The 144179-nt window shown below is 39.4% G+C and overlaps 8 protein-coding genes across 8 annotated transcripts in view; 4 read left to right on the top strand and 4 right to left on the bottom strand.

Annotated features, from left to right (window-relative positions):
* Nucleotides 1-9428, bottom strand: part of LOC140238762 (uncharacterized) — a 13308-nt gene extending 3880 nt beyond the window's left edge. The window contains exons 1-2 of the mRNA XM_072318658.1: nt 9392-9428; nt 1175-1274 (exon numbers count right to left, since the gene is read on the bottom strand). The gene's annotated coding sequence lies outside the window, so the exon portion shown is untranslated. The remainder of the gene's footprint in view (nt 1-1174; nt 1275-9391) is intronic.
* Nucleotides 9429-32751: 23323 nt separating this feature from the next.
* On the top strand, nt 32752-34308 carry LOC140238438 (uncharacterized). The gene has a single exon (XM_072318342.1). The coding sequence runs from the start codon at nt 32782-32784 to the stop codon at nt 34243-34245; it is 1464 nt and encodes a 487-aa protein (XP_072174443.1). The 5' UTR covers nt 32752-32781; the 3' UTR covers nt 34246-34308.
* An 11905-nt stretch (nt 34309-46213) lies between these two features.
* LOC140238529 (uncharacterized) lies at nt 46214-47902 on the top strand. Its single transcript, XM_072318433.1, has one exon. It carries the CDS (start codon nt 46214-46216, stop codon nt 47900-47902), a length of 1689 nt encoding a protein of 562 aa, XP_072174534.1.
* A 21912-nt stretch (nt 47903-69814) lies between these two features.
* Nucleotides 69815-71547, top strand: LOC140238528 (uncharacterized). The gene has a single exon (XM_072318432.1). The coding sequence runs from the start codon at nt 69815-69817 to the stop codon at nt 71480-71482; it is 1668 nt and encodes a 555-aa protein (XP_072174533.1). The 3' UTR covers nt 71483-71547.
* Nucleotides 71548-76156: 4609 nt separating this feature from the next.
* On the bottom strand, nt 76157-85101 carry LOC140238426 (triosephosphate isomerase-like). The gene is made up of 5 exons (XM_072318335.1): nt 84783-85101; nt 80327-80535; nt 79166-79298; nt 78155-78328; nt 76157-77634 (listed from the first exon to the last, which is right to left on the bottom strand). Exons 1-5 carry the CDS (start codon nt 84895-84897, stop codon nt 77513-77515), a joined length of 753 nt encoding a protein of 250 aa, XP_072174436.1. The 5' UTR covers nt 84898-85101; the 3' UTR covers nt 76157-77512.
* Nucleotides 85102-85739: 638 nt separating this feature from the next.
* On the top strand, nt 85740-100470 carry LOC140238527 (DNA damage-binding protein 2-like). The gene is made up of 10 exons (XM_072318431.1): nt 85740-85895; nt 91433-91618; nt 92056-92241; nt 94120-94265; nt 95744-95843; nt 96604-96781; nt 97564-97706; nt 98122-98286; nt 99386-99431; nt 100188-100470. Exons 1-10 carry the CDS (start codon nt 85740-85742, stop codon nt 100385-100387), a joined length of 1506 nt encoding a protein of 501 aa, XP_072174532.1. The 3' UTR covers nt 100388-100470.
* Nucleotides 100471-111749: 11279 nt separating this feature from the next.
* LOC140239305 (uncharacterized) lies at nt 111750-134707 on the bottom strand. The gene is made up of 9 exons (XM_072319178.1): nt 134614-134707; nt 120625-121219; nt 119877-120057; nt 117959-118077; nt 116011-116161; nt 115523-115681; nt 114794-114980; nt 114094-114209; nt 111750-111966 (listed from the first exon to the last, which is right to left on the bottom strand). Exons 2-9 carry the CDS (start codon nt 121206-121208, stop codon nt 111760-111762), a joined length of 1704 nt encoding a protein of 567 aa, XP_072175279.1. The 5' UTR covers nt 121209-121219; nt 134614-134707; the 3' UTR covers nt 111750-111759.
* An 8589-nt stretch (nt 134708-143296) lies between these two features.
* The window catches only part of LOC140238526 (uncharacterized), a gene marked incomplete at its 5' end in the record, with an annotated part of 2832 nt that continues 1949 nt past the window's right edge, over nt 143297-144179 (bottom strand). Inside the window, 2 exon segments of the mRNA XM_072318429.1 lie at nt 143297-143605; nt 143607-144179. The exon segment at nt 143607-144179 is cut by the window's right edge and continues 1949 nt beyond it. Coding sequence (XP_072174530.1) covers nt 143431-143605; nt 143607-144179 — 748 coding nt within the window.

Raw genomic sequence — 144179 nt, 5'->3', positions numbered from 1 at the left:
AACTTAACATTTGTTATTTTGATTTTGCGTCGTTTTAAGGCAAGTTTTGTATCTGTACGGCTGCAAAATGAAATTTGGGTCATTATCGTTCACTATTAAAGGAGTACAAAATTGTGGCAAAACTTCGTCAACTTGCTGATTTAAATATTCATAAGTACTGGTCAAAAAAAAAAATGTTTTCCAGAAAATATTGAATAACACAATATATTTTCCCTTTTTCCGTCTTTTTTTTTAATCATACCTTTCTGTCTTTTGAAATTACCAAATCACACTGAAGAGTGATGATGACATGCAGGCCTCATTATATATTTCGGAAATGTGGCAATGTCGTGCCATTACAAAACCACGTGTTTTAAATAACAAATTAATCTGTGTATGCATGCTTTCTTTTCTTTTACTTCCTTGAGCCCCTACTCACCACGCATTCTTAGTTCAGTGATGCTGCCATGTCACCACCCTTGTTTCATTAGGCGTTTTCACATCAGCCCAATGTTTCGAAATAGCGCGCTATTTTCTGACTGGGGAAATTAACAAAATATCTCGAGCTTGGATGTCTATCGGGCTGATGTGAAAACACCTATTGTGATTTGTTATGAATTTTGACACCACTCCTATTCCTCATCCCAGTCATTTAAATTCTCAAAATCTGTATGCCCTGCACATTTACTAACTACATTTTAGTTGATCATACGAAAAGTCTAACAAAAAAAAAAAAAAAAACTCATCCGGTCTCCTTTAAAAGATGTGAAGAAAAAAAATCAGGTTAAATGGCATAAACCAGAACTTCCCTATAATATATCATGATTATGCCTGTGATGAAAGTTTTTTTTTTCTTGTATTGTTGCTGTTGGGTCTTTTTTTTTTGGGGGGGGGGGAGTTGAAACTCAATTGGAGGCCACAATTCCAATTTAATTAAGCAAATGCAGTCCTATTTGTTGTTGTTGTTGTTTTTTTTTTTTTTTGGGGGGGGGTAGCAAAAAATGAGAGTATCAAATTCTTCTTCCCGACATTTAATGTATACCATGTGTACGTAATTCTGCTGCCAGTGACTGTATACATGATAATAATACATACATCCATGCACCACTTCCCACACACACACACACACACACACACATTGATACTGAAGTTAAAATGTTGCAGTCAGTAAATATCAATCAACTGTTATACTTACATGTACCTGTGCGTCAAGCCAAGATTCACTGCTTAGTTTAGCCTGATGGACGAAATACAGCCTGGAACCCTGTGTTGGTAATCTGGTGACAAAATGGACGCTGGAAGAAGATGGAGTGTCCGGCAGGTACACAGTGAAACATGTGGAAGAGTAAAATGTATGCAAAATTACTTCACGGTAACAACGCGAGACAGAGCGAAATGTGTGCACAAAATGATGCCCTATAGTATGTATGGGACAAAATCAAATGCAACTCTATCCACATGGTCACTGATGCGTACCCACTATTCACGCTGGACCCAGCTCAGCGGTAAGCTATAGAAATAATGTCTGCAACACATTCATTTAATGCAGTAGTCTCCGCATTTTTGGGGTATTCAGCACTGACTTCCTATACGACAATTGCATCATTCATCCTAATCACAGGGGGCCACTGAAGGAGCATGCACGTCGCGGTCCCTGTCAGGTGTTTTCCACTTGCGAATCCTTCAACCACACTACGCTATCTACGATATTAAGAATTATCCCACACCATTACCATGACTAAACTTGACCTTAGAACTGTCGATGATGCCCAAGGTCGCAAGCATGGGCCCTTGTCAGGGCCGACCTTGAGTATAATAATCGATCATTGAAGGCCTAACTGGCGCCAAACAAGATCTTTTGGCCGATCTATGCACCAAGCATAGTTGTGATATCCTCTGTCTCCGAGAGACGCATCGCGGACCTTCGCGGGTACGTCCTCGCATCTCGGGTATGACCCTCATTGCCGAGAGGCCACATGACCAGTATAGAAGTAAAGTATTTTTACGCAATGGGCTGTCTGCTGACAAGATATCTATTTCTGATAAGGATGACACTGAAATCATTACCAACAACACCACGGGAATATCTATCAGTTCGGTTTATAAACCTCCTTCCATCATATTTGATGTTTCCCCTATAATGTCACCGGCGGTCTCATCAAATAGTGTTGTCATTGGAGACTTTAACAGCCACCATGATAATTGGGGTTATGCTAAAACTAATGAAGATTGTGAGCTAGTCGAGACCTTGGCAGACTCCAACCAACTGTCTCTCATTCATGACGCCAAGCTCCCTTCTTCTTTCAACAGCTCACGATGGAGGCGGGGGTACAACCCAGACCTGATTTTCACATCCAGTATTGTTGCCAAACAGTGTGAGAAGATTGTTCTGGATCCCATTCCCCACACATAACATCGACCAATAGGTCTCAAGATCTCTGCAGTCATCTCTCCCCGCGCTGTTCCCTTCAAGCGACGTTTAAATCTCAAGAAAGCAGACTGGAAGGGCTTCTCTGATAACCTAGACTTTTTTTTTATAGATCTTCCCGCTACCCCTGGCAATTATGATGCTTTTGTAGAATCAGTTAAATCATCATTGCGCCATAACATTCCTCGTGGCTGCCGCACAAGGTACATCCAGGGCTTGCACACAAGCAGATTTAACGCCCTGTGCCAGGCAGTGCATCCAACATTGTATTAGAAGAATCTAACATTCCATTCTGCGTAGTGACTCGAGAAGAAGAAGATATACCACACACTACTATACTGTATCTAGAGGCCGCGGATTCACACTTTGTAGAGCGTGATTCCATGGCATTTAATTTTGCTCCATCGAACTAAACAAAAACCCTATCACAAATCCTTACCTAAGCCCCAAGTCTTTGGAGAAAATAAGACCGAAGCAATTGACGCAGGAGCAAATTATAATGACCTGTCACCGTAGAGCATTTCAGGCCAACGAAAGAGTAGGATCTATATCTATATACGTCCATTTTAAAGATCTGTGCGTTCTCACACGTTTATGGCGCGTTTAAACAGAGCATGGGAACGGTCACGGTTTTTCGTTGTTTTATTTTGTTCGTTTATCTGTACCTTGTTTGTTTAATTGTTTTTTGCTTTGATACCATAGCAGTCACTGCTGGAGGGGAAGACTACTACAGTGCTTGATGCCACATGCGTACAACGATATACACTGTATATTAAGGAAAATATTAAGAGAAATTAAATTACAAAATAAATTTAATTTTTGCACATTCCCTCGACTTGTCAATGGTAATATTATTCACCCCACCTTATGAAAGACACAAGTCAAGCGTTTCTCATTGTCCGAGAAAAGAAAAAAAAATGTGTTGAATTTTCTTCAATGTCATCTTTGGATACTTCTACAGAAGTCATATGACAACACAAGCTGTAGTATATAGTCTTCTCATCCAGCATTGACTGAGCAGAAACATTAAAAGTCACAACGCTTCAACGGTTTGTCTAATTTTCCTTAAACTCTCACAGAGGTTTTCTGCTAATATTGCTACATTCACTCAATACACATATCTTTGAAGGTGGACTTGTCTTTTAACCCTAACAGGGCCGGGCTTTTTTGGCTATGCTAAGACCGGGGGGGGGGGGGGGGGGAGGGGGAGGAGGAGGATGGATTCCACCCACCCCCCACCCCCAAGATCTCGGCCATCGGTGATTCAATCACGATGAAATTCTGCATGCGTGAGTCTCACGTCATAATCTACATAAGATTGTGTCATAACATTTTTTGAAACAATCAATTTCTAGTTTTGATTAATTATGCAAATCAAGCTCAAGATCATATTTTAGCCTAATTAAAAATATTCAGGGTCTTATATTTTTGATCTGTAAACCTGTTTTAGCATATTCACCAATTGTACATCACAAACACTTCCAAAACTCATTTCAATTCTTATGTATTTTATTGTTTTCAGAATTTCTTATGTATTTCGTCGTTTTTTCACTTTTGTTTTTTCTTTGTTTTTTATTGGAAATTTTAGCATTAAATTAATAATTGAAAGTGATTAATTAAAAAAATCAGATTTTTATGACTTTCATGAATTTGAGAGACTTGAACAAACAAACTTTAAGTTAAGAAGCCTCGCGACGAGGCCTTCTTGCGTTACAGAATAATAGCGCGAAACGTCGAGGGGAAGGGGGGCGGATTCCGCCCCCCCCCCCCCGGCTCTTCTAGGGTTAAGGTCAGATGATGTTGGAGCCAAATTTACAGCTACGTGTTTTTCACGAAACAAAAACCCGTCGATATCAATTATACATTGGTATTCAAAGTGATAGGTGTGGTTCAATGCATCACAAACCAGAAGCTTTATCACAGTATCCCGTCGTGACAACACACAACTCAAAGGAATGCAGTTATTTTTTTCTTTTGAAATATTCATTTAGTATTCCATAGAAGTATGACACAAGGTTCGAATGAATCTATCGATTAAAGACAACTTCCTCCCCCCCCCCTACACACACACACAAAGAGGCCACAGCCATGTTAATGACGTTATTCAAAAAAGAATTTCTTCAAAATAGTAATGGAAATTCAAATTATTATATTCACTTTTCTCGCGCAACGAAACAAGTTGACTTGCCTCTTTCAGAAGGTAGGTAAATAACATTACATTTATCAATCGTCACTGAAACAAGTCGAAAAAATGTACACGTTTTTCTAAGAATAAAATTCTGTGTAGTTCTTTTTATAGTTTCATTATACATACCTTTCTTTACTCATGTGACATAGATAGTAGTCTTCTCATCCAGCAGTGACTGCGAAAAAACTTCATAACTTTTGAACGGATTGTCCGACTTCCCCCAAACTTCACTGATGCGATCTACTAATATTGCCGGATTTACTCAATCCACATGAATATGAAGGTAAACTTGAATTGTTTCCACTGGCAAAAGGGGCAGAGCTACGAATGACTCCACCCTATTCACAATGTCATCGCATATACATTATACATTGACCCCTTCGATGTTTCGAGCGCCGACTGCAGGAGAAAACTTCATAGTCTTGGACATCGTTGGACCAAGCCCGAACTATCCTCCTTAAATGACCGGTACAGGTACAGAAAGGATAGACTACAAAAATGATGTCCAATACCTTTTCCATCTACAAAGGCATAATAAAATAATGTACTACTGTCATGGATCATGAAAATGTTTACAGTGAAAAGTTACAAGAAAACTTGCATAGATTAAAAAAAAAAACAAAGAACAAAAATTGAGTTGTAAGAAAGCAAAGAAAAAAGTATGTTTGAGAATTAGACATTTGTATACACACACACACACACACGCACACGCAATGTACGATTGAAATGTATACTCGTGTCAAGTGAAAGGCTCCCTGTACTTTGATTCTTAGCCGTAGGAAGAGCAGTATTTCTGTAAGTACTAGTATATTAAAAAGCCTCCATAGATGTTTCAGATGGTTAACTGTGTCTAACACGCAACAAGAAATATGATATGCAGTTAATTTCCTGTTTTGACACTTTCAGTGTTTGTGTTAAGAAACAAATTTAAGCATTTCAGCACATTAAAGGGATGGTAAAGTATTAGTGGAGCTGAGGATTTGGCTATTAACTTCTTGCAAGATACCAAGAAACCACTTATGAAATGGTACAGAGCATGCCATTCTAAGAGGTATTAAAAGTTTATTTAATGAAAATCAGTTTTGGAATGGCTGAGACATGCTAAACAAAGCGATCGTAATAAATATGGGTCCCACATTTCATCAGTATTTCTGTTTTTGGTACATTCAGCCGTTTCATAACCAATTTTCAGTAAGTAAACGTTGGAAATGGCCACCAAAATATTGTTTCTGACAAAAACCGCACCGATTGTAAGGTGTACCCGACGTCGAGGGAAAAAATCCAAAACAGACAAAACAAAGGCAATAAAAAGTGAAGGATTAGGAGTATTAACACCAAACTCCTTTCTTTACCTCCCCCCCCCCCCCCCTACTAACTGACCCAACAGCGGGCATATCCAAGACCTCGTCACGAACGTGACGGTGCCATGTCCAGGATGCATCTTCACGCCGAACTCTTTATATTACCACAGACCTTGCAAAAGAAACTTGAAAGATGGTCAGCGTTGCAAGCCCGTTGATGCAGTTCGAGAGTGGGGAATGATGGCAGAAACGGCGACATTTCTCTCACGTTGCGCTGAAAGGGTGGAGAGGATGACGCGCTTTTAGTTTAGTGATCGACGAGTTTCTTTTTAGATCCAAAGGTGTCCGAGCACTGGTCACAAGCGTATGCTTCCACATCTGCTTTGTAGTATAACTAGTGTCTTCTCATGTGAGCGGCAAACGCTTGTTGTTGTTTTTGTATTTGTTTTGATGGGAGGTCCGGGTAGCGAAATTTGTTTTTACTGCAAGTCAACCCGCAAGGCTTCCCCAGACACGACGTGATGAGGCTTTAAGCATGCTCAAAACTCGTTTCGGGTGAGTGGCAGGGGTTTGCCCACAAAGGTTCACGCAAAAAACAAAAAACAAAACAAAAACAACAAGGAAAAGTAGAAATTACGCGGTGCGTAATATATGTCCCCGCCGGAAGTAGCATTTTGTAACAAAATGTGCAATATAGGTAAAAAATCAAGGTCAAAGGTCAAAGAAGTCAAAGGTCAAAATTCTGTGTAGAAATTTTGAAGCCCTCACCTAGTGCCATTACATAAAGCAAATGGAATCGAAATTGGGTTAGAAATGGCGAAGGAGTGGCATTTTGTAGCAAAATGCACAATATAGGTCAAAAATCAAGGTCAAAGGTCAAAGAAGTCAAAGGTCAAAATTCTGTGTAGAAGTTTTGAAGCCCTCAACTATTGCCATCATATAAAGCAAACGGAATCGAAATCGGGTTAAAAATGGCGAAGGAGTAGCATTTTGTAGCAAAATGTACAATATAGGTCAAAAATCAAGGTCAAAGGTCAAAGAAGTCAAAGGTCAAAATTCTGTGTAGAAGTTTTGAAGCCCTCACCTAGTGCCATCACATAAAGCAAACGGAATCGAAATCGGGTTAGAAATGGCGAAGGAGTAGCATTTTGTAGCAAAATGTACAATATAGGTCAAAGGTCAAGGTCAAAGGTCACAACTGAAATTCTGTGTAGAAGTTTTAAAGCTCCCATGTAGTGCTATCATATAAAGCAAACAGAATCAAAATTGGCTCATAAATGACAGAGAAGTAGCAAATTGAACATTTTGATCACACACGGACGCACACACGGACGCACGGACGGACGGACGCACGGAAGGACGGACGGACGGACGGACACGCGGACACACACACGTACGGAGCCCGTTTCATAGTCCCCTGCTCGAACTCGTTCGGCGGGGACAAAAACAACGCAGGTACTTCGCAGCTGTCATGCAGGAACTTCGCAGTCCCCGTATGTTACTTGTTTTGTTCATTTTCAAACTGAAAAGATGTCTGGATAGCCCGGTATACTGTATTCAGCTACGTTAAGCTGGTCTTCATGGGGTCCAGCTGGATGTGAGGTGGGACCACTTCACCGAGTTAAACACTATGCTCTTTGCGGTGAATGAATGAAGCGGGATCTTTTACGTGCATTAGTAGTTACTCTCTCATGTGCACGGGACCTCCATTTTATGTATTATATCCGAGGGACAGGGTGTTTTGACTATTGCTAGAGTGGGACGGCATGCTTACACACCATTGCTCAGTGCAGACTCGGGTTCGAACCTGGGCCCTTATAGGATCGTGAGGTAGACGCGCTACCGACTGGCGCGGTCAGACTGGCAAAAGATCGAGAAGTTTAAGATCGCGATCTTTAAGATCTCAAAGTTTTGCCAGTGTGACCGCAAACTTCCCTCGAAACTTCCCGCGAAACTTCTCGATATGTTTGCGGGTGGTGCCTCCGAGGGCGCGAGGCCATTGTCACATACATAAGTACAGTTACGTCACAATCACTAGCCATCGGACGGCGCACTCTTTTTCGCGCGCATACCACTGACCCAAACTTCTCGATCTTTTGCCTTCTGGGGGGCATTTCACGAAGGAACTTGTCGGATAAAATGTCCGACAAGTCAATTATTTCTGACAAGTTCAGAGAAATCAGCCAATCAGACTAAAGAATTTCTCAAAACTTGTCGGATATGATTGACTTGTCAGATATTTTATCCGACAAGTTCCTTCATGAAATGCCCCCCTGACCGCGCCTAGTGTTTGTCTTCGGATTTTCTGATGAGTGACGATAAAGTCCGGTGAGAGGGGTGAAATGAAATGACATGAAATTTTTTGAAGCTAGCTCAGATTGAAGACCCCGGGCAAGACCATGCACTGGCAGGAGTTCAAACAAACGAAATATGTTTGGAAACAATCTTTCCTTTTCATTCAACAGGTCCCAAACTAGCTGTTCAAGTGACCTCCTAAATGCGCCTGCATATGCGCGCGGCTTCTAGTTTCTACCCTCCCCCCCCCCCCACCCCCCTCCTCAAGCTGGCACCTTGCCATCGTGGATTTTTCTTTTCTTTCGTTTGTTGCTCTTAGTTTGTTTGTTTTTTTTTTTGGGGGGGGGGTGGTCTGAAGATGATGTTCGCAAGCAGTCATTTCCTTTTCTAGCCTTTAGCCAAGGAGCTCTGGACTTTATATCCAAATTTATTGTCTAACGTGTCTGAATTTATACTAATCGCGCTACACCATTTCATTACAAAATTACCATATTTTCGTTACAAAATGTTCATTTCGGTTCATTTCGTTGAGTATCACTATTGTCATATTCTCACGAAATGACATTTCGTTCCGTCAACATTTCGGTTGTCATCAATTTTGAAATTCCGTCATTTTGTAACTTAATGAAATTTCTTTTGTCGACGAAATGACTGATTTCGTCACGAAATGGGTCTTGCGACATTTGGCGCCCCATAGTATAGTACGCAGATCTTGCTATCGTATCCGCCTACATGTACCAGCGCTACCGCGCCTCGCTCGCTCGACGCTCGCCGGCCACGGGCCGGGCGGGCGGCGGCGGGCTGTGGCTCTTACAACCAGCTACCGCGTGGGCCCACACATTGAACTCTCCTGCAAGATAGTGGCTTGAATGGAACAAAGAGTGTGGTTGTATGTGCTCTTTTTAAGCAGCAAAAGGACAATGAAACGGTAATGGTTCAAGCACAAGTTTTTGATACAGCTCGAGCACATGCCTTATAATGGTGATTTGATCTGTTAGAGACCTGGCAACGCTGCCGTCAGTGAAGTACATGTCGTCGGGTGCCCGTGCATTGCCCACAGAACGCCAGTTTGTTTTGTAGCCTCTAAAGTTTCCAACGCCGAGACCTTCATTCCCGGCGTTTGTACAAATCCCGGCTCCAAACGACCACATATCGATATATAAAGTTGTAGTCAATAATGGGAAAGGAAAATATACTCACGTGTTGTTTCACGTCCTTGATTTCTAATGGCTGGACACTCTGAGCTGTGTGCACATCACATTATGGATCAAGGGCACGCGCCACACGCGTGGCGCCGCCTAACACCTCGTCATGTCAGTACAGTACAACGGTGGTGCAGGATCTTTGACAGTATACAATCTAGCCCCTAGTAAATGGAGTTTGTATTCTAGACTGGACTATGGTGCGCGTTCGTTTGTCTGATTCTTTTTTTTTTTCTTTTTCTTTTCTTTTCTTTTTTTTGCGTCACAAGAGCAGTTACACAGTTATGTAGTACATTTGTATCAGAAAATCTATGATTAAGTTCGGGCCCTCTGTACAAGATTAAACTTAACACAGAAACCAACGATGTGAATGTGACCCTGAATAATAGCCATGAATACCACCAAAGATCGTATGATAAACCCACCAAGCAATCATCTTTTAAGAGCTCTGCATGCTGACTAGGTTACTGGTCTCTAGCTCCAAGGCACATGTGATGCTTTATGAACAATAAAATGGATTGCCCTGGGCAATGCTAGTCTGAATTTGTGGTAAAAGATAAAATGCGCGCACGTTAAAAAACAAAAACAAAACAAAACAAGCACATGATGCATACACTGCATTTCAGGATGAATAAAGACTAGACGTGATATAGTGCAGGGAAGTTCATAAAAAATAGGCCTACATGTAGGGCCTATGTAAAAGAGCAGTCAAACCATTATTCAGGACAATCGTCTGGGTGACGACCACACAATCCCATGTCCAGATCAATCAGGGCCGGCGGAACCGGAGCCGGAGGACGGGGGGGGGGGGGGGGGGGGTGGGGGTCGTCTCACTTTATTTTTCTGGTTTTTTTTAAGTTGTTGTTATATACACTTTGCAACTTGGAAGTGTATTTATTGCAGGCCTATTTACCAAATATTTTATCACTATGTCTACTAAGCGAAAATTTAAAAGATCTGCTTTTTCCACACTCATACATTTTTTTCTTGATGATTATGCATGGCCAATCATATTTTATGAAGAATTCTTTCACTCCAAGAGTGGTATAATATATATATGTGTGTGTGTGTGTGTGTGTGTGTGTGTGTGTTTGTATATATATATATATTATATATATATATATATATATATATATATATATATATATATATATATATATATATATATATATATATGAAGAGTTTGTTCGCAAAAACCGATAAGTCCATTTGCCAAATGGAGATATTTGCGACTAAAGGTCAAGAAAAATAAAGAGAATAATAAGAAAATTTTTGCTTCTTTTGACCATAACTTCTAAAATGTACCTTTATAACTGTAGTGACCAATATATAATTTAAAAGATATTATTTTGTACTTTATGACATAATCCGTACTTCAAAATCTTCAAAAATGGACTTATCGGTTTTTGCCAACAAACTCTTCATATATATACATATATAATGTGTATTAGAAATTTTCAAAATCTACTGAGAACTTATGGATGTACGGTACATATACCTGCCGATGCTATGAAATTTGAAAACAAATAGTTCACTTCCGCAGAACAAATTAAACAGTGCTTTTTCTCTAATTGTACATTTCTTCTCATGTGACTCATTGAAAAGTAACAAAACAGTTTCTGAATTATCGCATTTTAGTTCTGCTCAAATTGTGGTAAGGGAATTTCACTCATATCTAATTTGGAAAAGAATGAGATAACCTATACTTTCCGACTAATGTATCAAGTGTTCATGAAAGCTTCAGGGCATTATCCCTGAGCGTAATAGACCAGTTCGCAGTTCCACTTTGTGCATTAATTGTAGCAGAAGAAGGACATTAACTTGTGACACCAGGCATTTTGGTTTGTTAATTCACTGAGATAATTATAAGCATCTGTGATGTGATGATTATATTCCTATAGTCTAGATGGTGCTTGCCAGCGCACCCACCTGACAGCAAACCTGTATGGTGTTTGGCAATATCAAAAAAAAAAAATAATAATGTTGTTCATGGATTCAATGTTGTTCATGGATAGAATGGATGCCTCCTAAATGTCACTTGGCCATTCGGGTCTCCTGGTCTAAACGCAAGTTCATACTTTGTTTGAATATGAATTCCATGAATTGTTACGTCGGGCAAGCTTATGCGTTATGCCTCTTTGAAAACGAGTAAAGCACCTAACCAACTGAGAAAAAAAAATTAAGAAAGGTCATTGTACCGAATGTGTACATGAGGTAATTACGAATTGGCTTATTGTGCTAGTGATTGGCAGTAAAGGGGTGAAAGTTGAAAGACATGTATTATACACTGACATGACTCAACAGTGCTTCTGACAGTGAGTCCTTTGACATCAGGGTATATAATATACATGTACAGAGCCGGCGGAGAGTTTTCAAAAGTGGGGGCACTTCCGGGTTTCATGAGGTAACAAGAAAAAAAGGGGGGCGTTCAGGTCATCTCTCCTCTTCCACTTCCGGGTTTCTTCAGCTGACAAGCAAAAAAAAAAGAATGAAATAAAAAATAAAGGTTTTCCGCTTATCTGATCTCCCCCTCTACTTCAGGGTTTCTTCAGCTGACACGCAAAGAAGGCCCCCTCCCCCGGCAATGATAATCTATACTGCGTGTGTACGTGTCGAATACAAGCCAAGTGCGCTGGAAGTCTCGTCCCTGTTTTCACTTTTTCTCCTGTAGACCTACAAGAACTACACCGACACTGTGTGCATAACTAATAATGGGTAATAAATGCTAAGATGCTTATGAAAATGCAAAATTCAAGCATGGTACACAGGGACTACATAATATTATGAGTGGTGATGCAGCATACATCGTAGATTGGGTAAAGGTAAGAAAGAAGAGGAAATACAGCGATCTTTTTTTTTTTTTTTTTTTTAAAGAGAGAACTGCTTCTAACAGAGGGAAATGAATATGACAATTCGTGTGAGAGATCAAGTTAGAGAAGGATCACCAACAGCATGATAGAAATCTATTAACACCCTTTTTGAACCTGCACAATGATGCCCAATGAATGTGAGACCTTTAATCTTTACATGAGACTTTATAAAGGCTATTCGGTTACCTTCACACATAGACGTCCTTTGTCATCAACCAAGTGAGAATATCATAGAAGCGTCAGCATCAAGAATTTGTCAAAAGACTTTAAAGGACAAGTCCACCTTCGTATACATGTGGATTGAGTGAAGGCAAAAATATTAGTAGAACACATAAGTGAAAGTTGGGGGAAATCGGACTGCAGTCCGTTCAAAAGTTTTGATTTTTTTAAGTATCTGCGCAGTCACTGCTTGATGAGAAGACTACTATGCAGTGTATAGGTGTCACATGCGTACAACGATGTAAGAAAATAAAAAGAAAATTTCACAAAACTTTACTTTTTGAATAAAGTGCACATTTCGACTAGTTACTGCGACGTATATGTTAAGGATAATATTATTCTCTCTGCTTTCTGAAAGAGAGAAGTCGAGTGTTCTTTCGCTATGCAAGAAAAGTAAAAAAGGGGTTGAATTTTCTTTCTTTCTTTATATCATTGTACACAAGGACATCACAAGCTATAGCACTCTTCTCATCCAGCCGTGAATGAGAAGAAACTTCAAAAATTCATAACTTATGAACGGATTGTCCGATTTTCCTCAAACTCTCACTGATGTGTTCTATTGCTGCATTTACAAAACCTACATGTCTATGAAGGTGAACTTTTCCTTAAACCTGCTGCCCGCCCGAACCATCCAGATAAAAATCACAACAACATGTTTTCATCGTTTCAGTTTTGTACTTATCAAGGAAAATATTGTGAAGTACAATGTAATGGCATCAGCGCAGTCATAGGCCTATACCGATATAACGAGCTATCGGTTACAGCTCGTTATTCCGAAGGTTCTTTAGTCCGAAGGTTCGTTATCCCGAAGATTCGTTATTCCGAACGTTCGTTAATCCGAAAATGTGATGAGGTTTGTTATTCCGAAGGTTCATTAATCCGAAAATGAAACAAAGCTATTTATTTCGAAGAATCGTTACGGACCCTCATTTCGGATTAACGAACCTTCGGAACAACGAACCCTATATTTCATTTTCGGATTAACGAACCTACGGAATAACGAACATTCGGAATAAAGCCACAAATGTTCGGATTAACGAACCTCTAGGTATAGGAAATTTGTGTGTTTCGGATTAACGAACCTTCAGAATAACGAGCTTTCCGGAATAACGAACAGCACCCCTTATGTCAATCTGTTTCGCAGAAAAAATTCTGTGGAAAATGGGATCAAAGGTAAGTGTATATGGAATTCGGTACCAAAGACGGCAGGTCCGACTCCCTTTTCTGGATGAAAATCCAAACATCACATGGCCAATCGCACGTAAACACAGATGAAATCAATATCATGATCATGGGTATTGGGATCAGGAATCAAATCATCATTTCCGAATATGTCGGCTCACCTAATTTGACATTAATTTTCGAATCTATAAATTTAGTTTCCCTTAATTGTATTTCTTCTAACCCCTTTTATAAAAATTTCACTGCTGTGCTGATTAAATTCACGCTTTCGTTTCAGACAAACTAAAGTGGGCTGGAATTTCCCTGTAATCATGATAATGGAGGAGAGGATGACTATCACGTAATATGTTAGATGAAACAAGTCCCTAATGTTTTATAATAAGTTACGCAATATACTAGGATTATACGCACTGAGTTCCTACATGAGAATTCTTCTTGAAGCTTGACTACATAGAAAGTGATTGTTTATCCTGTTGTGACCCGATCAACGGGGGAAAGGGGATATAAAGCAATACATTTTGAATCTGTATAGTTACACGATAATGGAACCACCAAAAGATTGGCCTTTTGAAGGTCGGTGGCCCAACTAGGCGACATAACTCTTTCGGCCATCGCCACCAGGCCACAGTTGATGTCGAGCCATTTACACGCTAAGAAGACTATAGGTTCAACTTTGCACCTTGGAAGGTGCAGGCCAATGTCCTATACTGGAAGCACCTTTCCTGATGTATTTTTGCAACTTTGCAACTTTCAGACCAACAATTGGTGCCAAGTTGCACCTTCAAAGGTGCAATCTGCCAGACAAAGCGGTATTCATTCATTCGTTCATTTTTCCATTTCCATTAGAAACACATTATTATTTTATAGAAATTAAGTACATAAATTTCATCAAAATACATAATAAAGGATAGGTATGAAGGTATCCAAAAATAAACCTACTTTGTTGAGACTGCATTATACGCGCACATATTGGTTCATTTTCTCATTCCAAGATTCAAAGTAAAACAAAACAAAACAAAACACCACCCTCCTGAGATGTAATGTAAGCCATATTGCCGTGTTATTGTTTACACTGTCGTGCTTGCTATTCATATCGAATGCTGTACCAACATTCGACATTAATAGTATGCAGGACAGTGTAAGCAATAAAACGGCATTATGGCTCTCATACACCTCAGGAGGATGGAAGTAAAGTGCGTAATTGTTTACCTATGTCATGTTTTGTACTTTTTTTCTGTTTTTGCTTTATTCTGTTCAAGTTTTGTAGCAAATTGGTTGGCTTTTGCTACCTTGATTTCCAAAGAGAGGACGATGGCCCGTATTGTCGAAAGCTCGGTATTGATATTAAAGGCATTAAATGCATGAACACCACGCCCATTAGCTCCTCCTTCCTGTAACGACTACACAAACACAGATACAACGTATATGTACACACACACATACACACACACACACACACACACACACACACACATTTTATATGTATGTATAAATATATATATATATAAGACGAAGAATCAAGAAATAAACTAGTAATGCATTATTTCGCCAATAAGAATGAGTTTATTGAGCAACTCAAATTTTCGGTGGCCTCCACCTTCTTCAGGAGTCTCGTAGACTCAATTTTGAGTTTGAATGAAATTGGCCAAATAAATAGCCAACCTCAACGAATGCAGGTTTGTGCAAAGGTTTTTTTTTCAGAATATGGCCCATAACCTTTTACATGATAACTGATCTTATGACTTGGTCACTCACACAAACCTGCAGTTGTGGAGGCTGGCCTGTTAGTTTGACCACTTTGACAGATCCCAACCATTCAGTGACGCATTTACTGTTCCTTTATAATAACACTCAAACTTGGAAAAAGTGCAGAAGTAAATGGAAAGTAAAAGAGTTCCTCTCCATAGCTAACATTAAAAAAATAGCAGCCCTCCAAAGTTTGATTGCGATTTGTTTTTATACGCTTTGTATACAAGTACCATTTCATTTTCATAGCTCTGTAACAAAGCTTTCTTTCACGAGTAGCACTGTTCTTTAATAGTGGTGTGTGATTCTTAACACTGCTATTTCAGCCCGATGCAAGCCACATGAAGCTATTAATGTAAAATCATGGACGTTTACTGAGTATATAAGCGAAGTTGTCTGCCATCCTTTCCGTCGCTGACCCCGATCCACGTATACTATGTCGCTTAACGTCATAAAACTCGCCATCCTTGAAATGTAGCATCTCATGCCGATTTTTGGATCTGGAATGTCTAAAAGCCATGCCGCAGTATCAAAACTTGTACGGGCGAGCATCGGAATGAATCTTTTTGTGACGGGACAGCTTTGTCTTCTCGCCGAACTCTTTACCACAGACTTCGCAACGGTATCTTCTGGGCTTGTAGGAGGTGCAGGCCCATTGATGCAATGCGAGAGCGGAAGGATGGCGGAAAAGGCGACTACACTTCTTGCACTTTGCGCTGAAAGGGTTGAGAGGATGACGCGCTTCCAAGTGATCAACGAGTTTCTTTTCAGATCCAAAGGTTTCCGAACACTTGTCACAAGCGTGTGCTCCAAGATCTGCCTTGTAGTACTCGTGTCTCCTCATGTGATAAGCAAGCATTTTTTAGAACCTATACGTGCGTGACCGCATACGGGACAGTTCCATTTCCTAAGCGTTTGATGTGCATTAATTTCCTGCCTCAGGCGTTGTGATGAGTCCCGAAACCTTTAGTCGCAAACGCCACATCGATAAGGGAATTCTTCTTTGTGGGTTATTCTATGGGATGACAACAAGGTGCTGGTGGGAAAAAAACTTGTGACACATTGAACACATGTGCGCCCGGCTGCCTGGACCAGGGATTTCTCTCCACAGTCCCTGTGCGTGAAATTCTCTGAGAACGTCATAACTGAATTTGGTCCAAAGACAAGGGTCCAAAAATTTCGACCGCATTTGTCACAAACGAAGTAGTCTCCTTTGGAATGCCACCAGGCATGTACGATGGTGGAAGGTATATCGCGAAAAGTCTTACGGCATAACTTACACCTGTAGAGTTTCTCTTCGTTGATTACCACCCTTTCAACATTGTTTCGAACTTTATCTATGCAAACATGCGTGTACTTTCCCCTTGATTGGTATTTTTTCAAGGCTCGATAAAAGTTTTCTTCTTCCTTCCTCAATTTGTTTCTTTCTCTCACGATACTCTTGATATTCCTTCGATCTTGTTGAGGGCTTTCCATTTCCTCATGCATCTCACTCGGTGGTGTAGGTGGCTCTTCCACGTCTGGCTCTTCCACATATACATCAGGCTTTTTGTTTGCTCTGACCGCCCTGAACAAGTGTGCGCGCGAGGTTGTTCCTGCACCATTTGTCGGTGGCTGTTGGCCATGAGATTTCGACGTGTCTTTAGTAATATTCAGCACGTGATGTTGTTCGGCGTAGAAATCGTTTGAATAGTCTTCTAGCTCGTATTTCACCTCAAAGACATCGAACTCGTTTATTTCACCAAGATCTTGGAGCTCGGTACAATCAACTTTGACGCTATTTCCATCTGTCCAGGAATCAGCACATGCACGGTTTTCTGTTGCGTGTTGAACTGAGGATATATTGGTATCACTTGAACCTTGTTGCCTTGTCTTCGAATGATTTCCGCCAACCGTTTCCGTTGTCTCCTTCGCGAGGGATGATGCGTCGTCTTCCGCTAAGGCATTCTGGTTAGTCAATTTTTTGTTTCCATCCCACGCGCCTTGCGTCGGCTGGCCTTCCAATAATGTGCTTGGACAATCATTTGAGCATTGACCAACATAGAAATTCGGAATGCGGTTCCACGCTTCTTCAAACAAAGCATCAAGATCTTCCTCACACATAGCCATACTAGGTATTTGATGGGTTCTTCCTGGCACTTGAAAGTCCTTGAAAAAGGGGCTTCTCACGAAAGAAGCTGTAAGTCAGGAGAGTCCAACTGTCCACGGGATTGCTATTCCAAAGTCCTGCTTGATCATTGCTGGAGATCAGACGCTACTCAAAGGATTTCTGAGCTGTTTTGTATTCCACATGTTGCCTGTTACGCATTAGAAGAAAAAAAAGGCAAAGTGCGATTAAGAATGATAGAAAAAGAGCACGTTATTTCATTCATAAATAATATTCTACTAACTAAACTGAAGACGGACAACAGACAAGCGCCATGTGGTGCTGTATCACAAACGGGAGTGTTTGCCTTGCGCTCGTTAGAAAAAGAGGAACTTGTCAGCAGACGAGAAGATATCCTGCATTAGATTTTGGTATAGGCCTACAGTGCACTCCCGTAATAACGAAGTCCTCGGGACCGGCACTTATATCGGAATACCATTATAGCCGAATTGATAAACAATAAAGATACAGAGAGTTGATAATGTTGCGGCACTAAATTCTGCTTCGTTGTGACCGGAATTTGGTTTTGACATTGTGCAATATAACAGGAGCGCACTGCATATACAGCTGGGATTTTTTCGCACAAAGCGTGGCAGCATGTATGTTGTTTTGGTATGGTTTTAACTCAAATCCATCATTTCCAGGACAGCAAAGGGATAAATAGACTTCTTTCAACAGTACAAGGACATTGATAGAAAAAGAACCCTGCTTAAGTTTTGAAGTTAAAGGGCCTCTAAAATCCAAATGCATGTTGATTTGTGTTGATTTATTATACCCTCAACATCACTTTCGTATTGAAACGAATATCTAGAAACATTCCATATACTTTTTACATTTTTTTTTTGTTCTAAATCCTTCCAAAACCAGTATTCCTCAGATGATCTCATCTGTCAAACAATGCTAAATTTCAAATGTAAACTCTAATGTAATTTCAATGTCTATCAACTTGGTTGGTTAATAAAAGGGGAACCCTACGCATGAGTAAATAACTTCGTTTCTCTCTTCAAAGGCAAACTAAAAAAAATGAACAATTGCAAAAATGGGCAAAAAAGAAAAGAAATGGAAATTGCAAAAACTAGAACACTCACTGAATGTAATTATGTCCTCACCAAGCACTGAGGGAGTTAGCTCAACTAGCAATGATTACTCGAGTATTTGTATGTTTCATATTGAAAAAAACAAACAATTACAATGACAACGTGTTGTTCAACATTGAATAAGTGTAATCTTGTTCAGTGATCGTCACATGTGCCATATCTCAAGTCAAGTCCTTATAACCTGAGTCAGTAAAGTACATAGATCAGCAATTTCTATGATTTTCATCTAAAAAGATGTTTCAATAGCACCACAATGTTTGATATCAAGAAGAATGGAGTTAATTGCACACCAATATAGCTGTCACATGTGCTAATTTTCAAGTCCAACTCTCAAAAGCTGAGGGAGTTAGGTAAATTTACAATATTGTGTATGAATTGCATTCAAAATACGCCGTTACCATGGCAACAATGACAAAAGATCAATTTTGCACAGCTTATATGTAATATAGTAGCAAGATATGCCGAATTTGAAGCCAAATGCTCACAAAAGGAGAGTGAGCTGAATTTCGAATTTTTATGATTTCCATTCAATATATACTGCTACCTAGGCAACGCATTGTTCAAGAATGCCGGAAGATAAAGTTTGCTCATCTTTGTACTATAGCGGTCGCATGTGCCTATAGTTTCAAGCCAAATGCTCAAAGACTGAGGGAGTTAACTTAATCAACAGTCTTGTTGTATGATTTTCGTTAAAGATATGCTGTTGGCCTGTTACCATGACAACACATCGTTTAACAATGACGGAAGAATAAATTTGCATATGTATGTACTACAGCAGTTGCACGTGCAAAATTTCAAGCCAAATGCTCAAAGAACCCGTTTACAGTGCGGGGCTGGGCCGAGCCCCGCAGATTTGTCCGTGTATTACACTGCCGGGCTCGGCCGCACTTTTGATTCAAATCTATCAATATTTTGTCGTAGTGGCGCTCTGCTTGTAAACAAACGCAATTTGGTATTGTCTGGTTTTCAGACACTTTGCCAACTGAATTCCGTGGCAATGAAGTCACCGTTCAGGCAAAGGCCTTTCCGAAGGACTTCCGAAGGAAAAAAAAAAAAAAAAAATCCTTTGCCTGACAAAACCACCTTGAACTACAATAGTTTTCGACGTTGAGGGTGTTGATATCCTGAATAGCGAAATAGTACAGGCAGAGGATTTGGAAGCCAGATGAGACTGATTGGCCGCGCATTTGGCCCACTTTGCGTTTACACTGAGAAAAGGCCAGATTTTGACCTCGCATTTGGCCTTTTGCGCGTTTACACTGAAATAAAGGTGGGCTCGCACTGTAAACGGGGTCTAAGACTCAGGGATTTAACCGAATCCACAGTATTTTAATGATTTCCATTCAAAGTATGTTGATGATTTACCACGGTAACCAACCAATGAAGAAAGAATACGTTTGCGCATCTGTGTACCATTGTGGTCACATTTGCCGAAATTCAAATTAATGGTCAAAGACTGACTACACAATAGCTGATTACACAAATTTTTATATGCCTTTTTAGTGACAAATGCTGTAACTATGGAACACATTGTTTAACCATGACGAAAGATTAACTTTGCAAATCTATGTACCATAATGGTCACATGTGGCAAAATTCAAGGTAAATGCTAAAAGTCTAATGGTATAAGCTGAGTCCACATATGTTTCTGTAAGCTTTTTAGTGAATAAAAGGCCACCATAGCACCGAACTGTAACAGCGACGAAAGATTAAGGTTGCACATCTACGCGCTATATAGCAGTCACACAGGCGCGGTGGAGCACCCCAATTTGCATCTCATTATCGCCCCGTTCTATTTGAATTTCCAACGGGCATCCACGGCTGCCCGAAACTGTGTGCATGAAAAAGTCAAATCTTTACCTTCTCCTTGTGCCGCTATGCGTGCCGCTAGTAAACTCAAACTACCCACACTATCTAAGTTTTTAAAAACCTTCCTTTTGATGAAAAATTATGAAATTTGCTGCACTAGAACTTGAGATATTAAAGCGTTTTGAAAATCACCTCTCGCAAAACATGCTCTCTGTTTTTTTCCGACTGGACTATGGCCGGGCTCCAATGTGTCCGAAATTGGCAACATAAGTTTATCAGGCCTCAATCCATGTATGGTGAAAGTTTTCGCTTGGTTCCACCTGTACTTTTTGAGAAATCAACATGTTTCTACAGGGTTTGGAATAGAAAATTGTAGTAAGCGAAACAATTGAAAATGACGTCATATTCTTTTCCCGTAATATTGGGCATGCGTGGTACGTGAGATTCAGGATTTCGTGCTCATTGTAGGTTTGCATGTGACGCAGTCAATTTTGCTGAGTGTCGCACTGCGGTGACTGCTGAGCTGCTGCCGCGCACGCTGCATGCAGCAAAGCGTTGTGTGTGCTGTGACACGCAACGCTACAGTCACGCGATTATATATACATGGGACCGACCTGTCCGCTTTGCGTTCGTGTCATTTTTGACATCACCTTCTGTTTTTTTCCGACACAACCATGGCCGGGAATATTACGGTATGACATTTAAAATGCAAGCAGATAAATAAATTTCGGTGTACTTTGTTCGAATGGCGCTTTGGTTCCGCAATCACACTTCGTGAATTTTAGGATGATTTTCGAGGCACATTTTTGGTTTTTAGGTTTTCGCTAAAATTTCACATTTTATCATTGTCAAATCCTTTAATATGTTATATGTGCATATTCGGACATGTTTTCAAATTCAAACTAACTCAATTTTAATCCGAAAATAGGTTTCCTTAAATTGTTATTAGCTTGAGAAGTTGTTTACTTTTTCTCAACTACGCGAGTACATGTTGTTTACTTTATGCAAATGAGGCTCGGCTGCCGATGGATTTCTGCGAGATAATTGGGGCGCTCCACCGCGCCTGCACAAGTGGCAAATTTCCAGCCATATGCTCAAAGACTGAGGGTGTCAGCTAAATCCACAAATATTTTTGTATTCTTTCTAGTGAAAAAAAAATGCAGTTACCATGGAAACGAATTGGAAACACATCCTAAAAATATGTGTTCTGCACATCTACGATATATACTATAGTGGTCACATGTGCCAAATCTCAAGTCAGATACTAAAAATCTCAGGGAGTTAGTTCAATCCACATATTTTTGTATGATTAGTGTAAAGAAATGCCGTTGCCATGATAACAACAACGTGCTGCACAACTACACACTACATTGATCGTATATCCTAAATTCACTTGGATTGCTATAAAACTGAGAGAGTAGTTCGATCCACAATACTTGGTAAGTTTTTTTTTTTTTTTTTATATTTGCCGGTGCCATAGCAACAGATTATGATATACCATACTAATGCAAAGGTTGTCGTGCACATCAATATTTGTCAGCAGTCACATATGCCAAATTTAGCGTAAATTGCTCAAAAAATGAGAGAGTAGTTCGATCCACAAGTCTTTATGAAATAATTATGCCACTGCCACGGCAACGCATTTAGCGACACTGACAAAAAAGGGTGTTTTGTATAAAAATATATCTCCCTTTGATTGCGGTCATATCAGCCGAATTTGGGGGTCAATAGCTCAAAAGATAAAATGAAAGAAGTTCGATCCACAATATTTTGTTAGATTTTTAAAAATTTGCTGTCGCCATGGCAACGTATTATGCAATACTAAAGGAAAAGATATCCTTCCACGTTTTCCTTTGATAGCGGCCACACATATCAAAGTTTGGGTGAATTTTTTTTTGCTAAAAAAATGAGAGTACTAGCAGTTTGATCCACAAGTTTTTATGAAAATATGCCGTTGCCATGACAACGCGTTATGCGATCCTAACAAAAAAGGTGTCTTGCACATCTTCCTTTGACAGCGGTTTACGGAGCTTTCAGTGCACTGCGCGTACGCCCGTTCATTGCACCTAATACACTCTAAAAACACAAATGTTGAATTAACATTTAAAAGGGCCGAGGAGTGACAACATTTTCAAAGTGTTGGTTTTCCTGCTAGATTCAACATTTAAAATGTTATTTCAAAAGTTGGATGCAACACTTCAAAAATGCTGTCACTCCTCGGCCCTTTTAAATGTTGATTCAACATTTGCGTTTTTAGAGTGTAATAGAGTTCATCGCGGGAGTGGATGGATGGTAAAGATACTCGTGGTAAACACTACCCTTTTAGGTAGCAAAAGGGGAATGAAAACCATTAGTTAATGCACAATTTTTATACTGAAGATGGATAGGGATTGTACTTCTATAATGACGGGAGGACTCTAGTGTCATATGCTGCTGATTTGACGCTTAAAGAGAAAACATATAGTTTAGGGCTTGAAAACCCGTCTTGCACCATTTCATATTTGCTTGCCATACATCGAAAGAGTCTACCAAGAAACTCACATGGCTGACGCGATTTTCCGGGATGATGACTCGTTTCGGAGTATTTTGAGATTAAGAATAAAAGTCGGTATATCGATTCTTAAACTTCTCGATCTTTTGCCAGTCTGACCGCGCGTATAGTGTTTGTTCAAATTTTATGTAATTGTATACAATTTTGAAATTTCCAGTTTTTCATTCAAACGCAAATACGCCCAAGGCGCGAATCTTGTTATGTCCATGCCTGATCACTATTCTCAAGTTATCAAATCAGGAATAACATCATGTTTCAGACTTAATGACAGAAACATTGAATTTGTGTCTTTTTTTGGGCACAAGATCAAGGGAAAATTGGGAGGTTATTACATGCCCAGCTCACTCATTTGCATATTGATATCCACTGTGCCAGCTCCGTTTGGTAGAAATTGATAAAACTTCAAATGTCATAACTTCCTTTTTGATTCATCCGATTATTTTCTTTTTACCATTGACCTCTTTTTTATCAGATTAACTTACATTTAGACTGGATTTCACCTCAAACTAGCAGCACACACGCGTGCATGCGCTCAACCGCTTTCGCAGGGCTAGCTGGGGAAAAAGGAAAAACAAGTTTTTAGCTTTTCAAAGACACCATAGAGAAAGCCGCTGTGTTCATGGTGATCAGGTAAACAATCGACCCTCATGTTACGTTATACGTAAAAAAAAAAAAAAAAGTAATACGTGTAGCTTGTGCATGGCATTGGCCTAGATATGCACTGATGTGCTGAACGAATTCGCACTGCACTCAGTGGAGCTGGCGCGGCCTGGCGGGACGATCTGTATCGATCGATCGCGGACAGAGCAGCATTGTAAGAGATCGAGATGTTCCAACGATTTTCGACATTTAAAGTTCGACTTTGTAGATTTAGATGAAATTATTGTAGGGGTACTGGGAACTGAATCAATACGTTGAGTTTGTGCATGTTCGAGATCGTTAGATGTGGAGAAGTGAAAATACAGCCAGGCCTGTTGAGCTGTCCAGCTGCTGACGTTGTACACATGTTGAATGGTTGTGTGCAGCGACAGCAGGGCCAAGTATACAGTGAATAAACTTTTACTAGTTAGCACAGCCTTATCACACTGGACCCTATTTCATAAAGAGTTGATTTGATGACAAATCTTTGCTCGAATGACATCAGTGTCATGGTAACGACAAAAATACAGCTTCCTGATTGGCTGTTTGCCGTGGGAAGTTGTCATTCCAGCAAGAGTTGTCATCCTAACATCTCTTATGAAATTGGGCCACGATACGCACCATAAACTTGCCGTCAAACGGTCAAAGGGGAAAATATACTTACGTGCGTCACACTATGACTTTCTTTAAAGTGCCTCCTTGATTTACGTCCTAGCCATTCGTCTTTATCCGTCGGTATCTGATCATTATGAGTCATGCCATATAGTCGGTGCAGCAACGGAACTGAACAGACCTTGACTTGGTTGACTTGATTCAGAGCAGTAGACACTCCCGCAGTAGTACAGCAAAAGAGCCAAGCCAGGTACAAAGCTAACCTTTTTGTTACGGTCCAGCGCTCTTTGGTGGTGCGATCTTTGGTACTGGTAGTACACAGTGTAGGGCTGAGCTCTCACGGGTAAATAATTCGAACGCCATACAGACGAGTGTTAAAATTCAAAATTCAAAACAAAAAACTGTAAAATAACTGGGAGAAATGAGGTGTTTCAAATTCACTATTAAACCTGGTTTATTGAGTTATACCCTTTTATCTATCAGATTTCCAAGGCGGATTATTTAGCTCAAACTCCTGTCTAAGGGTCCGCAAACAGACTGTACGTATAGGAGTTCTTTTCACTAAAAGAGTCACCTATTTTCTGTACATGCACCCAGCGAAGTTTAGTCCCTTCAAATTCCATTATGCCTAAAAAAGCTTTCATCTTCTTACCAAAATGCAGTTTGTAGAGGAATTCATTCTCAATATCTGCAGCTATTCAGTTTGTTTTTCACCAAACTGAATTTAAGCTGCACTTCTGATTGTCAATCATTTTTTTTTCTTTTATTTTGGTATATTTGGTTCGATTTTGTGAAGCGTTCACGTACTTTCCATTTTATTTATAGTGTGAGCCCTAGAGGTAGTATGCCTACGCCATGGAGCCATCAAATGGCGGGCATTTGGGTAAACAATACATTGTACATGTATCGCGAGCATCTTAATAGTTTCACGCAAGCCTATCGATGGAGCGAACTCTGCCCTTCCTCATTTTCTTCATTTTGAGGAGGCATACAACGGTATAATTGTGTTTCAGACCTCAAACTACAATGTATCAACAAAAGCATCTTTTCTGCCACTTGTATACATTAAAAAAGATATGAAGTAATGTCATTTACTTTTCAATCTGTAGTCCCTCAAAGCTAGTGTTTCAGCTGACAAACGCCGTCTATCTCTTACCCTCCCGAAAACATTGTCGAATTTCACTCCAAAACGTACAAGTATACCAAAGAAATGTGTAAAATAACGCTGTCCTCATAACAAGATATTCGTTGGGTAATTATGAAAATGCGAAATTCATTATTTATTAACGAAAAAGGTTTGCCGGAGCCGCAACCTCAGAACTCACCTCTGACGGGGTCAGGCTAACTTAAAGGACAAGTTCACCTTCATAGACATGTGGGTTGAGTGAATGCAACAATATTAGTTGAACACATCATTGGAGTTTGAGGAAAATCGGCAATCCGTTAAGTTTCTACTCACTCCATCAGGCTGGATGAGAAGACTACTATAGCTTGAGATGTCACATGAGTACAACGATATAAAGAAAGAATAAAGAAAATTCAACATATTTTCACTTTTCTCGCATAACAAAAGAACACTTGACCTCTCTCTTTCAGAAGGCAGGGGGAATAACATTACCCTTAACAAGTCGAAGAAATATGCACTTTATTCAAAAAGTAAAGTTTTGGGAAATTCTCTTTTTATTTTTCTTATATCGTTGTACGCATGTGACATCATACACTGTATAGCAGTCTTCTCAAGCAGTGACTACGCAGATACTTTAAAAATTCATAACTTTTGAACGGATAGTCCGATTTTCCCCAAACTTTCATCACTGTGTTCTACTAATATTGCTGCATTCACTTCATCCACATGTATATGAAGGTGGACTTATCCTTCAAATGACAAAAACATTGAATTTTTGTCTTTTTTTTTACAGGATCAATGGAAAATTCTGGGGTTATGACATGGTTAGCTCACTATTTGCATATTCATAGCCAGTGTACATTAACTGTTTGGCAGAAATTAGCAAAACTTCAAAATGTCTTCCTTAGTTTCATATGATTTCAGTCATTTTTTTACCGTTGAACTCGTAAGATTTTACTCTTTTCATCACTTTCATGGAATTAGAACTGGATTACCCCTTTTAATTATTGGTGATGTGCAGTTCGAGTAATTTACTGTTGTGTCCTCATAAATAACATTATTATTTTAATGCAGTTACCACAATGCTCACGCTGCTTACAGGAGTATTTAAAGGGGCCCAGAAATCCACATGCATGTTGATTTGTGTTGATTTATGATACCTTCAACATCACTTTTGCGGTGAAACGAATATTTGGAAACATTCCATAATTATACTTTTAACGATTTTCTTCTCTTTCTTTTCTTCAGATTGGGACCGCCAACAAAAAAACAACAACAACAAACAAACAAACAAACAAACCTCCAAACCGATATTCCTCAGATGACCAGTCCTCATCTGTCAATCAGTGTTGAAGTTTTATGGAACGCACCTTCCCCTCGACTCAGCATAACATACATGTTTCTGTGAAATTAATGTGACTATAGCAAAAGACATGGTAATGTTTTTAGATAATGTTTCATCGCAAAAGTGATGTTGAGGGTGTCATAAATCAACACAAATCAAGATGCATTTGGATTTCAGGGACCTTTAAGCCATAAAGTAATAATTATTGCTGTTTTTATATCTCCGTGTACGCCACTCATGTCGAATCCTTGTAAAATGCGTGATTGTTAATTTACGTCGTGTTTGTGATTTGCTTTTGTGTTTTGTAGCAAGTTGGTTGACTTTTTGCGAGACGTTGATTACCAAAGTCTGGACGAAGACCAGTAAAAAGATTTTAAGCTCGGTAAAATTGTAAAATGTATTGATATTGTACATGATTGTAAAAGTATCCGCAAGCTCCTTCTTTGTGTAATGACTACACACGCACCCACACACACACACACACACACACACACACACACACACACACACACACACACACGATACATGTAATGCCGACATGTACAATAACCAACAGTTGTGACAGGGAGGAGCCAACGTGGCGTTCGTTCACTTTCATCATGTTCATGCCTGAATATTTATCTCTACGGAACTTTTGACCATTTTGTAAAACGAAGCATAAATACTACTGAGTTGTAATTACAGGCAATTGCCTGATGAGTGCCCCTCATGGAGATTGCATGAAACTCCGAGTAGCAATAAATACGGATGAACCTGCAGTCAACCGCGTGAACTTGTTCCAATACTTCTGTCTAAAGCTCTTCCTATGAGGATATCGAGCACTCTTCATAGGGGCGCTGTGGCATAGTGGATAAGACTCCCGACTCCCGAACGGAGGACCGCGAGTTCGAATCCCGCCCAGTGCTTACATCCTTGGACAAGATGTTTTTACCCACAATGTCCCTCTCGACCCAGGTGTATAAATGGGTACCTGGCAACGCTAGGGTAATAATAATAGCAGGGCCCTCTGGTAGAGCAGTAGCAACACTGAAGAGGCTACCCTGGGTAAATAAGACCTTATTATTATTATTATTATAGAAGGATAGAATCACCACGTGTATAATATATATATATATATATATATATATATATATATATATATATATATATATATATATATATGTATATATATATATACAGTCAAACCTGCCTTAGCGGCCACGTCTCTATAGCGGCCACCTGTCTATAGCGGCCACTGAAAAATCCCCCCGAGAGAAAAGCAATGTTAAAGACCCTGTGTATAGCGGCCACCTGTCTAACGCGGCCAGCGGCCACAAATTTTGTTTCCCGTGGTAGATTTTAACCTGTCTATAGCGGCCATAAACCCGGTGGAGCCGTAGCCGAGCCGATAATTCAGCGTGTTTTCTGCTTGTTAGCCGTGCCAGTCATTCCTGGGCAACGTTCAGTGATCGCCACCGTTGCATTCATCACTTATTCAGTCACAATGATGCACTAGTGTTAAGCTTTCTTCATGACTGTGCACATGCTACGTGTACTGTGCAACAATTTTCATGAACACCGGCATTGTTCTATGCATGATACACACATGTGCATACGTACACACATACATGTACATGTAAGTATATATAGATGTATACAACGACGATACATGTTACCTGCCTATATAGCGGCCACCTGTCTATATAACGGCCACTTTTCCTGTATCCCTTGGGTGGCCGCTATAGACAGGTTTGACTGTATATATATATGAGAAAGGAAGGAGAATTGCTGCCTAGCTTTGAAATCATAATTCCTCTTACTGTTCCTCCTTTTCGGAAAAGCGCAAGAGTTGAAAAATTGGTCTCCGCATGGGAGTCGAACCCGGGTCTTTGGCATGGAACACCAACGCCTTAACCAACTCAGCCACGAAAACCTCATAGGCAGATCAAAGCTCGAATACCCGTCGGACCAACCCTTCTTTATGTGCATGTTCCTTTTGGGGGCAGAGAATTATGAATAACAACCAGCCCCGTGCCTCAGCTGGATCTTCTAATGAGATTCACGTAGCGCTGAATAATGTTTTGCAAAAGAAGTCACCGCTTTATATATATATATATATATATATATATACGTAAGTAGAGTGTGAACTGCAATATGGCTGACAGTGCTCAACTATATAGGAGCCCATTTAGTACAATATATAATAGTAGGATGGAAGGCGTTGCTTTATTAGTGACTTAGCTGGACAGTCTGTTTCGGCCGAAGCCTCGTCAGCAACTAAATCAGTTTCTTGTTAAAGTACAGTGTAATATATATATATATATATATATATATATATATATATATATATATATATAATTATATATGATTATATGTATACATAAACAATGTGCATCATTTTCAACAGTGTCCCTTTGAGCAGCTTTAAATTTCTCATAATCTATGATGTAGGTCGAAATATCATTAAAAAACACATTAATGAAAAAAAAAATAATTAAGAAATGCGACCTTTTATAGGGCTCACTCCTGTGAACATAATGGTATATCCCTGACCGTATCAAAATAAAAGAATAAAAAATGATTAAAAATCAGAAGTGCAGTTTGGCAAAAAGCTGAATAGCTGCAAGTATTGAGTATGAATATCCCCCTACTCACTGCATTTGGTTGGAAGATGAAAGCTTTCCTCATGGAATTTGAAGGGATTTTAATTGATTGGGTGCATGTACAGAAAATATATGCTATTTAACTCGTAGTCTGGTTTTGTGAACCATATAGGCCTACAGCTGCCAGCTTATTGGCAAATCATCGCCAGCGGTTCACGAGCAACATTGGAGTGACACATTTATTGACAAAATTTCCATATGCTAGTATATTTGAATAAAATCCAGATTCGAGAAGGACGTATTTTTAAGGTAATTATCAGGTATACATCGACTTTCAATTCACCGTGCAGTGAAATGAAAGTCGAAAACTAATCCGTTTTCGAGCGCCTGCTCACGTGTGTTCCTGTTTCACGTACTCGTGACTCGTACTCAGGGAGCTCGGTATCATGTGTTCAAAGATCATACACTCCATGTACGATCTTTGATGTGTTTTCCCATTGACAAAAGGGACACAGTTCAGGCTCTGTGTACATGTGTAGTACAGGACACCTCCCTGTGTAGTACTAGTGTACGACGTTGTAACGGCGCAGTACACTCTGCATTGTGGCTCCATACGCTGCGCTGCTACTATACCGTTCGCTTTTTTACCACTCAACTTCCTTGCTGAATATACTCAAGTTACCAGCCCTGCCTGCTTGTGAGTCTAAACAGAAGCAGTGAATTCAACATCAAACCCTGGCTTGACGCATATTATCATACGTAAGTACAGTATAGTACAGATCGCTGTTGTCCATGTTGCATGTATTCACTGTAACAGTATTCAGCTTGCATGTCTAGTCTCTATACCTAATTATAGCTGTGTGTATACCGCACCTGAAACGCACATGATGGTAATGCGCTTCATGGAGTAGTAGAAATCAAACAAACATAAAACATAAACAAAACACAACGTTCATCGTGAGCCCCGCTACAGGCTCTAATCCACAGAAATCATATCACGATTATGCCGAAATACGACCCCACCATACCATCACACCAGGCAGGTAAAGCTGCTGAGCTGGGCATAATTATTACACGATATACTACAGTATCTATCTAACTATACACAGCCCAGTCGCTGTACATGGTACGTCGCGACGTACCATGTACAGCGACTGGGCTGTGTATAGTTAGTATCTATCAAACAATCTCACGCTTCGTATACTCTCATTGCATGCCTTTACGCAGATAAATACGCTGCTACAAAGGGATCGCACTTGCTTGTTACAACGTCCTTAGTCTGATAGTATAGATCCATGTTGGTCATCACACTCACAGATTGCCATATGACATTTGTATGTGCACACTAAACGGATGTACAGGGAAGGAATTCAACTTATCGGTAAATCATATAGTCCAAACATAGAACAATACAGGCTCCTACAATTTGTATAGCTATCACACAATCACACATAGCCAGGTATAGACTACATTTTGTTATTGTCCATAAACGGTTCCCTGGTGTAGCGACCTATAGCACGTAACATACATGATCTTCTACACACAGATGTTGAATCCAGGAATTTCACCATAAAAAAAATCCAAAGAAAACAGAAAAAAAAAAGAGAAATGCATGATTATTCATTTAATGTAACTGATTCATGCAGGCGCGGGCGTTGCACAGTTCTGAACCAAAGCAATTAAAGATGGACACCGCTGGAAAAGGGAAGTCTTCTCCACTTGGTAATGTCTAGTAGCATTCTTATGTGGGGATGCACGTACTGTACATTGGGTAATAGTATTCTCACCTCATATTGATTGTACGTGAATGCATGCGTGATCGGGGTAGTAGAGCTAAAGAGCGCCGCATCGGGGGGGGGGGGGGGGGGTAAATGAAGTGTTTCGGAAGATTTCATCATGCCCCTCCCTCCTGACTAAGTATTTCCATACCCCTTGATACACTAAGTATGCACGTATGTACACTGTCGGGGTAACCAGTAAACCACGCTGTCCCCACCATTATCGGAATGTGCGTGCATCCGAGCGTTTATACTAACGAGGGTAAAGTAGTGTAGAATGGTGTGGTATAGTAGATTGGGGTGGGGGAGGACATAAGGAAGGCCTACCAGGGATAAACTAATGTACAAAATTTGGCTCTGATAAATATCTAGTCACGCCTGAAGGCATCTTATGCCATCGTGACCTCCAGTGGAGTTTCTTGGGCTCCTGCAGCAATCTCGTGAGCGATCACAATTAATCTTTGCGCAGGTATTGTATTTTTCCTGTCTATCCTAGGATAAACATCTTGATACTGAGTATTGGATGAGCAATATTCACATCTCCGTATAGTCTTCGTTTGTGGGACAGGTTGGACTGTGTGACGGCCCTACGTTTTTGAAAGTGAGGTAGCCAATATCGGCTGAGTAAAAATGAAAAGGTCTTCATTTTTATTTTTGTGCCTCTTTCTAATTCTGAAAATCGGCTGACAAGCCCCGCCCCTCGCCCCTTTTTTTTCATATATTTTTTTTTCTTTACATGTTCTGCTGTATTTTGGATTACACTTTCCTCCCACCCTTAAAGGGATCGTATATAGTTTTGGTTGAGACCTAATTTTAGGTTTCTAACATTTTTTGGTTAGATAATGAGAAACCTCTTATGAAATATGAAAGAGGATGTAATTCTATGAGGAATTTAAATTTTATTTGATGACAATTGGTTTTGAAATGGCTGAGATATCCAAAAATAAAAAGAGCGATTCTGATAAAGTGTGGGACCCACACTTTATTACAATCGCTTTGTTTTACTTTGCTTTTGGAAGTTTCAGTCATTCCAAACCTGGTTTTCATCAAATACACTTTGAATTCCTTTCAAAAGGGTATGCTCTGTACTATATCATTTAGTGTTTTCCTGGTATCTCGCAAAAAGTTATAAGCCCAATTCTCATTTCCACCAATGCTACCATCCCTTTAATGTTGGGGGGGGGGGGGGGATGGGGCGGTCGCAGACCCCCCTGTTAAACTAGATTGGCTCTTTTAATGTCATGTTTTGGTCCAGGAGCGTCGTACAAAACTGAAAATGCCATATTCGTTTTGCCGTCTATTGTCAATATTAGGACATAATGACAGCTTTTTTACGGATTGCTGGTTGGTGAAATTCGTTTGATATACACACGAAACTTTGTGTGTGTGTGTGTGTAAATGTTATATACCACATCTCAGTTTACGAAGCACATAGTAGGCCTACCACTGCCAATTTTTAAATCGGGCTTTGTATTTTATTTTTCCATGCGTAACAGGTGGAATGCGAGACAACTGGAAAATCCTTTGTTACTGAAACCGCCAGCCATGGACATGCAAGACGCTGGACATAGGAATCATGCGGACAGTTGTATGCTCGTGACTTTACATTTCATTTTCTGAGCAGTCCTCTTTTCAAGGACTTAGGCACCTAACTGTACTAGAGTGGGATCAAACCAAATATGTGCTATGGCTGAGTGTAGGAAAGGTGGTGATGCCTTGTTTGAAGACGCATGGAATCGCATTCCGTATTACAATGAGGGACAATGCTCTGGTGATTGTCCGAGCTCACTGTGCGACGATCAGCTGACGCCAGGTGCCCGGTGTGCGAACGAAGAACTGACTGAGCACAATTTCAAAACGGAAGATGAAACATCATCACTAGGAAAGGCAGCGATGGAAGCGGGCTGCGAACATTGTTGGCAGGCGACGCAGCAAGATTCAAGTGATACGGATACATCCTCATTTTCACGTGAGACAGAAAACAGTGCGCGTCCTGATTCCCGGACAGACGGAATTGGCGTCAAAGTTGAGCATTCCGAGGTCCAAGATAATGAAGAAAAGGATGACTTCGATGTCTTTGAAGTGAAGCGGGAATCAGTAGATGGTTTGAACGATTCCGATTTAAACGCCGAACAATATCATGTAGGCCTAGAAGTTCCCGCGACCACTGACCAACACAAAATGACAAATGATACAGGAACAACCTCGAGTGCACATTTTGTCAGGGCAATCGAACACCCAGATAGAAATGGGGGAGAACCATGTATACCGACTGATGTACCTGGGGAAAAGCGAACCACAGTAGAAGGTCCCAAGGATATCGATAACATCGTTATAGCACCTTCACATCTCAACGATGACCATGGGTCAATTTTCTTTTATGAAGGCTTGAAAAATTACCAATCACGGGGACTGTACACTGATATTTGCATAGATGAAATGCGGGACAAGTTTGAAACAGTAGAAATCAACCGATCTATTTACTTCAGGTGTACACTATGTTTCCAGACTTTTGAGCAACTGGCTGTTGCCATCAAACATGCATGGTTACATGCCAAGGGGAATTACTTTATCTGTCGCAAATGTGGGCGGAAATTCAAGAGCAAATTCAGTTACGACGTACACTTAGAACTTCATGCACAAGGGCTGTGGAAAGAGACCCCGGGTCGAAGCAGCCTCCCTTTTGCATGCGCAATGTGTCACAAATTCTTTCCCACGAAGGCGTTATTGTCGTCCCACAGAAAGACACATACAGAAGAATTCCCCTATCGGTGTGGTGTATGCGACAGAGGGTTCCGGGGAACAAGCCAACGCGAAACGCACGAACATACACACCAACGTGTAAGGAAGATTAAGCTAACCTGTCCAGTGTGCGGTCTATCACTCAGTTCTCCCAATTCGCGTGCTCGACACCTAAGAAAACACAAACACTACAAGGCCGACATCAAAGCATACGCTTGTGACAAGTGCCCAGAAACCTTTGGATCAGGAGCAAAACTCATTGCCCACATGAAGGCGCGTCATCCTCCCCGTCCTTTTAGCGAAACATGTAATTTGTGCGGTCGCGGTTTCTGTCATCTTGCCAGTCTTCAACAGCACCAACGGGCTTGCCATCCCGAGACCTACTCGACCGACGACATCCCCTTGTAATGTGCGGAAAAAAAGCTCTGCAACAGGACGCTGGTATACCGCAGGATGGTCCTCAGCTCTCAATTTGAGCTTGTTGCAAGCTTAGAATCTGAGAATATTGCAGAAATTGTATTGCACAAATTGAACATCACGAGCATGCAGCTTACAGTTGTACCTCTTTTTTTTTTTTTTTTTTTTTTTTTTTTGCTGCTTACTTTCAATGTTCTCTGTCATGTTTTACACAGAAATATCAAAATACGAGGTAGTTTGATGTATTTATCATGTTTTGTACATTCTAGATTTTGACCAAAAATGACAAAATCGATTATTTTACTTAATGGGTATCTGAAAACAATGGTTCCTACAATACATGAAAAATGTATCATTTGTAGTACAACGCCCTACCACTAGCTGTAAGGGTGGGTAGTTGTCTCTGGTGTAATTTCAGAAAGTTTGTAAACATTATATCAGTACATCGAAAATGAATTTGATAAATTGCAAACAAAGTAAATTGAATGTTTTAAGATTGATGGAGACATGTTCAATTTCTTTGGAAAGTTTGGTTTCAGCTCTCTGTACTGTGTTCCAGTTCTTGCTGGCGTTTGTGGAGAGTAACGGATTAGATATTTTATTAAGCGTGAAGAACGTACAACAATGCGTCAATTTCGTCTGCGTCTGATACTGCCAAGTCGGGCACAATCCTGCTGGGCCATGCTGTGGTAGTTGGGGGAGACCTGTTTGGTATAATGTAATACGTTTAATATTTAATAGATTGTACACTCTAAAAACATTCGAGTCAGAACTGACCCGAAACTGGGTCCGTTGGGGTCACACACCGTTCCGGGTCAGAAATGACAAGGAATGGGGTCAGATATGACCCATTTAGAGTCATGAATTGGGTCAGGGTGATCGACCCCATTCGGGGTCTTCATGACCAAATTCCAAATAACTTTGGGCGATGTGCTATGACATTTTCTGTGCCAGTCGGCATTAGGAGCACACAATGGGTATAGGGCCTAATTGTTGTGAAATTGTATCGGTCCTATGTGTTCTTAACCCTAACTTACCTGGGCTATTTAGCAAGCTTGAATTCCTGGGGGGGGGGGGGGGGCCATTATGGCCCCCCCTTCAGATCTCGGCCGTTGATCGCGCGATCGCCGCAAAATTTTGCATGAACATAAAGCCGGATGTAATCTACAAGACTGTTAAGTTCAATTTTCAAAAAATTTGCAGTTTTTATTTTAAATTAATTAATTATGCAAATATATGCAAAAAAACTCATTTTCGTCTATAATTGGCTTATAAAAGCTTATGGAATGCTGATTTTTGTTTTAAATTTTCCTAGTGACATTCCGAACATTTGTACGTAAAAAGAAAATCAGTATCAAAATTAATTTCCTATGTTTTCTATTGTTTTATCATTTTTTAATGTATTTCTTTGTTTTTTCGAACTTTTGTTTTTGTTGTTTTTTTCAGCAGAATTTGTCATACACATCTTTAGAAGCATAGCTATACTAAAATACATTTATTTCAGCCATTAAAATTAAAAATATGAATCTTTATATGAATTAATTGAAAAAACACAATTTGTATTGACTTTGTACACAAAATCACGTTTTTGAGCAATTTTGGGGTGGACGAACATTTTTTGAAGGGGCGTGGCTTCGGAACGGTATGCCCGGTCGCGACAAATTTGGTCTCAAAAGTTGCGCGAGACTTGAAAGTAAAAAGTCAGTGAGCGGCGCGGTCAAAAAATTTTGCGCGGCGGAATGGTCGCGGAATTTGTCGAGGGGGGGGGGGCCATTATGGCCCCCCCCCCCCAGGTAAGTTAGGGTTAAGAGGGAAAGGTATTACAGGCATTATTTACCATCTGCAGATGAAACAAAAACCCAGCTTTAGTACTTAACAAGACCGTTTTAAAGTGTCAGTATGGGATAGAGACAACCAATTTAAAAATGCAAATCAGACTATACGATGTAAAGTATCCTTGAATATACAAAAAGAATGTGAACAGTTAAAGTTTTAATTTAGTTGTTTCTAGACTAAAACATCTGCAGGTAGAAAAAAATAGTGACATCTTCTTATATTTTTAGGCTTGATAAAAAAAAAAAGAATTTATGCGGTAGGATGTTTTGTGATACAACTGACCTACTCTTTAAAAAAAATCGCTTGAAAATTATTCACTCTTGAAGGAGTGAATACAAAAAGGGCGAATTTGAGTGAAATTGTAGTGAATTTTGAGTGAAAATTTTCATTTTCACTCGTTTTGGAGTCACCTCAGGGATCACTTCAAACTCTTCGAGTGATCCCTGAGATCAGTCTAAATCATTTTCACTCAAAATTCACTCTTTTCTTTTTATATTCACTTCTTCAAGAGTGAATATTGTCACGAGAGTAGACATACATGTTGTAGGCATTACATTGTATATGTGATAACTCGAACATTTTTAAATCTCTGCCCCAATGGTAAACAGTACCTTCAACGAACGCGGTTCGTTTTCATTTCATTTTATTTTTAAATTTTATTTGTTACTAGAGGCAATTGTAATCAAGTTGAATTAAAATGGATCGGATTATAAGATTCTAAAGTACACGAAGAAATGGCATGCTTGTTTAATGTTTGTTCGTTTTTCCATTGGTTTAATTGGCAATGGGGGCGTCCTTTATACATATATACCTCAGAGCCTTCTATTACAGAGTTTGGTCAACCCAGGGTCTGTTATGTCTAAGTTATGAGTTTTTCGATCTACGGACGCCATTGTGTGCCCACCAGAGAGGTTATTATTATGAAATAGAGTAAACGCTCACATTCAGTGCGTACAAATGAAAACGGGGCCAACTGAACAGTGGCGCTCGCACACGAAAGAGGTCGACTACCAGAAACGTTTGGTACCTTCGCGAATGCTCGACTTCTCGATCTCTTTGCTAATGGCGGCGGGTCGTTCAATTGGCCCCGCTTCTATATGCAGGGAGGTCTATTCCCACCTTTCTGATATATGCGAGGCGCGAACTCTATTACATTATAGAACCTCTTTGGTGGGCACAAGGTGGGCACAAAATGGCGCCTGTGTGTAAGTTGGCCAAACTCTGTAATAGAAGGATCTGATGTACCCAGCTTGACACAGTCTTGTAAGGTCGTGGATGTGTCCTCTGTCGTTCGACATCAATACTTACACATTTTTATTGCTTTGTTTGTTTTTCTCGAGTTTAGGTACACCTTACAATTGGTGCACTTTTCGTTAGGGACGACCTTTTTACATGTATAGGCAATTAAATTACTACACATTTTTCATCCTTAAAGCCAACGGGGGGGGGGGGGGTGGGGGCTCCTCCCCCAACATTCCGCACGCTGTTTGGCCATCTCAAAAATCTGTCGCCCTGATGTTTAGTGACAGCCAAGATCTGGGAGAGGGGGCCTAGGACCCCCACCCCTCTCATATACGATTCTTCCAAACGCCTGGGAGCCCCACACTAAACACACTGAATAAATTGCTTTATTTGAACTAAAAGAAAATGGTTGCAGTTTTATGCACTTCTTAGACACACACACACACACGTGGAGGAAAAAAGTTTTGACCTATCATACTTGTAATGTATTACATAGCCCTTCAAGTTCAATGAGTTGTCAGAATGGATTATGTATACATATGTGAAAATATAATGTTCTTTTCTTTAATGTTGTAATTGAATGCACATCGTCTGCTGTTGTTTTTGACTATGTTTGCCCATAGTATACATTGGGACAGATTTGTGAAGTGTTTGTGAAGTGTTTGTGATGTGTGAAGAGGTATCCATCTTATATGCTGTTACAAAAAGGTCAGAATTTGTCTCATGGTAGGTGTACACTGAAGAAAAAATCGAGACGCATTAGATATACATGTACTTAATTACCTTTCTTTTCTCACTGTGACTACGTTGAGAATGAGTAATCACCCAACCATCTTAAGCAGGTTTTGATAAAAATTACATATACGACAAAATTATGTTTCTCTTCTCACGGCGAGTGATCAAAATACAGGGCATGTGTACAAAACTTGATTGTGTATGTGTGTGTGTGTGTGTGTGAGTGTGTGTGTTTGTGCGATTGTGGGTGTTGGTGTGTGGTTACATATAGATAGCTAATGATATACCAGAGGCGGATCCAGGAATTTCGTAAAGAGAGGGCGTGTTTACAAAAATAAAGGGGGGGGGGGGGCGCACGCACCCCTCCCCCCCCCCATTTTTTTTCTTTTTATTTCTTTTGTTTCAACAAAATATAAAGGGGGGGGGGGGCGTGCGCCGTTTGTGATCCTCCCTAGATCCGCCCCTGTATACAATGTATATATGTACAGTGTATATTCATGCTCATGCATACATGTATCGATATATTCAAGATTCAAGATTCAATCATTTATTGTCTGATTTAAAAAATACAGAAAATCTTCCTCCACTGGCAAGATAACGGAGCATGACACGACAAGAATAACAAACAGATCACATATAAATGCACATGCACATATAAATACATGATAATCAATTAACAATTCGACACATCACCAAACGGTACATTGTAACTAATTAGACTGAAATACTAGTGAAATGAAAAGGTATGTTTGAGACTATAACAATAAGATATTAAAATATACTATTGATGCATTGAATCTTTCCAACATGCTGACGTCTGACGTCATTATGTTATATGACGTCATTATATGTTATATGACATGACGTCATATATGTTATATGACATGTATATGTGATACTAGTACCTCACAATTTTGATTGAAATGGTGTTTGTCATAGAGTTGATGAAACGATGAAACAGCTACAAAGCCAATGTACCAGTCGGACCCCCCCCCCACCACCCACCCCCCCCCCCCCAAAAAAAAAAGGGGGGGGGGACGGATACTGACAGTTTTTCTTTATACATGTTCCATGTTCCAGTACACTGTATTTTGTTTTCTTTGTGCTGTATATCCGCTTCTCCTCTTTAGCAAAAATTGTGTTTACAGTTTCGGTTTGGGTTTTTTTCTTATAGTGTATTAAACATTGACTATCCACAATTATCCTGTTGTTTTAAATAACAATATGCCACCGCGTTTTTGCGCCATGCGGAATTTTGAAATGATTGTGAGTCATGGAAATGTACCAAATTTTATTCAACATAATAATTGAAAAAACATTACTAATATGGTTATTGTGTATAATATCCTTTTTAATTTGTTTGGGGATGAAACAAATATAGGCCTATTGTGCACTGTTATGTCTAGCCTCTCTAGTGAAATTGAACACTTGCTATTTCAAATTCAGTCTCTGAAATTGAGATTATCAACCCTGAATGGATTCATGGTATTCGAGTACAGATCATTATTTCTCCTTGTCACTTAGAAATCCATAACTTCATTTACGGTTCGCCGTGCATTTTTGTGGTTGTTTTATTTGTTATCGTCATGATAATTAATCCACGGAATGATTCGAATCTAATTTATCTCAAACAAGCGTTGACATGTGCTGGACGTCTATCAACGTTACAAACTTTTAACACTGATGCGCAAACATGCACGTAGGCCTACCTGCTACATAAGATGTACGAATTCATGTTATTTATTTACAATATATATATATATATATATATATATATATATATATATATATATATATATATATATATATATATATATGATATAATATATTGCTTGGGCCGCATACAAGGGATAAATATTGGTGTATTTAGACCCCTTTTGTACACTGTATATGCAATCCCTGGACCCTCCTTTATTGATTCTTTCTCGCTAATTTTCAGCGTGCAGTTCTCGAGACAGCGCCATCATAGTCGGCAAAAGAAAGAATAGATACTAGTCAAAGGGTCTAATCACGATTCTTCTGTGGCTGCTGTGCAGTGTCAGTGTGATTGCGTAAGTGATCCGCCAATCTCATGAATACCATGACGTGTTTCTAGAACTGATAATTACTAGTATTACGTCAGCACCTGTGATCTTCAGTCTCTCGCAAAGGAACGCTCATGAGTCTACGAGTGCCTTCGTGACGTTGTTGAGGCGCAGTGTGCTACTAATCTTATATACTACTACTAGTGCCGCGCCGTGTACTTTGTACAGTACTACACTATGAGTATCTTGCTGTGTTCGCATGTTACTCATAATCGCAACCAGTATTCTGTCCAGTACATCTGACCGGCTTTACAAGTAACAGTGACAGTAAAGTCAACGGCTTTGAACATCAAATCGTGGCATGACGCGTGTTTGAATATACGTAAGTACAGCCTCCAGTTCGTTATTGTCCGTAGCACTATTATTGGCAGTATTGGTCTTGTGTGTACCGCACACTCACAGTGACGCAAGTACTGTGGATTGCGGTGTTTCCCCCTTTTGGTTCCCATGACCCCACTCTGCTTTGCTGGAATTACTCAGAGTGAATACATGGACCAGTGGCGTAACTACGGGGGGGGGGGGGCATGGGGGGGCACGTGCCCCCCCAATCCGCTGGCAAAAAAAAAAGAAAAAGAAAGAAAAAAAGAAAGAAAAAAAAAAAAACCTACCAAAACGGTAATTCAAGGGTTAGTAAACTACTTTTGAAATCGACATGAAAGGATGATCAAGAAAAAATATATTTTTCTAAGATTTCTTTTAATCATATAATTAAAGAGGTATTATAGTGAAACATTGTTCAAAAAGCCCGGAGACGACAAAAGATTGTGATTCAGTGTGATTCCTGGTTGGCATTTTGAATACAAGCAGGATGTGCGCAGTGTGCTCAGAACATCGGAATGGCAAAAAGAGTCGCTGCAATGTTGCGCAATGTGATGTTTGATAGGTTGTACACATTTGCTATCAAAGCTTCATCATTGATTTTGCAGCGTTGCTTTACATACTAGTCTATATTAAAATGCCTTGCATTGCCAATGATAAGACTTGACCTTGGCTATTTCCTAACTTTTCCATCTATATGAAACACACACACTCACAAACACAAACAAATTAGGGGATGCTCTATATAAAGTGCAGATTTTGGACATCCTTCTCCCGCTTGGTCACTGGCGACGCCCCCTCGCTGGTCATACCTCCCCCAATCATGAACATAAACCGACACCCTTGACTATACCAGTGGCGGATCCAGGGGGCGCAAAAGCACCGGGCGCCCCCTCCCTCCAAAGCGAAAAAATATTATGTAGCTACAAACGACAGTGTTTGGACTGTAAAATGTCAAAATTTTCAAGCTCGCTCGCTTCGCTCGCTCGCATTTAATCGTTATGCAATTCTCCTGATGTTGCTGTCAGTAATTGCCAGCAGTTGCGCCCGGTGCGCCCCCTCCCCTTAATTTCCAAAGCGAAAAAATAAAGCTAAAAACGGCAGTTTTGGGACTATAAAATGTCAAAATTTTCAAGATCGCTCGCTTCGCTCGCTCGCATTTAATCGCTATGCAATTTTCCTGATGTTGCTGTCAGTAATTGCCAGCAGTTGCGCCCGGTGCGCCCCCTCCCCTTAATTTCCAAAGCGAAAAAATATAGCTAAAAACGGCAGTTTTGGGACTATAAAATGTCAAAATTTTCAAGCTCGCTCGCTTCGCTCGCTCGCATTTAATCGTTATGCAATTCTCCTGATGTTGCTGTCAGTAATTGCCAGCAGTTGCGCCCGGTGCGCCCCCTCTCCTTAATTTCCAAAGCGAAAAAATATAGCTACAAACGGCTGTTTTGGGACTGTAAAATGTCAAAATTTTCAAGCTCGCTCGCTTCGCTCGCTCGCATTTAATCGCTATGCAATTCTCCTGATGTTGATGTCGGTAATTGCCAGCAGTTGCGCCCGGTGCGCCCCCTCCCTTTAATTTCCAAAGCGAAAAAATATAGCTAAAAACGGCAGTTTTGGGACTATAAAATGTCAAAATTTTCAAGATCGCTCGCTTCGCTCGCTCGCATTTAATCGCTATGCAATTCTCCTGATGTTGCTGTCAGTAATTGCCAGCAGTTGCGCCCGGTGCGCCCCCTCCCCTTAATTTCCAAATCGAAAAAATATAGCTAAAAACGGCAGTTTTGGGACTATAAAATGTCAAAATTTTCAAGCTCGCTCGCTTCGCTCGCTCGCATTTAATCGTTATGCAATTCTCCTGATGTTGCTGTCAGTAATTGCCAGCAGTTGCGCCCGGTGCGCCCCCTCTCCTTAATTTCCAAAGCGAAAAAATATAGCTACAAACGGCAGTTTTGGGACTGTAAAATGTCAAAATTTTCAAGCTCGCTCGCTTCGCTCGCTCGCATTTATCGTTATGCAATTCTCCTGATGTTGCTGTCAGTAATTGCCAGCAGTTGCGCCCGGTGCGCCCCCTCTCCTTAATTTCCAAAGCGAAAAAATATAGCTACAAACGGCAGTTTTGGGACTGTAAAGTGTCAAAATTTTCAAGCTCGCTCGCTCCGCTCGCTCGCATTTAATCGCTATGCAGTTCTCCTGATGTTGCTGTCAGTAATTGCCAGCAGTTGCGCCCGATGCGCCCCCTCCCCTTCATTTCCAAAGCGAAAAAATATACCTAAAAACGGCAGTTTTGGGAACATAAAATGTCAAAATTTTCAAGATCGCTCGCATTTATGTATGCCATTCTCCTGATATTACTGCCAGTAATTGCCAGCAGTTGCACCCGGTGCGCGTCGCCCCCCCCCCCCTGAATTTTCAAAGCGAAAAAATATAGCTACAAACGGCAGTTTGGGGACTGTAAAATGTCAAAATTTTCAAGCTCGCTCGCTTCGCTCGCTCGCATTTAATCGTTATGCCATCCTCGTGATGTTACTGCCAGCAACTGCCAGCAGTTGCGCCCGGTGCAACCCCCTCAATTTCCAAAGCAAGTTTTATATTTGTATATATATACAAATATATGTATATATATTTGTATATATATATATATACATATATTATTATATATAGCTACAAACGGCAGTTTGGGGACTGTAAAATGTCAAAATTTTCAAGCTCGCTCGCTCCGCTCGCTCGCATTTAATTGTTACGTTATGCAATTCTGATGTTGCTGCCATGAGGTGCCCCCCCAATGTCTTGACCCACGGTACGCCACTGACATGGACAGCACTACCAGTGAACAGCTGTGTATATCATTAGCCCGACCAGACGCCATGCAAACGGCACTACATGTATGTTCAGCGACAATAATACTTCATTTTACTTGCGTTGTGTATCTGTGTAGTATGCTTATGTCCAAATTGCGTGTAGTATGTACATGCACTGTCCCTGTCGACCTACTAAGTATATAATACAAACACAAAGGGTAAGCCCTCAATTAGTATCTCACGATGTCTCTGCCTACTAGGCTAATAATAATTAACACCTAGGCCGATAAGACAACTAGAGGCGCCTGACCCCGGGAAAGGCCAAGACATCACCGGCGTCGGCGGGCGGGTCCTATACCTGCTTTGCCGACGGGAACGGCGTAACCCTGCATTTCTCTCGATGCAGGAGTAGGCAGATGACATCATTTCCGGAACCCTGTCCCCTTTCTTTCCGATGTATATATATCATTGTAAATATAAAAATAAATGTAATTAGGTTTTTTGTAAATAATTTAAAGTATTTTAGGTTTTCATAATTAATTTAAGGCATATCTGAATAATTATATTTTTTGGAGCAAATTGCCCACCCGGCAGAGAGCTCCACAATCCAAAAGAACAACAACAACAACAGTATCTCACCCTTCGTATTCCCGGGAAGTTTAGCTTAATTGGTAGGCCTATCCACATAGCGTGCTACACAGCGGGTCCTACGACGTCCATTTATTATAAATCTGTACATTTATGTTGTTACTTCCACCTTCCTGGTTAAAGTTACCATGCCTGCAGAAAATTAATGTGCACACATACAGCACGGTTGGGATAGATTGTCGGACTGCTTTAACGGCAGCATGAGCAGGGGCAGATCCAGGAATTCCGTATTGGGGGGGGGGGGGCTATGCCATTTTACAAAATTAAAGGCCTTATTGCACGCACCCCCTCAATATTTCTGTAGAATACACTGTATTACTTTTGTTATAACAAAAATGAATAAAGGTAGTGCCCAGTGCGCCCCTTGATCCGTCACTGGAAGGGCTGAAGGGAATGCATTATGGTAGATTCTATGAAACATTACAGAAGACCAATATATCAAACGTATAAACTATACCATCCTGTTTGCACGTCCGCATTGTCGAGATTTTTGTATTGTCCATAGCAATCAGTTTTGAAGTTTATCGCACACCATGTGTTCCATCTAAGAAAACAAAACAGACGTACAGCAATTTCATTGATTTATCGCAAGAGTTGAATTGTCGGTAAATTCAGTTATTAATTTAAAGGCGATTTAATTTATGCAGGCGTCCCACTCTCCCGAAATTGAGCAAAAATGAAAAACAAAGGAAATTAGAAGACTTCCTTTTGTCCTGTCCCCTGATTAATTTTGCTTTACAACAAATCAGTAATAGTATATGCAGGGATGCAGTAGGCACAATAATTCTCACATCATGTTGAATAGTGCGTGCATGCGTGGTATGTGTGAGGCATTGTGTGGTGGGCGGCATTGTAGGGTGGTGGGCACATAGGCAGGATGCAGGGAACAATCTTAAGTCTGTGGGAAGACTTCATTACATTGTATTTCTCCCCTCCCCCACTTATTAAATTTTACCATAATACATCAGTTGGAAACTTATACATACCACTTGATACTATACTGGCAGGCCTACATGGCCGGCACCACGTTTTCAAAAGTGTGTGTGTGTGTGTGTGTGTGTGTGTGAGGGGGGGGGGGCACTTAAGACTTCTGGTGCCGCTTCCTGGTTTCATCAGCTAACAAGCAACTAGTGCCACTAACACACATCCGGTGTATGAAAAAAAAAAGAAATGTGTGACACCTTATGTATTTGTTCTTATGGTGCAAGAAAGCGAACCACCCCCCCCCCCCCACCTCCGGTTCCCGCCGGGACTGCCGTTGATTTTCTATGCACACGCGCACTGACCCACCTCTACCATGAAATTAAATGAAATTTATTCGTATTCCACACTGTGGACATTACAATATGACAAATACAAGATATGACCTTTTTTGCATTACAGATGTGGAGGGGACTACTTTAGGAAGCAGTTCTTGTAAAAATGTAGACAGAATACTGTACACTCAAACGTATTCATCGTAATATACAATTGTACGAGTATGGTTTGAAAATTCAAAGGAAGATTTCTGCGTGCATCCCAGCGTAAGTTAACACGGATACGGTATAGTGATGTAGAGTGATATGGTAAAGTTGATGATGGGGGATTGGGGGGGAGGAGACAAAGAGAACAAAAGGGGACAAAAAGTTCCTTGCATGGAACTGTTCGAATTCGGCACTGATTGTAAACGTCTGGTCACTCCTGAAGGCAATACGCTTTGCCGGTGGTTGACCTCCCATTCAGTTTCTCGGCCGCTTCGTGAGTGAAGGCAAAATCTTGGTGCAGGTCGTGCGTTTTCTTCATCTGTCGTCGGGGTAAACACGGCGATAAATGGTATTCACATCTCTTTTGTGGTTCAAGTGCCACTGTGTGACCTTTGTAGCTGCTCAGAGACGTATTTCATTCCACTCACTTGTTGATTGGCTTTTTACTATGCTCGGGTCCAGCTTCGCACGAAACTGAAATTCCATATTCGTTCTGCTATCTTTTGTCAATATGTGTGGAATTTGTTTGATATATTGTGTGTGTTTTTTAATTCCACATCTCAGTATACGTAATGAATAGTACCACTAGTATATTGTTTTTGTTTTTGTTTCAATGGGGCTGTGCAATTGTATTTTTTATGTGTATCAGGCTCAATACAAGACAGCTGGGAAATCGTCGGTTTCTGAACAGCGTTTATCCTCCAGCAGTGAACATGCACGACGTTGGAAACAGGAATCCTTTGGACATTCGTGTGTTCGTGACTTTGTAAGTTATTACTTGAAAGGTCTTCTTATCAGGGACCTTACTGGTAAATTAGAAACATACCAAGTCTCCACTATGGCTGAGTGTATGGAAGATCATGACGCCTTGTTTGAAGAAGCATGGAATCGCATTCCTTGTTTATATGTTGGACAATGTTTGGATGATTATCCAAGCTTATTGTGCGAAGATCAACAGACGCAAGACGCCCTTGATGCGAACGAAGAACTGACCGAGCAGAGCTCCCAAACCGAAGACGAAACATCATCATCAGGGAAGGCATCAAGGGAAGCTGACAACGAAAATCGTTCGCAGACAGCACGACAAGGCTCAAGTGTCCAGGATACATCCTCATCTCCACATGGAACAGGAGACCGTGCGTTTCCTGATCCCCGGTTAGATGGATCTGGTGGAAGAGTTTTTTGTTCTGGAGTCCAAGATCTTGGTGAAGAAAACGAAGGGTTTGATGTCTTTGAGATTAAAAGCGAATCAGACGATGACTCGAGCGATTTCGAAGTAAACGCTGAACAACGTCACTTACCAGATGTTACCGCAAACATGTCAAAATCACCTGGCCAACACCAAACGACGGATGGTGCAACAACAACTACGAGCGCACACTTGGTCTTGGCAAACAAAAACCCCGACAGTTATGTAGAACGATGTATTCCAACTGAAGCACGTGAGGAGATGGAAAGCACTGTAGGGGGTCATGGAGGTATCGGCACCATCGTTAGAACACCTTCACACCTTAATGATGATCATGGGTCAATTCATTTTTATCGAGGCTTGAAAAATTACCAATCACGAGGAAAGTTCACGGATGTCTGCATAGATGATGTGCGAGACATGATTGAAAGAGTGGTAATCGGCAGACGCACTTATTACAGGTGTAAACTATGTTTCACGACTATACCTAAACTGCATCGCACCATCGAACATGCCTTTGGGCATGCCAGGGGAAAACTCTTCTTTTGCCACCAATGCGGGCGGAAATTCAGGGTGAAATTCTCTTACGACGTTCACTTAGAATTTCATGCGCAAGGGCAGTGGAGAGAAATCCCTGGTCCAGGCAGCCGCCTGTACACGTGCCAAATGTGTCACAAGTTCTTTCCCACCAACGCTTTGTTGTCATCCCATAGAATAACCCACAAAGAAGAAGTCCCTTATCGATGTGGAGTTTGCGACAAAAGCTTTCGGACATCAAAGCTACGCACAAGGCACGAAAATTCACACCAAAGCGTCAAAAAGAAAGTAGAATGTCCTGTTTGTGGTGAAACAATCCGTTCCACAACTCTTACATATCACTTGAAAAAACACAAGTACTACAAGGCCGACATCGAAGCATACGCTTGTGACAAATGCCCGGAAACCTTCGTGTCTGCAGCAAAACTCATGTCTCACCTGAGGGCGCGTCATCCTTACCGCCCATTCAGCGCAACATGTGAGACGTGCGGTCGCAGTTTCTGTCATCCTTCCATTCTTCAACAGCACCAACGGGCTTGCCCCGCCCGTCCCACCGGACGTGGGAGATTCCCTTGCAAGGTGTGCGGGAAAGTGTTCGCCAAGAGTATGACGCTGTCCCGTCACAAACAGATCCATTCCAGTACCCGTCCTTACAAGTGTCGACACTGCGACATGGCTTTTAGGCAATCCGATGCCAGACATCGGCATGAGCTGCTACATTTCAAAGATGGCGAGTTTCGTGACGTCACACGACATTCGCGGAAAGTCAGTCACGGAAAGGACGGGAGACAATTTCACTAGGTAAACATGTACATTTCCATGCTAAAGGCCCCCGCACACTATACGACTATACGACCTTAGGACCATAAGACCTAGTCGTATACGACCTACCACACACTATACGATCAGAACTTACGAGTAGACTTACGACTGATTCTGTCTTCAGTACATTTTACCAATGAGTGCGCACTATGTGTGCTTGCATTTCACTGCATCTTGATTGGCTGAAAGCCCACGACCGGTCGTAGAAGTTCAACATGTCAAATCTCTACGACTGGCGCTAAGACCCAGTCTTACGACTGGAAACTGGCAAGACTTTGACGTCACACTTCCGGTCTTAAGGTTGTACGACCGGTCGGATCGTATAGTGTGCGGCGGGCTTAAGTCGTCGGCTTGGGACTGATTGGAAGAAGACTGCGTTTTAAGTGTTGACAGAACTCGAGATATTGATACAAAAAGAATGTACAGTGTACTTTACTAAAATAATAATAATAATAATGCTCCACTTGGTATTCGAGAATCAGATAGAATAGGGAGCTTTAGATTTTAGACGCGCGGACGTTCAAAGAGAAAAAAACATGATCTGAGCGTGCGCAGTAACTTTACCCGCGCTACTGCGCACGCTCAGATCATGTTTTTTTTTTTCTCTTTGAACGTCCGCGCGTCTAAAATCTAAAGCTCACTAATATTGCTTCAACACATCGAAATCTGTTATTTGACATATTGTGGATAAGACTCTTGACTCCCAATCTGAGGACGCGAGTTCGACTCCGGTCCAGTGCTTACGTCTTGGACAAAATGTTTTTACTCACCATATCCCTCTCGGCCCATGTACAAGAAGGTACCTGGCATTGTTAGGGTTACTTATGATAATGGCTGGGCCTTCTGGTAGAGCAGTTGCAACACAGAAGAAGCTGCCCTGGCTAGGAGACCTCTGTATTGGTAATGCTGCTGCTGATGATACACTGTAATGATAAACGATGATAACGATAATGACAATGATAGTGATGGTAGTAACAGTAATTATACCATTATTATCATCATCAGAGTTTTTTGATAGTAAGTTTAAGCTGGTTTGGTTAATAAGACTATGATAAGCCAACCCTGTTTGCTTTGTTTGTTGATGCTTTCTTTCATTAGAATATTACGGCAGCGGGCGCGTCCTTGACCCCATGACGAACGTGACAAGGTTTTGGACGTGCCCGCCGTCTCTTCTGTAAGGGATTGAGGGGGTGGAGGAGGAGAGAAAAAGTAGGGGGGTTAGAATCAATATTTAGTCCTACACCTTTCTTTGCCTCTTGTTTGTACGAGGTTGGGTGCATTTTTATCATTCTCTCCTTTTTTTTGGTAGGGACAACGTTATTGTTTTCCAAAGCATTAGAATAAAGTGTTATTTGGATACAGTAACACTGCTGACATTTATATATGAACAACATTTAGATTGGTATATAATAATTATGGCCTCTTTGGTGTTGATGATGATATTAGAAATGGGCAGTCAAACGCACATCGTTGACTGTAGTTCTTTTCACTAACTGTGCCCGTAATCATGTCTTATGTCGGATTTTAATAGTTCAATCAGGGAGGTGGGAAGGCCTCTTCTCACCTCCCTACTTCAATGCTAAAAATTGTTTCATAACACATGGACACTGAATTAAAAAAGAATAGCTGCATGTTGATGAGACAGTAATTCATCCATCTGAAACATATACATGTAGTTAAGAATAAGTTTTTGAATAATAATTATTTCCTTCGCAAAATGAACAGAACATCGCACAATCCGATTTCGCGTAAGGATTCAGAATACACTGTACGTGAAACAAGTGGACGTTATTAATCTCGATTTTTTTTTCCTCTTTTTTTTTTTTTCTGAAAGAGATATTCCTTACTATGTAAATCTAATTTTTTGTATCTTAAAACAAAAAGGAAATTGTGTTTTTGTTTTTGTTTTTGCAGTTTTTCTATACCATTTAATTTGTGTGTGTGTGTTGTCCCATTCATTGCAATGAGCACAGCTTGGTGAGATTGCTAGTCGATAGACCGTAAACATTAAGCCTCTTTTCCTCAGGAAACACTAGTTTTCTTCAGTGTGTGTCTTCTTTCCATTATTACAATAGTAAGGAAATTTAATTTCTACATGTATATGTGGATCATTTTGAAGCTTGAAGTAATCTGCAGGGTCACATGTTATGTACAAAATGTTGCTCTTCCCATAACACATCGAAATACATGCAGGGAACCTTTTGACTTGTGTATACTCTTAATTTTTATATTGTGTATTTGTGTTTACTATTAGAATAATATAATATATATGTATTATATAATATATATATACATGTATATAGATATTCCTTTACTTTTAAACAACTCGATATTCATGCTTTGTTTTACATGCTAAATATAACAGGCATGAAAGTGAACGAACACTATATACGATGGCTTCTCCCTGTCACGACTGTATTGTATATGTAACATATCGTGTGCGTGTTTATGTGTGTGTGTGTGTGTGTGTGCGTGTGTGTGTGTGTGTAGTTACAGATAGGAGGAGCTAGCGGATGTTTGTCCGTTAACTTTAATGCCTTTGATATCAATGCATTTACCGAGCTTTCAACTTTTTTACGAGTCTTCGTCCGAGCTTTAGAAATCAACGTGCAAAAATTGACCAATTTGCTGCAGGTATAAAGCAAAACAATTAACATAACGTAACATAACGTAACATAACATTATAACGTACTTAACAGTCATGCTCTTTACCAGAATTCGACATGTGACAAGCACGGAGGTGCAAGCAATAAAACAGCAATACAAACAGTAATGCTTTAACAAATACATGTACAGTGTACATTGTACAACTACACGCAGAAAAAAAAAGAATAAAGAAAGTCAACGCCTTTTCAAGCTTAGATTTCTCATAGAATATTTGGCTGAAAGCTATATTATATACCATATTGAAGGTAATTTTAATTGGCTATCAACCTGGTAGCGAAACAAAAAGGGAAACTTTACGCATGAGTGAACACCATTTCAGCAGCCATTGTTTTTCTCTTCCAGGGCACAAAAGTAAAATTGCAAAACTGAACAAGTGTCATTCATGCGTATGTACTCTTCCATATAACAATAGAAACAAACACCAAATTCATACAAAAAGAAACGTGAATTAAGTCGCAAAAATAAACATTTCATCACTGTGCTATCTTTAAAGTCCAAAAGATCAATGAAGGCGAAAAATATTGAAGGAAAATAAAGAGTCTTATGTCAACATAAACGTAAGCTAAATTCAAATGAAATAGAGACGTAAAATTAACAGGAATGGTAGAAATTTGAAGGTTTTTTCAAATTGGGAAATTGTAAATAATGTTGTTTCTTGAAATTGTCACATTGATTTTAAATTACTGGATTAAAAGAAATAAGAAATTCTGCTCATTTAATCATCTTTACGTTTATTATTTCCTATGTCATTTGAAGTTTTGATTTGACAGAAAATTCTTGTTTTTCCCCTTTAGTCTCAAACTTTGTTTTTCATAGAGATTATAAAGAAATAACGGAAACGATTGAAACTTATTTTTCTATATTTCATTCATGTCACTCAGTGTGTTAAGCTGGACTTTTGTAGCCAATGTGATCGTGAAGGGCATTTGCAAATGAAAGAGAGCATGTCAATTTTTGCCAATTGTTAATTTTGTGCCTTGGAGGACAAAAACGAATGTGCTCACTTATGCGTAAAGTTTCGCTTTAATTAAGCTAATATGTAGCGTAGTAGCCAGTTTAATTATCTTTAATATGGTAGATAGTATATTGATTTTCATAAAAATCTATGAAAAATATGAACCCGAAGAAATTTTTACTTTATTTTTTTTTCTGAGTGTACATTTTAGGAGTGTAGTGGTAATTGCAATTTATATGACAACAACCATACTCGAACGACAGAGAACCAATAAACTGAATACGTCGCTTGTTTGTAATTGGCATGAACTTATACAGACAAACAGACAGACACACACACACACACACACATATATATATATATATATATATATATATATATATATACTGTACATGTATACATGATAACGACGATGCGTATTCGATTAACATTAATGTGTGTAAACGAAACAATCATCTAAAAGAGAAAAAGGAACCATAATGTATACGTGTATAATATTGTCCAAGAAAGATGTATTTACCTTTACGCTTAGAAGGCTGACTTTAGATATGGAACTTTGCACCATTTAGTGGTCTGAAAGGTGCATGAGTAATTATTGTGAAACACACCCGGAAAGATGGTGTCAGCAAGACACTGATTTTTTACCGTTATAATGTGCAAAGTGGAACCTTTAGATTTTCTCTGCGTGTACATCGCTCGACTTTGGCCCGATTGCCAGGGGCACTAAAGAGTTACATGTATGTCACCTGTAATTGAGCCACCAAATAACTTCATAAAGCCATCTTTTTGTGGCCCCATCGGGCAACAAAGATTGTAAGACGGGTTGCTTGACTTCTTTTTTTTTCCCTTCTGGTCACAAGAGGGGGAAAAATCGTTTTGTAGTCGTGCATATACTGGGAGAAAAATAACGCACTTATAAAGAAGGTGCTTCGCGGAGGACAACAGTTCGTTTATAGGGGTCTTAAAGATATCTTCATGTCATCTAACATATTTCAAGCCCACTTATAGTTTCTCTGAAAAGAGAGCATGAATCTGTCGCAAAGCAGTGAAGATCTGAGCTAAATGGGATACGTCCCAACAAAGAAAATGAAATGTGAAGTTTCGCTAATTTTAGCGAACAGATCTCGAACAGTTAATAGGCCTGTGAGTAAGTATATTACTACCTAAGCTGATGCCGTCATCACCACACAATTTCCGTGACTGTGTACAGAACTAAAAGAGATGACAATTAACATTCTTTTTTTTTCTTTCTTCTATTTTTCTCTGGATAGTTCGGGGTAGGAGGTTTATAGCGAAAGCCGTTTGAAAACGAGTTCTTGCGACGCTTGGTGTGGCGAGACCTTAGGTCATGTTTAAACCCAGGAGGTAGACCACGAGGACTTGCAATGCCAAAAAAAAACTGCAGGTTCGCGAGCTTTTCACGAACCGAGGTCAACAGCCCGCGAACATTGCAGACCCACTGGGATCAGAGGTGATCGGTGTATGAGCAGGGAGGTGGAACAACTTCCACCCTCCCTGGTATGAGACTGTAGCCTGCTCTTGATGCAAAATACAGACAAACGAACGCACCGTCGTGTCGACATTCTACCGTGTTGTTCTGTTGGGCTGCTGTACAAACGTGATGGCGTGTATAGGATTCACAATGTGGTTTCAGGCGAATGGCTAGGAAATAAAATCAAGGAAACCATGAAGTAAATTATGGGTCCAAATTATGACCTGACGCATATCATCATACGTAAGTAGGCCTATATTTTCCACACTGCAAATTTTATTATGTGCTTACAAGTATGCAAGTATACTGATATTCAAGGTTCAAGTGTGTACTATGTAAACTACTCATTTATGCCACACATGCACTCGGGGCATAGGCTTTGGAGCTGGGATTTGTACAAACTTTGTCTGGGAATGAACGCACCTCGCCGGGAAAAATCTCTCGGAAATATAGGGCCGACAAACGTTCAGTTCTGACGCGAAATATGTACAGACGCAGCTTGAAATGTACATACCAATTACCTTCACTGTCACTGTACGCACTTATATACCTTAAATACCGTTTTCATTTTCCTTTTGCCGCCTGAAAGGCTGCAGCGTATATGTACAACTACTCGCATTTTTCCTGGTTGTGTAGTACGGCTGTTGTGTAGAGGTCAGTGCCACAGCCCGTTAGAAAGATCAGAATAGGTGGTATTATATACAAACAATATGCGATCACCACTCACTGTGGTAGGCTATACGGTGGAAATAACTGACGCTTATTTATGCTTTATGGAAATTTGCCGGAAGCATTAATTTTCTCGTTGTTTGTCTGTAATACCGTCCTTCTGTCCTTATAGTTTTTCCTTTATTCCGCAATCAAAATTGTGGACAGCATATCACTTGAATATGAAGGGACTGTACAGTACTGGCTGAGGAGAGGATTTAGATTTATAACATTTTTCGGTGAGATAATGAGAAACCTCTTATGAGGTATGAATGACCATGTAATTTCAAGAAGAATTCAACAGTTATTTGATGAAAATTGACCTTGAAATGGCTGAGATCTAAAAAAAGTAATCCTAATAAAATTGGCAGGCAACGACTTTTATTAGGATCTCTTTGTTTTTCCTTGTTTTTAGATATCTCATTCATTTCAAAGCCGATTTTCATCAAATAAACTTTTGATTCCCCTTATAGAATTGTATGCTCTTTAACATTTCATAGAGTGGTTCTAAATATTTTGCAAAACGTTTCAAGCTGAATCCTCACCTCAACCAGTACTGTACAGTCCCTTTAAAACCCATTTGTCGTGTGTATATCCATAATAAAACTAGCAGTGGCGGATCTACGACGACCGGGGGGGGGGGGGGGTTAACCCCCCCCCCCCTCCCCCTGGGCTGCCAAGTGAAAATTTAATGTGCACATTGATAGGAAAACGCCATCATATGTCCAGACTCACAAACTTATTTTAATAACCAAACACATGATAACTCTGGATATAGGGTCCTTACTGTGTACTACTACATGTTACTTGATCTAAAAAGACGTTATCATGGACTGCCTTTAAAGGGAGTGTACAGTACTGGTTGAGGTAGGGATTCATGTTTTGAACACTCCTAAGTGAGATAATGAAAAGCCTCTTATGAAATATTAAAGAGCATGTAATTTTAAGAAGGATTCAACGTTTATTTGATGAAAATTGGTTTTCATATGGCTGAGATGTCCAAACAAGTGCTAATAATAAAAGGCGACATGCCACAACTTTATTATGATCTCTTTGTTTCACTTTGTTTTTGGATATCTCAGCCATTTCAAAACCGATTTTCATCGAATAAACTTTTGATACCCCTTAGAATTGCAGTCCCCCTTACATCTCATAGAGTGGTTTCTGGATATCTCGCAAAATGTTAAAAGCTAAATCTACACCTCGATCAGAACTGTACACACCCTGTAAATGGTCTCAAATTATTAGATGCCAGGAAAAGATCACTTACGGGGGTTCAAATAGAAAAAAAAAAATCGGCGTGCCGCTTCGTGGCAACACATCTTCGCGCTTTGTGGACGATGCTCTGCGTCGTCGTTGGGTCAAACCCAAGGACCGCGGGGCCGGGGGGGGGGGGGGAGGAGGGCAGCCCCCCCCCCCCCCTACACAATTATTTTTTGGGAAAAAAAGAGCATGTAAGTACATTGTATTCGCAAGCTGGCAACCCTAAAAATGCAAAATCTCCTAGAAAAAGCGGCAGCAAAAGTTGCCCTGACATTTTTTTTTTATTTTTTTTTTGTTTGTTTGTTTTTGACTTGTTAGCTGATGATGAATCAGTTAATTTTTAGTGCCCTTTCCGGGTTCCTGAAACCCGTAAGTGGCACTGAAATCCTAACTTTTTTTTTTCTCTATATCATGGAAACTGGTCAAGGCATCTTACGAGAACTCAGTATATTCGTGTACTGCCTGACAGTGACCTGGCAGTGATTCTTCCTGGACTTGTAGGGGTATGGGATCACAAAGATCAAAGTCAATTTAAAGAAAAGGTACTCTTTCCCCATGATGCCCAGGCCCATGAAGGCCCGTTACTAAAGGGGTTGCGGGGGGGGGGGGGGGAGGGTGAGGTTCAGGGGGTTCCGCAGACCCCCCCCCCCGAACTCCCCGTTTGCCCCCCAAATGAAAGCAATAAAAGAAACATTCGCGGCACCCCTTTCTCCGCCCCCCTCCCGTTTGAAAAAAAAAAACAAAGAATGAAAGGGGACTTGTATTTGCACCAGAACATTTTCATGACAAGCATTTTTTTTCTTTTTTGCTTATCAGCCGATGAAACGAACAAATGGCACGAGAAACGAAAAAAAAAAAATGTGAGGGAGCCTGGTTCATGTTTTGTTTTTGTTTTGTTTTGTTTGTTTGTTTTCAGCTGATTGAAACCGAAAGTGGCCCACTTTTTCTATTTATATTTCCATCCCCGCCTAAAATGCCCGAAGGTATTTTCTTCTTACTTACTGTCTGCATGTATTACCGGATAAAGATTCTCCGACACAATTTTGGGCCATGCTATCAACGGACACTACCCGGCAATGATTTGCATGGGAATTTTGGCGTCAGTTGGTCCAGGATCAAAGAACAAGTCAGAATATATACATAATGCTGAATTTACACTTTTTCACAATTTATAGTAATAATCTGCGTCACCATGGTCACCATAGAACTTTGTTTAATGATAATGTAATTTAATCGAATTATCTATATATTGTATTACACTTGAATGAATTGTATGAAAGATAATTGTATGAAACAGTAGAATCTTAAATATGAGACGCTATTTTACGTTTATATGGGCGGAGACACTATACAAGGGGGATCGGGGAAGTCAGACATTATTTTTGTACTGGAGACCGTGGTTGTTGCTCATGAAACCCGGGAAGTCCCCCCCCCCCCCCCCCCACACACACACACACATTTGAAAACGTGGGCCTTGTGATCCTCTATCTAATCAATCGCAAGTGGCCAAATACAGCTTCTTAAAGGGATGGTAAAGTATTGATGGTGTTGAAGGTTGGCTCTTAACTTTTTGTGAGTTACTTAGAAATCACTTATGAAATAGTACAGAGCATACCATTCTAAGAGGAATTCAAAGTTTATTTTACAATGAAAATCGGTTTTAGCATGGCCGAGACATTAAAAGAAACAAAAACAAAACAAAGTCAAATAAGGAGATCATAATTAAAGATGGGTACCTGCTACTGCCATAATTATGAGGATACACCCAATAGATATGTTAGCCATTCCAAAACCAATTTTCATCAAATAAGCGTGTGAATTTCTCCTGGAATTACATTTTTTTTTACACATTTCATAGGAGGTTTTTCTTTACCTCACCAAAAAAAAAAAAAAAAAATGCTAGAAACTTGAAGTTAGGTCTCAACAAAAACTATGCGATTCCTTTAAAAGTAGATTAACGGCGATGAGAATGATGGAATGGAAAAAATGCGAAAATCAAGCTGTCTAAAAAGTGTAATAAATGAGGTTATTTTCATATCGATGTGACGTTGTGGTGTGTGAATGAACTCGTATATAGTCGTTATGTGCCTATGTCATGACCGCAGGTTTCTTACACAAGTACCCATAATAGATCCTCGACGATATGCAGCTTTTCTTTGTGTAAGACGCGATCGTGTAGCTGTATCCAGCCACTCTGAATATGGCTATTACGCGTCTGGCTGGATTATGAAGACACATGGCTGTATTTGTAAACACTGCAAATTTTGGCAAAACCTCACCGGCATTCGCCAAATTTGATCTCAATATTATGATATTTTGCGATGAAATGATATAAGGCCTACAGCCGTAAAAAAGTGCGAAAAACAGGATTCGCTCATTCGTTCAAGATTAAAATGTGAATTTAATGTCTTCACGTCTGCTCTGTGCCAATGACAACCAGCTACCCACCTCCCATTGTGACATCAGACGTCTGTTGTCTGTCATCAGTTTTGTTGTCTGAATACATGTTCGTGGTTAAATTAAAGGGGGGGGGGTTAAATACCATATCCCAGTTTTTATACGGAAACATTCAATAATACCCTACGGTTTTGTTTTTTTTTGTTTTTTTTTTTTGTGTTGTTCTTTATCGCGCTTTGCTTTCTTTTTGTTTGCGTAAACCACAGGTGGAATGCAAGACAGCTGGGAAATCCTCCTGAGTAGCATCTGATATCCAGCCGTGAACACGCAAGATACTATAGTATAGGAATTCCATGGACAGTTTGATTCTACTCACTGCATGTTCTTTCGTGATTCGTGAGAAATTCGTGAGAACCCCTCTTTTCAAGGACTTTTCAGTGCTAGGAAGGGCCCACAAAATACCTAATATGGCTGAGTGTGAGGAAGATCCTGATGCTTTGTTTGAAGAAGCATGGAATCGCATTCCGAATTTCTATGTTGAACAACGCTCAAATGATTGTCCAAGCACATTGATAATTTTATTGGAAGGCCAGTCGACGCAAGGCGCATGGGATTCAAACAAAACATTAACTAACCAGAATGCCTTAGACGATGCATCATCCCTCGCGAAGGAGACAACGGAAACGAATGGCGAAAATCGTTCGAAGACAACGCAACAAGGTTCAAGTGATACCAATACATCCTCAGCTCAACTCGCGACAGAAAACCGTGGATGTCCTGATTCCGAGACAGATGGAAGTAGCGTCAAAGTTGTTTTTACTGAGCTCCAAGATCTTGGTGAAATAAAAGATGGGTTCGATGTCTTTGAGGTGAAATACGAACCAGGAGGCGATTCAAACGATTTGTACGCCGAACAACATCACGTGCTAAATATTACTGAAGACACGTCAAAATCTCTTGGCCAACAGCCAGCGACAAATGGTGCAGGAACAACCACGCGCGCACACTTGTTCAGGGCGGTCAGAGCAAACAAAAAGCCTAGTGTATATGTGGAAGAGCCAGACGTGGAAGAGCCACATACACCGCAGAGTGAGATGCGTGAGGAAATGGAAAGCAATGAGCAAGATCGAGCGAATATCAAGAGTATCGTGAGAGAAAGAAACAAATTGAAGAAGAAAGAAGAAAGCAAAAAGAAAAAGTTTGAAAATGTTAATGTGGAAGAGCCAGACGTGGAAGAGCCACATACAACACCGAATGAGATGAGTGAGGAAATGGAAAGCAATGAGCAAGATCGAGCGAATATCAAGAGTATCGTGAGAGAAAGAAACAAATTGAGGAAGAAAGAAGAAATCAAAAGGAAAAATTTTGAAAATTTACACCTCAAAGAACCTTTGTGTCTCGATGATAACAACGACTTTTATCAAGGCTTAAAAAGGTACCAATCAAGGGGAAAGTATACGGATGTTTGCATAGATAAAGTGCGAGACAATGTTGAAAGAGTGGTAATCGGCAAAAAGAAACACTATAGGTGTAAGTTATGTCTTAAGATTTTTCCCTGCATAGATTCCATCATCGTACATGCCTGGTGGCATGTCAAAGGAACCTACTTCGTTTGTGACAAATGCGGGCGGAAATTTGGCACCAAATTCAGTTATGACGTTCACTTAGAATTTCACGCACAGGGACTGTGGAGAGAAATCCCTGGTCCAGGCAGCCGCCTGTACACGTGTTCAATGTGTCACAAGTTCTTTCCCACCAACGCTTTGTTGTCATCCCACAAAATAACTCACACAGAAGAATCCCCTTTCCAATGTGGTATTTGCGACGAAAGTTTTCGGAACGCGGGGCTACGCAATAGGCACGAATTTAAAACACATCAAAAGGCTAGGAGGAAACGGGACTGTTCCGTTTGTGGTCAAGTACTCAGCTCTAAAAAATCGCTTGATTCTCACATGAGAAAACACAAGTACTACAAGGCAGATCTGGAAGTATTCGCTTGTGACAAGTGCTCGGAAACCTTTCGTTCTGAAAGCAAACTTGTTGATCACTTAAAGGCGCGTCATCCATTCCGTCCTTTCAGTGCAACGTGCGAAAAGTGTGGTCGCAGCTTCTGCCTACCTTGCAATCTCACGCAGCATCAGCGGGTCTGCACCGCCGACAAACCCAGAAAATACAGTTGCAAGACGTGCGGTAAAGAGTTTGCCACGAGTATGGCGGTGACCCGTCACAAAAAGATCCATTCCGATGCTCGCCCGTTCAAATGTCGACACTGCGACATGACTTTTAAATATTCCGATACGAGACATCGGCATGAGATTCTTCATTTCAAGGATGGCGAGTTTCGTGACGTTAAGCGACATACGTGGAAGGTTAGCCACGGAAAGGATGGGAGACAACTTCGCTAGATAAACATGTACGGTTCCAAGCTAAGTCGGCGGCTAAGGACTGATTGGAAAAAGACTGCATTTTAAGTGTTGACTGAACTCGACATATCAATACAGTAACAAGGTACAAACGTACTTTTCTAAAAAGATAATTCTGCACTTGGTACTCGAGAATCAGATAGAATATTGCTTCAACGCATCGAAATCTATTACACTTTGTGTTTGACATGCTGTGGATAAGACTCTTGACTCCCAATCTGAGGACCTGAGTTCGACTCCGGTCCAGTGCGTACGTCCTTAGACAAGATGTTTTTACTCACCGTATCCCTCTCGACCCATGTACAAGAAGGTACCTGGCAGTGTTAGGGTAATTAAGACGTGAGATTTCTGGTAGAGCAGTTGCAACACAGAAGAAGCTGTACCCGGGATAGGAGACCTTTGTATTGGTAATGCTGATGATGATGATAATGATAATGAAAATAATAATAACTTATATAGGTGATTTTCAAAACTGTTGTTGTTCGGAAGTCTCACTACACTTTGTTTATCAGTGAGCCCGTGCTTCTGTGCCTCTAGTGCCCTGGTTATGACCCATCGTTTCCTTCTTCTCCCCCCCCCCCCCCCTTGCCCACTTTGGGACTTACTACCTTCCTCACTATATCTCTATCCTCTCATCTATCTTTCCTTACAAGAGAGCCGCCTTGTATCTGTCAATGTGCATTGGTATGTGTGTCTGTATGTGTGTATTACTCTGTCCTTTTTTTTTTTTTTTTTGCTTCCGCTTAGGGAAATTGTTGTTTTGTTGTTTTTGCTACTATGTGTTTTTTTATATATATACGAGGGGACTGCATTCTACAAGCTCTGCTTTTTAGCAGTCCCCTCCATTTCCGGCAATATTGTGTATGCATTTACCACAGCAGTGACACGAGTTATTTTTTGTATCTCTGTTGGACATTTACCTGTATCTGTTTTACAATGTTATTTCTGTTCATCGCATTGTGGTACTGATTTTCTGACATCTGTTTATACGAATGTTTCATTGTACTTCCAATTATTTTGTTTGTTGGAAATGAAATAAATGAACTTGAACTTGAACAAAACATCGCACATGCCGATTTCGCGTAAGGATTCAAAATAATCAACGCTGTAGGTGAAACGAGTGGACCTGATCAATCTCGATTTTTCCCTCTTTTTTGTATTTTTGGAAAGAGCTATTCCTTTACTACATGTATGTACATCTAAATTTTTGTATCGTATAACAAAAAAGGAAATTGTGTTTTTTATTTGCAGTTTTTCTGTACGTATACAATTTGTGTGTGTGCATGTTGTCCCATTCATTGCAATGAGCGCAGCTTGGCGAATTTAATAGTTGAATAGACACTTAACTTCAAAGCCTCTTTTCTTCAGGAAATACTTTTCCAAAGTGTGTGTCTTCTTTTCATTATTACAATAGTAAGGAAAGTCAATTTCTACATGTGGATCATTTTGAAGCTGTAATCTGCAGGGTCATATGTTATGTACAGAATGTTGCTCTTCCCATAACACATATCAAAATACATACAGGGAACCTTTTGACTTGAGTATACTGTTAATTTTTATATTGTGTATTTGTGTTTGCTATAAGAATAATAAAAATGTCTATGTATACCTTAAAGGGGAAGGCTAGTAACTGATCAGTGGGAATCAGTGGAAATGCTGGGAGATGATTGTTCCAATCCTTATGGGATTCATTCAAGAGTTCATTGTATATCTATTGTTGTGTGAAAATGATTTGCTTCAGAACGGTCTCATATTCAAGTAATGTGCAGATTAATGCTCCGTCACTGACGAGGGACGCTAACCTGGAAGCGAGGCACGATTATAAATGCTACATAAAAAAGTCTGATATGGTCGCAGTGTACGATAAATACGGTAAATTGCAAGACGCAGTTGGTCCGAGCAAGTTTATATTTTTTGACTTTGAATGTACTCAAAACACTGGCGAACACGTACCAAATTATTGCATCGCGCAAAAGTCATGCAGCGAGTGTTTTGAGTACATTCAAAGTCAAAAAATATAAACTTGCTCGGACCAACTGTTCGAATTTGTTACGTCTACAAAAAACAACAACAAAACAAAACAAAAATCAAAACGAAACAAGAAACAAACAAATAAACAAAAACAAAAAAAAAATCGCCACAGACGTGTTGTGTGCGTTTCTGTTACTGCTGTGCAATCATTTCGTCAGTTCGATGGACATTCTTCAGTTCGATGGACATTCTTCAGTCTTGCATATAAACGGCATAAAAATTTACACTTCAGCAATATTTACATTGATATTCGTGCCAGTCGAATTTGTTACGTCTACAAAAAACAACAATAACAAAACAAAACAAACAAACAAACAAAAACCAAAAAAAAAAAAAAAAACTCGCCACAGACGTGTTGTTTGTGTGCGTTTCTGTTACTGTTGTGCAATCATTTCGTCAGTTCGATGGACATTCTTCAGTCTTGCTTGCATAAACGGCATGTAAATTTACACTTCAGCGATATTTTTTGTCGTACCAGACCACTCACAATGCACAAAAGACAAACCTAAACATCAAAGCGTTTATTTCTTAAAGTCAAATCAAAGTGCTCTTCATGACTCTCTCAAATATCGCGTGCTCACGATCTTCTGGGCCAGCTTAGACTGTGTTTAAAGAGGAAGTCCATACAATTTTCATAATGTCATAACATATAGTATATAAATCGACAGCTTCATGTCTAGATTTGTAAATCTATTGTCGTGCTTGAGCCGAAATACCGCTACATTGAAAAAAAATATATATCACTCAACAAGGTACTGACAAAGAAGCTCACATATTTCAGAAATGTACCAATGTAAATTCCATTACATCGCATCTGTAAATTTTATGCATGCTTTTTTCTTTTTGTTCTGCTTCCTTGAGCCCGCACTCATGCTCTCATATGGCGAAGCTGTCATGTTTTTTCCGTGTAATTTGTCTTAAATTTTGGAAAATACTCTTATTCCTCATCCAAAGCACTGATCCCAATCAAATATATTGACTTTGATATCCCATCAAAGATAATGACTGTCAAAATTATCGTCTCTACAAATACAATACATTACACTTATAGTTCTGATGTTTTCTCCCTCCACATCAACCAAGTTATTCATACACTCTACAACCACAGCTTCCCCCTTCCATCATAATCAATTCTATCATTGAACGTAACTACCATCATTCTTCACGTATTTCCTTGCTCCAAAAAAATCACACCAGTCGATGCTCTCCCACCTTTCACACAACACGTTATAAATCATGTGAACAAGTCTGTCAAACTTCAACTTGACCAATAAAATACCACCATAATTTCACTATTTACCAACATTCACTACCATCAACTCTTTCTCATACACCTGACACGTTACTCCATTACCCTTATATTTTTCCCCTTTCACTACCATCATATTTTCATATCGCACCCCAGTCATACCCTCATCTTTTTTACGACTTCCCCCAGAGCAAGGGATTAAGCCCCAACTCTATCTATACGCCACTCTATCACTCTCTATCTTTACACCTATACCTAACTACTTACAGTGTATATTGTACAACTACAGTCAGCAAAAACAAACAAAAAAAAAGTCAACGCTTTTTCAAGTTTAGATTTCTCATAGATCTGTATTTGGCTGGGTTAATGTATTATACCACATTGAAGGTAATTTAATTAGCTATCAACCTGCTGGTTTAACAAAAAGGGAAACTTTACGCCTGAGTGAACACCATTGTTTTTCTCTACCAGGGCACAAAAGTAAAAATGGCAAAACTGAACAAGTTGTCATTCATGCGTATGTGCTCTTCCATATAGAAGAATAAAAACAAGCAACAAATCTCACACAAAAAGAAACATATCTGTGCGGTCTTTAAAGCCCAAAAGATCAATGTAGGGCGCAAAATATTGGAGGAAATAAAGCATCTTTATGTCAACATGAACAATCTAAATTCAAATGAAATAGAAGACGTAATAATTAACAGAAATGGTAGAAATGTGAGCTTTTTTTTTTTCAAATAAGGAAATTGTAACTAATGTTTGGTTCTTGTTAATTGTCACATTGATTTTAAATTACTAGATTAAAAGAAATAGAGAAAGAAATTCTGCTCATTTAATCATCTTTATGCTTATTATTCCCTATTGCATTTGAAGTTAGACTTGACAGAAAATTATTATTATTCCCCCTCTGGTGTCAAACTTTGTTTTTCATAGAGGTTATAAAGAAATAAAAAAGACGATTTAAACTTATTTTTGCTATTTCGTTCATGTCTCTCGGTGTGTTGAGCTGTACTTTTGTTGTCAATGTTATCGTGAAGGGTATTTGCAAATGAAAGAGAACATGCCAATTATATGTATATACATATATATATATATATATATAAATTATATATATACATATATATATATATAAATTATATATATATATATATATATATATAAATATATATATATATATATATATATATATATATATAAATTATATATATATATATATATAAATTATATATATAAATTATATATATATATATATATATATAAATTATATATATTCCAGAAAGAATGACCAGTGTTTTTCAATCTGTAGTCTCTGAAAGATAATAATATGGGCCTATTCAGATTCGCCCCCATCGTGCAAAAAGTTACGTAATTTTTCAAACCAATCAGAATGCATTTACGGAGATCGATAATACACCGGTGAGAGATCTTCGCATCGCAAAATTAGATGTTCATGTGCTATTTAACTCGCGTGATGTGTTTGTCATTCTGACTTTGTTTTCTTCTGTTATTTGTTATACATCTAGAGTTTATTTTCATGTGGCGTGCTTTTCTTTCCCCACCAGAAGTCTGTTTACATTTAGAGTTTATTTTCGTTGGGGGTTTGCTTTCTTCAGATATCTGTTTACATCCGCGGAGTTTATTCTCATCTTGTTATGGAGTATCGTATATCCGGGGTTTGCTCTTTTCATCATCAGGTTTTTTTTCTGGTTTTTTTTTTTTTTTTTCTTACATCTGGAGTTTATTTCCGTAATATTAATGGTGCCTGGTCTGAACAAATTTACCGATAGATTTTTTTTTTTTCATTCCTTCATTCATTCATTTTTCCATTTCCAACCGAAACATATTAATATAGGCCCTATGAATATGTAACAGAAATTGAATACATAAATTTCATCATAATACATATTCAAGGGTATATTAGTATACGACATAATCATTGTAAGTATAATACAGAAATGCTGGAAATGGGGAGGAATGCTAGAAAGCAGTGCTTGTATAGGGTGCACCCCCCCCCCACACACACACACGTAATACAACAAAATGACATTAATGAGAACCGCACATGCCCAAAGTACATTTCTTTATACCGGACCCAAACTTTGGAATAATCTAGATAATAGTTTAAAAGATTCCCCCAAATTCGTCACATTTAAATACAAATTCAGAAAACATCTACTCTCTACTTATAATTTTAGATAATTCAAATTGTTTTAATTCATGCTTGAGCTTTCACCTGTCCTGATGTCGCAGCACTTTGCGTGTTCTGTATGCAGACCTCTCTTCTTTCTTCTCTCCTCTTCCTTTCCTGTCTTTTGTTCTTCCTAGACTTGTATTGTTACCGTCTTCTCTCCTCTCGATACTGTCTTGCGTCTTATATGTGTGTGGGTAATGTGCGTACGAGTGTGTTGTCCTTGTCATATTTTCCCGGTACACGAGGTTCAGTGAACAGTGTCCGGGCATTAGCATTGATATTACTGAACTCAATACTTATCTAGCGATCCACGCCCCACAAGCTTTGCTTTTTAGTGGATCACTATTTTCCATAATCGAATCTATTTTCCGCACGTCCACGAAGTATATACATGTATGTATTGTTCCTCCTAAATATTGTATATACATATAACATATGTTGTTGTATAATTTATCTCGGATACTACATGAATCTTTTGCAAATGTTTGAACAGTATCATTTCATGACATGTATACTTTGTACTATGTTTTGATTTTCGTTGATTGGAATATAGGTTTTCCGGGCCAATTTCGCACCTCTTTCAATCCAATTCCTTATTGCTGCATTCAATTTAGAAAAAAAAAAATAGCCTAGATGACATGGTATTTCAATTTCATGATAATTTCATTCACATTCATTTTGGAACATTCACGTTACCTCTAACCTCATTCTAAATAATATTTTTTTAACAGAGATTCATAAGACACGCACCATTTATATCCGTTCATTCATAAATTCATAATGATATAGTCACTAGATCACGTATATGCTGCGCTCGATCATTCAAATTGATTCCTGGGACTCCAATTTAAAATGTTCCGCAGTCAATTTAGCAGATATATTCATGCTTTACGTATTTCCTTATTTTCTTTCATCGTATATGTAGTTATGTATATCGTAGTGCGAAATTGGCTGAAAAAAAAAACAAAAAAACGTGTGTGTGTGTGGGGGGGGGGGCACTTTTGGGCTACTGTCTGGGGCCCCGTACAGGATAAAATAGCTGGCATTGCTGTTTTGGGTATCTCTGATGGGTACTTTATACTTCCGTTGCAGAAGAAATTAGCCGTGACCCTTTTCAGCTGACTAACACCGTATGGGTGGGGCCCTTTGGGGCTACTGTCTGGGGTTCCGTACAGGATATTGAAAATAGCTGGCATTGCTGTTTTCATGATAGGTACACCCAAAGGAACAATATCCACCAACTTTTGTCCGTGACCCCCTTCGGCTAAATAAATGCATTTTTGGAGGCCCCTTTTTGTGGCCCCTATATTATCGGCTTACGGTACAGGATGGGACTTGCCAGCAATTCATTTTATTGACACTTGGCCACATCCTAATATGATGAGACCATCAGGAATTGTGACCCTTTTCAGCGCTGAATAAATCTTCTGGGCCCCCGGTCTACTATGGTGACACGCATCAGTGGACATTTCGAACTTGACCAGGCAGCTGCAAACTTGCCAATGCCCCTATTCATTATCGCGCAGCACGAGTGCGCCCACATTAATTACCGCATCCTCAGCCCGTAATTAGCCGTCATTATTGTGTTTCCGGTGCAAGCTGCTGCGCGTGTTGCATGGCACTAACAAGCTACTATAGTACTCGTATACATTCCATACACTGCCGGACAAAGAGTGCGGTGGCGGTAGATGTTCAGCAACGTGCTCTTCATTATAGGGCGCGGGGTCAGAGACGTCAGGCGAATGTCGTGTCTCATCTGCAAGTGTCTGGACACTTCTAGTAATAACAGTGGAGTATAGGCCCTATCCATATAGATTATACTCTTCAACGAAGTACAATGTTCTAGGCTCCTCATTGGTTTCAACGACCAGTGTATTCGCATTTATGCTGTTATCGCAGAACGCTGTAATCACCCTTTCTTCCATCAGCGTCCATGTTGGGTGCCAGAATACAGAACTTCGTAATTTTCACACATCTAGTTCAAGATTCCCGCTCGCCTAGTACATCCATGGTCTGACTGGGGCGATAAACAGAAGAACATTATTATGACGTCAGTAAGTATACAGATTGCTATTGTTCACACAACTGGGCCCCGTTGCAAGAAAGTTGCAATCAATTGCAAATAATTGCTAATTTTGAAACAACCATTGTGATTGGCTCAGGGTCTGCTCTATTAAGAAGACATGCATGCAACAATGATTTTGATTGGCCAGTGACAATCAGTTGCAAGTTGCAAAGTTGCAAAGTTTCTAGCAACGGGGCACTGGTATTTGACGCACTTAAGCATACGTTCACATTGAACGTACATACAGTATGTTATCTCTCCCGGTCTTTGTCGCTTCACAGCTTTTTCAGAAAGGTGCATTATTCCCAATTTCGGAGCCCCCCCCCCCCCCCCGATGATTGGGAGGAGCCGTTTTTGTTGTTGTTGTTGTTGTTGTTGTTGTTGTTTTTTGTTTGTTTGTTTGTTTGTTTTTTAACTCATTGGACAAGAAGTGGCGGTGGTTATGGTACACTTTGTAGACCAATCACTATAGTGTTTTTTTTTTTAATTCCTTTTAAATTAAGTTTACTTTATAGATGTCATCGGGTTTATATGCGCATGCTGCTCCTACGATTTTGTATTTTCATATTATCCCCCCCCCCCCTTGTAGTTCGTATAGTGTAAGAATATTCTTCTTATACCTTAGTTCTTTGTACGAAATTGATTTTAAAAAATTGTTCTTGTTTTGTGTATTCGCTCGTTCTGTAGTTAAACGCAGACAAAAGCCTCTCGATCCCACACTCCCTCGATCCCCTTTCCGTAAATCCCTGCCCCGCGGAAATTTCCGCGCATTCATTGAAATCGCAGATGTATTGTTACTCATCTACAGCTGTAGGCATATTAAATCCTGTGTTGAAACAGTCGTGCGGTGCGCTTATAATAGGGAGCTTTAGATTTTAGACGCGCGGACGTTCAAAGGGAAAAAAACATGGTCTGAGCGTGCGCAGTAACTTGACGTGCGCTACTGCGCAAGCTCAGACCATGTTTTTTCCCCTTTGAACGTCCGCGCGTCTAAAATCTAAAGCTCCCTATTAATACACAGGCCACGATTGCATGGCCGTTGATAGTACAAACTGAAAGTGTTAGTTGATGAAGATCACAATTTGCGGCACGGTAAAATTCATAGTCTGAATAGTGGAAGAATCGTCGGGTGATAGTATCCCCAGTAGCAAATAATGAGGTTAGTCATAAATATGGCGCAATCAGGGCCTAAAGCTTATTTGGACAGTTAAAGGGGAATTCACCCCAAAAAATGCAATACTTGTCATGTTGATTGAGTGGATGGAGCAATGTTAGTAGAAGTTATACGAATTTTTGAAGTTTTGGTGACGAGACCTATGGATCAGAAGACTCTGCAGATCATCACATCACATAATTATTATGGACTGCCATAATAAAGAGAATGAAAAGAAAATCAAACATTTTTTCACTTTTCTAGCATAGTGAAGGAGCACTATAGACTTACCTCTTTCCAGAAAGCAGGGGGGGGGGGTATAATATTACCCTTGACATATAACACTAACAAGTTCAGGGAATGTGTACTTTTCATATGAAGTGATATTGGAATTTTCTTTACACTCTCTTTATGGTAGTCCATGTTATTGTGATGTCATGATGTCTGTCTTCAGATCCATGTGGTCTCGTCTCGAAGTTTTAAAAATCATAACTTTTCAACCGATTGTCCAATTTTCTTCAAACTTTCACTGATGTGTTCTACTAATATACAGTATTGTTGCATGCACTCAATCCACATGTATAGGGGTTAATTCCCCTTTAAAACAACAACAAAAATCTTCGAGGAGTTATAATTTACTAGCGGTCAATATTGTGGCTCTCTTTGCGGATCGCACAACGGTGATATCCCGGCATAGTTCACTTTTAATTGCATTTTTATTTTATACACATACTGTACATTGTAGCTTTTCATATACAATGTAATTGAAGGTTTTGGTACCCCCCCCCCCCCGCCTTAGTGTTATTCTTTCGGGGGAGGGGGATCCGACAAGTTAATTTTACTACTCTGTAGTATTACAAAATGTATGTATGCGTGCGATCATGACATCTGACATCCCCTGCATGGCGTTTGAAAAGGAGAACAAAAATAAAAAGCGTTTCGTATACAGATAAGCTGCTTTACTGAATTTATGGATTTCTGATTTGCAGAATTCGTTTTAGGAAACCTCTTGGTGCTAAACACCATACAGTTGTATACCGTAGGAGTACAATGTAACACATTTAGTTTTAACTCTTTCCATTTTTTTTTTCTTCTGCATAACAGGTGGTCCACGAATACAAGATAGCTGTATGGGAAAACCTCAATCACTGACTAGCGTTTGGACTCCAGCAGTGAACAACTACAAGTAAGACATTGTAACAGGAATCTTTTGGACACTTGGATTTTCCTGACTTGTAGCTTCTTTTGTCAGAAGCCCTCTTTTCAAGGGCTTAGTACCGGAAAGGAGCTACCGAATATGGCTAAGTGTATGGAAGAGCTCGACGCTTTGTTTGAAGAAGCATGGAACCGCATTCCGTGTTATATCGGACAGTGCTCGGATGACTTTCTAAGCTCCCGCGGTTACCAACCAACGCCATGTTCTCAGGATGCGAATACGGAACCGACAGAGCAGACTGCCCGAGCAGAAGAAAATTCATCATCACTTGGAAAAGCGAGAACGGAGGCGGACTACGGAGTTAGCACGCAGACGACACTGCAAGATGTAATCGATACTGATCGGTCTAGCATAGCACGTGATATCGATACATCCTCATCCCAGACAGTTGGAACTGGCGTCAAAGTTGAGTGCTCTGAGGTCCAAGAGTTTGGAGAGATAAAGGAAGAGTTCGATGTCTTTGAGGTGAAATATGAGCAGGGGGACGTTTTGAGCGATTTCTACGCGGAACAGCGTAACTCGCTAGATATTAGTGCGATCATGTCAAAATCAGCTAGCCAACACCAAACGACAAAAAATGATGAAAGAACAACCTCGAGTGCACACTTGGTCAGTTCAAATAAAAACCCCGTCAGTGATAAAGAACAATGCGTACCGACTGAGGCACGTGAGGAGATAGGAAGCACTGCAGGAGGTCATTGGGATATCGATACCATCGTTAGAACACATCCACACCTTAATGATGATCATGGGTCTATTGATTTTTATCGAGGCTTGAAAAATTACCAATCACGAGGAAAGTTCACGGATGTCTGCGTGGATGAAGTGCGAGACAAGGTTGAGAGAGTGGTAATTGACAGACACACATACTACAGGTGTAAGTTATGCCAAAAGACTTTTTACGAACTGGTTCCTATAATCAAACATGCCAGGTCACATGCCAGAGGAAAGCACTTGTTTTGCGACCAATGCGGGCGGAAATTCAGAGGCAAATTCAGTTACGACATTCACTTACGGCTCCATGCACAGGGCCAGTGGAGAGAAATCCCTGATCCAGGCAGCCGTCTGTACACGTGCCAAAAGTGTCACAAGTTCTTTCCCACCAACGCTTTGTTGTCATTCCATAAAATGACCCACAAAGAAGAATTCCCTTTTCGTTGTGGCGTTTGCGACAAAAGGTTTCGGGACTCAAAGCTACGCATGATGCACGAAAATACACACCAAATTGTGAAAAAGAAACTGGCCTGTCCCGTTTGTGGTAAAGCTCTCAGTTCCACGGCAACGCTTAATACTCACATGAAAATACACAAGTACTACAAGGCCGACATCGAAGCATACGCTTGCGACAAGTGCCCGGAAACCTTCGTGTCTGCAGCAAAACTGCAGTCTCACCTGAAAACGTGTCATCCTCCCCGCCCTTTTACCGAAACATGTGAAAAGTGTGGCCGCAGTTTCTCTCACCCCACCATTTTACAACAGCATCAACGTTCCTGCCACACCGAGAAGCCCACGACATTCCCTTGCAAGGTGTGCGGCAAAGAGTTCGGCAGGAAAGAACTGGTTTGGCGTCACATAAAGATTCATTCCGATGCTCGCCCGTACAAGTGTCTACACTGCGACATGGCTTTTAAGCAGTCCGATGCCAGACATCGGCATGAGATGCTACATTTCAAGGATGGCGAGTTTCGTGACGTTAAGCAACATACGTGGAAAGTTAGCCACGGAAAGGATGGCAGACAACTTCGCTAAATACCACGATTTCATTATGAGTTTACATTAATTTGGTTTTGGACTGAAAGTGACTGAACAATTCAAACTGCATTTTAAACTCATCTGAGCCGAAGGGTCACGGGACCTGCGATCAATCATCTTCCGGCGGCGTCTGTCGTTGTGTGCAACTTACGTTTTTTAAAACGTTTCGTTGTCCTTCTTTTAAAATTCCCATGAAATCTAGTGCAGTGAATGACAGGTTCGATTCTTGTTTTTGTTGTAGATGTTTGTGAAGATAAGCAGTTACGATCTTCATACGAATTGCATTTATACATACATGTATAGGGTAGACAATTTTGATGAGAAGTTATACCTCTTATCTTCACTTCTATTTCGTATGCTTAACAATCTTTCGCTAACCCGATTCCAAGATTACGTTTCAGAATATTTTAAAAGCTGATGCTCGAGTTTTAGAAGTGATTAAGTTTCATGGATATCGAGGCTTATAAAAATCCCTAACGTTATCAAATTCCTTTGTGAAATGGAACGAATGAAATCTCAAAATGACATAAGGTTTCAAATTCATGATGTATCTCACTACTGTATTCTATCTTTGACTACTTTTTATCGAGATTCAGGTGGTTGTTGCTTGTTTTTGCGATCGCTCTTCGTTCGGCGTCTGTCGTGCGTCGTGGGTATTTTTTTTTTCACTTTCATTTTCGTCTTGAAAACACCATGACCGATTTTCACCAAACTTGGCGGGTATAAGGGGAATATGATCTCGTTGTTCAAATTGGCACCACAGAAAGGATGGCAGACAACTTTGCTAGATAAACGTCTATCATTCTACATAGGCTCGGGGCTGACGTGACAAAAGTATACAGTACTTCGTGTAAAAAGAAAACATATACGAACAATGAAGTTCATCTTCATGTATTTAAATCGGTGGTTTTAGTTTTTTTATGAATCAGGCTAATCTTTCGTGATTTTGCTTTTGTGTGTGTGTGTGTGTACAGCGCAGTATTTTGACAGTTTTTGATGTTAGTGTGCGAAACTTTATGCTTCCGACATGAAGTGTCTTCGGACCCATTGTTTACGGATTGTCCGTCCTTCCCTATATATAGATATCATCTTTTAGTATATTATTTGAAGAAAGATCTGGACCATGGGGTCAAGGAGCAAGGGTCAAAGATCAAGTGAAACTAATGGTAAAATTCAAGAACACTTGCCCTCTGAATCAGTTCTAGCTAGCCTAGTGAAATCACGTTCAAGGAAAATAACTGAAACACGTGTGGCGTTGTGCCATCAAACTTTCAACGTAATCTTTTCAGTTTTTAACCAATCATGTGAAACTGGTCGTCTGATACATGTAATGTCAAGATGTACATTTGTACAACAAACCTATATGGGAGAATAATGCGATATGGCGGATGCATACCAGTCGCCGTAGCGGCATTTCTAAGTTTGTTTCCAATGATGAATCCGCTACGAAGTGTCGCCGGAGGCACTGTTTTCGAGTTGCTCGTCCGTCTGTTCGATCATAATCGATTTTGAAGACGCTTTAAAACTTGGCATATGAGTGGACAAAGGTCAAAAGTCATAGGTCAAGCTCCAATGCCAAAGATTTTCACAATTTCCCCTAGGTTATAATATTCATGTATCTCTGCAATGCCTAAATCATTTCCATGTAACTCGGTGTGTATACATGTACACTGTACGTGAATTACGAGATGTTTTGGGACGTAAGGTCTAGGTCAATGGTCAAGTTAAAATAGTAAATTTCCAATTTCCCCTTCTTTTAATCTCGGAAACGGGTCACGGTATATTGAGCATTTACATGGAGGTATTGCCTGACATGGTTTCTCTTATGACGTTTGGGGTTAGAGGTCAAGGGTCAAATGTCGGGTTAAAATGATGAAATAAAAGATATTTGATGCTGAAATTATATTGTTTTCACCATACCCTGCAAATTGAATGCATACAATGTACTCCAAGCAGTGTTTAGTAAATGCAATTTGTGCCACATAGTGATTATGCAGGGAATAGATTTTTTGGTCACATGGAGTTAAAAGTCAAGAGAAATGAAAAAAAAAAAAACACCTTTACTTCATATTTTAAACGTATGGCGCACCATAAGTATTGTCAAGAAAACTAGTGAACATTACTAGATGATTATTCGTCAAACATATGAAATTGCCGTCTCTCCTTGGCAATAAATATATAGACCTACTGGGAGAATAATGCGATGAATAATACGGAATTAACACGCCAGTCGCCGACATGTCTTGTTACCATGTATCTGCCACAAGAACTTATTAATTTCAGTCGGACAAAAAAGAGAATAAAAAGTTTTCGTTACATCAGATTTCGCTGTGCAGGCACAATATCTTGTATTCATTGTTCATGTTTTTTGTGAGTGTTGAATCAATCATCAGCACAACTGTACGGTGTATTTTTGTTTCTTAATGCAAAATGTGTTCGTTGTTGTTTTTTACTATCATCATGTACTCGTTCCTCTCAATGAATGAAATAAAAATGCATCATTTTCACTCCAACATCACAAGTTGGAAATAGTTGTAATGAAGGAGTATTAAATTTTCTTTCGTCAATAAATGAGGTTGTCATCTGTGTCAGTTACTCTGCTACTAAACTTTGCAATTGAAGGGGACTTTCCCAAAATTAGACAATTTCAATTGATCTGTGTTCCTGTTAACAATCTCGTCATACAGCTGTATGCGATAAAGGTCATTGAAGACTGTTTATAATTGACATGCTGTACCTGCGGTATTGGAAATGCTGGAGGGTCTTTCATGAAAACTTTGTAATACACTAGTGTAGATATTCCATGTATGATCTTGGTGCATATTGGACAGAACAGGTGCAAGTGTGTTCTTTTCATCCCAACAGAAGCCATTCATACAACATTTGTAAATTACCACTTTACTATGTGTATGTATGTACATACATATATATATATATAATGATACTTGTAGTCCGCGTGTTGGTACCAGTACAGAAAAGATGACGAAGTAGGGTGGTAATGCATTTCAGTCCAACCATGCTACTTATTCAGACCAAATTTTCGATAATATAAATAATACACAAGTGGTTACCACTATGATTACCACTTATGTATTATATAGAAAATAGTGTCATCTTGTTTACTGTTATAATTGTCATTGACGACTCTGAGGAAGACGAATGTGTGTATATATATATATATATATATATATATATAGTGGACTCCCGTTATAACAAGTCCTCGGGACTTGCAGTTTTCTTTCGTTATGTCGAAATTTTGTTACCACAGAACAAATAAACAATAAAAAAGCACAGAGTGGATAACGTTGCGGCCCGAATTGTTGACTTTGTTGTAACCGGTATTTCGTTATAACCATGTTTGTTATAACAGGAGTACACTAAAATTGAAAGGTCTATGCTTCAGAACTCATAGCAAAACATCGTATAACTGTTCACATGGCTTATAATGAAAGATCTCAATATTAAAGTGTGTGAACACATGTACTTTGCAATAAATGGACTCGAAGAAATACAAAATGAAACTTATTTTTGATTATCAATTGTCATTTATGATTGTATCCTGTTCTACACCACTGTATCCCTGCCTGTCCAATCATAATGCTACTCGTCAACAATCACACCTCGAGAAAATAGTGTGAAATCTCACTGACCAGAGTATCATGCACCTTTTCTTTCTAAAAACCTCATTAACACAGCCAAGAAGTAACACAGCCAATACACAGCAATCAAGTGTGACATTGACAAGTACAGAGGCTCTTTTCAATACAATGTACTTCACTCAATGTGAACTTGGATTGAGAGGGAATCATTATGTTCTCTCACAGAACTCGATATCCCAAGAAATCGACACCTGTGAAGACTCCATTATTTGCTTGTTTGGCACAACAGTTCACCAAATAACTGGATGGAGCCCTCCAGATCTTGGACAATTTTTTCCCTATTTGATTAATACACTGTACTGTATTTTTTAAATGGACTGTACAGTACTGGTTGAGGTGGGGATTCATGTTTTGAACATTCCTAAGTGAGATAATGAAAAGCCTCTTATGAAATATGAAAGAGCATGTAATTTTAAGAAGGATTCAACATTTATTTGATGAAAATTGGTTTTCAAATGGCTGAGATATCCAAAAAAGTGCTAATAATAAAAGGCGACATGCCACAATTTTATTAGGATCTCTTTGTTTCACCTTGTTTTTGGATATCTCAGCCATTTCAAAACCGATTTTCATCGAATAAACTGTTGATACCCCTTAGAATTGCATGCTCTTTGACATCTCATAGAATGGTTTCTGAATCTCGTAAAACGTTAAAAGCTAAATCCTCACCTCGACCAGAACTGTACACACCCTTTAAAAGAAACGAACAATGTTTTCTGTGTGTGTTTCAGCTTTTTGCAGGGTGAGAGGACAAAAAAAAAAAAATACTTAAAGCAATAGGGTAAAACAGCCCAGGAGCTTCTTTGCTTTAAACTATCTTATGTACATAAAAGTAATATTCCAGTGATATACATTATACACGTATCAGGACAGTTTACATACTTTTGTCATCATACTTATCACTTCTACTATCATATTTTTCACAACAGATAGTGATCATCTGTCGGCCACATTTTTTCCCCCCCACAGATGACCAATATTAATTATCAAAGAGACACAAGGTTATCCATAATGCTTTCTAAATCCTTGATTTTATTTCAAACAATACATGTATACATACTTTTTACCGCTGTAATCTCTGTTATCACATTTCTCTCAAAAGGGTACCAAAATGCAAGGTTCCACTAAACCATTTTATGCTGTAGCATGTTCTAGCATGTGGAAACTGACCTCCAAAATGGGAAAGACTTTATTGAACTTCAATTCTAACGAGATATGGACTTAAGGGATCAAATCATACTGTTGTCCAGTTTAGACTAATGACTGATCATCAAATTGTAGAGTAATACATTTCATGGGGCAGGGAAGAACAGGGAAAAACAAGTAGCACCACATGTACCACACAGTGTGTCAGTTGCTTTGCTGGACACAGCAGGCATCAGCAAGTGTATCATTAAATAGACCATAAGCCAACACTTGCAAAATAAAGAATTATGCAGAACTTTCCAACAAGATCCTACAAAATACTTCATAGGTCCTCTCTAAAATCCCAACATGACAAAAACAAACTTCTCAGACTGTAAAACAAGAAGGCAAAGAGTGCATCTAAAACAGAGTCTACTCAGGGTTGATATCCTGAAAAGGCCTTTCTGGGGAGGAGGAGGTAGAGAGTGAAACGAGTGTTACAACTTGCCTTTACTTTCCTCATCATAACATCCACTCATAACAATACGGGGAAGCTCATTATAATGAGTTGCTCGGAACCACAGAAATGTCTTCATTATATTGAATATCTCGTCATATCAGGGATTTAAGAAAAAAAAATATCAAAAGAATGGAATTCACTCAACTGCCTTGTTATACATACAACGGTTTTGTACTAAATAAGACCATGTCATAATGAGGTTCCAAAGTAGCAGTGTACTGACTAGGGTAAATAACTTATTGGATTTGTATTCATCCTCAACGTGATTCACTTCAGACTATCAAAGGTGAATTTTCTTCAGACTAGAAGAAGAGATAGTGCCTCATTCTTCATCTAACTGCGATTGCTCGTTGGAAGAAACAGTGTGCAAATGTTCTGAAAGGCTGAATACACTTAAAAGCACCTTTCATTCAGTTACTTCAGATTTAAAATCATTTATAACGTCCAAGCATTTAAAATAATCAAAGTCCCTCAAGACCATTGTAGGAGAGTTCCAATACTGACAAACATGCAGAAGAGACCTTTGGCTTATGTGTATGTAGAATATTGATAATATTCAGTGGCATACTCCATATCAATCACCCCTGATATTTCAATGTCCTGTCCATGGATGAACCAACACTCCAGTCACAAAACATCACAGCTCACGGGGAAACCATCGTGGGAGGGAAATACCGATATGACTATGCCTACACTGGTGAGGGCGCTCTATCACCTTGAATCCTACTGGCCTCCAGCGGCTATAATCTGAGCGAATTCCGGCTTCAGGGATGCTCCCCCTACGAGAAACCCATCCACGTCCGGCTGAGATCCTAAATCACGGCAGTTGGCTGCATTTACAGAGCCTGAATGGAGAAAAGAACAAAGTGAAATACTGGTACAGTCAAACCTGTCTACAGCGACCACTGTCTATAGCGACCTTCTGCCTCATGCAACCACTATACACAATTAATCCTACGAGAACAGCAATGTTAACCCTGTCTTTAGCGGCCCCCTGTCTACAAGAGCCACCTTTTTCGTCGCCCTTGGGATGACTGCTATAGACAGGTTTGACTGTATATTTCTTGTATTTCTTCAACCAATAAAATTGTTAAGAATTTGTTTTAATTTACCTTTTGCAAAAATTATTGTCTTGCCATTATCATTTAAGCACCCCTGAATTTTACTGTGTATCTTACATTTAAGAAATCTGAGGTGGACCTGCTAAAATTCTTGAGATTTGCACTAAATCAAAACAAATTAAAGAAATATCTGTCCATTTGAGAAGCAAGAACATAAAGCTACATAATTGTGTTGCCAATTACCAACAAGCTGTATACAGAATAAAAATTCAGTGGTGGTGGTAGTGGTGGGAATGTCACTAACCTCCATAAACGATCCTGGTGTTGGCAGAGACCGCGGCACTGACGTTCTCCGTCAACCAGCTGCGGAGATTTTGGTGGACCTCTTGGGCCTGCTGCGGAGTGGCCGTCTTCCCTGTCCCAATGGCCCACACAGGCTCGTAGGCGATGACCACGCTATCCCAGTCCGAAATCGCATCTAGATGGAATGGACACCATTTTAGTGTGTTGACAGTTACATGATGAGTTAATTTTCAAGTGTTAGAAAGTCTTCAGCAGAAACATGATAATGTGCCAGAAATCCAGACATCGATAAACACAAACAAATAAAAATGACAACTCAATGTTGTAACAAACTAAGCCAGCCCTGTCATACTGCAAATACCAGCAGTAAATATAAGTGATAAATCAACTTTTCACTGCATACCACGTGTATTTTCAAAAATTAGAAGGCAAAGCAATAAGAAGATGCATTAGTTTTGCAATGGTGTTCAGTTTCAAACTTTGAAAGTTCCTAACTTTTATAATCGATTGTCTGATTCTCCTCACACTTTCACTGATGTGTTCTACTAATACACTATTGCTGCTTTTCACTCAATCCACATAAATTTCTATTTGTGCTTTTGGTTTCTAGTATTAGTTGAGGTGAGGATTCAGCTTTTAATGTTTTGCGAGTCATATAGAAACCACTCTATGAAATGGGATAAACAGCATACAATTCTAAGGGGAATCGAAAGTTTATTTGATGAAAATTGGTTTTGAAATGACCGAGCTATCCAAAATCAAGGTAAAATAAAGAGATGCTAGAAAAAGTTGTGGCCTGTTGTATTTTATTTCGACCGCTGTTTTTGATATCTCAACCATTGTAAGACCAATTTTCATCAAATAAACTATGAATTCCTCTAAGAATTACATGTTCTTTCATATTTGACAAAAGAGGTTTCTCATTTTTTCACAAACACACACAAAAAAGTTGAAAATCTGCAGCAACATCTAACTACAACTGTACCATCCCTTCAAGATAATCAGTGCCCACCTGCCAAAAATTTCATCTGGCGATAGACGACCTCGTTGGTCTGTCCACTCTCTCTCTCCTCCAGCTTCTCACCAATGCAGGCAATGACCTTTAAACCGACACTGAGGGCGTGCTGCGTCTTCTCTGCGATCAGCTGACAGGGGGTAGCAGTCAGAACAAAGTCAGTGTTTGCGAAATAATAAGTTTGAACACAGAGCTACCTTTTGTAGCTCTATGCTTGAAAAAGGGTATCTCCACAATGCTTGTTCACTGATTTGTAGTTGCCATTGGAGTCCAGTTGTGCTCAAGATACCACAAGTTCTCACATTAGATACTAAATCTTTTAAATGCACTTCAGATAAGGATTATCCCATAACAACAATGACTATTTTCTGTGATGTGAGGTGATGTCATTCCTCACACACATTTCCTGTCTGCATACCTTCACATTATAGACCTTGTTTTAAAGCCAAGTATCATTAAATTCATCTTGTTTCCTTGGTATACCAACTTCATAGACACTCTACTGGTAGATGAATGCTGAATACATTTCCAAAATGGGTGCCTGAATCTTAACCACGACTACCTATACCACTTCTGATAGTGTTGGCTATACACCATGTGGAATCTTCATTAGACATGGGGCCATCACTTTGGCAGCTAGAATGATGGGCATCTATTACGACACTGAATTCATAATGCCCATGTCCTAGCTTCAAATGCAAACCATCTCTCAGTCGTATGGTATACATTAATATCACTGACAAATTTGAAAGAACTTGGGTGTACAGACTAAAACACACACACACAAAAAAAAAATGGTTGCAATTGTAGCATTAGATATCTATGGACAACACTGAAGTGTGCATACAGTTTAAAATTAGAATTCAGTTTTACTTGCTTTCTTCAATCCAATTTGATATTTGAATCTTTCAGTAACCTGTAGCGTATGCTCACCTTGTGTCTTAGAATAGTTGCACAAATAAACAATTTTTGACAAACAGCTAGTTAAACCAAGCTGGCCATAAATCAGAAAAATTGCCATTCCAAATCTGATTGCCAGCTACATGCAGAAACCTATGCTTTGGCCCATGGTCAACTTTTGGAAGGGGAGGTAGAACCCTGGTGCAGATTTTTTTATACACCAAATCCCATAATGGCAGCATTATTGTCATTTCATACCTCATCAGATTCTCCAAACTTGTGTCTCCGCTCCGAGTGGCCGAGAATGACCCAGCTTATTCCAAGGTCCTTCAGCATAGCAGGAGAGATTTCTCCGGTGAAGGCACCCTTCTCCACCTTGTAGCAGTTCTGTGCAGCGACACTGACTTTTGCCGGAATCTTCGAATTCATGTAGGAGAGGTAGACAGCTGGTGGCGACACCACCACATCTGAAAGGAAAATGGCTAACTTAATAAAAGTTCATGAAAAAACAAACAAACCGCTGTAAAAACAAACAAACAAACCGCTGTAAAAAAAAACAAACACCTTGCCAATGGGGCAATTTAGTGTATATCAAACATAGTGAGGTACCTGCACCTCGCCAGGGGTCCTAAAACTGCCACCCTGTGTAAAATGGTTGCAAGCGCACAGAACAAGAATATATGAGCATATACATGGTATATATGTATGTTCAGAACAAATGTCATATGATCTCCAAGCCAACATTCTGCTAGAGTCTACACTCATCCCCCCACACACAAAAAAAAAAAAAAGAAGAGGAAAAGTAACATCACACATTCACCCTGCCCTGCACACATTACTTCTAAAGACCGATGGTATCTGTCTCTTCTCGTTGGACTTATCTAATATTGGTAAATGTAACATGGTCAGCCCCCCCCCCCCCCCCACATAGAGACAGATCTGCTATTTCTTTGCTACACAAATTTGATTTTCTTCAGTTCAAACATTGACCTACTCCACAGGACATTCATCATTTTGTAAATTAATGCATGCCTTTGTCTATGTCAAAAGTGTCACAAAAGTATAGCAAGCATTCTTCTCAGCTTTGATCTTAAATGATATCTGCTGCCGGCAAGCCCGGGCAAATAGAAATGCAGCTTTGAAAAATGAATTTACACTAAATGTGCAGAAGATAACAACTGTCTTAAATCAATGAAAATGTGTGCAGTTGTGGTGTGTGGCATACATTGGTATTATTACCACCAAGACACTGCCATTAGCAAAATACAGTACTTTTAAAGAGAAGGCTAAGTTTTTAGGTAATTATGATTTGTAATCTCATTTTCTACCTCTCTGCACATTTTACCAGAGTAAAAACAGATAATAAAGGAAAAAGATATGTCTCTCTTATAGAATCTAGTACGTATAGACAAAGTAAAGCAAGCTGCCCATAATTCGACCATATTACGTCGTCCAAAATTTGACTGCCTGCTTCATGAAAAACCTAGACTATGCTTGCTTTTGCATGTGGTCGAAATTTGGCGCGGGGAGATTGACCCTTGGACAATTTGCTTTATTATAATTGAGCCCAAGTGAGCGAATTGTTTATTTCCAATCCAATGCATGAAATTAAAGAGATCATATGGTTTTGGTTGAGATCTAATTGCAGGTTTCTAACATTTTTTGGCGAAATAATGAGAACGCTCTTATGAAATATGAAAGAGCATGTAATTCCATGAGGAATTCAACCTTTATTTGATGAAAATTGGTTTTGAAATGGCTGAGATATCCAAATCAGCGCGATTCTAATAAAGTGTGGGACCCACCTTTTATTACAATCGCTTTGTTTTACTTTGTTTTTGGATGTTTCAGTCATTCCAAACCTGATTTTCATCAAATTAACTTTGAATTCCTCTTAAAATGGTATGCTCTGTAATATTTCATAAGTGTTTTCTTGGTATCTTGCAAAAAGTTCAAAGCCTAGGGCCCAATTTTCATCTCCACGACTGTACCATCCCTTTAATCATGTTCCGAGATTCACTGCTTCTCATCATGTTTTACTTCAGTTTGAAAAGGCGCATCAGCTAAATAATTAAGACCATGAAGACAGGAAGTAGGGAAACAATTCTTCTTTTCAGTGATGATGTATGATGAGGTATATATGAATGATGATCATGCAATCATCATTTTCGAGAGTTCGAGATGTTATGTTTGTAAATTTACTCATTAAGATGTGCATAATCAGGTGGCGACAGATCTTGCACTTCAGAGTGGTTGGATTTGTTGCATGGTTCACTTAAATCACTAACTGTGTAGTCATCATGGTCATGTAGTTGTGTGCATGCATAGTAAAAAGTCTAACGTTACATTTGAACAGCATTGTATGAAACTGTAAAATTTATATAATTTCATTGGAAGGCAGAGATTAAATTTAAAAGGAATCACAATCATCACTTCTTGGCATGGCAGGTGCTTGACCGAAAGATCGGTCTGTATTTGTCCGTCGGGGAATGTTTCGCGGAGACTGCGTCTGGCTTCACGGATCCCCTCCGTATATAGCCTTTAAACAAGGCGACTCGCTCTGCGTGCCCCCGTATAGCGCGTTTACCCCAAAAACCTGTTGGCCGGCGAGCGGAGCGAGCCGCCTTTATCCACTCGTTCAGGGATGCGGGAAATTAATAATTCATTAGATATAGAGCAACGTGTTTTCAGCTCATGAATAATTAATTTTCGCAGCATTCAACCAATGAGATAAGAGAATTTCCCACGGCAAGTGTCATGGACTCGTTTATTATTTGATGGGGTATTTTTTCGGATAATTATAAAATTTACTTCTTTTTAGTCATTTAATTTTATATCGTACAATTTTCTGTGCTTCTTATAACTATTTTATCTGTCTTTATTTCTTAAAAAAATAATGTAGTAGAAATTTTTGGATAATATTTAGCTTTTTTTTTTTAATTTTCTACCCACTAATTTATTGACGATTGCCAGAGAAAACATTCTAGCCTTTGCTCCACGATTATACACTTTTTCAATTACGTTTTGTCCATATGCCCGCGTGCCAATCGTCCTCGGTAACGGTTAATAACAATAATAAAAGGCTAGTTTAAGACTAGGCTTGTTTTCGACGATCACCTGTTTTCTTGCATGTTGTGTTTTCCGACACTATTTATCATGGATATAGCGTTTTAACGACGTTTTTTGGGTATCAGACTGCGTTGTAACTGTGCAAAAAATGGATTCCAAACGGAGAAAAGTTCGGAAATGTATCAAGTGTGGCAAAGATGTTCTGATCTGTAGAAATTACAGGAGGATCAACAGCAGTATCGCAGAAAACTTACGGAAATTTGGATTTGATCTGCAAAACACTACTGCCGATGAACGTGAAACGGGAACCAGGACACAATCATCGCCTCATGCACAGGGCCAAGCCCAAGGCCAGGGTGCTGTTTTAGCAGGAGATCGGGAGGGGCCACTCTTTCAGGGTCTGTACATTTGCCGATCATGTTTAAACCAATTAAACAAGATGACTGAGCTAGTAGATACATATAGTGTGACAGCAGCACCAAAGCCTTCAACCGAAGCATTTTCGCCCAAGTTCAAGATGCCAAAATATGGAGCCAGACCAAAGAGGATGAGTGATGAAAGTCCAAACGTACACATGCGAAAGAGCAAAACTTTCAGATGTTATTCGCCAAAGACAAAATCACCCATGAGATCAGCACCCTCAGTAACGCTAGCTTCAGGAAGTAGAAAGAAAAGGCTTGACTTCACACCCACAGAACGTATACATGTAAGTAGAGTCTAGATCTAGTCTAGCTACAAGCAGCCGCTGTAGGGACAGCGGCTGCACCTCTATTCCTTTGCAGACATTGTCATTTTTCAGTGTGGTTGTGTGACTCCTTCATGTATCTTTATTAATCATGGAAAACTAAAATACAAGGAATTATCGTAATCTATGATAATCATTCAATAATTGGTATACGATTTTTTGTTAAATTACGTCAAAAACTCACCGAAATCTGTGGCTGAAATCAGGTCTGTAAACGTCCTTATTGCTTCATTCCTCATCTGCGTGTTATTTGAATGGTATTCACTCTCGTATACTACAACGTACAACGTAGGTAGTCGGAGAGGCGCCATGTAACGTTGATTGTGAGGCACCGAGAAACAATGTGTGACGTCATTAACCCCTTATCAATATTTATGAATAGGTGAGCGATCGTAATTATGATTGGTTAACTATTCTTATTCTACTTAATATTAACGAGGCTTGCCTTGGTGCCGTGAGTATTTTCTGCGTCAAATTTGTACGCAAATTTGTCAAAGAATATAGAGTCTAAAGCAACAACAACGACAAAAGTACACATCCCTGAACAAGTGGATGAAGGCGGCTCGCTCCGCTCGCCGGCCAACAGGTTTGTGGGGTAAACGCGCTATACGGGGGCACGCAGAGCGAGTCGCCTTGTTTAAAGGCTACTCCGTATACGGAGGACAGCGTTAATGGCAAATAGAAAAAGAGTCCTCCGGACAGACGGATCTTTCTGTCTAATTGTTAGGCAGGTGCAACTTGAATTGGAACATAGAAAGGATGCAACTCCTGCAGGACACATCACTTTAAAAACGTCTTAGGCCTTGCCTTCCTTCAGTTAAATTTAATTTCACATCCTTTTGTTAATCGTGTCTTAAATTTTACTCTTCTAGTCTAGAGTCCAGTCTAACAATATCTCACCAGTATTTCCAGGGACCTGAGCTTCTTCCAATGTTCTTAGAAGTCCGTCAATCACAGCTTTGCTCCCGTTCATTTTGTAGTTCCCTCCTACCCAGAAACGTCTGCCGCTTGCCATTTTGCTAGATTTTACGTCGGCGATTTTCTTATCTGTTGTGACTTGAACAATGTCTCGTCTGAACTGTAACGAGTGGTGACTGGGGTACTGGGAGTGGATATGATGAGGATGACAGACAGACAGAGAGCTCAGATTCGGAGACACACGTCGCACCAGTTCTACCGTCGCTTTTATGCATGCGATCGATAGCCGATGGGGGCACACGCACATGCACTCACGTACACCACGGACCTACAACATGACGTTCTCATCTCGTCGCCTCTTCACCCCTGACCTCGGAGTTTCCCAGTCCAGCAAGAATAGCAGCCACGTTCGTGATAATGAAGTTTAATGATAAAATAAAGTGACTATTTATCATTTGAATACCTATAATTGGAAACAACAATAACAATAGTAAATTTAATGAATAATATAGGTGTAAATAAGTTCATTAATATTTTTTTTTAACAATTCATAAAGTTTTATTGAATGATTGATTTCAGTCCTAAGCATGTGTCGGTAAAACCGGGAATTACGCAAGAGAAAAATAAACCAGGGGGGCGTTTCATCAACGAGTTCGTCGGAGGTTTTCACCGACAAATTTGCTATCAGCCAATCAGACGCAAGGATTTCAGTAGCTTTTAACAGTTGTCGGTGTAAATCACCGACAAAAAGTTTCATGAAACACCCCCCAGTTGAATAACATCGAAGCATGCACGATCGCCACAGCTAGGGTCGGGATGCTGATTATCTTCATGAATGAACGAAGTTTTTGCTAGTGGCTGACTAGTGCATGATTGCCAAGATTTTATGATTTAATGTTGAGTTTGACTCGAAGGCTGTGATTTTACCACTGATGAATAATGGCACCAAGGAACCGTTCGAAAACAGGGAGAAAGAAAGGCCTGCCAACGCCACCTGCAAGAAAGAATCAGCAGTCGCGGTCGGGACTGAGGGAAGAAAATGATAGAGCTTTAACGTTACAAGCTGCAAAAGAGCACCAGACCGATGAGAGGAAGGTGTGTATATTTACTAATGCTAGCACCACTTGAGTAGTTTACTCAGTAGATCTTCTAAATACACATTACCTCTGGTTGTAATGAATTTACTGAAAGAGGGAAATAAAGTAAATATTTATCTTATATTCTACATAGCGTCACTGCTGCACAACTGACTGTGACATTACCAGTGATTACACTGCACTGTAAAATTTAAATACTGTGGGGAGTGTAAGACTCTCAGGAGGCTATTTTCCTAGTTGAGAAAGCTAGAGAACATTTAGGCTGGCATTTGATTCATACTACGAAATAATTTAAGTACTGTAAATTTTTCCTTACAAAATTATTAGACCTTCATCTATCTTTTAGTAAAATTTAACTTTAAATTGTAGGCCTAGGACTGGAGGACTAAAGCATATTCAAACTGCGACCAGCCCGAACAGTTTGCCCAGTATAACTGTGTGAAGGAGCGCCCCACGGTTAGCCTAGGACTAGAATTCTAGTAGGCCTGCTTATGTCATGCTATCGTATGAACTAGTACTAGTACTAAACTTATGCCTCTTATGGCCATGGCTGTGTATCCAGACTAGTCGATGGTCTTCAAAAGACGCTTTTCTTTGTTCTTCACAAATAGGTAGAGTATGCTTTTATGTACAGGCAATTGGGACGATTTGGAAAGTGCAAGTTCCAAATCTCTAATCAAAGTGTAGAGATTTCACAGCGATGTACATTTGAATTTATAGATTAACTGAATCAGCAAAACCATTGCTTCAGACATTAAAGGACTTAATTTATTTCAAAGTATTTTAAGAATCAAAGTGAAGTTTACTTGTCATGAGTTATTGATAATTGAGCTAGCTAGAACCCTACATCTATTAAAATGATTCAAGTTTTAAAGCTCAATTTCACATGAAAATACCACCACATCATGAGATTCTAAATGCAACCACAGCAGCCCAAATGCAAGATGTTTTAGCTGGTTGTACAGTTAAAGGGATTGTACAGTACTGGTTGAGGTAAGGGATTCATGTTTTGAACATTTGTAAGTGAGATAATGAGAAACCTTTCATGAAATATGAAAGAGCATGTCATTTTAAGAAGGATTCAAAGTTTATTTGATGAAAATTGGTTTTGAAATGGCTGAGATATCCAAAAAAGTGATAATAATAAAAGGCGACAGGCCACAACTTTATTAAGATCTCTTTGTTTCACCTTGTTTTTGGATATCTCAGCCATTTCAAAACCGATTTTCATCAAATTAACTTTTGATACTCTTTAGAATTGCATGCTCTTTGACATCTCATAGAGTGGTTTCTGAATATCTCGCAAAATGTTAAAAGCTAAATCCTCACCTCGACCAGAACTGTACACACCCTTTAAACTCGCATAAGTCGATCTTCTCGGGACTGAGCAAAACACATCGACTTAGGCGAGTTTCGACTTGTGCGTAAGTCGAAAAAAATCGACTTACAGTTACACCACGCGTACACGTGTATAATGTACATGTATGTTGTCTACTCTGGAGCCGAGAGCTGGAGCGGTGTGCCCGATATTTACCCTTCAGCAAGACACTTTATCCACATTGAATATTGCCGTTATTCACGTCCAAAAATAAGAGCAAACATCTGACATTTATTCTAGCATCTTATGGAGCCGATTGTTACCGCTGTTCATTTCCAAAACTGAAGGCAAACATCCGGCTTTTTTTTCTTTCTTTTTTTGGTGGCCCGTCGTGCGTTTTTGGTGACCCCGGTCGCATTAACCATTCGCGAAATCGTGATTCGATTCGCGAAAAGACTCCGCGAAGTGTATAAGGCATAGATCGCTACACTCGGCAGGGGCTACCAGGTCTGGGTAATGGAAACCAAAATCTCGAGTGAGTTCTTGCGTTACCTATCGTTAATGTCAACGAAACATCGTTAATTTGCGCTTAGGATCGTTACTCATCGTTACTACAAACGTTGATTTTCCCGATCGTTATTTGGCATTAATAACGATTCAGGTGAAACCGCTTGCGTTAATGAAACGTTAATGTTTATTAACGCAAAGTTTCTTTTTGTATATACTGTATGTAAACAAAAACTGGCGTCTCATGATTTTGACAGTGATTTATTACACAATAAAATCTTATTCAACTTACAAATTGTAGGCACAGTGAATTCACTGGTTTTTCCGTGAAAGTGTTCTTGGAATTTCATCGACTTAGGCGAGTATTTGACTGAAAAAATTCGACTTGTGAGTGAATTAATACACGTAAGTCAATGGGGAAAAATTGGGACTTTTTAAAATCTTCGACTTGCGCGATTATTCGACATATGCGACGTCGACTTAGGCGAGTTTAACTGTAGTTCAAGATTCAAGATTTTATGTTGTCTTCATTTTATTAGCATTAGTCATAAACCAGAGAGTTCTAGAATAGGTAGTGCATGGGATTCTATTAGTGTGCAAAATAGATTCCTTTTTCCAACATCTTTCCAAGGTTACATAATTTTTTACCCTTTGGGCAACCAAAGCTACAAACTTTTGCTAGAGGTATTTTCCTTTGCAAACTCACATTTATGAGCCAGTATAGGCTGTGTAAGAGACACATTTTTATCTTTTCTCACACATTCAACTTAATAAGTCTCAGAAATGTATTTGTACATTGAGATCAAAGCAAATAATGGGTGTCCCCCTATGTCATCATTGGGTTAAAGTAAAGTAAAGTAAAACAATATATAGATGATGACTGTCGGGGAAGGGAACATACCGAATGTTCCACCCGAAGGGTTTGAAATGCTATTGAGGGAGGTTATAAGTCCTGAGACGAAGGCGAGGTACTTATAGCCTCCCGAAATAGCATTTCAAACCCTGAGGGTCGAACGTTTGGTATGTTCCCGACAACAAAAGTCATCATCTGTTATATTATATGGGTTAGTCAAATACCATCATTATCAATTGATTTCACGCTCTGAAAGTGGCACATCAAACCGTACACCGTAATGGTGCGCTTAGCGTAAAGGTCCAGCACGCGCACAACGCGCTCTATCACGCTAGCTCGCGCAGAGCCAAATTCACTGTGCGCGCAGGTATTTGTTGCGTGAAAATGTTTTCCCATGGGAGAACATAACAAGAATGTTCGCCCATGGGCGAACATAGCGAATGTACCTCCATCACGTGACTGTGTTTAGCCAATCACTAACCGGTATTTGACTAACCCATTTAATATATTGCTTTGGTACACCTCAGACTCTTTTTGTTGTAATTATATTATGTAATTTTGAGATTACCCCCAAAGATCTCTTCAATTGTAGTATGAGTGGAGATAGGGGTGATTTACTTGATGCAAGTTCATGATTTATATCATAATTATTAATTTACGATCACAGTTGTACAGAAGAAGAAACAATGTGAAGACAGTAATAAAATCTGTCCTGTGTTTGGTATAGTGTGCTAAGAGTGTGCCCTTTGTATATTAAAGGGATGGCTAGTAACTGATCAGTGGGAATGCTGGAGGATGATTGTTCCAATCCTTGTGGGATTCATTTAAGAGTACATTATATATCTATTGTTGTGAGAAAATTATTTGGTGGTCAATAGCACAATCAGGGTATGCAATTGTGTAACAGGGCAAAAATGAAAAAACTTGGTGAAAATGCTTTTTTTGTTGTTTGTTGTAGCTGAGTGTTCAAATTTTCATTTCATGTAAAGAACGAGTCAAAATTTTGCATTAAACTGCGCATAAATTAGCATTTAAATTAGGGGTGTCGAATTACATTGAAATGACTAATATATTGGAAAAATTCATTAAAAAAAAAAGGAGAATGTTTTTTTCATCTGATAATGCTGTTAGATATTCCTGATAAATATCTCTTTCATTCACCACCAGCACATAGCCATGACATATCACAAAATATGAATGAATTTCATATTTTCACTTCTCGAAATGGATGATCAATTTTGTAGGCATTTTTTTGAATTCAAATAAAACTACTTTTACATATTTTATCATATTTCACTTTTGCCAGAGAGTGAAGAGGCGAAACTTTCAGGAATAGGTAACAGACATATAGTGGCCCTTATCACAAATTTTTATGAAATTAGGGCTGGTACTTTGGAAGATATTATATTTTTCATCAAAAAATTATCTGTACAGTTTGACCTTGAATGTGCGCACAGTGTTTGGATCAATTCTCATATTTGTAAAGACAGATAGAAGAATGAATGTGAGATTTATGATGACTTGAGTTGATATCCAAGCTGTGACAGTCAAACAATGACATATTAAGCCAAAATAATATGTTTTTGCTTATGATATCTTTAGAAATTGAACAAGCATTGAAATATGAACACTGAACACTTATCATATGACCTTCATGCAGTATAACATGGGCATGTATCGCACTTATTTATGCTCAGCAATTTGTAAAAATATAAAAAAATAAGTTCCTATTGCTCAAATTTGCTAAAATTTTCACACAATATATTTCTACATATGTACAATTCATGGTTAAAAAAACAAGGATATTCAATATGGGGAAAAGAGTCTTTAAAGTAGTCAAATTAGGATATACCTCACTGAAAATACTGAAAAATGGTTGCACTTATTTTACTCAGCATTCGAAAATGGTTCAAAACTCAAAACTGGCTGAACATTTATTGGCAAACAGCACACCATATTGTAGTGTGTCTTCAGTACTTTCAGGAAAAGCAGAAAAATAAGCTGTTTCTCCATGTATAGCTGTACAGCATGGGTTAAAAGGTCACAATGTCACAAAAATAAGCTAGCATTACACTCCTACCAGGATGGGACTTCAGACCTTATAACTTTCTCCAGCTGAAAGAACCACTGTTTTTTATTGCATGCAAGCAATGCCAGGAAAAAATCCATTAATTTGATACCAAACACATAGGGGTAGACTTAAAATATGGACCTCAAATCTTGATTTTATGTAAGTTGTAAAACGCTTTTTTTGACGCATTACGTGGGTTTTGGGGGACTTTTTGGTAATTAACCTTTAATAATTAACAGTAAATGAGAAGAAATTAGCTATTGTCTTACCACATGTGATTACTGATGTCTTAGCATGCTGCATGTGAATTTTTAAGTCAGTTGGTGCATTCTTTTAGAAGTTACAATTTTTTAAAGTGAGAAAGTCATGATTGCATACCCTGATTGTGCTTATCACCTGCTTCAGAATGGTCTCGTATTCAAGTAATGTGCAGTTTAATGTTTCCAGGTTAGCGTGCCTGGTCAGTGACGGGGCATTAATCTGCACATTACTTGAATACGAGACCGTTCTGAAGCAAATGATTTTCACACAACAGTAGATACATAATGTACTCTTAAATGAATCCCACAAGGATTGGAACAATCATCCCTCAGCATTCCTACTGATTCCCACTGATCGGTTACTAGCCATCCCCTTTAAAACAATGGGGTATGATCACATTCTTATCTGCGCTGTGTGTAAAAACTTTGATTGTAATTATTACTGCCTTTCTTGTACTACCTATTAGTATTGTTACTTACCTACATGTGTATTACTTAATGTAATGGGTACAATTCTTTTCTGCAGGAAAACATCCAGACAGCCACAGAGGCAGAGATCAAGGGCGAAGGAGACCTCATCTTCAATTTTGGAAATAAACGACAAATAATACCTCAGAGAGTTGCTGTACCAGTCGACAGTCACAGTTCCAATCTGGTTCATGGCTTGTACAGGCATTTGTCGGGTCAGCTGGGCAAGACAAAGTTTAAGAAGGTATGTTGTCCCTGAATTATTGAGCTTCAATGGTAGCTCTTGCTTTGAGCAAACCAACGTACATTGACATTTCTTTCAAAGTGAGAGTAGTCCAAACAAATGCCTTAATTTAGATTTATGTAAACTTGAATTCTGGAATGCATGAGCTCTGAACTCTTATTATTTTGCAAACGTGAGAAAATTCAGCTGAAATGCTACAGAGTTCAATATCACGTGCCAGGTATGCCTAAAATAAAAGAATAAGCTTTATTCTCCTTTAAACCAAACCCATCAAACTTTGCATTTCCTCGCTCCTGTTAATTTTAAAAAGTCTTGTCATACATTGGTAGGTTTTCTTTAAGGATAGCTGTATGTTACATCCATGTATTAAGCCCAAGCCAGGTGATGTGCACATTTCAAATTATTTCATTTCATTCACCCGTGTCGCTGTTTTCTAGATCACTGTCCAACCCATGGTGAAACAACTGGAAGAGTTTCGAGTCACCCACAATGAGTGCCAGTTTGACCGCAGAGTGACCGCAATGGAATGGCACCCCAGCCTCCCAAAGACCCTGGCTGTGGGTTCGAAGGGGGGCGACCTGATGCTCTGGGATTACTCAAAAGGAAGCAGCTTCATACCTGGGGTGAGACGATGTACACTGTCAAATGAAGCATATTTGAAATTTGTGATCATATTGTCACCTTCCTTAACTTTTGATGAGGTGTATTTCAGCTGCAGATAGCCTTCTGTTCAGAATTTCACAATGCTTATATTACATACTAGATAACATAAATTGAGGTCCAAGCAAATGAATTACAATCTTCACAGTCTTCCAGTAGTAGCTGCCAAATAATGCCATCATTTTTGCTCACTCTTATATTTATAAGCATATCAACAGGTAAGAGGTGAGTCTCATATTCAAACATGTCAACCGTATCATTCCAGCAAGGTAGCAGTCACTCGTTCAGTTGTGGTTCCATTCGAATCAGTTATAATACACTGTACTGTACAAGCTGAAATTTTCGCGTACAGATATTTTCGCGAATTGCTATTTGGAGGACATTTGCGCGTGTTGTTAAATTCGCGGTTGCGACGGTCTAACTGAACGTAACTATTTGCGCGTTGTTATTTTCGCGTGTTGTTATTTTCGCGGTTCAAAGGCGATTCGCGAAATTCACGAAAATAAAACCACCGCGAAAATTTCAGCTCGTACAGTACTTTGTTACTGTGTGAAGTGCTCTCAACTTCTTAACACTCTATTTCCAAGGGATATGGAATTTTGTTTACCCCTGAACTGACATCACTTTGGTTTAGACCTTTGACATGTTACCATGGATTAGCCATGATTTGAGTACAGAGGCTCAGAAAGTGCACAGAGTTTCATGCAACTTGGACATTCCCCCATGTGCACTGTTTCCTACTAGCTGGCATGTCTGCAGTATACTCAATTTTAAATACTTAAATTTGATGTGCATTGTCCATAATATGACTCTTCTATGTACAGCTGTAATGAACAAGTTCCTTATTTATTGTAGATAATCCTCATGGGGTCTCTGATTGATTTTACTGTACTGAATGGAAATAAGAATTTTATTGCAATAGCTTGTATATTACTGGGGATTAATATATTGGATTGTCAGTGGGGCAGAGAGAGTTTAAAGAATAGCCGCTATCAAAGTAAGACAAGTTATGGAGGGGATCGTCCCTGGTCACAATTTGTTTAATGGCTTAAAAGTAACCTTTTTTTTTTTGTTTCAAGGGAATTTGATATTTTGCCAAGTAAAATATTTTGAGTTATATGCTGTAGCTATCAAACGTAGTGATTTACAGGGGTCTTGCATATTTGTATTTTGTCGTACGACAAGTAAGGTATTATGTTTTTCATATCTAAGGAATGTCGGGATTTTGTGAGACTTTGTCCAAGACTATTCGTGCAAAAAGTCAGCAAACTCTACGTGGAAAAAATTGGCATGAAAAACTATACTTGCGCTTAAAGTGCAGTTAAAATATTTTGCAACATTTTTGTTATCATTATTTATTCATAATTTATGTTGAAAATTAACCATGGCTGAAGACAGATTGGCCCAGGTGGAAACATTGCCAGTCTCCATTTCAACCACCTGAACACCTCCCAGCTCTACACAGCCTCCCTTGATGGACAGGTCAGACTACAGGACCTCGGTACGGGGAAAATCCTACAGCTCTTTCAGAACACTATGGATTGGAGGTTAGCTACCATCTCCGTCAAAAGATAGGAAAGAGAGAAGCATGGCAGTGTTGACTTTGCAAGGTTGTCTCAATCGATGGGGATTTGTTATTAGGAAATAGTGTCTGCACATTGATAAAGGCATGCTTTTGTCACTTTTATTTCCCTGAGTAGATAGAAAAGGTAATCCCGGCTCAACATGTTATAACAACCAAACAAACCTCTTCAGTCTATCACAATGCCCCTGTAACTCTTTCTGTTTTTGTTTGTTTGTGTGTGTGTATGTTGCCCCTTCTCTCTGTCTCTCACCACTAGATTGGTAAAGGGGGCTCAGTCCAAGCCCTTAAGTTTGACCGCAGTGACCCCCAGTGGCTATATACCTCCTCCATTGATGGGACAGTCAGCCGTCGAAAGGTTAATGGTCAAGAGAGAAGGGTCTACCTTGACACGGCTGACTGGAAGTAAGTCACAGTCCCCCAGCTGAGAGATTTTACTAAAGACAAATACAGTGGACTCCCGTTATAACAAAGTCCTGTGGACCAGTAGTTTTCTTTCGTTATACTGAAATTTCATTGTAACCAAACAAATAATAAAGAAACATAGAGTGGATAATTTTGCGGCCTGAAATTTTACTTTGTTGTAACTGGAATTTCGTTATAACAGTGTCCGTTATAATGGGAGTGCACTGTAGTTTGAAGTAAACATCAGACGGTAGAAGGGGTAACTTCTGTATGAAAATGATGATGTCATGTCTGGACATATTCTGAAATACGCAGACTTTACTGTCACAGCCAACTATGTAATAATGTTCACATATATGCTGCATTTGATTAGGTTTAATAGGCATTGTATTGGCATTAGTACTCATTGACTGCCCAGATGTTAAAAAAAATGAACAAACAAATGAACAAACAAACAAACAAATAGACAAACAGGTGTCAAATCTGTTATTTGAACTCATGCTCACTGGAAGAGTTTTGTTTTGTTTTGGATGTTGTCAACAAGTGGAGATGGCCATGGGACGGTGCGTCTTGAAAGATTCCATGTGATTTGCAAAGAATGGGTGTAATGATATGTGAGACATATTTCAACAGTGAGGCAGTAAACTAAAAAACCTTTGAATGAAAATGAAACCCTCTTTGTGTATTCAGAAATGGTTATTCTTATACAGCATCAATATAAAACAAAAAGGAAGGTTTTCCTATGGGAGTACACAAGAGTGCTACAGAAGTGTGCAGCTCAATGTCTGTTCCCACCCCATGTATGTCTATTGTTTCAGATTGTCATTTTACAATGTCCTCAACAAATGTTTGTTATTTGCATATTCATTGATGACTTCAGCTACATACAATGGAGGGGGTATCAAGCAGATTCATCATCAAATTCAGAGCATTATGTTCCACTTATTATTCTTTTTGATTAGCTATCAAATTAGGGAACCTTATACGCCCCCATTTTAAGAAGAGTTGTACACTGATAGGTAATACTCTATCAGTCTTTCATGTCATCGATAAGTTTTTGTAAAATGAATTTTATCTAATCATACCTCGGATTTCATTACGCTTGTGTTCTCCTTTAGTTTTTAGCTTAAATGAGAGAGGGGAATATTTTTGTAACAGCAGTGCAGAGTATTTTTGAACCAAAGCGATTTTTTGCATTGTTTTCTTAGAGGAGGAATAAACTGATTCGTGATGAGCATTGTGTTGAAAAACAAACAAAAAAAACATCGTATTTACTTTGAAAACTGTACAGACATCTAGGGTCTGAGGAGGCAAACATCCATTGGGCCTATCATGTTTATAAATTTGTGAACAAATAGAATTGTTACCCATATGATGATTTCTTTCCTGCACTCTCATGATCGTCACGTAATGATTTTGGTTCTAGTGCATCAAACTGTAAGCATATTATGTGATGTACTCCTTTGCAAAAACTGCAGCTTCTGGTACTGCTCCCTGGATATCAACTACACGGACCGTGTGCTGGTCGCAGGAGACAACGTCGGGAAAACTGTCTTGATGTCGCTGGAGGGGGAACAGGTGAGAAAGACCTCTGCCATCAAGTTTTGGGTGTGAGCTCAAGACTTTCAGCAGGTCATGAATTCCTCCTGAAGGGAAGTTTTTTCCATGTTTAAGATGTCTTCAGTAGATGTAGTAAACTCAATCAAACTCAGCAGTTAAAGCTTCATTGAAGTGAAAACAAAAATTTTGACATGAAATGGTGATATCAGTCATGATCACTTTGCTTTGTATACAAAGGTATAATGGAAACCCTCCAAAGTCTTTGTCAACCGCATCATGTTTGATAGTCTAGAGTGATTACAAAATTGTGACATTGTCAGGGGTCAGGGGAGGCATTTGAAGTTGCTATAGTGATAACTGGAACAACAACAAAAAATATTTCATAGTACCTTCAAGGTTTAAAACCATTATAAGAGTTGCAAATTGATGGCATTAATGCCTTCTCTGTGTACCACTGCTTCCACTAGAATTTCTGAATTTCTGTACTGATATTAGAACTTTGACTCTTCTGTTTGTTTGACTTATGTCTCGTAGCTCAATATTAAATGCAGGTTGACGGTTAAATGCACTTCCCCTGTACTGGAAGTCGTGTTTGATGTACCGTGCTTATGTCTATCCATGCATGGTAGCATGCCATGCCTCTAGGGGCATTCACGGGGATGACAGCCACATAATAACATGTGATAGGCTACTGGGATTATGTAGCTCTAAAATGCACCTGTTTCTCTCCAAAATTGACACTGGTTTGTGCTCGTTTTGTGCTCGTTTTTGGACCTAGCTCTGGAGTCACCGCTTACACAAGCAGAAGGTCACCCACTGCGAGTTCAACCCGAAGTGCCCCTGGCTCCTGGCCACCGCGTCCGTCGACTCCACGGTGAAGCTTTGGGACATTCGCAACATCTCCGGAAAGACGAGCTACCTCCACGAACTGAAGCACAACAAACCAGTCAATTCAGGTAAAGTGTCTCTTGCAGTGTAGTGGAAATCTGAACGACATTATAGATATAATTGTACAAGGGGACACTATTAGCTGTCTGGAATCCGGGAGATGGCGCCTGCATTCTAATGGAAATACAGAAATTGTGAATTTCATGCTTCCGCACCTGTATAAAATTCTACCAAGAGCCATGATTCGTAAGGGTTGTATGTAAGTCTGTCTTCTCTTAAACAGATCTCACTGAGAGCATGTGGGGGGAAATCCCTGAATGGATTCTCTTGACACTTGGCCAAAAATATGTTACACAAGGTCAATATATCTTCAGATTTCATTTAAACTATGCAAGGACAGTGGTGCAGACTATGAACTGTAGATTAAAACAACAACAAAGAAGCAACAAGAACAGCAACAGTGTATAAATGTCTAGTTCTGAATTCAATGAAATTATGAGACAACCATTGGTATATTATGTAGTAACTAAGAATAATAAGAATGAATCTCCTGCATGGGGGGGAACCAAGGTGTAGCGTAATGTTCAAGGGCAGGTAAATTTGGTTTAATAAGAATGTAGCTTTCCTATGGTAATGTCTTTGTGAAGGGGAAAAATTACATGTGCAGTTATTTTACTGGCAAGAGTCATGGCTCAATGTTTAGCACACTGAATCATTGAGGATTAGCTGATTCTATCATGACAAATGTTTCCCATAGACGCTTCTTCGAGCATACCCAGAGCTAATCTTTGATGGCTTGCCATCATCCATCTTAAACATACAAACATTGCCATTCTTCTTCCATGTTTAGCCTACTTTAGTCCTGATGGAACAAGGTTGCTAACGACAGACCAGTTTAGTGATCTTCGGATCTACCGTGGTCCAGATTGGAGCCAACTAGAGAGGACCATCACTCATCCACACCGGTTCTTTCAGCATCTCACACCCATCAAGGTGAGTGGTTATCCTATGCAGTCTGCAGTTAAGTAATAGAAAGTTAACAGAAACTTATAATTTACTTGCAAATCCAGTAGGGAGTACTGCTACATAGTCAATCACCACATAAAATGTAAGCTGCATTTGGCAGGAATGGAATCGTAAGAGACGCTTTCACTGTGCTGTGGCATTTGGCAACTTAATCTGTTTGGGCGGGTTTGTGGGTTTCAATATTTTAATCTTTTGCAAATTATGTGAAACTGTCGTCACACATTGTCAAGACTTACCATAGAACTAGTTGGAGAACCATGCATTATGGTGGAGGCATACATGTCAGTTGCTATAGCAAAATTTCTAGTTTTGTTTGTTGTTTTTTATCTGCAAATGTTAGCTCGAGGCTTTAACATGATAATTATATCTCATCTGTCTCCAGGCCTCGTGGCATCCATTCCAGGAGCTGATTGTGGTGGGCAGATACCCCCACGAGGCACTGCAGGGATTTCCCCACGACGACATCCGCTCTGTAGATATCTTTGACGCCGTCAGCGGAGAACTTGTGTGCAGGCTCGTTGACCAGATAGCCAGAGGCATCCAGTCAGTAAGTATAGCTGCCATGCACTGAGCTTAAAGACAACTTACGGCTCTTTCTGTGATTTTTGGTGTAGCAAGTGAGACCACATAGCTTTCCACATTGTGGAATCATCATTGCTGTGGAATGACTGTAGCCACCAAAACCAGGGCATCACCATGCTATTTAAAAAGATGTTAGGAAATCATTTCTGGTGCCAGTGGGCAAAGTGTCCTGCCACTCGGGAAGAAATGATGTCATAATAGTCCTCTGATTTAAAGAGGAAATCCTCCTCAAAAATAAATCAACTTCAAAACAAAGGGACAAATATTCCCTACAGAACAATACAAAAATGACAAAAATTGGATAAGAAATAAGGAAGATATTACATTTTGAAATTTCACATTTTTTCAGAAAACATTTCTTGAGCAGTCCTTATGAATATTTAATTCAGCAAACTGACAATGTCATTCTCTCACAATTTCTTGTTCATTTCATTTACAGAAATGACAAGAATTTCATATTTCAGCTGCATAAATATAAGACTTGTCTTAAAACCATCCAAAACAAATAAGAACAAATGTTAACTCTGATATATCTTGGTTTGGGAACATGCTATTGTATTAGCTAAAAATAACAATTTCTCTGAATTTCATAACATAAATGAAAAATTGTGAGGGTATGTCATCATCAACTCACTCATTTGAATATTCAAAAGTACTAGTCAAAAGATGTTTTCCAAAAAAGAAATTGAAATTTTGAAATGTCATGTCTCCCTTATTTCTTATCCGATTTTTGTCATTTTTGTATTATTCTGTAAGGGAATATTTTTCTCTTTCTTAAAAAAGTTTATTTATTTTTGAGGTGGATTTCTTCTGTAAGACCTGCGATGCTATATTTCTCTGTTTTGATATACTTGTGACCTTGCAGTGCAAGGGTGAGATAGCAGATGCTTGCCTGGAGTTTACTGTCTAAAATCAAAATTATGTTAGTGGGTGTAATTATACTTTCCTGTGAAATTTACGTAAGTCTCATTCAATGATGTTTAATTTTTCAAAATTATTTCCATCTGTGATAAAAGCTTGGAGATTAATTTACAGTGTATCGTTTTCTATCTGTCGATTTGCAGCTGAATGTCTTCAGTCCCAGTGGTGATGCCCTTGCTACAGGAATGGGTAAGAATTCCAGGTCCAATTCCACTTTTTCAGTCATATGTTCAAAGGGATCTGTAATACAGGCTTTCTGACATAATTGTATGAAAATTGGTGATCAGCTTATGCACCATGAAAAGAAATTTGGATCTGTTCTGTTTCTATGTTTATTCTACAATTTCTGAATTCCCCCAACATTGTCTATGTAGCAACCTGGCAGTAGGAAGATATATCCATATACCTTTGTAAGCATGACAGGAAAACTGAAATATTTTTGCTGCAGGCATGACACAACGTGACTTCTACATGTTAGGAGTTAAAATGTTTTGATCAGATCTAAAAGAATGCTTTGGATGTTGATGATTCAACTATTAATAGTTTGGGGGTTTTTTCCCCATGGGGGGGGGGGGGGGGAGGGGAAGCAAGCACCTCTGCAGTTGCATACTTGTGTTGTTATGAAATAATGTTGCACTCTTGAAATGATGTTGTGCTCTTTTAAAAGGCAAAGTTAACAGTGAAGTCGTATAATATGCTATTTGTTCATAATCTTATCAATACTGCATGCAAGTTACATAATTGTGCACACATCTTTTACCTTTTTGTTTCTTATGTTTTCAACAAGGGTAGCATATCTGTATTAGATAAAATGTCCTAGTCTATCACAGTGTTTGACTGTCTTTGCTCACAATGAGTGCGAGGAGTCACTCATTGAAACTTTTTGCCATCAGTGTGAGTTTTCAAATGATCACTACTCAAAGCATCTTCTCTTATTTTGGACAGGGGTCAACACACTCATCTGGCAGAACTCCGACATTCTGCGATGCGAGCGGGAAGAGCGACGAGACATACTGCGCAGGCAGGGAAGGGCGCCCCCAAAGGACGACACAGAGGACAGGACCAAGAAACCACCGAAGAGGCCGCGCAACAACAAGAAGCTTACCGAGAAACTGCAGACGATGAAGAAGTTGAAAGGGAGCTAACTGCCATAGCGTTTCCTCCCTCTTCACATGTTTGGTCGGCCACTGTCAAACTTGTGTACACTTCCATCTTTCCACTTCTTGTGTCATGGTGCTGTGTTCCTCACTTTTATGATGACTGTTGTGCGAAGAGTGTGTGCACCTTCAACACTGGTGACCTATCATGTTGTATGCCGTACTACAACATTTGATGTCTCTTTTCATGATAGGTTTACCTGCTGTTAGACTTTCAAGTGGAATTCTCTTTTGTGTCCACTGTGTTACTTGTATGGATGCTATGATCATGGATTATGAGAAGTGCACAGTGGTAAAGTGCCAAATTATCATTTCGTCTATCATGAGGTTCAAAAGGGCTTGTCACCACAAATTCCAGCAACTGATGAAACTTTTCTCGTATTGCCCCTCTGAGTAAACTACACAGTGTCATCTTCATTTTTTTTTTCTAAGCTATTAAATCGTTACCTCCACATTACAGTGAATACAGTTGCCGCCATGTAATCAGGACAACTAAGATGGAACAATCTTTGTCCCTACTAAGTGACTACATTGTACGTACCCTGCATAGAAGCAGCCAAAAAAAAAATTGGATCATTATTCCGTAGGCCTTCACATCATGCCATAATTGTGCACACTGAACACCACTAGCAAGCTCATACTCCATCATTTGCATGTACATATATTTATTCATCAAATTTTAGGCCAGCTTTGAAGGCTTTTCTTTTTCTTTTCTTTTTTTTTGTAGTCTGCTTGTTAACAGATAGTAGTGTGCATGCATGTGAGTTATTATTCACATTGTCATCAGGGAACTTGGCGAGGTTCTGTACACTAGACATTATGCTAAACTACAATATGGTGCATTGTCCGTCAGAAGCTTTTATTGAACAGGTGGTGGGAATTCTGCGATCTCATTGGTCGAGAGCTGTGTGTTGATTTTTGTCTGGCCATACATTGCCTCACTGAGGACAGACACTGTAAACATGTTACTACACATTCTTGTAGCAACGAGTTTACACACTTGGTAGGCATTTGTGCATGAAACAAGCGTTTGCACACTGTAGCAAGAGAGTATAGCTAGCCAGGCATACAGTTAATATCAAGTAGCTGGGATTTGTACACTTTTTTACAAGCATGTGCGCAAATTCAGCAAGAGATGGCTAGCCATTCATCAGTAAAATTGTCATGCATCTAGTAATCATTGTTTACACATTTGTGTCTATGGCAAGCCAAAATGAAATGCGTCCAGTAGATTTGCCATCAAGGTTACACAGATCATTAAATGGGTTTTTGACCAAAAACTTGTTTACCATTTTATATAAAAACAAATGTTAATATATACAGTGTATAATATATCTACAGTTAAACTCGCCTAAGTCGACATCGCATATGTCGAATAATCGCGCAAGTCGATAATTTTAAAAAGTCCCGATTTTTCCCCATTGACTTACGTGTGTTAATTCACTCATAAGTCGAATTTTTTAAGTCGAATACTCGCTTAAGTCGATGAAATTCCAAGAACACTTTCACGGAAAAACCATTGAATTCACTGTGCCTAAGTCGAATAAGATTTTATTGTGTAATAAATCACTGTCAAAATCACGAGACGCCAGTTTTTGTTTACATACAGTATATACCAAAAGAAACTACGTAAATAAACATTAACGTTTCATTAACGCAAGCGGTTTCACCTGAATCGTTAGTAACGCAAACTAACGATCAGGAAAATTAACGTTTCGGTAGCAACGATGAGTAACGATCCCTAGCGCAAATTAACGATGTTTCGTCAACATTAACGATAGGTAACGCAAGAACTCGCGCGAGATTTTGGTTTTGTAACGAGACCTGGTGAAAGGACGACGTACCCTGCCGAGTGTAGCGATCTATGCCTTATATTTAGCGGAGTCTTTTCGCGAATCGAATCACGATTTCGCGAATGGTTAATTTGCGACCGGGGTCACCAAAAACGCACGCCGGGCCACCAAAAAAGCCGAATGTTTGCCTTCAGTTTTGGAAATGAAGCGGTAACAATCGGTTCCATAAGATGCTGAATAAATGTCAGATGTTTGCTCTTTTAATTTTGGAAATGAATAACGGTAATATTCGATTCCGTATAATACTAAAATAAATGTCGGATGTTTGCTTATACTTTTGGAATGTCAGAGATTTGATTTTGCGTTCGGAAATGAATAAGGATAAAAAAAAGTGTCCGGAAGATGCTGAAATAAATGTCGAATGTTTGCTTTGACGTTCGGATATGAAAAATAATGATATTCAACTCCATACGATGATAAGATAAATGCCGGATGTTTACTTTTACGTTCGAAAGTAAATAACAATTACATTCAGCTCCGGAAGATGCTAAAGTAAATGTCGAATTATCCCTTTTGCGTTCGGAAATGAACGGCAACATTCGGCTCCGGAAGGTGTTAAAATACTTGTAAATGGTGGATGATTGCTTTTACAATCAGAAATAAATAACGGTAACTTTCGGACCGAACGTAGGACCAATTTAGTTTTGCTTGTTTTTTTTTTTTTTTTTTTTTTGTTTTGTTTTTTTTTGTTCGGGCCACCAAAAAATAAAACTCAATCATTTTGGGGCCACCAAAATGAAAGTTAGTGTGGAGCCCTGGCCTGCATCAATGTGGATAAAGTGTCTTGCTGAAGGGCAAATATCGGGCACACCGCTCCAGTTCTCGGCTCCAGAGTAGACAACATATACATATACATTATACATATGTACGTGTGGTGTAACTTTAAGTCGATTTTTTTCGACTTACGTACAAGTCGAAACTCGCCTAAGTCGATGTGTTTTGCTCAGTCCCGAGAAGATCGACTTATGCGAGTTTAACTGTATATGTCTTTCCGTGCATCATAAGGAATGGTGTGCATGCTGTAACTATGGAATTTAGCCTAAACCCACTCGCCTTCATCTCGTGGACTAAGCATTCCGTATAAGTTACCTTATACTGACAATTCCTACTGATGCACTCAGACCTGTGCATCATTTGTATGTTGTTGAATTCCCCTTCCAAATGAGATGCACTGCTGAAATATCAGTCAATACCCATGGCTCCATTTTTCATGAAATATCCTCTGAAATTTTTAGCCTTCTGTATTTGAGCAAGTTCCAAATAAGAGATTCTAGCCTAGCCTATGTGAATATTTGATGAGAAGTACATGTGTATGTCACATTATGAAACCGGCATTTCATCTCACATCAGGGCAATGAAAATATAGCTGGGAATGGTATCATGATATTAATCCATTAGAACCGAGTCCCAAGTAAACAATGCCAGCTGTATTTGATTCAGTGCTTTAGTTGTTCATATCATTGTAGAATCGTCACAAGTTCAAGTAAGCACAATACAATTTACAATGATTAATATTAGTAATGAATGACATACAATCATGTGATATTCTGAAATTAAATGGTAACTACCGTTCATAGCCACAAAAAGTCCCCCCCCCCTTTTTTTTTCGGAAAAAATAAAAAATAAAAAATAAAAATCTTATGAGATGACATGCTACGGATGTTAACCTTTTCTTGTCAGTTTGCTTCTTTGCTGGAAAAAAAAAAGAAAGAAAACAGGAGAAGAAAATGGATAAAGATATAAATGAATAAGTGAATACATCAAAGAAGAAGGAGAAGAAGAAGAAGGAGGAGGAGGAGGAGGATCATGAGTATGCATCTTGCAGAAGTCAGGCATTTTATGTGTTGCTTTTTTTGTGTGTGTATACTACACTGTATTTTTTGTACACCGGTCTGTATAATGTACAGTATACACATGAAGTGTGTTTGGTCGATCTGTATTCAGTCAATGTACAAGCTTTCATGATCTTGGTCTTACATGACCTTTTTGCCTGAGGTCATAAGTCCATGTTCTTCGTACAGCCATAGTAGTTCTTTCTCATCTCTGTAAGGTCTGTATTTTGCACACACACAAAAAGAAAGAAAAGAAACAAGAAAAAGTGTTTTCTAGAACAAATAAATTATTTTTTTACCAAAAGACGTACAGCTCTTGTGCCGTGTCATAACTGAATTTTGCTATAAAGTTCTGAGTAATTACTTTATTAGATGTACACTGTAGGTTGAAACTTCAACATTTTGTATGCTGGCATTGTCATCCTTTGCTTTAATACAACCAGTAACATTATTTTGATTTTCCTAGCCCCAGGCTTTGTACAAACATGTAATGTCTTTGGGTGCATTCGAGCCAAAAGTGGAGGACTTCCTGATATTCTAAAAGGTACCAAAAGCATACCAGGGGCCCGTTTCATAAAACTTGTCATCAGTGACAAGTTGTCATTGATGTGACAAGCTACTGAAATCCTCTCATCTGACTGGCTGAGAAAAAATTTCTCATAGAAATGTGGCAGTTGTCACTGATGACAAGTTTTATGAATGGGCCCCAGAAGTGTGCATGTGAAGAATGCACGTAAGATGCACCATGTCATAATGCAGAGAGTTCACTGTCTTTTGTTCAGGACATAATAAGCACACCAGGTAAATGACCCTGTGGCGACAAAATGCATGACCCCCTCTAAAAAATAACTTGTGAGGTACACTTTCTCCACAGAGCGCTCAAGCGCTCCAAATCTGGCACGGCATGGTGTTGTGATTCACTTTGGTTCGGTTTCCTCTGGTTAGGTTCGCTTTGAATCGCTTTTGAACGCTCAAACGCACCCTTTTATGGGAAGTTTCCCAAAAAACAAGTGGTTTTACAGAATACAGAAGGATAAAAACACTAATAGTAGCCATGGTCACACTTGCTAAACTTCTTGAAGTTTGACTTTCGGAACACTTTGTTAAGTTTGCTTGTCCCTTCAGACTCCTGGCCAAACTTCTAAAAGTTTCAGTTCTCAATACGTTGTTGAAGTATGGGTCACTTGTGAACATTCATGCGCAACTAAGAAAACAGCACGATCTGACAGCTGCTGCATAATTGCTATGCAAACAATGCACTCACATGTATTCCAATGAGTGCATGCTTCAGAGGAACTGCAAACAGGAACTGATCACATGACAAAGTTTCAAGCTTCAGTTTGTGGGGATTTCAGGAAGTCTTTTAGCTTGAAGTTTGAAGTATCAGGAGAAGTTACCAGGAAGTTAAACTTCAAGATGTTTTGCCAATGTGACCACAGCCAATGATAAAACAACAGTAATTTTTCAAATTCATGAAATTCTTCCGTCGAGATGTTTTCATTGCAACTGATTGACAAATTGCCCTACATCGACGTAAATAAGCATGAATTTGAATAATAAGCAGTACCCGCTGCTTGCTATAAGGATTAGAACCAACACTTGCTGTCGGGCGAAAGCTCGGTGGTCTAGTGGAGATGATGCCTGTCCGGTGATCAGGAGGTCGTAGGTTCGAATCTTGCTCGAGTATGTACACCCAACATCTAGCATCTGCACACAATACCTTATGTCCCCAAAAAAATTACAACGGGACCCTCCGCAATGATATCTTTAAAAATATTGAATCAATCTAAATACAAATTCAGGGTACGAAACTATAACTCGTTTCCCACATCTTACAGAAAACCCCATTCGATTTGCTTCATTGGTCAAAGAGAAATGAGGAATTTTGTAGAGGATGTCGGGGAATCTCTTCCCTCCAAGTTCTGTCCATTGTATTCACACACACGATCATCGCAGTGTTAAACTTGGAAGAATCAGACTCATGACATGCTTTACAACAATCCACATTTCTCTGTGACCGCTTAATAACTAAATCGAATGGTGTTTTCTGCAAAATACAGCTAAAATGTTGTATTTTAAGACCTTGAAGTAGCATTTAGACAGTTTAATCATATTGGGTGTTATCAATGCGAAAATTTGATTGTACATTTTTTTTTTTGGGGGGGGGGGGGACATACTGTGCATCGCTTGCCATAAACTCAAACCATTAAACACAAAGCTGTTAAGAGACCAAAAATAATGTTGTCTTTTATTATGTCACACCATGAAAATGTTATACTTAAACATACAAAACATACAAAATATGATTCTATTTCTGTAGTTAGTACTGTATGGCAATTTGTATTCATATAAAAGAGTTAATTATAGACACAAATTATTGCATAGTACTATGTACATGCAAGCTGAAAGCAGGAAAAAAGACCGAGAAAATGAGACCATCAAAACGGACGTCAAACCTCCACAAAACATACCTGCATAACTACAGATTGGTAAATGGCTTGAAATGATCTTCCAACACAGGACAAACACAAAAAGCCTGCAACTTTCAGCAAAAATTCATGGCAAAAGCATGCATTTGTATTACATGTATGAAAATAAATACAATATAAAATGAAAAAAACAAAATGTTAATGTATACTGTCCAATTGATAGTTTAGCTTCGCTAGTAGGTTTTCACCTGCATGATTTTTGTGACTTTGTATCAAACATCAAGATATTGTATTGATAAGCTCTGGCCTTAACACAAGACATGCAAGGTATGTTCTCACTTTTAATATTGGATCCATGACTCTCAAACTAAGTACAACTAGCTCACACATATTTTTATATAGCTGAGAGCTTCAAAGTATCACTGAAACCATTACATGAAATGTACATGTACTGGCCAATAATGACGCCAGATCAGAAATTATTCACAATCAAGTAGGAGATATTTAAATCCCACCACACAATTGACTTCGGTTCTTAATAAATGAAATCTAAGCATACATGTAGGCATCAAGAAATTCAGGCACTTAATTTTTGGCAAAAGAAAATTGCTAATTAAGGGTATCGCCTCGGCTTTACGCCTGCCCTGCCTTTTGATTTTATATCATAATTATGGGCTGTCCGTGTTTGACCTATAGTTCTGGCAACTCGACAATAAGGGAAGATGCAGTATTTCAAAAATATTGAGATTTCAGAACATTTATGCACATGTATATCATTTTTCACCAGTTATGGTTGATTTCCATACCACATTTTTTCATGTAATTCATGATTCAGTGGATTCTCAGAATTGATCTGAAATTAAAACTTTACCTCCCCCACCCCCTAAAAAACAAGAACACCATCTTACATTTTGGTGCATGAGATTACCACACTGTTTCTTTTTTTTTTTTTTTATCTAGAAGAATATTGTCATCTCTCAGACATATTAATTTTACTTTGAATACAAAAATGCCTTGTGATGCCTTTGTCGCATGACTGTGAAAGGGAAAGCAAATACATGTAAACAAACTTGTTTTCTTTTTGTTTCGAATACGTTTTTGCAGAACTCACAACCAGACTGAAAACCTTTTCTGCTGATAAGGTTGAATGGGGCTCATTCCAATGTCTCCAGACCACTCCCCCCCCCCCCCAAAAAAAAAAGTATTCACTAACAATGAACTGGAGCAGCACAAACTATCTGACGTATCTCTTTTGTAACTTCACAACTATCCAATAGACTCTACAATTCCACATTTCTACACAATGTAGCACAAACTGTTACATGTTCCTATTCATCATCACAATAATGGAAGGTAACCGATACAAAATGGCATAAATCACAGCCCCTACACAGAGTCAATATTTCACTAACACACCAATCATGTTTGACATGTTAAACTTCACCTAAATTCCCACACTTGAACTAGAACATGATGGGTCATAAATAAATACATTGTAGTCCTTATTATGTGCAGATCAGAAACCCTTTTAAATACATTATAATTGCACTTGATAAGTGGAATAGGTGCTCACGTACAGCAGCAATACACGCTGACCAGCACAATGGATAGAAAGATAAAAAAGACTTTGTATATATATATTCTAGCAGTCACATTAGCATTGACATAAATGGAATTTGTTATATAATCAGCAAGTGGATATTTGCGTAACAAATTTTTCGCGCTTAGCCGAGTAAGAAGAGTTTTGCATGTTTTTAATTCCACGGAATCAAGACATCAACTATTGGAACATATGGCACGCAAAAATATTCGCATTCTTTTATTTTCGCACTAGCTTCTGGTTGCGCGAAATGCACGAAAATTTCAACACTGCGAAAATTTCCACTTTTACAGTAGCACAATAGATAAAAAGATATAAAAGAATTTGTTTATTTATCAATAAAGATATGATTACAACAACTAGCAGTCACATTATTCCCGACATAAATGGAATTTTGTCATCATAATCCATACATTACATGTACAAATAACATATCTTCAGCACCTTCAGAAAAACTAAGATAAAACAATGGCTCCATATTTCCATGAAACACACAAACAGAACACAATCCTGTTGACAATATTATAATAAAATATCTGCAGTAAGTGACCAATCAAACAACACCTGTAATGTTACATGAACTCCACAATATTTGACATTGAAGTACATATAGTTTGTATCATTATACACTGTACAGCTGTATGATCAGCTAAGGAATCTTAAAAAAAAAAAGGTTTATAAAACCTTTCCCAAAAGTTAGTTGTGCTTTTGGTTAAATAATAGAGCACTCTACGACATAAAGAAAAAACCCATCATAATGAGCTCACTTACTAGGGAGTACTGATTTGAATGCGTTGCATTTTGCGTTCACGTTTTTCCCCCACTGTACTGTACTTAGCTGGTGTTATAACATTTTAGTGCTTAAAGACATGTAATGTGGAATTAAAGCACTTTATATTATGAATAACTATTATTAACAAGGTGAAATCTGCAGTTCCAGTGACATCATTATACGTGGGTTCCTCTGTACTATTATTATTGTACCTTTATCACTGGAATCATATCTGCACAGCCAATACACCAATTCTATTCTCTTTTAGCTGAGCTTCTTGCTTTCTGGTGCACATCTTACTACATCAGGGCATGAGAGCATTCATGAGGTTGTTTAGAACCAGTTTCCATGGTGATGAATGGCTATGACTTCACACTTTCGTACTCTACAAATATGTTAACATCTCCGTCTACTTTTGTGGCGTGACATATTGTTGCAGATCGCCCATCTATATGTGACCGGCGACAACGGTTTCAGGCAAAAGTCAGGAATTTTGAAAATTCACTTTTTCATTGAATCACATTGCCCATTTCCTAAGCTTTCCATTGATATAAAACACTTGTATTCTCCGGCACCGTAAGTGGGCATAAAAAGCAAAATATAATGCACTTCTTAAGTTGTTAGCCTGACAAAATAACGAGAAAACAAGCTTTGAAGCTTCACCTCTTTCTCAAACATAATGTCCGAACGGCGATGCGAGGTGATAATCACCCGTCCGTACGATGGTGCCAATCGAGATTAAGCTCCGCCTCTAGCAACCATAGCGGCTTCTGATTGGCTCACTGATGGAGTCAAATTTCCTGGGCACCTTCCTCGGAACTCAGCGTTTGGAGCCGACATACCCAATGTGTTTCGCTTGGGTTTTTTTTACCAGTACGTCTTTCAAGATGGCGGATACGATAATCGCATGCATTGAAGCCTAACGGTGTACGTGTGTATGGTGCACGCAATACCCAATCGCATCAACACACCATGCCCGTTTGTAAACGTAACTGAGCGGGTGACGAATCCGTATCTACACCTTTACAAATCGCGTTTTAATTAACTATGGTAACGTTGATTTGGGGACGTTTAGAATGCAGAAAAATTGCCAGAGATGGCAAAGGGTCACGCTTCATGTTTTGTTTTGTTTTGTTTTCAAGCCATGCATATGGTGCACTGTGCGGTGGTGTTTATTATCAAAAAACACACAAACAAACACGATTAGTTAGCTTTCAGGTGCAATCTTGACATGTAATATTTGAATATTGATCACATATGACCGCCCCTTTCCTCTCATCTAATGTCATTTGAGTCAACCTGCTGTTATAATAGGCCTATTTACTAAGAGTTGACAGTTTCGAGAATATTGTAAGTTTTCTTTTCACACAGTTATGTCATAATATATTGCAGCAATATTGACGAATGAGTTTGCGATCGCATGTTGCACGATTTGTGTGGTGATTCGCGACTTCTGATGTGAGCAAATCATGTTCCGTGTGAATCTGCTGAAAGTTAGCACTGCCGTTCGTTTTGTGTCACTGCCGTTGTCGAACATTGCTGTAGTGTAGTGAAGCGCGGATAGAAAGCCAACCTAACAGCATACACTACAGAGCGAGCGTATCTATTGTAGCAAGCTGCCAAGAACAATGGAGCATAATGTATGCATGCGTGCACAAAACATGTTCGAAACGCTCGAGAAGTGTCTCCGAAAGCCGAACTATGTAAATACGTGCAATGCACCAGCCAATCGCATGCGAGACCCTGCGCCGTAGCAACACTGGGTATATTGGCGCGGCGTTCGAAAGAAGCTCGAAACTGACGAGTGCGATCCAACATAGGGTGTTTAAAATTCCATTTTCGACAGGAAAAACTTAGTCTTATGACATGAAATTCGGCGTAGACGTAGAAAACATATCAAAGATTCGATTTCTGCGAAAAAAACAAAATCGACAAAAGTAATAGTCGAAATCTTTGTACCCCGTCTGGGAGAGAATTTGCTCTTGCGACTTTTGCCTGAAACCGTTGTCGCGGGTCACATATCCCTTTTTACCACTAACTTTCACTGAGTGTTTCGGCATGCTCTCTGTATTCACCGACTCCAAATGTATGTTTGGGGAAAATTTCCCTTTAATTCAGTGACGACCCAGCTCAAATCCACATAAAAAATGAGGCCAGTATGAATTTTTACTTTTTTAAGTACAAGCTCTAAGCTTTAAAATGATATATAACGTGTTAAAACTGAACCATTTAACCCATTCAAAAAGTGATTGAAATAAGAAATAGTTAGGAGGTGCACTTTTATAGACAAGGGAGATCACTCATCGTCAGGCGCGCTGCGCAGGTGTATCAATGAAAAACATAGTGGAAGCAGTGCCTGTCAGAAAAAAATACAGTAAAAAAGAATATGCTAACATCTCAATTTTGGTTTTGTTATGAAGCTGTGACAAATTTGACAGTAGGTCGAGAAAACATCATTCTTCCAGATTAGGCAAACTTTACAAATTTGAGTCTTTCAAATCCAAATGATTATTTCGGCCCATTATAGAAAATCCTGCACAGCAACTTTTTGTGGGTTTTAAGACTGGCAGTCACATAACATATGATAATTATGGAAACAAGTTCACTCTCTAATGTACTATATATGCCATATATTTAGCAAGTCTGAATTTTTGCGAATCAGGACTTCCCGTTGATTTCGCAAGTGGTTAAATTCGCGATCGTGGAATACTGTAACGAACAGAGAAACGCATACGTGTATGTCACATTCATACCAGGATCAGAATAAAAGTTTTTGCATGTCTGTAATTTTGCAAATAGCACCTGACTTGCCAAATTCGCAAAAATAAAAACCTTGTGAAATATTTGGCGTATACAGTACATCCTTGAAAATACTCAGAGGAACATCTCAAGCTCCCTTCTCATGTTGGCCAGCTCTTCCTCGAGCGAGGCAACAAATTTCTTCCACTCTGCCTCTAGCTCCTCATCGGACATCCCCAACCCCTCTCTGCAGGACGTAGCGGCCTTGGTGAACTTGGTCAAGAGGAATTCCTCCTTGGCTGTCCTTTCTCTCATCGCCCTGACCTCTATGTCCTCCAGATGCTATTTGCAAAGGGGTCAGCAAACAAAATAAAAAGTGTTGGATGACTTGCTTGACCATCAAGTTTCAAGAATAATGTAGACAGCCACAGAAACTGTCAACCCTGCTGTAACCCTTTACACTGAGCTTTGGTTGCTGACTGGCATACGCGCTGAAGTGCTTTCTTTGCCAATAGGTGGTTTTCTTAACATATTCAAATTTAAGGCATACCTTATTAACAAAGGCTGTTCTTGAAAACCTGAAGACTTGTCTGAGGCTTGTCCGAGGCTTGTCTGACATAGCAACGAGTAATACAATTATGCAAAATGGATTCCAGCAATTGGATTTCAAGAAGAGCAGGTTTAATAGTGGAATAGCTCATCTCTATGTTCCCCAGAATGAAACATTCATTAACATGAATACATTACGAAAACGATCTATTGACAAAGGTGTCTGGCAATTTAGTGTCAATGAACAGATATCATCTAAGGCCCCAGTCACATATAAACACGGATCCTCAAGGATCTATACCGTGATCCCAGGAGATCCGGGGAGATCTGGGGAGATCAGGGATAGTTTCGACCTCGAAGTGTCGATGAGCGTTGATATGACTGTACACATGGTATCAACATGGCAGCTACACGGATAAGGCCGGAAGTGCACGGCGTCTACATGGACAAACATGGCATTTACACGGATCAACACGGCAGCTACACAGCAGTCACACGGACCATCTCGGCTTGCTCTGCCAACAAACAAATCCCCAGATGACGCCGGACGTTTTTGACCTCCAAAAGTTGCCGTGTCGGCCTCCTGGATGTCCAAGGATGTCAACACGGATGTCAACACGGATCTCTCCCCGGATCACCCCGGATCAAATCGGGGTTGATCTGGGATGTCTATGTGACTGGGGCATAATCCCCATAATCTCTTCTGTGTTACTTTGGCCTTCCTTCTGGTCCAAGCAAGACACATTGCTACACCCGAGTAGGTTTATATACAAATGATGCACAGGATAATCCTGTGCATCATTTGTTTTATGAAATGGGTCGAAAACTAACAGCATTTTCACGTACCTTTGTGGGTCAAAAGTCCAGTCAGATATGTAGCACTCGCTCGAGAGAGTCGAGTCAAGCACGTCGCACTCGGAAATCCCGCACATGTAAGGACAATGTACTGTACGTATGAGAGTACTGTATACGTAGGCCCTACGCCACATAATATGTTATGCACACAAGAAAGGCCGGCCGGCATACGCAGCCCGAACTAGAAGTTGTTTACAGGTATTGACAGCGCGTATAGTAGCGCGCGACGCACTTGTAACAACTGATTGAGTGCGCACTGGTACTGCAGTGCAATGGTACTAAAGTAATCAAAGCCCACGTGACTCATTTCAGCGCTTCCTATTGGCTACGTTCTTGAACCCATTTTATAACCAACTTTAAAAACTAGATTAAGTTTGGATGGATTACTGAATGCTGATGAAAAAGCTTGGTAAGTTTTGAAGCCAAGTACCTGGACACCTGAAGGTTTGATAAAAGTTGAGCAAATATTCATACTAAGACTGCAGCATAAGCTTGAAATCATGTACTACTGGGCTGAACATGATGTACTGAATAAGCTGTTATTTTCATATAGAGATGTTTTCATGAATGAAGAGGTCACAGATATTTTCCTAAGATGTTGTTTTTGTGATTTTGACACCAAGGCTGTCACCAGTGTACTAATGCCTGTCAGTTCGAGATATTTACATGTTTTGTTATTAAAATTCCTGGTCCAACAGTGCTTTGCAAAATTCCCAAAAATTGAACCCTCACAAAAATAACAGCTTATACAGTAATCAATGCATATATTCTTCAAATGCTAAAGCGGCAGTTGTATCAACCTGGCCAGTCATTTAACCTTGAAACTTACCTCTTTAATTTGCATGAATAGTATCTAACCATAATTTATGATAATTATGCTATAAGTACATTCTTCTCTTTTGTGATAATCATGCTGAAACACACTATGCCCTGTTCAATTTCTGATCCCACAGCTTTGGAGGTATCTTTACTAGGTAGCATAAACACTTAATAAAGAGCTTTCGATCATACTGTTATCATTATCATTATTGTAGAAAGGTTTGCTCTATAGTATCAACTTTGTACCTCCTTTATTTTCTTGAGGAGGCCAGTCTGCTTGTTGACAGCGACCTTGACAGCAAAGGTGTACCTGGCATTGCCGTACCCAGGACTTGGGGGTCTGGCCGCATGAGGGACTACCCCTGAAAAGACATGTTAGAATACAACGTAGAAGCAGAAATTATTAGCAATGTCTGTTGATAGACACTGGAAATGAGATTCAGTAATATTATCATTGGTATCTCATCCTTTACAAGTTCATGTTATGTTCTGCTATTAAGATACTTGAAGTAATCTCTTCTGTAATTGCAAGATCAGAGGAAGATTTATCAAGAAATCTTTGAAAGTTTCTGTGGCAGCAGAACGTTACGTGGTGCAAGGCTTTACGGTTCACCACATATTCTTTCTTGGTAATGTATAAGCGACCCTAAAAAGGGCCTACCCACTCCCTGGGTGGTGGGTAGGCCATTTTCGGGGCCACATACCTACCCAAGAAAGAATACAAAGGTTTATCAATATCTTTAAACTTCCTACATACTTTCTCCAAACTTTCTTCTGGCCTTTCACTGCCATATATGTGCAGTCAACTGTATTTCTTTTTTCTTTTCTTTTCTTTTTTTTTTCAGTCTCAACCCAGCCATGGGGAAAGGAAAATGCACATCAAGATGATATATGTCACACACACAGATTACTTATGTACAAGACTACAAACTGCAACCATGCTCACCAGGGAAAATGACCAGCCTTCCATACTTGGGCGTGACTGCTCCGATGGTGTCATAATCTTGTTCGCTGATGCCGTCGTAGAGCTTCCTGGAGTAGGAATCAAAGGGCTTGGCATCAAAGAAGATGGTTTCGCCATAGTCTGCAATTCCCATGTCTGGATTGAGGTACACTACCATGGTGTACTCGTCCTGGCGAGATAAAGGAATAAAAAAAAAACGAGGCAGGTGAAAGCTACTAGTTCTTGATTCGTTTGTTCAGTTGTGATCAGATGTGTCTTGCTCAACACAAATGCTGCAGTCTGTATGGACAGGGAGGTGGGACTAACGTCTGGACTGACCATAGTCACAGAGCAGTAGTGGTTTGGATTCAAGTCATGAACTGTATGCTAGCCTATGCCATTCTAACCAATAACACCCCCCCCCCCACCCATGTGCGATTATTTTGTGCTGCTAGTACAAGAAACAATTCCAAAACACTTGAATTCTCATTTCATCCCAGTAGCTTGCAAACATCTGTGCAAATCTTGCTAAAGCACAATAGCAGACAAAAACATATCATACATCCTGGGATGTTACCAGGTACAACAACAAAATGAAAATAAATACAAAAGGATTCATTTTGGTTCATTCTGATCGACAGCTTAGCTTCATATAGTGTCTGTGGTATTTTAAAATGTTGATATTTTGCAAGATCATTAGAGTGAACAGGAGTTCCTGTCCAAGGCAATCACCTCCCACTCTTCGCAGTCCTCATGCACACGAGTGTGGTCTGCTGAGCGGACCACATTCAGGCTGACGTCGTAGGGGAACCACGTCTGCTGCCCTCTGCCAACATGATTAGCGACCTGCGACATCACTGCCCACGTACTGCTCTCTGCGAATTCCAAACACTGAAAGATAACAAGAAAATGGCACAGCCTTTATCTTCAGATGTTTCTTCATAAGGCTTCTTTCAATTGTGTACACTTTTCAAACATGCTGATTGTTCTTTTTCAAAATCTATCACCCTCAGTTCAATCAAAACAAAGGACACACCATGTTCGTTTATTGCCTGACACATTTCTCAAGAAAGCTGAAGTATCTTTTAAAGTGTTGTACTTATCATAAGCTAATTCAAGTATTCCCTAACATGTACACCACAACACCTTTTCCTTACTTGAATACAGCACTATATAAGAGCAGCTCTTCACAGCAGCTGCAACTTCAAACTGGTGCTCACATCAAAGGTCTTGATCCAGCGTGTGTTATCCACCATTTCCGCAGCATCAACATCATATCCGCTGAGAACGGCATTTGGTGAGTGCACGAGGGATGCTCTGAGCCTCTCCAGATGATCTTTGTCAAATAAATTGTCAAAAATCAAGATTTTCCTGCAATTAGAATACACAATGTAGCAAAGAAAAGAGAGCGAGGAGGAGAGAGAATGTGAATCAAAGATCAGAACATGTCACAATACATGAAATATACACTTTAACATAATTACCCTCTTGTTAATAAAAACTACCTGAATATTTTCAACTAAGGATAAGAGCAGGTACTACAAGTCTAACAAATGGGCGGGGGGGAATCACTTTCTACCAGCTTTGACCAGCACAATCATCTACCTTTGAAAAGTTGTAAAAACACAAACAACAACAAAATGTAGACGAGGTCTGAAAAGGCTGCAAGTTAAAGCAATAAATACTGATTTTATTTTTGACAGGTGGTATCAGAATGAGCAATGAAATAGCAAAAGAAACAGGAAGCAAACAGTAAAAGAGAACTTTGAATGTCAGTACAAATACAATGTTTATCAAAGAGTCTCCTCAAACTGTGAGCACATCCGCAACTATCAATCATTCACTTGAGGAATGGAGGGACAGCTCAATTTCTAAATCGACTAACAGTCCATTCAATCAATTAATGATCAATCAATTGATTGATTAACTAGAAAAGCACTCTGAGAGTGCAGACCTCCGCCAAGCAGCTACTTCATTTCCACCGATGATCTTGCTCTTCCACAGAGATCAGTGATTTCCATCCATACGTACTAGTATGCATGGTGAAAAATTGCCCAATTTCCCAATATAGAAGCCTTTGTTGTACGTCATAAATTATCAGCTGCACAGCGCGTTTTGCCCTAACAGAAACTTTAGTGCACATATAAAAACCTCAAAAAGCAGCTTGAACTCCCAAGTTCATTGACCCTACCTGCCAAAATATAAAAAATCCTTCATAAAATCCATAAAAATTTCTGGATCACTACCAAAATTGAATCATCTGTTCCTTGTGTCATTCTCAGCCTTTTCTGCAAGTTTCGTCTAAATCCGCGCACAAATTTTTGAGTTATTTTGCGCACAGACAGACAAACAAACAAACAAAAAAAAAAACCAACGGTAATGAAAACATAACCTCATCCCTTGGCGGAGGTAATAATTGTGTTCCCTCAGATCCCAAAGATGACAAGCTCATCTTCCCGTCTATTCTTGCAGTACCTGGCCACTACCAGTGGATGTCTGCAAAAATCTTCACTACATGAAACTACCCTATCAATCTGATCATTAATCGCCTTCTGCCTTTCTGGGTAGAGTACTGTCAAACCAAATATGTCTGCTTACATTCTAATATAACAAATTTTGCAAGAGCCAAAGATTTGGGAAATTAATTTGCACACAAAATGTTTTGTCTATTCTATATGCATTGAGTGCCCAGTGGCAATTCAGGAAAATTTCATGCAGCAAAAAAAAAAAAGGCTGTCGGCTCCAATTTGCAAAAATTTCATGCTGCAAAACATTTCTTGCTTTACAGTAATCGTTACATCTTCAAGCTGATTTTGTGGAATAAATTTCTACAGAAAGGAATTTGCTAGACGATGATAATGACCTGTCCACTAAAAGCCTGCTTAGACCCAAGACCAGCTTCACGAGTTTGTGAGTTTTAAAAAAGGTGCAATACCTGCAGTTGCTATTGAAATAGCTATCAATAAACAATGAGCAGTTTTAAAGCATTTAACTTAATTGCATGACAGTTCCAGTTTCTGCAAATATCAATAATTCTGACTATTTTCATAAAACTGGATATACAACTTGTACTTTAATACTCTGTCTCCCATTGACATTCACATACATGAAGCTTCTTTAATATCTAGCCATGGAAGCAAGTCAAACTCATTAGATCATGATACACACCTTTCATCACTAGTCACAAATTTTCTGACCAGGTGGCTTTCAATGTCCAGAGTTCCTACCCGAGCTGAGATTTGAGGGAAAACAGCTCTCGAGAGCTGCACATTCCCCTGATCCAATTTCTGAGGGGGTGACACAAGAAAACTGTCTATAATTAGCTCAAACCACGTTTCACAAACTAACTTTTTTTTCACAAAACTCAGTTATTCAGTGTAAAGTGGATATTTTCGTGTGAGTACTTTTTCATGCTCAGCCAAGTAAGAAGAGTTTCATGTTGTTGTTTTTTTCTGCGCACTCAGGACATTAACTACTACTGGAACATATGACAAGCAAAAATATTTACATGCTTTTACTTTTGTGCTAGTTTCTGGTTGTGCTAAGTGCATGAAAAATTCAACACCACAGAAAAATTCCACTTTTACAGTATCTTTTAGTGTAATTGGCCCACTGGCAAAACATTAACAAGCAACAATAAACTCATCAATAAAAGTACACCTGACTCAAATGGAAAAAATAATAATGACATGCTCAAGATGTAGGTCTCCATATTATGACGTGAGATTGCATTGATCAATTTGGATGAATATAGACCAAGAGAAATTAAGGAACCAGGTTGGAGTTTGAACCTGTCAATAGTTTTATATATGTGACCGTGCATCACAAAACGAACAAAAAGTCGCACACACTGATTTTGTGTGAGGACTGAAAATAGGTGAAATTGGTCAACCGAGCCGATTTTGAATTTTTCGTCTTTTCTGAAAGAGCAAGTCTTCTTCTACATGATGCTAAAATTGGGATCATAAAACGGGCAGGAAAGTATGTTTTTTAGCAGTTTATCTCGAACATTTCTTGGCAGAATAGTGCGACTAATTGTGTCTTTGGAGTCCCCTTTACATTTTTCTTAATGACCTTGTACACACTCTTCACTTTCACCTCCTATAACTTTTGGAAGGATGATGCTACTCCTTTGAAAGTTGGCATTAATTAAGGACAGAGTGTGTTAATAAGGCATGTTTAATTTCAGTTCAATCTGATAATGCCTTCATTGTTGTTACTCCGGTGGTTTACATCCTGTTTTTTGTCCCATTCATCGCACAGCCAGCACGGCTTGGTGAAGATTAAGCGCTTGAATAGACACTGTACTTCAGAGCCTCTTTTCTCAGTTCACACTTTTTCTGAGTATGTGTTTTCTTTCCAATATTTACATAGGTTAGGAGAGTCCATTTGATTGGAGTTATACATCATTTTAAAGCTTAAAGTCTGCTTTTTCAGAATATGGTCTTAACTAGAATTTCATGTCTGGCGACTTTTTGTTTGTTTTGTGGTGCAGGTCATGAGGAGCTGCACTACCACTGGAACTGACTTTGCATGCTGTGAGTGCCGATTGGCACTGTAAACTCTAAAGCATTGTACACATCACCCAAAGTCCCTGGCACAGAGAGGGTTAAAGGTATTGTTTACCATTGGGAGCAGTATTTTAGCAAATGTTTCAGTTACCACATTCAACGTGTCGGGTCAGGTCAATGGTCAGCTGTATCACAAAACATCCTACCATGTAAAAAATCTTGCAATAAAGCCTAAAATCAAAGGACATATCACTATTTTTCTCAATAAACCATAACTGTAGATAGTTTATTCTACACATGTAAAAACAATTTCATTGTAGAACTACTGTTCACATTTTGTATATCTAACAATAACATCGATTACACTGATTAACATTATTACACCGGTTGTTTCTATTGCTAACTCAACTATTTAGAAGCAGTAAAGATTTTTTTGTTTCATCTGCAAATGGTAAATAATGCCTTTAAGCACATCACTAAGAAAAATTTCCAGGTGGAAATAAGGACCTAAGGAGACAATTAATTACACTCAAAGCCTACAGGTAAACTGCTGCCAAAAATTTAAAAGAAAGTACCTTCCACTCTTGGCATGCCATCTCAAACTTTTCCCTCGCTGGCGTCAGCTGAATGGAGATGCTGAGTAGCTCCACAAAGTATCCCATGGATGGGGGACGGTACAGGGTTGGAATGAATGCATCCCACAGGACCACCCTCCCAGGATGGGGTCGCACTGTCAGAAAGATGTCATACTCAGACCTAAAAGACAACAAAGCAAACTAAGTCACCGATGCCAATTATCCCATTGCAAGCCTCAAGACAAATCTCTTCCTGCAGTATTCATTTTCCTAGGATTTCATGTCATAACTGTTGTCATGGGAAATGACTTCCATGTGAAAATATGAGAAATTCCTTACTCAGTACTTTGCTTCAACTTGTGAATGTGTGAAACTAATTAATGCAGGCATATGAGAAAGGAATAGGATCGTACAGACAAAATTTTGTACCGGAATCAGAGTTGAAAGTTCTCAGTGTCTGTCATCTGATGCAGAGCTTTTCACACTTTCATTCTATCAATAATTCATGTAGCGCTGCACACTGGCACTGGTCTGACGGTCCCTGACCAGTAAAAATCACTGTCAGACCTGTACCATTTTCAGGAACGGACCAGTTAAAAGTGGGAAAACTGAATACCTACAGGTCCGACAGACAGGTCAAACCAGTAGAAGAAAATGGACTAGTGTGCAGCCCTGATTCCTATGATTTTTATGTCATTCCTCACTGTTTAATTTTACTTCATGTTTTCTCCCTATCTCATAGACTCACCCTTTCGTTCTATTTTGCCATGAAGCTGTGTAAAATGACATGTCTCCGTAGTCGTCCATCTGCCAGCTTGGGACGAGAAAGATGCGAAAAGCGTATTCACCGGCATACTTGGATGGCGCCAGAGCATGAGGAGAAACAGCATCTCCCCTGTGCATCATTTCCGCCTGAACATGGTAAGGGTAAAAGGTATGATCAGACGTGCCCGTCGAAGCAGACAGCACTTCAGTCAGTTTCTTCCATGCATGCGATTTGGAAAACTGGTCTGGGTCCATGTGGGACGTCCATGGCACGTTCGACACAGCAGGGTCTTCACAGGATGAGACGCTGGACACACACTGCCCCTCTTTTTCATTGAGCTGCCATCTGGTGAACTGGGTTATGTAGGTTTGCAGACGAGAAAGCGTCTGCTGGGGGAAAAGGGAGTCAAAGACAGCCACGGAGCCACCGCTCGGAGACACTCTCTCCAGCGTTGCATGCATGACCGGTGCCTCTGCTGCTATCTTGCATGAAGCTGCAACCAACAGCAGAAGGACCACAGCGCTGACTTGCACCTGCATAGATGAACCTTTCCATACTGTGTCCATCACTGGTTGACCTGTTTAAGTTGTGAAATAACACAATTTCATTTCACTCACACATTACGATACTTTTGAAAGCCATGTTCAGTTGAATTTAAGAGAATGCATAAATGTGACTTACTTAATGTGCTTACTCCCACTTTAGAACACAAGCAGGAGTTACAGCAAAATTGTGAAATCGGCCCACTAGCAAGCAAGTTTAGGTTTAGGGTTAGGGTAGTGTTGTATTTGGTTGAATTAGTCGAGGGACATTAGGAAGTTTTTCCAAGAATAATAGGGAGTAAGAAAAGAAAGAATAAAGGACAAAATGGGAGAAAAAAAAAGGACAAAATGGGAGAAAAAAAAAAGACAAAAGATGCTATGTTGTGGTAATCAGCCCACTGCTGTATAAATCTTGTGTAAGCGCCGTTTGGTGGGACCGTATTCACGAGTACTGTATTATACTGTGGAAGAAAGTCCCATCGCTATGCTTATGTACCGATGAACCCCACACGATGGGGCTGAATTTACGAGTATCAGCAGGCATGCCGCCGTAGCATTTATAGTATGGACATGCAGTGGTGGGGCCTATTTACGAGTATGCCGGATCCCGGAGTTAAATACAAGTATTATGGGAAGTGACACCATTTAGCTGGGGCCCATTTCATAAAACTTGTCATCAGTGACAACTGCCACATTTCTATGACAAATTTGCTCTCAGCCAATCAGATGCAAGGATTTCAGTAGCTTGTCACATCTATGACAACTTGTCACTGATGACAAGTTTTATGAAACGGGCCCCCTGATTGGGCCTTTTCATCAATGAATGAAATTTCCCTGGCCACAAACATGACAAATGGGCGTATGGGCATCCTGTACAATGCCATGCCTGCCGTAAACAGGGTTGCTTACTTATCTAACATTACATGTAATACTCAACAGTAACAGCACAAAAGAAAAAAAGAAAAAAAAAGTCACTGAAAGTGGAGACCCAACTCTTTTTCTTTGCTGCAGAATCCTGCTTGTGTTAGCAAACAGCATAACTTTCTAATTCAGAACCTATCTATAGCAGGAGCTCAAAGGAGTCTGGTCTATGAACGTTAGACACCTACTGCTAACGCTAAGACCTATACAGTTGAACCTCTATTATCCGGCCTCCCTTTATCCGGATCTCTCTATTATCCGGACGCAATCTCGCCGTGATTCTTTTATCTTTTGTAATAATTACGGGAGGAAAAGGGGGATTCCCAACGGATACATTTCTTAATAATTATTTAGGTAAATCATCCCAAGAATTTATAAAAGAAAATGATTTCATTCTTGCAAACACGAACCTCTATTTTAGGGTCTGTTACTGAGTGTAACAATGAAAAGGTTGCAGTATAAACATTACTACATGTGGTACTACAATATGGGCTACATCAGTACATGTACATGTGTATGTATAATGTAGACTGGGGTCGGGCTAACTCGGCCCACGGGACATCTCGTCCCACCCGTCGAGGGTGGGCCGAGTTGTCCCACTCGTTGGTATCGATAGTGATCGTGAGCGCTCGTCTGTCTTTGAGTTTATTTCATGACGTCTTTTCTAACCGTAATTTTCATGGAATTGTGCTCAGTGGTTTCTGTGAAGAATATTTGCCAACTTTTGGGGGATACAACGACGTGAAAATGAAATTTCAGACGTTTTTATCGCGGTTCGCGATCCCCATAGGTTCACGTTCATTTCGCGCGGTGGGCTAACTCGGCCCAGCTAAGTTTTAGCTGCTGTTTTGTCAGTAAATCTCCGTAAAAATATCAATTTTATCATGTATGAAGGTGTATTCAGGGTTCCTTCAACTAATTTCATCTTCGAGGGAATTTAATTTTGCACATGTTTGGTGAAATGTTGGATATTTGTTCGCATGATTTCATCTTCGCCGTATCCTGACCGCACCGGTCTCGCCACCAGCAGCTCGCTCACGCATCTATCACTGGTAGAGCTGAGCTGAGCAGCGCCATGCCCATGCCCACTCTCGGCGAGGCACGGGGCGGCGCGGGGCACCCGCGCGAACTGCACAGAGGGAGCAGCCGGCCACTCCGTACCCGTATCCCCAGTAGAGAAGAAATCAAATTATGAAGCAGATCATTCGATGTGAACTACATGAAGGTCATTATATGCATTTGATTTTAACTGTTAAATGTTTTGTTGTTGCTGTTGTTGTTGCTGATTTTATGTATAGATCTGCGTTCTACTCAAAAGTTATTTCTGTCCAATTTATGTTACCTTTTTTCTTAATAAAAACAAACAAGCAAAAGTCAAGAGTGAGTCTGTTTATGGGCATTACCGTGGAAATTAATAAATTGTTTGATATCCAGTGGTCAGTTATTTGACCTGTAGATATGGATGGTTTGGTTGAATGGTTGATATCATGAAACCGGTAATGAAATGTAGTGCTAGCTAGATTGGCCTTGTTTATGATTGTAGGGCCTACCTTTTGTGTGTACTTTCAAAAATAAAAAGGAATTGTTTTTGTTTTGATGACATTGCCACTTTTGCCATGGGTTATACCCTAATTCAAGAGAAAAATCCTCTGCCACCTGTACCTGCACGATAATGGCCAACCGTCGAGTTCTTTTTCTTTTTTGTAATTTCCTGTTTATATATGTACTGTATATACAGTGTAAATCTCTCTCTCTCCCTCTACTGTATCTATGTTATGTATACTGTGATGATCTATTGAACCAAACTTGGACTTAAACATATCTTAATCTTTTCCATGCCTTATCCCTATTATATGTGTTAATCTTTTACATTTTTATTTATTTGTACAAAACAAGGCTGATTATAAAATTCTCAAATCCTTGCTTGTCCTGCACTCATACTGTTGAATTCATGCACATTTTTTTTTTTTTTTTTAAACAAGCAGTAAAGATGAATAGCTTCTCAAATGGTCTTCCTTCTCAAGCACGGTACTCAAAGTGTTACATAATTTGCAGTCATGCAGGGTCACAAAAGAAACATTACAACATGCACTGGTAGGCATCCGTAAGGTCACGCATATAAGCTCTCATCTTCCTTCACAAAAGAATCTGTTGTTTTGTGGCCATTGCATCCTTTCGACTGTTGCCCTGCCTGTGTTGATATACATGTATTATGTTTGTAAAGTCTTTGCAATGATGAGTCTGAGCAAAGACTAACCTGCCAGCTGTAGCTGGATGTAACATGATATGCCCCATGTGCAAAGGACACACTGGAAGAACCAGTTGAATAAAGGCACTCATACAGTTTACATCAGCTCAACAATGTCTCCTCATTACTAAGAATCCTCCCTTCCAATTTAAGGCATATAAATGCCAAGACACTGCCTGCCCTTGATTACAATGTACCGGTACTGCTCTTTCCAAGACTGCAAGATCACAGCAAATGTTGAATAATATTAATGTGAGCATGTAAAGTATGTTTTGTTTTGTTTTGTTTTGTCATTTTAACATCTTACTTTATTATTTCCTCTCTATTTTTTTTCTTGACTAACAGAACATTCTCATTTGACTTGAAATAATACTTTCATTTTTAATTATCACATTACCATGTATCATCTGTGTGTACAAAGCTTTCTTTCCACAACTGCATCAAATTGTAAAGTTCTGTATTTTTGTATGATTCTTCGTCTGGCTCTATAGATCGCCTACTGCCAATATTTCCGCTTCCTTTCCCCCGTCTCTCTTTCACTCTTCCATCAACCTATTCTTTTCTTATGCGTGATCAATGTGTTTGTCAAGTGTCAAATGAGATTTGATTTGAAACACTGCATACTTCATGTGAATTGCACACCAGTATTTTTTTTTTTTCCGAATTCATATTTACATAGAACAACTAGTGTGTGCATATCTACACTGATGTTCAATGTAGACAAATTTGATATCTTTAATAAAAAAGAAAGTCTCAAGTAGCGCTGTACTATGGATTAAAAGACATATGTGACAAAAACATCATTTTTTTTTTTTTTAGAGTCATCACACTTCATCATCAGTGAATAGAGTGCATTCATAAAATGTGAATTCAATTCCACCACATTTTATAGTGTGTTATAACGGTAATACAACATTTGTTCCTGTGACCTTGTAACGATTGCTCTGGTGTATCATTTTCTCCAAGGACTTGGGATCAAGGTTAGGATTGTGATAGGAGTAGGGTTAGAGTAATGCTCCTTCGTAGAATTTTTGTTTGGTTTAGCATGCAGAATTTCAAGTGAACAATTGTTGCAGGAGCAAATGTCATGGAACCATTACGACACTGACTTCAGTCCTACTTCAGTTAAGAGGTCTACTTCAGTCGATAGTTTGCTTTCTTCTAGATTTTCACCTCTTGACCTACCTGTAAAACACACATGTAGTTTACCAGATAGTTGCCAATTGATGAACTCTGCCCCAGGTGAGGTGCATCGCAGGAAATGAGATTATTGTACATATGTCAATCCAGATACACTTCATGAAATGTTGCATTATTGTAACACTCATTTCGGTGTCCAACATTATGCTCAGTCACTCCGCAAAACTAGACAATGTCCTCTCAAAACTGAAGCTGTAGGGGCTGAAGAAAGCAGATCTGTTCTCGGTCAGTTCCTGTGGTAGACTCTGTTGTATCGTGGGTTACAAGTAACAAAACTTAGGACTGCAAAGAAGAAAGGAACAGAAAAGGCGTGGCAGTTAATTTGTTTGTTTATTGCAGAACTGTCTGTCTCCAGACATGCACTCATGTATATAAGAACAGTTTCAATAGGTGAGGTATTGGAATGTATGCTGACACCTGAGGCACATGCATACTAATACACAGAGGTTACATAATGAGGTTACATAATGAATGTCAGGGTGTCTAGACACTTTATGAATATGCGTACTGTAAATCTGAATATCTGTAAACACAACATTCTCCCTCTCGTTGAAATTACCTTCATGGCACTCATCCATTACAATATACTCCAAACTAATTTCCAAATTGATCAGTGTTTACACAATCCTCTCAACATCATCACATATAAAATTGCCAAATTGATCAGGTTTACAAAACCCTTTCAACCTTATCGCATATAAAACCTCTGCCTTAAACTGTTACTCTGTATCTCTTCATTACTGATACATCATGACAAAGGTGAGTTTTTGTTTGTTTGTTTGTTTGTTAGGTCTTTTTTTTGTGTGTATATATATGTACAGTCCAATACTATAGGATGAAAACCTTCATCTTTCATATTTTCCTTTCCAGACATAACATGACAATTGAAACTAGTCATTCCTTTACACATGTGATGGAACATTGAGTGTTTTCTCTCTAGTTAACAACATATTTTATATCTACACCACAATCAGTTTCTTGTTTCCTGATTGCCTAAATACAAAATGAATATGACTGATATTTTTTTTTCAATACCTTACATAATCATGTAAGTAGCTGGGCTCCCTCCTACTTCTCAAACTTCTTCTTACGTCATGCTGTACCCTACCTCCTTCCTCTTTCCCGCAGACCTCTCTATCCGTCTCTCGTGTCTTCTCTGCGCCACATGGAGACAAATGAAATGCATTCCAAATTGTATGATCATCTAGTTCATAGGTTGCTTTACCTTTTTGTTTGATGATTTGACGAGGTTCTCCAAATTTCCTTTCACCTTTTTGAACATACCTTTGCTTTTTGACTTTTACTCTGTCTCCGACCTGAAATCTTGGTGTACGAGCTTTTCTTTTCTCGTCTGTGTACACTTCAGACTTCTTTTGTTTTAGTTTCACCCTTTGTTTGACTTTGTTTCCTTCAGATACCTCTGATTTGTGCTGCCCCTTTGTATTTGGCATTCTACCCTGAATGTCTAACTTGGTCCTTAATTTTCTTCCATGAAGTAGCTCTGATGGTGAGCAACCTGTCGTTGGATGGGGCGTACATCTGTAGGCCATCAGGAGCTCTAGTAGAGTCTCCTTCAGAGAACCCTTGTCTTCAATCAAAGCATTCTGTATACACGACTTCAATACACGGTTGAAACGCTCTACTTCACCGTTCGAACGAGGATAGTACAGTGATGCCCTGACATGAGTGATACCGTGTTGACTGAGAAATTGCTCAAATTCGTGTGATACAAATTGAGGTCCGTTGTCGGAAACCAAATGGGTGGGAATTCCCTCTCTGGCAAATAGAGATGTGAGTGTGTTTATCACTGCTCTGGAAGTTACACTTCTACACAATGCGACTTCAGGCCACTTACTGTGGTAGTCAATTACAACAATGGCATATCTTTGATCTTGAGGTGCACTTTCAATCGGCCCTACGATATCGATGCCAATTTTTTTCCATGGCGACTCTGGAAAATCGACTGACTGCATAGGGGCACTACGTGTGCTGTGAGATTTGTCATTTTCTTGACACGTGACACATGACTTGACTTTCTCCTCAACCACCCTGTCGATACCTGGAAACCAGTATGTTTCTCTCAACCTTTGTTTTGTACGTACTATACCCTGGTGTGCTGAGTGAGCAAAGTCTACGAACTTAGCCTGTAGGGATGATGGTACTACAATTCGATCCCCTCTCATTACAATGTCATCTACTACTGACAACTCATCCCTCAGAAGGAGATATGGTTTGATTTCTTGAGGTAAGGCCTTGTGGTTACCTGGCCAGCCTTCCTCGACATACTTTCTGACCTGTACCACAACTCGATCATTACTAGTCGCCACTTTCAACTCTTCTAGGGTTACTGGGGAATCACTGATCTGACTCAGAACATACTCGTCTTCTTCTACTACATCACAACATTCCGGGCTATCCATTGGTAACCGGGATAGTGCATCTGCCACATAATTCTCTTGGCCAGGTTTGTATTCTACAGTGTAGTTGAACTGTAACAGTTGCGCTGACCAACGTGCTATCCTCATGGTTTGTCTATTTGAGCCCCTAGTACTCAACATGGTAACCAAAGCCTTATGATCAGTCCTGAGCACGAAATGTCTACCCCAAAGGTAAGTGTACCACTTGTTACATGCCCAAACACAAGCCAATGCTTCCTTTTCACCTGTGGAGTACTTTCTTTCAGCAGATGTCAACGACCTTGAGGCAAAAGCTATTGGAACTTCCTGCCCCCCTTTGACCTGGCTAAGTACTGCTCCTAACCCATGATCGGAGGCATCTGTTGTGACTATGGTAGGTAAGTTTGGATTGAATAAGCCAAGAACAACTCTTTGTGCAATTGTACTCTTGATTTGGTCGTAAGCCTCCTGTTGTTCTGGTCCCCATACAAAAGGTACGTCTTTACACAACAATCTTCTCATTGGTTCTACAACCGTGGCATAGTTAGGTACAAACTTTGCATAGTAATTCGTCAAACCTAACACTGATCTGAGCTGACCCACATCTGTCGGGTTGGGAGCTTCAACTATGGCCTTGACATGCCTATCATCAGGCGCTAAACCATGGCTACTCACAGAGTGCCCTAGGTAACTGAGTTCTGACAAGTGAAACTGACACTTACTGGGATTCAAACGCAAACCAGCATCTTGCAGTTTGGTAAGTACCTTGTTCAATCTAGTGTCATGCTCTGTCCTGTCCTTGCCGTACACAATGACGTCATCTAGGTAACACTGAACTCCTGGAAGTCCTGCTAGGATCGTACTCATGAGCTTCTGGAAGGTGGACGGTGCTGATGCCAATCCAAAACAAACTCTTTTGAAGCGGTACAATCCATCATGAGTGATGAACGCGGTGAGGTCACGACTCTCTTCGTCCAGCTCGAGTTGGTGGTATGCGGATGCTAAATCCATCTTAGAGAACACAGTGGATCCTTCTAGCTCAGAGAATAGCTCTCCAATATCCGGTAATGGATAGCTATCGACAACAATTGCCTTATTCACCTCGCGCAAATCTACACACAAACGAATATCACCTGATTTCTTTGCGGCGACAACGATGGGCGAGACCCACTCACTAGAATCAATTTTCTCGATCACATCCTCCTTTTCGAGCCGCTGCAACTCCCGCGAGACCTTCTCCTTTACTGACAAGGGTAATCGTCGTAGTTTCTGCTGAACTGGAATATGATCGCTTTTCACCTTGACGCGATGCTTGAAGTTTCTCGCTTTTCCCAAGCCTGATGAGAACAGCTGGCAGAACTTCGACGAAATAGGCACCTCACCGTTGTCTGCTTCGACGCGGTCAATGTCGGCCTGGACTGTGCTGCCGTGGATCTGCAGACCCAATTTGTCGATGAGGTCCATCCCTAGAAGCATAGATCCTCTGTGAACGACACGACATTTCTTAATTCTACCCACTTACTTTTTCCAGGGTAGTTAATTTACATATTAAAATCATAAGATAGACAAATCAACCAAAAACGAAAGGAGGAAAGTAGTTTCACCCGAGGACCGAAGGAACCGATGGAAAATAAAGGTAGGGCCTACAGGTGATCACAAGGTGAAGTTGAACATGAATGGAAACAGATCAAAAGAGTTTGAGGACGTAGGTGTGGAGGTGAGTGGAGAGAATTGGGTTGTGTGGAAAACTAAATGTGGATAATTCATTAGGGGTATGTCTGAAAAGTAAACTACAAATATGGAAAGCTACACAAAACAACAACAACAAACCAAAGCTACACAAAAAATTAGTTTCTGGTCACATTAATGCTCTGACATTATTGTTAGGTGTTTTGTTGATCTTTTTTGTATTTATTGGTTTTCCACTGATTGCAATACAGTATAAGACAAATAACCATAAATCAAACTTATTACAAATAGTCAAAATAAGAATTACAGTAAAGATTAAAAAAAAGAGCAGCTTACAAGATTGAGGCATGGCCATGGAGACTTTGCAAAACATATAAGGGACTGAAAGGATAACCAAAGCACACCAGAGACAGCCCCACAAACCAACAGGAACTTACTCCATAGCTACACAGTGTAGAAGCCAGATCCCATTTATTATGAAGTTGGAGGTACCGGGTACACATCAGTGTTTTGTTGATTTTTGCTCTATGAATTTGCACATGGATAGCTATGTAAACATTAGTCCTGCATGCTTCAAGTCATAAACATAATTTACATAAACTTAACATATCTAAATTAACTATTACGACCAATATCCAACATGTCAGAAGGATGCATATCACCTTCCATGTACCCGAAACAATTTACGCAAAAAACAATAAAACAAAACAAAACAAAAAATCCATTGTGTATTATGTTCACCATGGGCCTAGTTATTGGAATGAACTTCCCAATATGCTGCACCGCACCACCTTCTTTCAAACATACTCTTACAGTCTTAGGCTGCGTTCACATAGGAGTATACTATTCGGGTATACGGTGCTCGTTTTCGAGGGCACACAAATATAGCTTGAATCGAACGACAGGATTTCCCAACACCGGTTCACATACGAGGGCACTATTCGAAAATGCCGAATAGCATAGAATAGTATAGTGGGAATCGTGCTTGTTCGATTTTCGAACAGCGTATACCATTTCTCGTTTATGAAATGATGACGATTTTGGTCTCAATTTGCCCTTTAGCAAAAATAAGCATGTAGACTGACATTCTGATGCAGTTTAGAAATTTTTAATAAGATTGCTGGGATGGTTGTGTATGAGGAAGAAATCCGGATGGTGCAGGTGATGGTGTACTGGGTCGACTTGACGGCGAATAGCGAATACCGTATACCGAATACTTCTATGTGAACGCAGCCTAAGGCTGCGTTCACATAGAAGTATTCGCTATTCGCTATTTGGGCACCGAGTACACCATCACCCGCACCGTCAACTCACCATCCCATGCAGTGAGGATTTCTTCCTCCTACATCCCAGCAAATCTTATTAACAATTTCTAAACTGCATCAGAATGTCAGTCTACATGCTTATTTTTGCTAAAGGGCAAATCCAGACCAAAAGTGTCATTATTTCATAAACGAGAGACGGTATACGCTGCAAGAAAATCGAACAAGCTCGATTCCCACTTTGCTATACTTTTCGCAGATATTCGGTACTTTCGAATAGTGCCCTCCTATGTGAATCGGTGTGAGGAAATCCTATCGTTCGATTCAAGCTATTCGCGTGCCCTCGAAAAACGAGCCCGAATACCCGAATAGTATACTTCTATGTGAACGCAGCCTTAAAGCAACAGATTATTAGCAGCTACGGCACGCAAGTGCATACCAGGTATTCCTGGTAGTAAACTTGTTGCTTTTTTTCCTTGTCTATTCTTCTACTCCGGAGGGATCCTAACCAGGAATGCAGGTATTGATCAGCCTGCCTGTTACATTCCACAAGTCCTTCATTATTGTACCTGATTTCAGAATTCTTGTACATGGCAGCTTGCCGGTTACCATGGTCACACAGTCTGGTTCTCAGTAGGAGCCCTGCTGGAATGTGACTCCTGATGAGCTTATTCTCCATGTACAAGTTGCAGCTGAACAAACTTGCTGGTATGTATAGGCCCCATCATATTTCTAGTACCATAGCCCAATTCTAAACTCACCTTTGACTTCATGCTGAGACAGACTACTGTACATTTTTATTTTGTCTGTACTATTTTCATGAGAAATATGAAAATACATGTAAATTGAAATTGAAATTGAGAGTAACAGGAATGGAAGAGACCAACTACAATGTAAAAACCCAACTCACTATGACTACAAATGAAAATAAACTGGACGAAGGTGTCAACAAGCTGAGGTGAGAACTTATTTCTTCTTTTTCTATGTCACTGTCGAACATTCCAATGTAGTGGCCGACTGGACAAGGGAAGTTAAGTTCGGACTACCGAACTTAATATGGAATGTTAAACAAAAGAGTAGGTGTGGTGTGAAAGGGATGAACACATGAATGGGAAAGGAATGAGGGCGATAAAAAGAAACAGCATACAGGTCAATGAGAATGTGTGTCAACCTATGAACCTATACAATTACAAACTGAACAAAATATAATGATTTGAGATTGAAAAGAATGAAATAGCCAAGAAGCTCAACAAATTCAAGTTTGCTGTCTTACCGTGGGCCTACATAATAGCAGGCCATCATAATACAATTTTAGGCGCAGGTAAGAAAAAATGTGAAATATTAGCGAATGTTAAGCTTTGTCGAAAGTTATAGGTGTTACAAAAAAAATAAAAAATCCCACTTTTGATCTTTAATGCAATGTAGTTCCAAAACTAGTACTACATTACAATCTCAGAGCTTACCTGGTCATATTTTCCCCTACCAGGCCCTACTACTACTTGCAGTATCCATCCTGCACAAGTCTGCATGCAATTCAATACCACAGAGTTTACTGGTCTATCCTGCCAGAGAAGTAATACCTGGTACTTGGGCGTAAAAGAAAGAAAGAACATACATGTACTAATGTAAAATTAATTTCAGGGCCAATAGTATTCATTGTTAGTAGCAAGGTGCAGTCTACAATTCAATGATAAAGTGATAAGTTAGGTTGCTACATAGATGTACTTCGATCACAATGTAATTTACTATTGCTTTATCTGCTGCTTTCGTTACAAGGTTATATATTCCATTCATTTCAGTACTGGTATAACAGTATTTCTTCAAATTCATGAAATTCTTCCGTTGAGATGTTTTTTAATGCAAGTGATTGACAAATTGCCCTACATCGATGTAATAATTATCTCTATAAATCATATTTACATAAACATTTATATCGATGTACGTGTAGGGCAATCTGTCAATCATTAGCAGTAACAACAGTATTTGATTTTATAGTACATTGAATAAATATCACTTTGAAAACAGACTTCACCATAGTACTAGTAAATCATTTCAGACACAAAAAAGTGACATTTTCACATATTAAAACTCGTATTATTTCACAAATGTTACATATTCGTAAATTAAGGAGCAGTGTCCCAACATAGCGAATAGTGTCATCCGAGTCACGTGATAATTGCCAACAATACAGCATGCATCCAAATCGTTATTTTATATGTGTGTTGTGTGTGTGTGTGTGTTTTTTTTTTTTTTTTTATTCAGTATCAATCATAATTTAATAACGCTGATGCTGGGGGATAGACAGAAAAACAGCAAAATGACAACTGCAAACTGCATGAGGTTGGAATACATATTATTGAGTCATCCTGGAAAAAAAATATCAGAAAAAAATAAAAGACCAAAAAAAAAAAAAAAAAATCAGAAAAAAAAAAAGAGTCAAGCAACCCCCTATATGCCCAGCCTTTAGCAGAAACCCTTGCCCTTTCACCTTGGCATTGGCTGGCGGTAGCACACCAGCTCAGCCCAATTCACGCGACGTTGCAGCAAAACACAGTTGAGTTGGAACAAGTTGCTCCCTCTCTAGCTCTCAGCTCAAAGTTCAAGACAATGGATAGGAAAATGCCAACTGACTACTGCACAGAATTTAGTACTCACGCGAGAAAATTGGGAAGTGCAGCAAATGACGCCTTTTCCTCCAATTTCAACCACCGCCCGTATCCGTAGCGACGTTTACGGAGTGGCTGGCTGCTCCCTCTGTGCAGTTCGCGCGGGTGCCCCGCGCCGCCCCGTGCCTCGCCGAGAGTGGGCATGGGCATGGCGCTGCTCAGCTCAGCTCTACCAGTGATAGATGCGTGAGCGAGCTGCTGGTGGCGAGACCGGTGCGGTGCGGATACGGCGAAGATGAAATCATGCGAACAAATATCCAACATTTCACCAAACATGTGCAAAATTAAATTCCCTCGAAGATGAAATTAGTTGAAGGAACCCTGAATACACCTTCATACATGATAAAATTGATATTTTTACGGAGATTTACTGACAAAACAGCAGCTAAAACTTAGCTGGGCCGAGTTAGCCCACCGCGCGAAATGAACGTGAACCTATGGGGATCGCGAACCGCGATAAAAACGTCTGAAATTTCATTTTTACGTCGTTGTATCCCCCAAAAGTTGGCAAATATTCTTTACAGAAACCACTGAGCACAATTCCATAAAAGTTACGGTTAAAACAGACGTCACAAAGACAAAATAACCTCAAACACAGACAAGCGCTCACGATCACTATCGATACCAACGGGTGGGACAACTCGGCCCACCCTCGACGGGTGGGACGAGTTGTCCCGTGGGCCGAGTTAGCCCGGATCCTGTAGACTCTACATGTACAATGATGTATAAAGCATTGAGTCTCCCGTATCCGGCCAAATCCCTTATCCGGACGAGCCCCGGTCCCGACTTGTCCGGATACGAGAGGTTCAACTGTATTCTATTTAATAATCGTTAGATCTAACTCACGTAACTGTTAGAACCTACTGCCTAACCGTTACTGGTGTAAAACCACATGCATGCCCCATCAACACAACTGGCCAGTTTAATCACATAATAATTGATAGGTGGGACTACAAATGAGGGGGTAATTTTTGGGTTGGAGCTACTGTTTCGGTACTGAAGGTTTAGTTGCAGGGAATTGTTACAGGAATTTGAGAAAATACTAACGTGATGCAGGCAACAGCCTGTCAGCTGTTGTCCACTTGCCTGACAGGTAGACCGGGTTCTACTACTGCACTCGTTTTACGTGCTTCTGTTCTGCGGAGCTGCGTCCTGTCATCAACCGGCCGGGCTGACCTAGTTTGCAGGCACACCCTTGTTTGTAAAAGAGTCTGCGCCAAGACTACATACAGTACATGCACCACCCTGCCCCCCTGCCCGAGCTGCCCTGACTATGACTTGCACCATCCGGCGGCGTAAAAATACTGAATTCGCTGAGTGATACCACTGATCTCCCCTCTAAGAGGGGAGATCAGTGAGTGATACACGCCATTAAAACCAAAACAGCAGCAACAACAACTGACACTAGTAAGTCTTTCCGAGAATAAGAACAAGGGAGAAAGAAAAAGAAAAAAAGGGAAAAAAAGACAGAACAAAGGGGAAAAAAAGGAGAAAAGAAGGACGAAAGATGCTACAAATTAATTGTATGTTGTGGAAATCTTACGTGATGCAGGCAACAACCTCCCTCGAGAACTCGGACAATATTGAACAGAGTCAGGAGAGATGCCCTTAGACATAGGCTACGGAGACAATTGCTGAGTGCGAGGGTATAAATAAAAAGAATTGAAACCATGCACTCCCGACCACCCTTTGCAGGAAGATGTCTTAAAGGATTGTTGGCATATGATGGCAAAACGTCTTATATTCAAGTAACTCTTTGGCAAATAGGGTTAACTTGAAAGAGGGAGTCTACTACCTCGATATTTATGCTTGTTGAGCCGGTAACTCCCTTAACTATCCCCCTGTGGCATATCCCCAAAATGAATGTCTCAATTCAGGGACGGTGGAGCGTTTTCAAAAGGGGGGGGGGGCACTTCCAGGTTTCATGGTTTCATGAGCTAGGTGAGTAAACAAGCAAAAAAACAAAAAAAAAAAATGATCTTCAGCTCATCACTATTCTCTCCCCTTCCACTTCCGGGTTTCTTCAGCTGACCAGAAAAATCAGCTCCTCTTTCTCCTTCCACTTCCGTATTTCTTCAGCTGACAAGCAAAAAATAAAAAAAAAAGGAAAAAAAAAGGGGGGGGGTCTTCAGCGCAATTAAAAGCATAACCTTACTCCTATCACATTTCAAGATCTCTACCTATTTCTTTTTAGTGCCACTTTATACGTACTTTCGGTTAAAAAAAAAGTGGGGGGAGGGGGCAAAGTGATTTAACAGTATTCCTTTGTATGGTGCACAAAAAGTGAGAGGCCCTAGCCCCCCTGCCCCCCAGTTCTGCCGGCCATGCAACCGAGTTGTAGGTTAAAGGTCCAGTTTACCTTTGGGAGCAGTGATTTTAAAAACGTTCAATATATCACATTTGATGCATATGTGTAGGTCTGTTGTATCATAAATCATCTTACCATATGAAATATTTGCAATAAAACCTAAAATACAAGGAGATATCAGGGTTTTTCTCAATAAACCGTAACTTTATATGGTTTAGTCTGGAAACATTTTTCTTATAACTATTGTTCACATTTTGTGCATTTAACAACACTTAACATCGATTATATGGATTCAAATTTTGACAGTGGTTGTTTCTATCCCTAACTCACATTTTAGAACTATTAAAGCACTAATGCTGGGTTTTTGTTTCATTTGCAAATGGTAAACTATGCCTTTGATATTGAAGTCTGATCATCCATTGTTTCAAAAGCAAATGAGTTTAGAAATTACACAAAAGAAATGGAGTTATAATTTGCATGCACTAGTATACACGGATGGATCCAGCTAAGTCAAACAGGTAGGCCTATAGGCGGAGCTGCTTTTTACGTTCCTTATTGAATCGGAAAGACTGCAGGACTGAGGAGGATTTCACGTCATCATACAGGTCGGGACTTGCTGCAATTCTTATGGCATTAACCTGGTTGAGAAAACTCAGTAATGTGTACTAGTATACAGGCTCTAGGATCTAGGATCTAGGATCTAGGATCTCTGATCTTTACTTTTAAAAAAAAGATAGATCGCCACATACGTTCAGATTCGGAGAGCATGCGGTAGGGAGAATTGCAACATGTATAATGCCATGAGTTGGAGGAAATCATGGGGGGGGGGGGGATTTCAAAACAAACAGACAATCAGAGAGAAGCTCGATGTGAAATTTATGGTTATTGAGGAGGGTGCATTCTTTATTAATAATTTTCATATATTGGGGGTTGGTCACTCTCTTTTGTTATAATGTAGAAAATGTGCATGTGGCGGTGGGAGGGAGGGGGGGTCAATGCAGGGAGGTCTCTCTCACACCTCCCTGGTCAATGTAAAAATACTCTCTTCCTGCAAGACCGACGAGTTTGAGCAAACCCCCTTCGGGACACAAAAAAAAAAAGCAGCTACAGAAGTGATGTAATTAAACAAGAAAAAGGCAAATTTACTCAGAAATCGAAATTTGCAGACATTATAATATTATGTCGTTGATGTAATTTCTATTTTTTAAGTAGATATAGATCAATTTCTGAGTTTCTGAGCAATGGTATGATTGCAGTGCGTATTATACAGCGCGTGAAACGCACCCGTCGAGAACGTGTATGATGACTGTATATCAAAAGGGCTATACAACAACAAAGTGATTATATCTCATTTGATTAGGTTGTTGCCACGGTAACACTATAAAAGCGAATTACGCTATCAACCTTTGACAGTATAACTGTCCTAAATTATCCCGTTCCATACGGGAACCTGGTGGCCTGTGTATTATGTCAATGGGATTTCAGAATTCAATATGGAATGGGGTATTTATATGTAGTGCTGTGCGTTTGACAACTGGGTCCAGTTTCGATGAAATGGACTGCTTACATTATAGCTTTTTAGGGTGTAGTGTAGATATGGCCCCGAGGGCTCTCTAAACTCCTCTCACCCGAGGAAATTGCGCCGAGATTCATTTTTCTAACGTGGCGTTGAGACCCTGTGAGGCAATACTTTTCACAATGCCCCGAATCAAAGCAGTTCACCAATCTTATAGTATATCGAATGAAATAAAATAAAATCTCCCTTCGTCGATCGCGATTGCACGAACCAATTCCCACACTAGTATTGTGAATAAATTGTTGTCTGTGCTGCAATCGACTTTTGCACGGCGATCATGTCGCACTGTATGGAAACCTTTCATTTATTTACACCTATTGACAGTATGCAGGTCTTACACGTGAACAGCAGCAACAACAACAAAACAACATTTATAGTCTCTTCTCAAATGTAATTTTATTGACTTCATCGAAATCGGTAATCGAGAACTGCATGGTATTATACCTTCATGTTGTCATGGTTTGTATACAAGTCTGTATAATCCGCTAAGACAAACAATCACCTAGACACAAAGCAAGAATTAAAGCTTTTAAGTGCTTCAGAATTTGCATCATTCAAACAATAATTATAACTGCGAATGAAGGTAAGCAAGGAGATTTATAAGTTGTCAAAATTTGGGCCCCGTTACATAAAACCATGGTAACTTTACAATAAAAGCCTCATATAGCGTGGATACTCATATAGTGGGAAGTTGTGCCTGACTTGGATATAGAAGGGCATACTCGAGAATCCCTATAACGAACTGTATGAGTGCAGCCTCATCACTGATCTCTAGGTAAATACTAGGTGTTACAAAAAACATTCCCTACTTTTGATCCTTAATAGTTAAAAAAAAGCTGTATATCAGATAACACTGAAATTGATATGAGTAGTAGCTGATAGTGTACAATTTTGTTGGAAGTAATGTAAAAATGATAGCATAAATCAGTTTCATTGGATTTAAGATTTATTCTTAAGTTAGGTTTCAGATTTTGCTCTGTTTTCAACCCTCTGTACAATGTTAAAAAAAATGTTAATTTTGCACAAGGGTCAATTGGTGTGTATGAGAGTGTGTGGTTAATGCCCAGCGACAATGGTCCTGAACAATTTGATTTGATTTGATTTGATTTATTGGTTCCTGCATTATATCATTGCTTATGCAGTTACATACACATATATCATATACACTGTTGGTACCATACATATAAATGGATATACATAAACATTAAGTGCTAACAAGGTAAGTTTCTTCATTACCTTTAGAATGTACAGCAATACAGTTTCTTCGTTGCCTTTACAATGTACAACAGAACATATCAGTGATGCAATGAATAACGCAGAAGGGCTACAGCTTAAGCATTGCTTGATTTGCATGCAGCCCGCGTACATAATACATAACATATAGGAAAATAAGGGGAGGGATGACTTGCATAGAGATAGGATAGGAGAAAGGAGAGAGGAGAGGTCTGTCTGCTTTCACTATACACAAAGTTAGATCACCTGGATCACTGAATAGTAAAGCATAGCAAAGTATTTTCTCACCGAGGTACAGGTGAACACTTACAGGTCATGGTCGGTTACATAACATTACGCAATAACTTCTGAACGGCGATAATTCAACAAGAGAATTTCACATACGATACAATTGCAATGACATTATAAGATCACTGATATCCAGAAAGCAGCATTGTCTTTACAGCTTTCTTGAAAGAATACATAGACTTTAAAATTCGAATTTCTGAAGGAAGAGAGTTCCAAATATCAGGTCCAGTGTGTCTGATAGATTTCAGAGCCATCACCGTTTTAGGATTTTGTAGATGAAATTTATCAGATTGCCTTGTGGGATAAGAATGTATATCCTTGTTTAACTGAAATAATGGGAGGAAAGAAGATGGCAACTGACCGTTGTACAAACGAAACATAAAAAGTGAATTTTGCAGAAAATTAATATCATTTACCTTTAGTGTTTTTAATTCTACGAACAAAGGATCCGAATGGTCCCGATGGCCTGAATTGGTACATATACGTATAGCTTTCTTTTCTAGAAGCAATATACTGTCAATGTGACTTTTCGCAGTTGCCCAAACAATGTTACAATATGAGATAGTCGACAATATCAACGAATTATAAAGCATAAATAAAATATTCTTTGGGACATAATACTTAAGCTTACAGAGTATACCAACGTTACGAGACACTTTATCTGAGATGTATTGCACATGAGCATTCCATTTCATATTTTCACTGATATATATTCCAAGGAATTTGACACTTTCTTTTTGCTCCAATGATATACCATCCACCATTATATTCAAGTGGCGCATTTCATTTTTATTCTTCTTATTATGAAAATAAATAAAATTTGTCTTTTTTAAGTTGAGTGACAATTTATTGCTCTTAAACCATGTGGATAATTTCGGCAATTCAGTATTAAGAGTTCTTAAAAGCGACTGAAAATCAGAATTGGAGCAAAATACGTTGGTGTCATCGGCGAACAGTATATATTGCAGTAACTTAGAGGAATTTGTAATATCATTTATATACACTAGAAATAGTAGTGGTCCCAATATGGATCCTTGTGGGACGCCACAATGTATGGGTAAAACTTCAGAGTTTACCGATTCATAGTATACGTATTGCTGTCTATTTGATAAATAATCTTCAAACCATTCCAGTGGAATGCCACGAACTCCATAACAATGTAATTTGCGTAAAAGGATAGTGTGGTCAAGAGTGTCGAATGCCTTGCTTAGGTCCATGAACACACCAATGACATGTCCAATGGCCAGGATTGGAATGCTCTATTACATATTCATGAGAAATTCCAATATCACAGCTAGTCTTTATTCATCCTGAAATGTAGTGTTTGCAAATACATGAAAACACGAGCTTACTTTTTTTCATGTGCATGCATTTTACCCTTTATCATGAATTCAGACTAGCAGTGCCCATGGCAATCCATCATGAATTATTGATAAAGCATTCATGTGCCATGGATCAAAAGTGGGAATTTTTTTTTTGTAACACCTAGTACATTTATACAATCGGTTATGTCAATCACAGCCGTAGAATCTCGGCAGGAGTTGACTGTCAACGAAATGCATGCGCTTCCATTCACATATAGTATTAGGGAGCTTCAGAATTTAAAGAAGAAATCGACTCTAGAATTTACCAATTTCTTAAGTAAAAGTAAAATATTCCCTGCAGAACAGTGGATAAATTATCAAAATCGGATAAGGAATAAAGAAATAATGACATTCAGAAAATAAAAATTTAATCTTTTATTTTCGGTAAACACTTCTTGATCAGTCGATATGAATATTAAAATTAGCAAGTTGATGATGCCATGTTTTCACAATTTCTTAATTCATCGTTTCATATACAGAAATGACAAAAATGTAATATTTCAGCTGTATGAACATTAAACGTGCCTTAAAACCACCCAACAAAAAAGAACAAAATGTAAACTCTGCGTATGGAAATATGCTTTTACATGTACATGTATTAGCTATAAATAACAAATTCTCTGAATTTCAATTATATCACATACGTGAAAAGATTGTGAGGGCATGACAAGGACTGGTGAAGACATGTTTTCAAAAAAAAAAAATGTAAAATCTTCCTTATTTCTTATCCGATTTTTGTAATTTTCGGAACGTTCTGTAAGCAATTTTAATCTTTCTTTTTGAGCTTGTTAATTTTTGGAGTGGATATTCCTCTTTAAAGACGACGATTGCGTTGGCCGTTCTTCTCTCTTCCCGAGTCGTGTCGCAACGTAGCTTTAGATTTCGCGAAGACGCAGTCTATAAAACGTAAACTGCCGCCACCATTATCATTGCATCAAGTATAGCTCTCTGCGTCGTGAATTTGAGCCGGAGCAAAAATGGCCAACTCCTCGAGAAAACTCAGACGACGCAAGATCGATTTTGCTAAGCGGTCTTGCGCATGCGCAGAAAAGTTTGTTGTTGTTGTTGTTGTTGTTGTTGTTGTTGTTCTTGTTGTTGTTGTTGTTGTTTTTCTGAACGTGCGCGTCGGAAATCTAAAGCTCCCTATTTCCTGAAACGCGGCAGACGGGAGCTATTCGTGATTTCGAATGTACCCCGGCGGGCAGCTAATGATAACTGATTCAATCGATCGGACCACCCCTACTCCCCACGCTACCAGAATACTCTGGCTGGGAATAGTGTTACATAGGAGCTTCCATTGATTTCAGAGTTACCACTGGCTGTAAAGTTAACATATTTTTATGCAACAGGCCTATGATCACCTACATGTCTTGAACCAGTGATTTAACGAAGAAAAAATGGAATAATTCATCCATAAAAACGAGAACATGTTAATATGTACTTGAGGTATATTGTTTAAGATCCAAATAGTTTATAAATGGATTGAGTATCATATTCCATGATGTGATTTCAGTTAAAGGAACGATTGCATGCAAATGCATACTGACTTCTGTTGATTGATATCCTCAACATATGAATATCTAAATAGGTTTACGCTCAATATATTTCAAATAATATTTCTACTATCTTTTTCCAGATTACTTGGATAAGCTAACAATAACAACACAAAAACACTTCCTAACCAAGATTCCGTCTATGCCATCATATTGTCACTAACAAATATAAAGTAACTAAATACTAAAATGATTACGTAACAAAGACAATGGAATGCACCTTTCCTCAGACTGAAAATAACTCGCATGTTTCCTTGTTAATCAATGTGATTAACAAAACACATTGCAGGGAAATATGCTAGCATGCTCAGTCTATAGGAGAAGGCGCAATCCAACGTCTTTTTTTTCCAACCATAATTATTTAAGTTCATTGATTTACAGAGATTGTTCTTAATTATCTCTACCAGTGTCTATGGCATTTTACCAGTGAATAACAGATGATGTCATTGCCAGAATCTTGCTTATGAAGGTGGGGGTTTTTTCGGGGGGGGGGGGCATATCCAAGTAATCAAAAGAAAAATAATTGAAAATTATTATAAGATATAATATGACACGCACTTCTAGATGCGCTTTCGGCTGCATAACCAACACTGTATTATGAATCAATACACAAGTAAACATCTGTATCTTGCATTGAATGTAGTCCCTTTCATGTAACATCTGTATCTTGCATTGAATACAGTCCCTTTCATGTAACTTCTGTATCTTGCATTGAATACATGCTAAGTCCCTTTCATGTAACTTCGGTTCTACTTATTACTTGCGGAGTGATTACGAGATTTGTTTTTAAGAACTTTAAATCTATTTTTTTTTTCTTCGATTTTTTTCTTTGATTTTCTTCTTGCAGTTGACATTTAGAGAGGAGGTAAGGAAAACATAATCTTTCATTTATGAACGAATCGCAATAAGCCAGTTCGGAGTTCCACTCTACGCATGAGCAGAAAAAAGGTCATTCGGACCAACAGGCACGTTGGTTTTTAAAGTCACTGGGATAAGCGTCTGTGATGTATTATTATGTATAATGATTATTCATGTAATCCTTATAAATGCTGCTTGCCAGCACATCCACCTGACAGCAAAAGTGGTATTTGGCAATATCGACAGAAAGAGGTTGTTCTTACATTCAATGTAAGATAATGAAATGGATGCTTTCCCAAGTGTTAATTGACGGATCATTCTGGTCATCTGGTCTATGCGAGTTCATTCTTTGTTTAAGCAGGATTGATGAATACCATAAATGTGTAAATCGTTACGCAAAGCGTATGCATTATGTCGCTCTGAAAACGAGTGAAGAGCCCCTTAACCGACTGAGAAAAAAGAAAGGTCATTCGGACCAATGTGCCCATGAGCTAACTCCGAACTGGCTTATTTTTCATTCCCTCAACTAACTCATCTTAGGGTAATTTATAAGGTTTCACTACATCTTTATGAACTCGGATTGTTTTCTGAATCTACGACTACAGTCAGTTGCTAGTAAGTCTCTCCTAATTGTCTAAACCTCCCCTTTCAATATAAAGCTGCTAATTTCTGTTGAATGTTGATTTAAATTGGAAGCCGATCATTTATCCGTTTATTACTTTGTAATTCAGTGATCAATTTCTTCCAGAAAAACCTCTGTCGATCTCGCTCCTCAGACCACAGAAAGTATGGCCTGTTTTTACTGAGAAACAGGCGAATAAGATACGGCAAATGGTTATCTGGTATATCGTCCTGAAAACAACAAAACCTTTTCCACCTCAACTTCGTTCATATGCTCTACCGCCATTCGGAGTTTGTTGCTGAAGGCGTGGTCGTCCACTGCTCCAGGGCTCACAATCAGAATAGTTTTGAAACTTCTCTCTGTAACTTCCATAATCGCTTCCACGTAGTACATCCCGAGCGGGAGGTCATTGTCTCCGCAGACGATCCTGTGAAAATTGGGTAGTTTTTCTTCCAGATCGGGTTTGAAAACTGTTCTTACCCAGTGCTCGTCGCCGGCGTCGAACATGAGATTGAGGTCGTACTCGTAGTCGTGCCTCGCCCGATCATCTTGTACTCTCTTGTAGCCAACTATCAAGAGCTGGAAGTGAAAAAATTTGTAACGGAGCCACCATCGCTTGCGATAGATTACAAGGCTTCCCGCGATAAAAAGGACTATAGCAATAGGGATGGCAATGAAGAATGTAATGTTAGGTCCACAAACCTGACTCGGATAAAAGGTAAGGATAGTCTTGTTCACAAATTCAGGCATAGATGATTGAGAACATGTAGTGTCATTGGAATGTATTAATGTCACGTTACTTTCCCTAATC

This window comes from Diadema setosum, chromosome 15 (assembly GCF_964275005.1).
Source record: "Diadema setosum chromosome 15, eeDiaSeto1, whole genome shotgun sequence".
Lineage (NCBI taxonomy): Eukaryota > Metazoa > Echinodermata > Echinoidea > Diadematoida > Diadematidae > Diadema > Diadema setosum.
This window is presented reverse-complemented; position numbering and strand designations above follow the sequence as displayed.

Coding starts and splice junctions, on each gene's coding strand:
- LOC140238426 (XM_072318335.1), bottom strand. CDS start 84,897: ATGGCAAGCGGCAGACGTTTCTGGGTAGGAGGGAACTACAAAATGAAC. Junction 79,299..80,326: donor AGTTTGGAGAATCTGATGAG/GTATGAAATGAC, acceptor ACCCCCTGTCAG/CTGATCGCAGAGAAGACGCA. Junction 77,635..78,154: donor CACCAGGATCGTTTATGGAG/GTTAGTGACATT, acceptor TTCTCCATTCAG/GCTCTGTAAATGCAGCCAAC.
- LOC140238527 (XM_072318431.1), top strand. CDS start 85,740: ATGGCACCAAGGAACCGTTCGAAAACAGGGAGAAAGAAAGGCCTGCCA. Junction 95,844..96,603: donor TGTCGCTGGAGGGGGAACAG/GTGAGAAAGACC, acceptor TTTTGGACCTAG/CTCTGGAGTCACCGCTTACA. Junction 97,707..98,121: donor AGCATCTCACACCCATCAAG/GTGAGTGGTTAT, acceptor ATCTGTCTCCAG/GCCTCGTGGCATCCATTCCA.
- LOC140239305 (XM_072319178.1), bottom strand. CDS start 121,208: ATGGACACAGTATGGAAAGGTTCATCTATGCAGGTGCAAGTCAGCGCT. Junction 115,682..116,010: donor GCTGGATCAAGACCTTTGAT/GTGAGCACCAGT, acceptor GTTATCTTTCAG/TGTTTGGAATTCGCAGAGAG. Junction 114,210..114,793: donor AAGGCTGGTCATTTTCCCTG/GTGAGCATGGTT, acceptor ATGTCTTTTCAG/GGGTAGTCCCTCATGCGGCC.
- LOC140238438 (XM_072318342.1), top strand. CDS start 32,782: ATGGCTGAGTGTAGGAAAGGTGGTGATGCCTTGTTTGAAGACGCATGG.
- LOC140238529 (XM_072318433.1), top strand. CDS start 46,214: ATGGCTGAGTGTATGGAAGATCATGACGCCTTGTTTGAAGAAGCATGG.
- LOC140238528 (XM_072318432.1), top strand. CDS start 69,815: ATGGCTAAGTGTATGGAAGAGCTCGACGCTTTGTTTGAAGAAGCATGG.